The sequence below is a fragment of the Camelus ferus genome, chromosome 24 (assembly GCF_009834535.1).
Source record: "Camelus ferus isolate YT-003-E chromosome 24, BCGSAC_Cfer_1.0, whole genome shotgun sequence".
Classification (NCBI taxonomy): domain Eukaryota; kingdom Metazoa; phylum Chordata; class Mammalia; order Artiodactyla; family Camelidae; genus Camelus; species Camelus ferus.
The window spans coordinates 21,158,118-21,302,296 of NC_045719.1; positions in this window are offsets into that span (position 1 = coordinate 21,158,118).

Here is a 144,179-nt window from a genome sequence, read left to right on the forward strand (position 1 = left end):
TTTTATTTTATAGTCAGTTTACAATGTTGTGTCAGCTTCCAGTGTAGAGCATAAATTTTCAGTTATACATGAACATACATATGTTCGTTGTCACATTCTTTTTCACTGTGAGCTACCACAAGATCTTGTATATATTTCCCTGAGCTATACAGGATAATCTTGTTTATCTATTCTATATATACTGGTCAGTATCTACAAATTTTGAACTCCCAGTCTGTCCCACCCCTGGCAACTGTACTTTATTTTCAACCCTGAGTTTAAGATTATTCTCAGAATGTCAAAGACATTTGTCTGGTACTTGGCCTTACATCTAATCTAACCTACATCTATTTGTTTCCTGTAAATTCCGTCTTTAAGCCCTTAAGTAGAAAGAAAAAAAAAGTGCTTAATGTCTCTTCTTTAAATATAAATAACAATTACCACTTGCTGCTCTTCTTTGAAGAATTAAAATTGATTTTCTCCCTCTGGATGAGAGATGGTCTGGCTTGGGTGAGCACACAGTGGCTCCCATCACAAATGATGCTGCAAAATTTGCTCTGAAGAAAACAAAGTGTGGCTGTGACTGAGATGATTTTTCAAGCATTGAACAAAGTTCAAGCCACAGAAGCGTCCAACCTTCCAACAAACAAATCATGTTGGAAGGGTTTGCTTTGTAGGTCCAAGAAAAATGTTCCAAAAACCTTTTGTTTTCAGGCTGCGATTGGCCACCAAGCCCTAGAAAACTTGAGAACAATGTAAGCCAACATTGAATACGGTGACTGAAGTCTACCGTGAAGAAAACGTAGCTTACTTTTAGCAGGCTGACTCTTCCGTCAGAAGCTGCCGTTCTTTCTTCTAGTTAACTAGCTCGAGGTTCTTAGGGCTGAGCACCCTTGTGTCTCAGAAGTAAAGTTGCCAAAGGGAACAAGACACATGGTGGAAGAGCCATCTTGGTCCAGACACCTTAGTTTTGCAAAAAAAAAAAAAAAAAAAAAAAGCCTTTTTGAAATAGATTAAGAGTTCCTTTTTCTAACAAAAGAGAGTCATTGCCCAATTCACTTATAGAATCAAGAACATTTCTCAAATTATCAATCCTATGTTCCTTTTATCTCATAAATTTCCATAGTCTCTAATTCCATGTGGAATGAAAACTTAGATGCATTTAACATTTGGACACTTGATTAAGATTAGGCTGTTCTTCTAATACTTTTCTTTCTTTCTTTCTTCTTTTTTAATGTCACTAACTTAGTCCCATAATAACTAGCATGTGAAGGGGACTCGCATTTACATCATTACCTGAAAAGTACAACCACATACCGTGTTTTGCTGCAGGGCTTAACATTTGGGGAAGGTTTTTATCAATCAGTGCAAATACATTTTAATTGTTTGCTTCCTGAACAAAGACAACCCAACCAAGCTCTTTGTCTGTGTGCACGGTTGTATTTCTGAAGTATGAATTCCTGGCAAACAGTGCACTCACCTGGCACCAAAGAAAAATTACAGAACAATGAGCATGCGTTCAGCCTCAGAGCTACGAGTTGCACTTGCTACCTTGACGCTGCATTTTCTGCAGTGCATGATCTGTGGATGACAAATGGTGTCTCTCTCTACCAGACCGTGACACGGAGGCATCCACATATTTCTAAGAGTCCTCTTTCTCCTTCTTATTCTATTTGTTTTAATTTTTTTCTCTTTTGATGTCATGAATGATTTTGAAGATGAAAAAATTGAGGCTCAGAATAGCTAGGAAGCAGCAGAAGAGAGCCAGCCTGGAAACCAAGACTTAAACACAACTTTGATCCCAAAGTATTGAAAGAGAGTCAGAGCAACTTCTCCTCAGGCTCTGTTAGAGTTAATAACATTTTGGTGAAGAACTCATTCAGTTAATCCAAAAGTAGACACTATAGAAATGCAGCAGATTTGCAAAAAAAGAAGGAGCATCGCCATAGATGACTGGAAAGGAGAATCTTTCTTTAATTTTCAAATTGGATAATATTGTCATGGAACGTCCCCCATAAAAGCTGAAAATGTATTACAGATCTAAGTGATCCCTTCATACCCTCAGTGATTCTATAAGTATGACTAAAGGCGTTAAAATAAATTTCCCTTGAATTATATTTTAATTACTTTATAAGAGTTTTCTATGCATGTCCTTATACTATAGGTAAATTGACTTTCCAACTATCATCAACCTTTATCTCTTATTTGATGAGAATTTTTATACTGGTCAGGGGTTTTCTAACACATATGCACACACACAAGTATGTGTAGGCATACACACATACACACATACATATGCACACATATATATAATGGACTTATTTGGTATCAGAAATCCAAAATTCCAACAGATTTGATTTCATTGTTTAAAATTTTTTCTAAAATTTATATTTTCTATATAAAAATCATGTTCTTAGTACACTTCTTCACTGTGTCTTCATTTTTGTCACCATCACTAAAAACAGCTTTATTCTAGTCTGTCTGTTTCATAGAGAGCTTTCTTGATCTAGTTTTCTTTTTTGAAAGAAGAATGAAGGCTCATCTTCCTAACAAAGTCCCTGTAGCCAGGTGATAGTGTCTGGTGAATTTACCTCCAAACTTCTTTCATGATGCAGCTCCGCTGCCAGACAGTCTGGCTAAAAGATAGCACATCCTTAAACAACTGATGATTGTACCTATTATGGTGTCTTCCAACCTCAAAGGAAATGAAACTGAAGCCTGCTTTCAGCCCCAAATTATAGCTAAGATGGGATAGGAACAATTCTCCCACAACGCTGAACGCACAAACACACAGTCAGGAGTAATCAGCAACCTGAGACTTGTAAGCCGTGTAAGGAGGGGAAGAGACAGGGCATAAACATGGCTTCCTGTCTTTCACAGGACGACTTGAAAGTTCCATCATTTTGGTTGTATCGGTAAGTAATGCTGATAACTGAAAGTCAGGTCATTCTGCCTCCAAAAAATTTCCATGGAAAGAGGAGATGTCAACAGGTTTGTATAAAAAAAAATACAAAAGGAAAACAAGGGGCAAGTTTTCAGTATTTTATGAAATAAAACTGTAAGAGCTCAAATAAAACTGCAGTACCTATCAGGAAGTGAGATAAATATGATATAGTCTGCTCTGTTTGTCTACAGTGTTTATTCTTTCCCTGAAGTCTGGTTCCTAGGCTTGCTGTTTCAATTTTAATTTAGATTCCCTCCTACTGTCTCAAAATATCCTTTCATCCAAAGATCAAAGCTAATTTTTATTAAATTTCTTCTTATTTAATTAACATGTATAGGCTAGAGCCAAAAATATTGACAAGTCAACATTCCCGGTGAATTTTAATTTTATAGTAGGTCTTTACAATTTTATAGTAGGTCTTTATGATTTATAGTAGAGATTAGATTCTTTCATCATATTCTGTTTTTGTTTCTGTTTTTCTCATCTCTTACAGCGTTAAAAGCCCTCACCTCATGCCAGCCTACCATAGGGTTATACCCACTGTGAGCACGCAAGGAACACTATGGACACCAATAAAGACTAGATGAATAGGCACAAAGCTATTGAAAATGCCAATCCATATTCATCACACATTTCTGTTCAATTTTTCTTCTTTGGTTGATGTTCAAGCATAAAAGAATAAGCAAAACAAACCAAAAAGCCAGGAAAGGAAATGCTTTCTTAATATTTTCAACTTTTTCAAGAATAACTTGTTTTGCTTCACTGTAGTTTGAAAATATGTCATTTTGTGAGATTGATCCAATGCTGGGATAAAGAATATGTTCTAAAAATCTCTTTTAGAAAGATTTATAATATTAACCTCAGGCTATTTCAAGTCCCTGTCGATCTTTATGAAAACAGTCAAGAGATCCATTTGTTTTCCGAACAGTAGAAAGTCTCTGTTACCTTTTGTCAACCATGATTGAACAAATGACTTTGGGTCAAAGTGATTCGGTTGTGAAATGCCTGGGGTCCTGCCAGCCCCCCGGAATACACACTCAAAAAGCAGTCACTTTGAACCTGAGCTGCCATTGCAGCCAGAGGCTAAGTGGTCCTACTCAATTTTTCTGGGACTAACACTATTATGGACCATCTTAAACCCAGGATTAATAGGAACCAGTACAGTGGCTACACGTTGACACATGGCCAGCATGCCTGGTCAGAAACCGAAGGTTCTATCAAACAATTCAGTTTGGTTTTTCACTATTGCTTTTCTTCTATGCAACTCATTAATAATGTCATTATTTCAGTGAAATGCTCAGTTTCTTGATTATTATTCTTTATTCTCCTAAAGGTGCTAGAGATCTGTCCAAGGCATTGACCTAGGATGACAGACACCCTGTTTAACCAATAGGAGCTTAGAATCTATTACCTATTACCTCAACTCTATAGTCTTACTCAAACCCAAATCATTTATGACATCACTGTTGCCAAAGAACTTCTTCTGCCAAGACTTAACACCCATCAGGGCATTCTTTCCTTAAACAAGTGTGGTGAGTTAAAAAAAAAAAAAGATTAATGTGCCTCAGTTATGTAATGAAAACCTGCTTCATCCTGATTTTTGTTCTAAATCCTTGCCCTCTTCATCACCCCCACTCTCATCACTCTTCTGTGCACACACACATACACATATACACATGTACACACACACACCTCATTCGAGTTCCCTTCTAGCAGCCAAGTCAATTCAGAATTCTTTATGAATCTGACATTCCTTTCCCTGCCTGAATTCTGACTTCATTTGACCTTTTTGGCTAAGGTGTCTCTATGAGTTGGTTCCAAGTCTACCCAATGTATGCCAATGATGAAATTATTATTTCAAGATATGATTAGCCTAATAATTTGCTTCATGTGTTGTGTATTTATAGTTGGCTTCAGGGTGTTCGCAATCTGACTTTAGCATTTGTCTTTGAGTGCCCTTGAGTTTATTTTTCTTTGAGTGTATTACATCTGGATTTGTTGCACATTTTTTAATTGTTGGCTCCTAGAGGACAAGAAGCTTGTCTACTCACCTTGCTCTGCAGAGAATCATTCACATATCATTACTTAACAAGTCTTTCCTCCTTATGCCACTGATGGTGATAAATAGCATTCTTCTCCAGTATTCTCCAAAGCCTTACAAAATACATTAATTATTTCCACGTGGACCCATGGAGGAAAGTAAGTATCTTCATTGACATTTAAGAGATGAGTAAAATGAAGCACTGTGTATTTAGGTGAATTGTCCAAAGCTTTACAATAAATAAGCAGCAGAATCAAAGAAAGAGAACTTGCCTGTCTCTTCTTCTAGTTCCTAAGATTTCCAATTCAATTTAACAATTTAATGAGTCTTTATGCACTGTGTTTTGTTAGGGGCTGTGGAGGGAATGAGAAAATATGGTCTGAAGTCCTACCTCAAGGAAGAAAAACAAGAAGATACATAGACAAGTAACAATTAGATAGCAATTTATTTCAATTTAAGGTGAACTTAGGCAATAGTAGTACGTGAAATAAATAGTGTTAGGGGATGAAGAAGGCAAATAGGAATAAAATATACTCCTTCCTTGTGTGTACTCAAAATCTGGCCCAAAAATGTTAGGGAAATTGGAATTTTTTCTCAGTTTGTGATAGGTCTCCTTATTTCAGTGCTAAACATGGCACATGAAAAATAATAGCTCTTTTTAGAAGGAGAGAGGCATCTGAAAAAGCTTTGGAGAAAAGGTGGCAGTTGTGGACTTCGAGATATTATTCTGGCAGCCCACTACACAGTAGAGTGGGAAAGGAAGAGAAATAGAGATAAGTCATTGGGGAAGGAAGGCCAAGTCTAGAGTTGGAAGACTTGTTAATGAAGCTACTGTGAAGTCAAGGTGAGAATGCTGGGGGTCTAAATTATAGGAGTAGTAATGATATTAAAGAAAAGCAAATGAATTGGACAGACAAGTCAGAGGTAAGTAAGTGTAAAGACAGAGGACAAAGAGAACCAAAAGTCACCAAAGGCTTCCTTTAGGCAGTAATTAATTGCCAGGTTAATTGTGCTACATATGGTCAAGAAGAAGGCAGAGCTGGGAATGGTCTGGAATAAAGTCAGGCTTAGCTTGATGTGAATGATGACTAAGGCCAGATGTATGGGGATTTTTATGATCTTCCTCGGTATTTCCTTGACATCACAAGGAAAGTTTGCTCTTCTCTGTTTTAACTGAACTTGTCTTCTTATTGCTTATTGCCTATTGTTGATCATCTCCAAATTTAACTCAATTTCTTTAATGTGTGTTTAAGAAATTTAATTTCTTGAAGACATTTTCCATCTTTTGTTACTCAAAGCATCTCCCAGGATAATAATTAGAAGTTTCTCATCTCCTCCAATGTTCAAAATCTTTCCAAAATTTGGCATCTTTTGTGAGGCTTTTCACAAGCAACTGATATAAATAGGTTTCTGATATTTCTGAATGTTTCATAGGAGTGAGGCAAAGTTCCAAGCTCTTTAGCCTGGAAGTATTAATTCATTTTATCCTCACAATAGAGATCATTGAAGTAGGTAACATTAATAGCCCCAACTGAAAAATGAGAAGGCTAAGTAAATTTGCCAAGGTTCCACAGGTAGTATGTGACAGCGAACACTAGAATACACTCTTTCTCTAGTAACTCTGCAGTATAAATAAGAAAACTTCTTTTATCATCAAAATCAGGTTTTGGTTGTGATAACTATAAACTGTTTCTTTCTAAAGATGGGCTTTGGTGACAGGTTATTGGTATAGGAGTCTAGTTCCATAAAATCCTTGAGAAGATAATATCCATTGTTTGAAATACTTAAGAACTTGAAAATTCTAAGAGGACACTAAGCAAGAACTGGGACAACAACAACAAAAAAGACAATTAAGACAATCGTTTAACAACTGGAGTAGGTTGGTAAAAAATCATCAACTAAACATCCTTCAGACATGAATTGCCTCAAGACATTTCCCAATCTTCCCATGGATTTTCTCAGAATTCAAATTATCTAGCAAGATGACTAAAACTTAGTTCTTTTATTAAACTCTATATAAAGAAAAATAAATTTAATTAAATTGCATACACTGGAGAATAGATACCATCTCAACAGAAAAACTAGAATGCTATTACAAAAAGGAAATAGATGGTGACCAAAAAAAAAAAAAAAAAAAAAAAAAAAAAAAACCAAGAAAACAAAAAACTGACACAGCCACTAAAAACTTCTATCAGTTAAGCCTTTTTTTCTGCATTCATACCTGTAATACAGAAAAATTGCCCAAAATAGTTATGATATTTATAGCCAGAATGAACAATCAGAAAGCTCACAAATTATGGTTTATAATTCAGTTCAAGACAAATTATTCTTTTGCTTTTCTTACATTCCTTACTTTATCCTTTATATTGTTTATTTATTTCCACACTTAAATTGTTGACTATGGTTTATTTTGCTGGCTAAACATTCCTCTCCATATCTTGGGCCATAAAACAAATCTCAGCATATTTAAAATAATTGAAATCATACAGAATGTGTTCTTTTACCACAATTTCAAACTAGAAATGAGTAATAAAAAAATAAGAAAATCTCCAAATACTTTGGAAAGTAAATAACATACTTCTTAAAAATTTGTGTGTCAGAGAGGAACTCTTAAGTGCAATTAAAAAAAATACATTGAACAGAATGAAAAGGAAAATATAATATGCAAAACTAAAACATGTAGAATGCAGCTAAGACTCTGTGAAAATGAACATTTATAATGCACTGTTTAATTTATAAGAGGAGAGGTCTCAAATCAATAATATAAGCTCCCATATTAATAAATTTTTTAAAAAGAAGAGCAAAATAAACCCAGAGCAGGCAGAAGAAAATAAATAATAAAGAATACAAATCAATGACACTGAAAACAGAAAAACAGGGGCTAAAATAAATAAAATAAAAAGCTCATTCTTTGAAAGGATCAATAAAGTTGACAAATTTCTAGCAAGACTAACACAAGAGAACCAACACAAATGACCAGTATCGGGAATTAAGTAGAGGTCATCTCCATAGACCCAGAAAGTCATAAAAAAGAGTTAATAAATGAATACTATGAACAAAGATATACACATAAATTTGACAACTTAAATGAAATAGACCAATTCCATGAAAATCACCAACTACCAAAACTTATCTAATATAAAATAGATAATCTGAGTAATTTCTATAACCATTAAAGAAGTAGAAATTACAATCAAACAGCTCTGAAGAGGGGACTCTTGAGGCTTAATTTGTTTCACTGGAGAATTCTACCAAACTTGCAAAGTAGAATTAGCAGTAATTGTACACAGTCACTTCCAGAAAAGAGAACAAAAGGGAGACCTGTCAAACTATATTTTTTGACTGTCAAACAGAAGTTTATCACTCTGATGCCAAAATGAGAAACAAATTTAAAAATAAGGCAATTATAGCTCATGAACATAGATACAAAAATCTCCAAGAAAATATTAAATTTAATGTAGTGATATATCAGAACCAAGTGGAGTTTTTTCAGGGATGCAAGGCTGGTTCAAAATTCAAAAGAAAACCAAAGCAATCCACCTCATTAATAAGCTAAATTACAATTATATATATATTGTATATATCTATGTATCAATATATATATATCAATCAATATATTAATATGTATATATCAATATATCAATATATATATCCCTTACTCTGATAGATATATATCAGAAGCTTTAGCCAGTGAATTATGACAGGAAAATCCAAATGAAAACATAGATTGTAAAGGCTGTAAAGAAAAAAAATATATAGTGTAAAGAAAGCAATAAAGCTATCACTATTTACAGTTAACATGATAACAATTTGTACAGAATATCCCAAAATATTTTTCAAAAATCAATAGCAACTCTAGAATTAATTAATGAGTTTTTCAAGCTCATAGGATAATAGGTTAACAGAAAAATCAACTGTATTTCTATGAACTAGCAATGATCATACGGAAACCAAAATTAAACAAAATTTGACTCAATTACTCAAGATAAAACAGTTAGATATAGATTAGCAAAGTATGATGAGAACTTATGCTTAAAACTAAAAAAAAAACCCACTGACAAAAGAAGTAAAAAAAAATGGAGGTATACTGTGATTAGTAAACTAAATAATAAATATGACAATTCCCCACAAATTAATCTCTAAGTTTATTGTAATTTCTATTAAAATCCCAGCAAGATTTTTCAGGTAGATAAGATTATTCTAGTATTTGTATGTAAAGGAAAAGGAACTAGAATAGTGAAAATAATTTTTTAAAAAATAATAAAGTGAAAGAATATCTCTACCAGATTTTTGAGACTTAGAGTATAGCTACAGTATTCAAGACAGAATGACGTTAGTGGAGAGATGACAAAAGATTTATGAAATAGAAGATAAAATCCAGAAAAATAGATCCATGTAAAAACATCAACTTAGTTTTGACAAAGACGCAAAAGTGATTCAGTAGAGGAAAGATACTCTTTTTCAATAAATGGAGCTCAGAAGAATCAGAAATCCACAAGCAAAATGAATTAAAAATAAAATAAAATTGAACCTTAACCAAAATCTCACACCTTATATCAAATTTCACCCAGAATCGATAATAGATTTACATGTAAATGTGAAACTATAAACTTTTAGGAAAAAAATACATAGAATAAAAGCCTTGAGACCTAGGGCTAGGTAAAGGGTTCTGAGACATTACATCACAATTATGAGCCATAAAATATAATAAAATGGACTTTATCAGAATTAAAAATGTTGCAAACTCTCTGGTTAAGAGAATAAAATGTCAAGCTGCAGATTGGGAGAAATATCTGTAGACTTCATGACTGGCAGATTACTCGTATCTAGACTGTAAATAGATTGGCACATTCACCCCAAACATATGTTCACTATATGACCCAGCAATTGCGCTCCTGGACGTTTATCACGGAGAAATGAAAGCTTATATCCACATAAAAACCTATACATGAATGTTCATAGTTGCTTCATCTGTAATAGCCAAACACTGGAAATGACCCAAATTCATACAATGGGGGAATGATTAAAACAAATTGTTACATCCGTATCCCGGAATAAGACTCAGCAATAAAAAAAGAACAGACTGCTAATATACACACACAGAAATGAATATTTTGTAAGGGAATTATGTTGAGTAAAATAACAAAGAACAAAAAGGCCAATCTCAAAAAGTTACATACTGCGTGATCCCATTCATACAAATTATCCAGATGATAAAATTATAGAAATGGAGAATGGACCCGTGGTCACAAGAGGTTGAGGATGTTGGGACAGGGCGGTGAGACTGTTGGCTGTAAAAGAACAGCACAAGGGAGATCTTTATGGTATGGGAACAGTTTTGTGTCGTAACGGTGGTCACGGTTAAACAAATCTACATCTGATGGAATTCCATAGAAACACACACACAAATGCAAGAACAAATGGTGACATCTGAATAAGTTCTGTGGGTCATGTGAGTGTCAATTGCCTGGTTTTGATATTGTGCTATAGACGTGAAAGACGTTACCATTGGGTAACAGATCCTTCTCTGTGCTATTTTTGCAACTTCCTGTGAATCTATAATTATTTGTATATTTTCTAGAACTGGCAAGAACAGCCATAAAGTGTTAAGCAGATGCGGCAGAGTGGACGTTCCTGCGTTTTTCCTAATCTTAGAGTAAATCATTCTTTTTTTCTTTTTTACAGTTGAAGATGTTCCTTTCATTTCTAGCTTTTTTACAGGCTTTAATTATGAATGGATGTTGGATTTTTCTCAAGTGCCTTTTCTGCATCTCTTGTGATAAAATACTTTCTGAGCTGTGTGTATTAAAATGATGTATAACATTGATTTTTTCAGATATTAACTCAGTCTTCCATTCCTGGTATAAATCATAGCTGGTCAGTGGTAATCTTGTCTATTTTATTTGTTTGGTAATGTTTTGTTGAAGTGTTTTGGGTGTAAATTCCTTAGGGATATTTATCTTTTGTTTCCTTTTAAAGTCTTTATATGGCTTTTGTTGGGGGTAATATTGATTGTGTTGGGGAATCTTCCATTCTTCTCTATTTTCTGGAAGAATTTGTGAGTGGATAATATTATTTCTTCTTTAAAACTTGATAGAATTTATTACAAATTTGGATCTCAGCTTTTCTCTGTGGGGAAAATTTTAATTTCTAACCAAATCTATTTTGGTTATAGGTATCTTCCAATTTTTTTATTTCTTCTTGAGTTAATTTTATTATGTGTTGATAAACAATTATCTTTTTATCCAAACTGTCAAATTTGTTGACATAAAGTTAAAATTATTTTTATTACTGTGGGATCCTTAATGCTATTCCCTTTTTCATTACCAACTTTTGTAAATTGTGTCTTTCTTCTTTTTTCTTGTTCATTATAACAAAATTTTTGTCTGTTTATTTTTATAAAGAACCAACTTATGATTTCACAATTTTTCTCTATTTTTTTTGTTTTCTGTTTCACTGATCTCTCCTCCTCCTTTATCACTCCTGTCCCTATTTCACTGGGTTTACTTTGTTCTTCCTTTTCTGATTTAATAAGATGAAAAAATATGAATTGATTTGCTATTTTTTTCTACTATAGACTTTCAAAGTTTCAAATTTTCTTTTTAGAATTGATTTGTCTGCATCCCATACAATATAATTTAAATTGACTTCATATACATTCACTTCCAAACGTTTTCTAATTTCCTTTGTGACTTTTTGTTTTACCCATTGGTTCCATAGAGATATTTTGTTTACTGTTCAAAACGTTTGGGGGCTTCTCAATTTCTTTCTGCTATCAGTTTCTAATTTGTTTATATTGTGGTAGTAGAAATTACTTTGCATGATTGCACATTTGCATGTTGAAACTTATTATTTGGCTAAGATATTGAAAATATACCACATGCACTTAAAAAGAATGTGCATTTTGCTTTTGTTGGTGGAGTGTTTTATAGATGTCAGTTGGGACTAGTTAGTTGATAATATTGTCCAAGTAGTCTATGCCTTTGCTAATTTTCTTTATTTTTGTTTTATCAATTATTAAAAACAATATATTGAATTGTCCAGTTAGTGTTACTTAGTAGTATGTTTCTGTTTTTAACTCTGCCAGTTTTTCCTTTATATATTTTTGGGCTCTATTTTTTTGGGGGGGTGGGGGCTCTATTTTTAATTATGTCAATTTATGACTGCTATATCTTCCTATATATAAGTATAAATGAATATTTTCATCATTATGATTATCCTGCTGTATCATAATAATCTTTGAGTCTTAATTTCCTAAAGACCTTAGCATTGCTTCTGGCATTAAGTAGACATTCTATGAAGAGCTAATAAATAAACATGGTGATGTATTTATTTAATAAATATTTGTTTATCCCTTACTCCATGCCAGGAACTATTCTAGGCACTGGAATATTTACTATTTGTCAATACCAGCCTTGATGCTCATATTTTATGTCCTTATTTATGTATAGGTGCTGATCTATATGTATGTGCTTACAATGGTGCACATCTCCCTAAAGCTCTATAAGATTATAGGTTCTTCTTTATTGTTTGGTTTTAGGTTCAATCTCTTTTTTTTTTTATAACTAATGATGTATCAGAAATTGTGGCCTGATTTGCTAATATCCAAACTTCCAAAACTCTAATTTTATCAAGTTAGCTATGAGTTCTGGTAAAAGATTACACTTTTTAGCCTCTCTTAATAGCCAAGCCTGGCCATGTGACAAAATACTGGCCAATAGGCTATAATCAGAAGTTGTAAGGTTGACGTCTAACTTAGGCTTCTTAAAAGGGGACACAGACATCGTTGTCTTCCTTTTCCTGCTTCCTGCCTGGAATATAAATGTGGTTATTATCTTGTGAGTCTGCAAATGGGAAAATACGGACACCAAGGGGCGTGGAGCATAAACGTATAAAGAGCTTGGATCCTTGGTGGCGCAGCGTCAAGGCCTAACTTCAGATTTTCTGTTCAGGTCTCTGTATCGTTTACCCACGTACAATTCCTAATTGATACAAAAGATGGCTATGATGTTGCTGATGGTGAGCAAGCTCCTGTCCCGGTCTATCCAAACTGATGCCCAGTAAAGAAGAAGTAAAACATATTCCACCCCAGTCTCTCAGGCTCTGGAGCTTCCAAACCAGTGGGCCATTTATTTCTCTCCCAAACACTCATTCTTGTCAATGGGACCAGGACCGATTCTGACATAGCTGTAGAAAACTTATCTTCTTTTTTTTTTTTTTTTTTTTTTAAATAACTTACAGGCTGTGCACTTGAAGACCCAGGAGAGTGATTAAAAATAGTGGCCCTATACAAGATTTCCACAGAAGGTCACCTTTCCAAGGCATTATTATTGCAAATTTTAAAGACACATATTCCCTTAAAAATTTCCTAGATATGCCGACCTTCAGTCTTTTTGAGCCCAAATTTCCCTGCATTTTTGTTATTGCCAATGCCCTGCATTTTGACAGTGATTCCTGTGACCTTAAAATAGCCTTTATTATCCTAGAACTGCTGGCCACTCAGCCTGCCCCTCATCTCTAGATGCTCTGATGATGCCACATCTGCACACTCAGCCAGCTACTGCTGGCTTTTTCTTTCCTTTTCTTTTTTTTTTCTTTTCTTTTCTGTCTTTTTTTTTCTTTTCTTTCTTTTTATTTCTCTTTTCTTTTCTTGACTCGCTGCTGAAAGCAAGACCAAATTAAGTTTCCCTATAAATGTCTCAAAAAATGACTAGTTCTTAAATCAGTTTGAAGTCATCCTTAACCACTACCTGAACACTGTGTGCAAGGAGGCCAGAGATGTGCAGTGAGGTAAGGCCTCCTCACAAGAGCACGCAGATCACAGCCCTTTACCGCAGTCCCTTGCTAACTTCCAGAGCATATAACTATTTCAATACCTAGTAGTTTGGGGCATTTGAGTGATTGTGTCCTCCATTATCTTGATAATTGCACTCTCAACCTGATCCCCCACCCTCCAAAAAAACAGGGGCATCTAAATAAAAGTTAACTACCCCGGCAGATGAAAAACTTGATTAGTTCCAATGGAAGCAGGTGAGTCCTACTGACATGTCTTACTTCCAGTTCTTGCATGGAAATAAGACGTAAGGACTGATTTATCAAAGAGAGTGTGCCTATCAAGCCCGAGTGAGACAGAGAAAGGAAGTTCACGTTGCACAAAATGAGCTGCTAATTTCTTTTCCATTTCACCGGCAATGTGCGCTATGAGTTCAGAGCAGCTGGGATGAGAACAAAGGATGTTCCCAAACTGTGCTCCGTTTAACTTCTGCAGCACTACAAGGTCAAACAGCAGGAAGGAGAGAAAAAAAAATCTCTCTCTCTCTCAGAAGCTTACAGTGTGGCAAAGCGTTTGATTTCTTTAAAGGAACTCCTGTTTCTAATCAGAATTTTTATTGGCTGAGTTTTGGATGCCATTTAATGTTATTTCTACAATTTACTGTTATTTCATGAAATTCACGTGATTTATATATGGTTCTTTGTGATGAGCATGTGTGCTGGGGAGGGAGAAGGTGTACGTGAACACTCACATGTGAAAAGATACGTGCGATGTCTATTGCCTAAATCCTCACTGGTGAAAAATGAATCCCAAAAGATTTATTGAGCATTGCCACTGACAGGGAATTTTAAAGCTCTTTTTTTTTCCTTTCCTGCAACTTGCAATATGTATCAGAGAACCATACTATTCAGTACACTTCCCTACAACCCACACCATCAGAATGGCAGAGTTCTTTGGGATACAGGCTTCATGTCTTCTCTTTTGGTGAATATACCAGTTCCTCTCTGATCTACCTCATGTAACTTGGATCTCGGTTAGCACTGGTTTATGACGTCCTGACATCAGAGGATGGGAGGTGAGAGAACCAGGAATGTGAGCTAATATTCACCAAGAACATCTTCCCAGGTTTGAAGTTCAGGAACCATTCCCCACTATGAAAACATATATTCTGCCATAGTACATATGGCATTAGAGTCTGAGAAATTGAGATTAGGGAATCAGCTTATAAAAATGTAACCATTGCTTAAATATTGGAAATCTATGCTTTTTACCAAATTTAGTATTTTAGGTTCAAGATGAAAAGATAGAATTAATCTGATGGCTTGAGTTAAAATGTATATGTATGTAAGTAATTTTAAAAATATGTTTTTCTCTTCAAGAAAGGAAATGTATGGGAATACACTGATACACTGATATATGTTCAAACCTATATTCTGGCTTATTTAGTGGAAAATAAAAAGTTAAGGAGAAAATATGAATTAATTGATAATAAGATGTTCTCTACCATTTACTTTTCTAATACTTTACTGTAAGATAAATATTTGAAGAGATCAACCATGTTTTGACCCTGACTGCTTTCTCTAAACTTACATTCTACCTTTCTGCCTTATGCACTTCTGTGTTCTAGGCACATGAAAAGGCGTACAGTCCTCTATTTTTCTCTTTCTTGATAGATTCATTTTTCCCATGTTGCAATCCCATTTGATTGAAAGCACAGGTAACCTCTATGCTTCGATGCCCAGCACAAATTTCTCTCTATTCACCTTTTCTGGTCCATTTGAGAAGTGTAAATTGGCCTCTCCTTGAGTTCTTTACTTTATCTGAGGCGATCTCTGTCAACCATAGTGTGTGCACACACACTGAACAACACATTTAGTTTGCCCTTTCCTACTTCAGGGGTGAGGAATGAGAACTCTGTATGACCTATCATTGTAACTCCATGACCTAGAACAATTCTTGACACAGAACATGGTTTCAAAAATGTTTGCCAAATGAATGAGTATAGATCTTGGATCTCTTTGTCTTTCCCAAGCTAATAATTTGCTTGTTGCAAAATTTGTTTTCAGAAAGGCATATTTGCCTATTTAGAAGACATTTGTGTCTTTATTTTATACTTGTATACCATATACTTATGTATCATATACAAGGTAAGACAATATTCATTATAAAATTATGTTACCAAATTCAGATTAATACATTTGTTAAAATTTTTTCTCCTGTTGTGGACATTGGCTATGGTTCAGTGCTTTTTAATATTTATAATATTTTTAACAACTAAAATAAAGTGAGAAATTGAACCAGTAATCCTAAACTTTATATCAAAGTGCAAAAAAAAAAAGTATTTAGAACCATTTACTGTCCAAGACCAATAATTTGAAATGATATTAAATTCGAAATATGTTGAAAAGTTAAAGCACTGCCTTCAAAGAAATATATTTACTTTTCTTCCTCATTCTCAAAAAAATTTCTTGTCTCTATGTGAACTACTTGAAGATGAGATATTCCATTGGAAACTCTTGTCTATCAACATTTCAATACAGGAATTGCAGAGTTCATCTCTTAATTCTTCTTATTTAATGAAACTTCCTAACCTTGAATGCCATGTCCAAAATAATGATCTGAAGTCAAAACGAGAATATATATTCTATATTTATATTTATATATCCCTTATATAACAATAGATCTCAGCAATAAGTAAATAGAGGAATAAAGGATGAAATTGTGTCTGAGGAGGTATTGGAAGGAAGAATTGCTGTTCAGAGTAGGTATTCAAACTCAAAGCTTCTACAAGTAACTTGAAGAATGGGGTTAAGAAAGCAAGCATGGTAGCAGTGATATAACAGAAAAAAAGAGAATGCGCTGGATATATTAAACATGGAAGCCCTAAAGTATAAAAAAAAATGATACAATTCTTCTTTATATGTGACTTCTCATTCTTCTTTTGATAATATAGGGGATGACTCCAGTACCTCAGGAAACTTCCCTACCCATTCCATTCTACCATAACCTCTTGATTTGTTAAGCCGTTATAGCGCATGGACTTTCATCAACCTTGGTTGGTTCACTGTCTGTCATTTACTAACTATATAATTTTTTTATGAGATTTTATTCCCTCATCTACAAATGCGGTCCAGTGATAGCGATCCCTGTCAATTAAGTTTCAGTCAGAGAACGTGAGCTACTAAAGGTGATACAGAATAAGGGATTTATTATAGGAATTTAACCTTACACAACCTGGGAACTGGTTACACAGTCAATGTCAGGCTGTTACATGTGCCTGTGGTTCTGGGGCTTGATGTCAGCAGTTGGGAATGGAAGATGTAAAACGGGGGAGGGCAAGGACAACCTGGGGCTACAGGACATAAGAAAGGAACTCGTGCTGATGCCTCACCACCACCTCCTAGCCTCCAGCTCTGATGCTTCAGGCTGTGGATAGAAGAAGCTGGCACCCTTCTTCATAGAGAAAAATGCGCACCATACCTAGGAGTTAGAAGTGCTGAAGGAAGATCTGACAGTAGTTAAGGGAGCTGTAGGCCTGGCTGAAGCCTCGTGCCACAGGGTGAGCCAGCAGAGAAGCAACATTCGCCGTCTGAACCAATATAAACCCTGTGATTGTCAAAAGAATAGGGCCAGTGCTTCACTACTACCTTTTAACTCTAATTCAGAGTCTCTCTGGGATCTCACATTAACCCAGAAATGAATGGGGAAGGAAAATCAAGGAACAGTACACTCATCTCAGCCAAGATGATAACACAAATCCATCACAACATCCTGTCTCCTCAGAGTGCTGCTGGGTTGATGAAACAAAACTCCTACAAAATCGTTCTTAAAACTTTAAAACAAAAAGTGATACAAGATAGTATGATTTCCACAAAATTTTAGAGTGAGGTGGTCATGGTTTCATGTGTGTAGTTATATTGAATATAACTTAAATAGCCGTAAGCAGAAATGGTAGATCCTTGTATACTGTAACTTGACAGAAATCACTAGGCCTAAGAAACCTAGAATTTCCTAATTAATTGTCAGCTACAAAAGGACACAGGCAACTGCTTGATTTATTCAGTACATTCTTGACATTTAGCACAGAAGCTGACCCATATCAAGAAAGCAAGCAAGAAAGAGAGAGAGAGAGAGAGAGAAAGAAAGAAAGAAAGAAAGAAAGAAAGAAAGAAAGAAAGAAAGAAAGAAAGAAAGAAAGAAAGAAAAAGAAAGAGAGAGAGAAAGAAAGAAAGAAAGAAAGAAAGAAAGAAAGAAAGAAAGAAAGAAAGAAAGAAAGAAAGAAAAGAAGGAAGGAAGGAAGGAAGAAGGAAGGAAGGAATGAAAGAGAAAGAATGAAAGAAAGAAAGAGGAGCAGGACCTGCTTACACCTCCAGACAAACACATCAAAACTGCAAGTAGATACAGAGCAACTCTCACTGAGAAGAACTTGGAGACTAGCAGAATGGCTTTTCTACAGCAAAGATTATAAAGAAACAAGCACACAGAGTCTGATGGGGGGGGGAGAGAAGTGATCTAGTCAGAGCCCAGACTCTTAGTGGTTGAGCTAGAAGAGAAGGGAGATATCACAAGCTCAAGGATTCTCCCTAAGGAGTGAGGGGTTCAAGCTCCGTATTAGGCAGCCCAGCCCCAGCCCCAGGGTCCAACGCTAGGAAGAGGGGCCCCTTTAGCTAATCTGACAACCAGTGGGGTTTACTGGAAGGCTATAAGAAACTGAGTCTCCATCCTTGAAGAGCACATGAACAGACTTGCTTGCTCCCAGTCCAAATACAGAGGCAGCTGACTGAAAACTGCCTGGTGCTCTGGCTGGCTTTCCAGGGATCCCCTAGCATGCCCCCAAACTCACAGCAGCCTCCTGCTTCAGTACTGCTCCTTGCTAAGGAGAAGGGTCCACTGCCATTGTGCATATGCACACGGATCAGAAAGAAGCAGAGCTAGCTCTAAAGTACAGCTCCAACCCTTCAGCAACCAAGCCCACTTCTAGCCAAGATGGAGACCATCACCACCATTGCACACACATACACTGGGGAAGAAGCAGAGCCAGCTCAGAAGTGTGACTCCAACCCCCTGGGCCTCAACTCTGTGTCTAACCAAGGTGCACACGCTAGGGGAAAAGTGGAACCAGCTTGGATGTGTGGCTCTAATCTCTCAGGCCTTGGACATGCTCCATACAAGGTGGAGCTTGCCATCATGCTGCCATCATGCCCAACTCCCTCAAGGCTCCTGCTCTAGACCCTTGGTCTCTGGCCCCATCTTCCAATAGAGCAGTGGCCATGATTGAGCCTGGGAAAAGCCTCAGCTTGCCTCTGGTTCTGGCTCTGGCTCTGGCTCTAGCCACTCTAACTCCAGCCTTACCTCCCAACAAGGTAACACCTGCCAGCAACCCTGGGAAAAGAGGCAGCCCCCACTCACGTCAGACCCAGCTTTCCCACAAAAACCACTGGAAATATATAAACTGCATAGGGATGCTCGCACACAAGGACACTTCTTGATGACTGAGCTAGGTAACTGTTTCAACTAATTCCATAGACACAAACAGAGAAAATCAAACAAAACATAAGACAGAGTACTATGTTTCAACTGAAAGAAAAAGATAAACCTCAGAAGAAAGCCCTATTAAAATGGAGATAAATAATTTACTTGATAAAGGGTTCAAAGCAATAATTATAAAATGGTCACTGAACACAGGAAAAGAATAGAAGAACACAGTGAGAACTTCAAAAAGAATGCAAAGCTATGAAAAAGAGCTAATCAGAGATGAGGAATACAATAACAGAGGTGAAAAATACACTAGAAGGAATTAACAGACGATTAGGCGATACAGCAGAATGCATAGTGACCTGGAAGACTGAATAGTGAGAATCAATAAAAACAAGAAATAAAAAAGAAAAAAGAATAAAATAAGGATCATTAAAGGATAAAGAAGTTGTAGTATAAATATATAATGGAGTACTACTCAGTCATAAAATTAATAAAATAATTTCATTTGCAGCAACATGGATGGAACTGGAGATTGTCATTCTAAGTGAAGTAAGTCAGAAAGAGAAAGGAAAATGCCGTGTATCACTTATATGTGGAATCTTAAAAAAAAAAGACATAAATGAACTTCTTATTAATTATAACTTAGATGATTGGTTTCTTGAATATGTGTAAGCACATTTACATGTCCTTTATGATTGGATTGCTGCATTTTGTTGATTATTTTGTCATTGGCTTTATTCCTTTGATAACTATGTAAGTATAAAAAAACTAAAACTCTAAACTGTTCTTAGAAACAATGAACAGTACATATATGCAAATTAAAGAATATGTGCAGTATAGTGTATTTATGTATTTACATGCAATATATTGTATATGTGCAGTCGATCTGTAATAATTCTACATAATAAAAAGTGGGAAACTCTGAAGGAAAATGTTACTTATAGTATGACAACAGTACTTCCATTGTTCTTACATAGATCTTTGACATTTATATGATATCTGGGCCACTTACAATACTCTGCTGATTTACTCAACAAGAATTTATTGAATACTTACTGTCTCACACCTATCTTAAACTGAAGCCCCTCAAAAGTTGACTCTATGGCAAGTAACTACGGGCAGATAATAAATTCCAGGAATCACAAATAAGAAAGTAGAAGATAATAGCAAGAATGGAAATAATATCAAAAAAATGTACATTAATAGCAAATCAACTGAGGTTCAATACCTTTAGGGACCCACTGAGCAACTGTGAATCTTACCTTTGAATTATCCCTCAGAAGGCAGGAGAATTGAACCATGTTTCTACTGATGACTTTTGCCCATTTATTTCCCTACATTCCCAGATTATGCTTGTTAGTTGTGAAGTAGGTGCCCATGGTTCCAAAGTCCTCAAGCGAGGGAAAAAAGAGCTGGCAAACTAAGTGTGCTGGGACTTGTTGACCTTTGATACAGATGATTTCAAAGATGGTGTGGGCATCAGCACTGTCTACTACACCAGGAATCCCATTTTTTATAATCTGGAAGAAATAATAGGAAAATAGTCATAATGAAATCTCAAACAGATAAAATATAAACTGAAAATTCAAGTCCATAGAAAACAGAGAGGAAGATGTTAATTACAGGAGTGATTAAATAAATTAAAGACAGCTTCCTGAAATATAGGATTTTACCAGCTCTTAAAAGAATCAATATGAATTACTGGAGGCTTGGTTGAGTAGCAGGGGTAGAGTGATGAGCATCAGTGTACCAGTCTAACATACTCCACACCGATCTGGAAGCTGAAGAAGTTTTGTTTTTGTTTGTTTGTTTGAATGTTAGAACTGTTATAATTGTCCCATCCTTGGATTTATAGCTCATCCAACACCTTAATCCAAATGAACAAGATTACAAAGTCCCAGAACTGAAAAGAATCACACACACACACACACACACACACACACACAAATGGTCTAAATTTTAATCACTGAGTCTTTTTGGTTCTTGTTGTACCTTACAACACTTTTCATAGGAATCCCAGGTGTTACACAAAGTTTTACTAAATTTGAAATCAGACAACCTTGAGACCATCAGTCTATATGTTCTAATCAGGTTCTGAATGACTCAGTGTGAATTTGTCTTCAGAAAAGTTTGCTTTACTGAAATGTGATTTGGAGTTCTGAACATATTTTTCTCTGAATAATATGCATATATATGCACATATATATCAGATAATTTTCTATCAAAGCTTTTAATTGCCTTTTTTGTGATAACCTTTATGAAAATAAAAAAATGCAAACATTTTCACTTTATGCAATAATTTTTTTATAATTGCCTATATTTTAATTTCCCTGTTGTACAACAGGGCAATAGGTATTACTGAATCAAGATTTAAGGTACCAAAATTCAGATGCTCAATATTTACATGAAGTACATTTCTCCAACACTCTAAATAATGTCATCATTTTTATTCTTGTAAGATTATAAGACTAGAAGTGTTTTCATTGTAACCAGTGTGAAAAACGTTGGAGTAGGAATAATATTTCAAAAAAAAACTATCCCATATCAGTCTAAACTAATCTATATAACTTATTCATTTGCACAGAAGTAATCAAAATCTACCACAAGTCATTTTCTAGGCAATAGCCCAGAATTTTATTTTTTATCTTAGGATAAAAACAAATAAGACAATATATGAACAGATAGTTGCAATACATGTGATGCATATGATGTAGCACATATATCGTACGTATTGTAGTGTTATGAAGTTTACTTGGGAAAGAACAAGACACTGACCCAGGATGGGTTTGACTAAGGGAAATGTCTGAGAATGTCTACATGTCAAGATAAGTAAGAGTTGCATTTAATCTGGGTATTCCTAGCAGTTCTGGTGATAAACTGAAGGATACAAATCTGGAGACAGAGGAGGATATAGTGTAGACTGAGTTTATGTAAGAAATAATTGGAATGAGGGCAAAGAGATGAATGAAGTGGATCATAGAACATACTTAGAAGAAAAGTAATGGGCATTAGCAGAGGCATTAATAGAAGCATAAGCAGATTTAGGATAAAGCTTACAGTCAACCATGAGTTTAAATGGTATGTGGGACAGGGATAGGTGTTAAGGTATACAACTGAGGGAAAAAAAAAAGACATGTACAGTGAGTATCTTTTGGAGGTATTATTTTAAATTTGGACATTCACATAAAAATATTATACATATGAAATTTTTAGATTAAAATCCATTAGATATTATCATCCAAAGAAAATTTATAGAACAACTATCTTCTGTCCATTTTACAGACACTCAGACTCCAGGTATCCTACTATAAACACAATTTTCTCTATGTCATTAAATAATTTTTCCCACCTAGGGAAGGAAGACCATATAATTCATAATATTCTTAAGAATATTAAGAATTCATCATAATATTATTGATTCATCTGTGATTGCTTTTTCTCTCTCATCCTTCTTGTCTAATCCATCAACAAATCTAATTTACTCTACTTTCATATATATGTGCCAAACCTACACACTTTTCTCCATCTCTACCTTCTTTTTTTTTAATTGAAGTACAGTTTACAATTATGTCAATTTCTCTCGTACAGCATAATATTTTAGTTATACATATACATACATATATTCATTTTCATTTTTTATAATAGATTATTACAAGATATTGAATATAGCTCCCTGTGTTATGCAGTGTAAACTTGTTAATCTATTAGTGATCACCATCTCTACTTTCACACCCTTATACATCACCATGTCTTTTTATCTGTTACAGTAAAAGTTGTATTTTCCTAAGATAATAGCCATAAACAACCCAAATGTCCATCAACTGATGAACGAACAAACTATATATGTATGTGTGTGTGTGTGTGTGTGTGTATACACATATATACGTACACAGACAATGGAATATTAGTCACCAATGAAAAGGACTGAGGTATCAACACATGCTACAACATGGATTTAAAGCATTTTGCTAAGTGTAAGAAACCAGTCACAATGGCAACATATTGCATTATTTCATTTATAGAGAATGTTGAGAATAGGTGAATCCAAAGAGACAGATAAGAAATCAGTGAGGGGCTGAGAAATGAGGAGGGGAGACTACTTACTGATCAGTATGGAGTTTCTTTACTGAGTGATGAAATGTTCTAGAATTAAATAATAGTGATGGTTGCCCAACATTGTGAGTATACTAAAAACAAGTTTTACACTTTAAAATGGTGAATTTTATGGTATATAAATTATATCTTAAAAGAGAAATTTAATAAAAGTGTCCTTAGATTGGGGAGGAGGGTGATGAGAATCTTTACTAGGGTAATAGCATTAAAAAAAAATTGAAGGAAGAAACGAAGCAACTTGGTGATAAATTGAAAGCAAAGCAAGGGCAGGAAACCAGCAAGGACAACTGCCTTACTGGAATGAAATAATTTAAAAAAGGAATCCAATTGTGAGGAGAAGATTAATTCAGTTTTGAATATGGTAAGATTTGCACAAATATGAGGGTTTTTTTTTAAATGTGTTAATGCCTTTAGGCAATTGAATATATGGGACAAAAGTTCAAAGACTGGAGATACAAAATGAGAGTCATCAACTTAACGGAGGCAGTAGGAGGCACAGGGCTAACGCAAAAAGAAGAAATGCAGAAAACGGGGGGGCTGGAATTCTTGCAGGAGTGTACTTCACTTAGGGGATGGTCTCACAGATGGCTCCTCAAAAGGAGAAAGAGAAAAAGATGGCAGAAAATTGTTTTATTGGATGGGAGGAGAGAAGCAGGTTGCAGGAAGAAATGACAACAAACACTGAGTAGCTGTCAGAGTGTCTGGGTGAGGGAAAACAAAGCGAAGCAAATGGTTGGACTATTTCACTGTTATCTACACCAAAGGGTAGTAAGAGCACATCAAATTAGGATCCAGAGGAGATGAGGGTTTTTAACTGATCCGAGGTTGGCATTTTGAAATGAGTAAGGATACTATTACCTAAGAGAGGCAGTAGGAATTGCCATCAAGACAGCAAGGGTAATTCTGAAAAATTGAGTGTAAGGAAGATTGTTTTAGTAATTGTGTTTGAGACTGACTAGAGACTCGAAGCTTCAAGAGGGTAACAGGTGTGGGACACAGAGATGGAAGGAGTACCTCCAAATAGCAAAAGAGTCATGGGTGCAGTGCTCAGCAGTGCAGAACACAGCCAAGATCCCAAGCACACAAGCAGATACAATGTAATTTTCTCTCTTCATATACGACATAGAATGCTGGCTACACATTAGCTGGAACATTAATCTTACAGAAGACATTTTGTGGATTTCTACCTCCCCGATGTCAACGGTTTGTGAATGCTTCTGACAGTCCATCTTTTTCCTACTTTGCCTCTTCCCTACTGCCCCCTACAAAAAGACAGTCTATCAAAAAGCGAAAATGATTTTATGTTTATAAGGCAAAGGAAACTACGTGACCTCAGAGGCTTACATGAGGTAGTCACAGCTCCGGGATGGTCAGTAAGTTTGTGGCTGACTGATACCACTTGATGGACTGGAAATCAATGTGATCGGATGTTTTTATGGATTATCATGGCCTTGGCTAATTACAAAAGATTGTCTTCCTAGATCCCACAGTTTTCAGAGCTGAGTTTGAGCAGATGTACCTAGGATTAAGCCACAGGCTTGACAGTTTTCTCTAATTATCTGTCGCAAGGGCAGCCCTCAGATCGCCTTGACGCTTATGTCAAAAAAAAGGCTGAACTTTTATTTCTTAGGTCACGTGCGTTTTTGTGAGAGTCATCTGTGTTTAGGTGATGAGGCTGACCCCATCATCTCCATTTATCTGGAATTGGAAGAGTGGAAGAGATCACAAATATGAAGAAATTGATACAGAGTTTTTAAAAATCTGCCTAAAACAGTTGTGATCATTGACACGAAGGAAAATAAAATAAATGTTGTGTAGACTCAACCACTTAGATACAATTAGAAAGTAGGGGTGCATTAGATGATTTTATTTTTAAAGGACATTAAAAGAAGAGAGAAAGCAAAGAAGACTCTATGATATGTTTTGATCAGCAACATTCTTAACCAGGCCTAATGATAGGCAAGTCTTATGAAAATTTAGGTTCACCAGCAGGAGACTAAATTGTGTCATCTCCAGGAAGATTTTTGACCAAAATATCACTGAAGTTAAGTGTTTTACTTTGCACAGGCAACTATTTGAAAAAGAGAAAGAATTCCTTTGAAATAGAAATGATTACATATATGTTATTTTTAAGACGATCATTGCCGCTAAGTGAAATTCACATTCCGATGTCACTGAATATAAATTAAGTTAACCTGCACATGGGTGAGATAGCCTTACAGAGGCAGTTTCGTGGGGAGAGAAGACAGATGGCAGAGAGAAGGGATGGTGGAGGACGATGGCAAAGGATTCTATCTTTACTTTGGATGCATGAATGAGGTCTAAGGCTTTGGAGAGCTAAGTTTTGGACTGGAGCTGAAGAAACTGAAATCACAAATGCTTAGTGACATGGATCAAAGCATTTTTTCTGGAGCCCATGAGTGGCAAGATATGTCACTGAGTGGGGAAGAAAATCCTTCTCGTCCTGTCCAGAACACAGCATATTCCCAGCAACTTGCAGGGTTTGGAATTTCTCTGTGGATCCCTGGGAACAATTGCTGAATCAGATGAAGAGTGAAGGAAACAGTGATTATGCCTGACCAAGAAACGTCATTCACAATGGCAGACTCTTTTCATAATTTATAGGATTTATAGGTTACGTAGAGAGTTCAAAGCTTCTGCTATTATTTATTCAACAAATATTAACAGTGCATGCTATGTGCACTCTTGACTTAGGTATTAGGGATTCATCAATGAAAAAATAAAGCAGACAAAAACCTCATCATCTTGTGAAATTTGAGATGCTGTGATCCTTTTGGTACTGATGATCTTGTGAAGTCTGGAAAATATTAGGTTACATTAAAGAACATAAATCTTAAGTCACATTAAAGACACATAAATTATATTATTACCTGATTGACTAAAGAAATAATCTACTCTTATTTCAAAAATGTATCAGTTCTGAAGAATTGACCCATTGAAAAAAAGAAACTTACATAATCCTTCAAGTTCTTATCTAATTTTAAGGTTTTATCATTTTTGTTCAGATAATTACTTCCAGAATTAGAAACACACTTACAACTGAAACCAGCTAGAGTAGGAGATTAAAAAAAAAAAACTCAAAATATTTAAAAAATTATGTTATAAGATAGGCTTCCTTCGAAGGCACCGTGGTTTCACTGAGCCATTTTGGATTGTTCCTTCGGATACCAGACCATAAAAACAGATGACGTGTAGAAGAAACTGCGACCAGTGGCCCGTAAAATGGCTGTAATCCCATCAAACACCAAGAACAATTATAGCCCAAACTTCTAAAGCTAGACCCATCAAGTTATAATTTGTATATATCTATTTTAGAAACTGCATCATTTAACCTCACTCACAAAGGTGTTAGGAAGATTAACTAACTAGATAATTTCACAAAGTGCTTAGATAATAAAAGGTAAAGGGATAAATGCCAAGGATTATTGCTTTAGACCCTCTGCCAAAGCTAAAAGACCAAAGTTAATGTTTTGTTTCATTTTCCACTGTCGTAGCTCAAGTTCATTAGTTCCCAGGATGGGGTTGGTGGGAGATGGGAAGTTTCTCTCCAGGAGAAAGAGAACGTGGAGTCCCATCCCAAGGGGAATCAAAGTCATGGGATTCATCAGAGCATTTATCCACTTAAAAAGTGTCGGAAAATCATTTTTCATGGATGTCTTGTGCTTTTCATTTCTTGCAAGCAGAGGCACCGATTACCCTTGGTTTGGAATTTCTTTACAAAGATGTTTCTAGGCTCAAAATTCTCAGAAAACAGATTTTCTCTCCCTCCAGAGCCAAGGGCAGGTTTGCTTGCAGCCTTGGAACATAAAAATAGCCTCCCTCTAGAACAAAGTGTAGGCATGTTTGCTATCCATTAAAAGATTTGGATTCTCTGTAACGTAACTCTTTGTGACATAACTCATCTGGGTTATCTTTGTGTCATCTGGCTCTGTGAGTCAGGCTGTGGGAACTGAAGCTTAGGGTCCTGGCACAAGAACATGCAGATAATCTGGTCACTGCTATTGCCCTAAGTCACAAAGTCCTTTGACATGAGGAGTCTCCTGTCTTCTGCTAGCATTCACGACTGGCTGAATTATGGCAGGCTAAATCGTTAGCCTGCTGTTAGGGTAAAATCTTGAACTTGGCAATTCTTGAGAAATATATATTTCATGTTATACACACACACACACACACACACACACACACACACAGAGATTTGCTCTCAACATTGTCCTTAGACCCCTGTAGAGAAGCCATCATAAGTCAAGGAAAGTGCTTTTAGAATTTGAGCCAAACGACATCTACACATGAAGCATTATTCCATGTGATGTGGAGAATTAGCTCATCCAGGTCTGGCTCAGTCAGGCTCTCCTCCTGCCATTCCATCCATTTTGCTTCACCACCCCGCACAGTTACTCACTGAATGACTGCCACCATGACCTGTTCCTCTTCACCCTGAGGCTGATAGACTTCGCTCCCCAGTGTTCACTGCCTCCTGATTTATGACTCTGACAGCACTCCACTCAGTGAGGGCTTGTGGCAATATATGTCATTACACAAATTATACAAATTGCCATTAACTGATGTAATGTTCTATAAAGAACTGGAAGCATGAAGAAAAAAAATTATTTAAATTTCCTCTCTACATGTTTGTAACATTTTATCACTTAATTTTTCAAATTGATTAATGGAAATATATACCCATAGAAGAAACAGCATTTTGTTTACCACATCCGACTTATTCTCCCTTATTGTTAATTATTTAATTTCTTTCCTTGTTAAAGTACCTCTTTTTATTAAAGATTTTTTAAAAATCTAATAAAAGTCTTTGGATTACCAAATCTGCCACAATATCTAAAATTAGAAAAGGAAAAATTAAAGGTTAAAAGCCATATTAAAAAAAAAAAAAGAAAAGAAAATTGTATACAGAGTTGTTAAAGATTGAACAAAGATCAAGGCATTAAAGAAATCAGACTGTGAGGAAACTTATCTGATGAATGATGTAAGTAAATCTAAAGTTCAAAGTCAGATTTTCCTCATTTACATTTTCCCTGGTTCCTCCTTGGATTAGCCTGACTGCTGACTTCCAGGACAGACCTGTATATTCGGATTCTGGCCTACCTGTTTCATGTTTACTGATAAAGCAGTAATTTGGAGAGGTAATCCAATTACAATGTCTGAGAATTGCCCAGGATCACCTTATGCAAATGCAGCAGCTCCTTTGTTGCTAGGTGGCCTAATGTTTAGATGGAGGTGAAACAAGAAGATGTCACCAGCCAATCAAACAAGCTGCACTGAGTCCTTTACATTACAGATCTATAAGTTGAGGATGTTTAAGACAAGGAAGTTGGAAATGGGAGAAAAGGAGAGAAAGGGCTTTTGGAGAGAATACAGAATATAGAAAGGGAACCAAGACAGGAAATATCTTAATATATGATTGCTCTGCAGATTGTTCCTTCCTCAACTAAACCAACTTGCCATCCCATCCTTCATCCAATGTCACAACATGCTGACCTAGCCATGTCCTTCCCATTTACCATTAAAGCTTAATTTCCTCTATCTAGGATCCACAATCTAGTCATACCATATCTATGACGTCCTTTTTCTTTCATTATTCTCCCAATTGGACTTGTTGACTAAATCTATAGGTAACACAGACTATCAATTGTCCCTCAAAAACACCTTCCTTATCTGCTTCATTCTCATCACTCAGAATGCATATATCCTCAGGACAGTGAACAAATCAGTCTACATTATTGTTAATGTATAAATACTTCACGAGAGATTCTTCCCTAAGGGCAAGATTAATTATAAGGAGGGGGTCAGAACACTAATGCATGTAAAAGGAATAGGAAGAAAAAAATAAAAAGGCAAAGAACAGAATTTGGGAGTGATGAGGATCAACCTCGTAGTGCTTATTAAACCAGAGAACTTTGATCCTTATCCTGAATCTTCACTTCCTGTTACAAATGAAAACACAGCCACAGGACCTAGTAATACCAATACCATATAAAGAAAAAAAAGAAATTTATATGTATTTAATTTGTACTCCCATGTCTGACTGTCTTAAGAGTCCCATGATTTTCTTTCATGAACTGTCAGGTGTTAATTTTATTAAGGATCCAGAATTATTACTTAGGGACAAATGGTATCCTGAGAAATTAAAAACTACATGCTATGATGGCTCTGGAAATGGAACAGGTCAGAAGGAAGCATGAGGTAGGCGTTTTGATGTTTCCGTATAAGCCTTAGATTATATTGGTGTTCATAGTGTTTTATGTTAATAGCAGAATTCCCTATTTTTCCCGTAAGGATTTCCAGAACTGAGTTGGCTCATATGCCATGACTTCTAAGAGAAAACAGACTTACAAGCAGAATTTAGGGGGTTTTTTTTGAACCTCCTTTAATTAATAGATTTTAAATACAGCCATAAATCAGAATTTAGTTTTCCCATCCTTCCTTACCACTGCCCCCAATTTAGAGGGTATGAGAATGAACTGTAGGATAAAAAATGCTGATGGAAATGCTCCTGGATATATGCATAGAATAAGAAAATACAGAAGTTGGTTTAAGAGCAAGATATATAAATCATACAGGATTTTAATTTTGCTTCTCTTTTGCTTTTTCTTTTTTTTCAATTGTAGGTTTTTAACCTCAGCACTGCTGATATTCTGGGCCTTACATTTCCTTATTGTGGGGCCTGTCCTGTGCACTGTAGGATGTTTATGAAGATCCTTGGCTTCTATCTACTGGTTGCCAGTAGAACCTTCTGTCCAAGTTGTAAAAACCAAAATTGTTGCCAGATGTTGCCAAATGTCCCCTGACAATCAAAATCACCTCGAGTTGAAGCACTGCTCCAGGTGACCCAATTAAATCTAAGTAATTGTTATTGCAATCATGGAGACTTTAAAGGACTGACTGTGTGCCCTTGGTCAAGTCATCTTTCATTTCTGGGCTACCCTTTTCTCCTCTGTAAAATTAAGTGCTCCAAATTTTTTTCCAGCTCTTGGACCAGATGAGTTGAAGGGTCTTATTCCATAAAGGTGCTTTGCACATCTTCTGGTTGCAGTCAGAAGATTCAGGGAGGATTTTGTGAAGAGCTACCTGGAACAGATGTAAAACTTGTATCATGGAGTTCTCTCTCTTCTGGGGTAACTTCGACTTACTCAAGAGGGAACTAGATAGTAAATGACAATGGTATTTTTGGCAATAGTGAACTACAACAATAATGACCTCTTAAACATGGGAACATACAGTTAATTCAGAAAAAAAATGTCAAGAATCTCACAGGTAGGAAGACATACTTCCAGAAAAGGAGTCTGTGAGTCAGGGAAGGAGTGCTCTGCCAAATTCTACCCAACCTCCCTTACGCACTGCAAAGCATCCACAAAGAAAGAGGCTACATCATCCTTTCGCTTTTTAAATACATTTGAGTTTCTAATCGCGTTATGTTCTTAAAGGTCTTCCATTCTCTAAAGCATCACATACCTCTCTCTTATGGATTAAAGAGATGTAAAGAAGACTCTGTTATTCAGTTCAGAGATATGGAAGTTTCTTGGGCCCCTACTGTACCTTGAAGACCTGACTCAGTCACTGTGAAGGACACAAAATTAGAAGAAAAATTGAATATAAGTTTTTTCATTAAGAAGCTTAGAGGGGGAGGGGATAGCTCAGTGGTAGAGTGTGTGCTTTGCATGTGCGAGGTCCAGGATTCAATCCCCAGCACCTCCATTGAAAAAATAAACAACCTAATTACTAAGCCCTGCAAAAAAAAAGAGAACCATAAAATTCAGTTAGAGCAACAGGATTAACCCAAGAGATTCAATAACAAGCAATAATAAGATACTACATATTTAAGTAGTGAGTTGTACTTAAACGTCACAGGAGGGCTTCAGAAAGGAGGTGCAACATTATATGGGACACAAAACTTCTTCAGCTCAGCATTCTGTGCTTGGAAAGACCCCATAAAACATGCTTGGGTAAGATCTGAATGTCATTTTTCATCGCATTTGATTATAAATAGAGACGAAATTAAAAAATATATTTATAAGGGTGATGGGGAGCGTCCTGATATATTTTTAAAGGCTAGAGACCTGTTTCCTAGATTTCATTGACAGCAACTAATTCATTTGAATTTCTCCAACCCTTTTGGGATCTCTTCATATTTTCTGACTTCACACAATACGAGTTACACGTGTTTATTATGTGCCATTTTGAGTAGTAATGGTTCTTATTTTTCCCTTACTTGTTTCATTGAACTCCATTTTTCCAGGCCTAGGATCCAGAAGAACAGAAAGAGGAAGAACTTGCAAAAGCCAGAAGTCACTGGGGAAAAATGAGTTACATGCGATGTTTCTGTATTCCCTTTAGTAGGTACCTACTAGTGACCAACACTGACAATTGGAGAAGGCTCATTCTTATTTTGTTCCTTCCTTACTAACACACAATATTAGCTTTTGCTAACATCAACAAACATATATATATATGTTTACTTCCAATTCATCTTAATAACTAGCTACCTATTACGTAGATCTGGTATTTTTACTTTCCATCCCATTTCCAAAGAGGTTTTGATTTAACTGAAGCCACACAACACCAAATTTTGATGGCAAATGCTGTCACCCTCCCGGTACAAAGCAGTCATTCACTTGGAAGTTCCTTTTGAAACTACTAATAACGTCTTTGAAGCTTTGTATCTGTGGAACGTTCCAGCTAAAGTGGGTGACAGTAGTTAATGATATAACTTTAAAGATGAATCTTTCTCCCACACCAAAATCATGTTGCCCTCTGTTTGTTTAAATGATTTTAATATTTGTCACAATCAAACGGACTAAGTTTGGAAAGTAGTTTTCACTTGGGCCAAAGGAGTATATTTATAGAGTAAAGCAATTAAAAATAAATTAAATGGTCTTGGAACATACACACTTCCACTGAATGTAATTTGGTGATGTTACATGTATAGATCCTGCTTCTGTGCGTCCTTTGTTTAATTGCTCTGATACTTACTTAATAATGGCATGATTTGTACAAATCCCATCACATGTCTGAATCTCTGTCTCCTCACTTTAAAATGGGAAGGTTAAACTAAATACTTGTGTGACCCTCCAGCTTTACCTAAGAATTTGTAAGTATAATTTTAACCCCTATTTTCATCAGTCTTTTATGAACTGGTATAAATAGTAATCTTACCATTTCAGACGCAGTGTCTGAAATGCTAATTAAGTTTTTGGAACACTTATTATTTGTAATAATCATAATTATCATTTCTATGAACATCCTACTTTCTCAGTTAAATTTTAAGTATTTCAGGGAAAAGTTTAATATCATGCACTTTTATGTTTTTTTTCAGTGCCATGATTCATAGATACATCAACAGCAATTGATTTATTAGAACCCTTGAATTCATGATAGCTTGTCTCAGAGTCCAGAGAATGGAAGAAAGGAACCAATATTTATTTAGCATTCACTATGCCAGGCACACCTGGAGGGTAGCTAACATTTCTTTTCACAGGGAAGGAAACAAGGGAGTAAAAGATGGTGGATCCAGAATTTACCCCCAAAATGCCTGATTCCAACAGCTATACTTTTTTTTTCTATTAAACACATTATTAACTTTCTTCAGAAATAGCATTTCTTGACTTTACAATTTTGCCTAGGTCGCTGCGTTTTGCCAGTTTGAGTCTAGTGCCACAGCTAACTATAAAATGAATATGCCTTCCTCTTCTTCACCATATGCAGATACATCCATTCACAAATGTACACACACCGCACTCACACATTCACCAGAAACAGGTAGACATCACCCCTTAGGAAAAAAAAGGAAATGAGAAAAGTGAGCCAGTCATTTTACTAGCTCTGCCTCTTAATCTTGGCATTTTATTTATCTTTTTATTTTATTTTTTTCTGATAACAGAAGCTACTTGAATCATTACCAAACAATTAAACTCATAACATCAAAAAAAAAACTAAGCAATATTTATTGAGGATAACTGTCTAGCCCTTTAAAATCTAGAGGTCAGAGGACATGAGAACTCTCAAGCAGAGGAGCACAGGGGAAGAAGTAAAGTTAATTTAGACATCTTTCCAACTGAAGAAAGAGCTAAGGCCAAGGTTTAAGAAAGATCTTGCTGTAACAATTGGAAATGGAATTGTAAATCTGCAGTCAGCTGCTTGCTAGGATATAGATGGATGCTCAGGTATTGACCGATGCAATTACAAAGGCAACCAACATCATGGAATGGGGAAAAATAAGGATTTATGAGACATTTGTCCATCTCTCTCTCTCTCTGCTGGTGTGGTCCTTCCACTGGTAGAATCCCCTAGGTCTTGTCACCATAAGCTATTTTACTGTGGTCCTCAAATTGTTCTCATGTGTTATTGATATGCCCAATTTCTTTCTCCCTTCACCAGTAAACACATCTGGCCAGGGATTTTCATATCCCATTGTGAAAATAACACTGATTTAATTTCTTAGATTCCCCTAGCCTGCTTCTTAGAGAACTCACAGAATTATGTGTGACTTTTAATGCAAATTTTGCTTTGCAAATAAACAAGAGGGCAGGCAGAAATACAGTGGGATTGTGAGCTTCCAAAAGGTTTGGACAAAGTTGTGCTTGGCTCTTAGTTTGCACATGAACTCTATTCCATCAATGGTATTAAAACTTTAGTTTGAACTCTATTCCTGCCTCTTTATCTACTTTTGATGATGTTGAAATTTAAGCACTGACCATGTTTTTAAGAGTCTTCTCCTAGAAAATATATTGGTCTTTGTATCTGGATCTAGTTTCATTTCATGCACTAAGAAGCCATGTAATCCTCAGTAATTTATCTTCTGGGTGTCGGTTATTTTATCCACAAAATACGTTTATTAAAATGCATGTCCCTTCTCCTTTTATCTCAAAAATGCAAAGGATTACTATCCATTTATTCATTTGTTGATTCATTCTTGGTTATTATTAATTATTGAGGTTTTTTTCTTTGTTCTTTGTTTGTTTTATATTAACTAAGTATTGTCCTTGGCTTTAAGACAACTTTGAAGAGGTGTTTATATCATTGAGAACTTAGTAATTTAGACAAAAGACAAGGAAAGTGAAGTAAGTATGCCAGGATCAATGTTGTCCCTCCAAAGCCTTGATCTCAAACTGCCTACTCATATAGTTTACCTTTAACCTCAGAAATACCTCCAGTCCATTTATTTATGCAAAATCCAAGCTTCTCAGTTCCTTGACCTCCTCAGTTCCAGTGAGCTTTCCATCCATGTCATATGAGCCGTTCACTTTAATGGTTACAATCTTGATGTAACCATCGCCAATACCTCTGAAATACTGAATCCTACTGTCTTACTTTCTATCCCCTCTCATCCCAGATCACTTACTCTAGTCCTCCAGGTGCAGTCAGCTCACTTTGCAACTTTTCTACCCCCTGTCATCCCAATCACATCCTCATCTCCATGCATAACCTATGCAGTGGTCCAGTAATATAAACATAAACTTGTAAGTATCTTTCACTCTTGCCTTCTGCCTTATAAACCACTCCTTGAAAAGTCCAATCCTTTAAAAATCTAACTAATTGCTTTACTCTGCATGTAAACCTGAAAAGCTGAATATGATGATATGTCTATAACCAAGCAAATCTGTTGACTGATTTCAGTTTAAATTTATCAACATGTCAACATAGTCTTACTGTATCTTCCTAGTAAATTTCTTCTTATTGTAGAAAGCTACTCTTTTATCTGCTCTACTTTTCTCTCAAATATCCAAATCCCTGTCTTTACTCCATCACTTACAACCCATGATATCATCTCATTTTTTATTAAGAAAATAGATGAAAAGAAAAATGACCTGTCTGTGCATCAAATGATCCATCACTTTACATTCATCTCTGTGCAAATTACTTTGCCTTCTCCTTCATTGTAGTAAAGCCAATGTTGATGCTTCTATCTAAAGCTAACCCTTCCAGATAGGGCCAAGGATCCTCATCGCCTTCCTAGTACTCAAGGTCAAGCACTGACTATAATTCTCCTCTCACTGGTCTCTCTATCATCAGGTTTTCCCTTAAGACATGATATTTTCCTTAATTATAAAAACATGCCTTAATATAACATTTTATAGAATCTTCCTATGATCTCATTCTTTTCCTATCCTTTACTTCATTTCTTTTCTTCCTCTAAGAGTGAAATAGTGTTTTTTTCTATTCACAGTCTCCATTTTCTCACTCCTATCCTCTCTCAAATCACTATTAATTGAAGTAAATCCCCAATACTCTAGAAATAGCTCTTAGCCATATCACAAATGACCTTATTTGCAAAACAAAAACGCACTCACAGACATAGAAAACAAACTTACCAGTGGGGAGAGTAGGTGAGAAGGGATAAGTTGGGAGTTAGTTAGAGATTAGCAGATATTAACTACTATATATAAAATACATAAACAACAATTTCTTCTGTATAGCACAGGGAACTATATTCAATATCTTGTAGTAACCTATAATGAAAAAGAGTATGAAAAGGAATATATGTTATGTATATGTAAGACTGAAACTTACGCTGTAGATCAGAAATGGACACAGCATTGTAAACTGACTAAATTTCAATTAAAAAAATAATGTTTCTCATGAAACAACCTCAGCAACTCCTTTGTAGATGACTGGTTTCCAATTGGTAGGGATTTTTTTAATTAGGAAATTTAAAATAATGTGTATATTTTCTAATAGACCCATTTCTAGGAACATGGGTGAAAATTGACATACAGGAGTGGTAATCTTCTGTTCTCATCAAAATGACCTTGTGTCCACATTTGACACAGCTGACTGCTCCCTCTTTCTGGAAAACATTTTTCCATATTTTTTTCTCTTTGTTTTTCTCTCTTACATCACTATGCTTTTTCTCTGTTTCATATTAATCTCCATTACTGAATCCTCTTTTGTTCAACATCTCAATTTCAGAATGTCCTAGGCTGAGGTTTTGGCTTTCTTCTCTACCCACAGTCTATCCCTGGGTGAGGTCAACTAAATTAAATAAAATTATTCTTAATAAATTAAATAAACTTAAATACTTCTTCTATAAAGTTGAATCATCACAAATATACTTGCAGCTCAGTTGTTTGAGTTTTAAACTCACATGTTCAATGAGTACATTGCCATGTACTTTTTGGAACTACATGAACATCTCAAAACCAATGTGTCTAATTCAGAACTCTTGAATTTTACTCCCCCAAACTCCTTTTTCTGTCTGTCAGTTTTTATTAACTCCGTATGTAGCATTGCCGTCCCCCTGTGCCAGGACTCCTTGGATGTCTTCTCTCACCCCTCCCTCAGCAAGGCTTATCAATCCTATTTGTAGGATGTATCTAGACTATGTTCACAGTCTTACCATCGAGACAAAAAGGAAGGGGGTAGGAGCAGACATGAAAGGAATAATTCAGCAATGAGCATCGAGATGATGGAAAAGTCAACTCCCAATAGACCTGGAGGCCCAAGATGGCAGGAGATTCCATCTCTAGTGGACTTTGAGCTTTACTATATACACTGTAATGTCCTGGCATGGTGAATGACACACCCACAAGTGTCATGACAATTCCGAAGCTAACCATGAAAGGTCAAAGAGGGGGCAGTGGCCCAATTTCTAGGAATCCCCACCCCTTCTCCAAAGTAGTTGGAATAATTCTCTCATTTGTTAGCAGTATTAAAAACTATCAACACTGAGCCTCGAGGCCACACTCTCTCTCTCTCTCTCTTGCCTTCCTGAGATGTCCCACACTCTGTCTCTGGAGTGTGTATCTACTTTTATTTTAAACTGATCACCCAATGCTACACCTCTTGGCCTTTCTCTTCCCTTCTGAGATGACCTGCACTCTGCCTATGGAGTGTACATCTCTCTAAATAAATCTGCTTTTACTTTACAATGGCTTGCTGTTGAATTCTTTCCTGTGTGAAGCCAAGGACCCTAACTTTGCAGGGTGCATCCGAGGGACTCAACCGAGACCTGGGGCACAGCCATCCTCTCGCCCCCATTTTTCCTGTATCACCGTCACTGTGACTCTAATCCAAACTACCACCAGCTGCCATCTAAACGACTGAAATCGCCCCTTGCTGCTGGTTCCTGGTTCCTGCTCCTCTCCAGAGTCTATTCTCTGCTGGTTACTATTTAAATTTATCTTTCATACTTTTGTTTAACTATTAATGTTCTCTTCTCACCAGAATGTAAGCCCCTTCAGGATGTGGAATTTGTCTTTTCTACTGCTCTAACTCTAGGCTAGAGTTCAATATATATGGGCTGGATGATAAGTGTACATACAGCTCGTATAACAAATGTATACAATAAAGAACTCAGGAAAATAATAAAGTCCTCTAACCGAGAAAAGAAGAAAACATGGTAGAATGTTATTCTTAAACTCCCAATCAGGGAGATATGAAAGTCTAGCATTTTCTGTAAAAAAGAAAGTTTTAAGAGCAGTCTGAGGAGGGAGTACCTATAATAGACTGAGGTAGATTAGTTTGGAAAATGTCGACTCGGAAATAGTCATCATGCAATAGATACGAAGGTGTCTTCATGTTATCCTCACATATTAAGAAGCAAGCAAAGCTTTTTACACTGAGTTGTAACATGGTAAATTTTAAGCATAAGAAAGGTATCCAGGGTAGTTATTCCTCATGAGAAAAACTGAGATTTCAAGATAGTGGAGACGAGCTAGGAGGCTTTGGCAGCAGTTAGAAGGAAGCGGAAGAGGGCCTGAGAGGGGATGAGGAAGAAGAGCGTGCAGGGTGAGTCTAGACCTCAGGGCTTCACTTGAGTTGCAAAATGGTCCCATGTGAATTTAGTTTATTATCACCTCCAGATATTGATTCTTAATTTCTGATCCTGCAAACCAAATTAACAGATGTCCTTGACTGACGGTGAGTTCACAAACTGAAACATATCTGCAAATCTCAAGCTGAAACTGTGAGCTTGACCTGATTGCACTTTTGTCTGAACTGCTGCACCAAGAAATGGGACAGGTCAGCACCATATTTTAATTATTTCAAAAGAATAAATGTACAAACATACAGAACTGCAATATGTTCTATAGACACACACATATGTATACCTGAGACTGTGTATCTCCCATATGTATCTATATATTAACTCATATGAATGTATTCATCTACATGTGTGTATATATGATATTTATCCATTCAAATAGTAAGTGCATATTGCATAAAAAATACATATACATAGGTCAGATAAAAGTAAGAAGTAAAGAAAATATTCCTTTCCATCAAATACATTTTAAAAACTTGAACTTTGAGTAAAATTAAAAATGTGTTGTTTTCAAATAGGTGGGAAAGGAGAGAGCTTAAATCTTAAGTGAGCTAGTCTGGTGGGAGAGGAAGGGGATGGGCTTACAAGATGTGGGGAACAGAGGAATCTGGAGCTATTGAATGTTGTACGGTGACAAGAACTGAAACCTTGCCTTGGATTATTGAAAAATGTGAAATTCTGCCTTGGAAGAGTCGGGTGTGAGAAATCTCACAGTTCCAGGTTTCTGTGGGCGTTCAAATTGCATTTTCAGTATAGACATAGTTGTGTTTATTTGCTCAGCTAACTATTCACTTCAGTCTTGCAAAAAATGTGGTCCATGAACTACTAAGGAGGTAACCAATGAGAATGCCTAGCTATATATCAAGTAGAATTGACCAGTATAATAACATGTTAGAGGTTCATAAAAGGTATTAAGAATAGTGATTCATCCACTTCCTAAGCACACTGTGAAGTGATGCCCATTCTACAGACACAAGGAAGAGAGAGGCTGGAAATAGGCTGAAGATAGGAGTGTGCAATGAGGAACACTTGCTGTATACAGTCAGAGCATGACTTATTTTTCTGGTCATTTTAAATTGTTCTTCAATCCCAATGTGGGAATAAACAGCCTCAGAGTTTCTAAAGTAAGGACATAGCTAATGTCTGCTTTCCAGCAGCTGGCAAATAATAACTCCCTTCTCCGAAAAGCCTTCAGCAAAAGAGCAACTTAGCATATAGACAGTCTCCCAGTGACCTGCCACTTAGCTGAGAATAGGTTGAGAAAAAGCATCGATGCCAATGAAACCTGCCTCAGATCTAAAACTTCCACTCTGTTAATTCTTTTCTTTGGCAAACATAGAAATGAAAAGCAGAGGGGGAAAGCTGAGAAGACAGTGAAGTACGAGAAACAAAGGGCAGAGTCTCTCTTTATCCAGGGCTTTGCCACATCCTCCCTCACTCCCTACTTATTGTTACCCAAGAAGCCAGGCGGAGTGCTGTGCAGGTAAAAACAAGATTATCCCAGACAAGGACTGGGAGTGCGTCGGAGCTCATCTATGGGCAATGGATCAATAGTATGATCTTAAGATGGAGAAGTGACCGGATCAAATGGGCTTTCTGTTTGCCTTGTCATTTAGTCTTAGATGCTCTATTGTTAAAATTTCCCTTTGTCTTGCTTCTTAGAGGTGTCCATGCAAATGAAAGACCATGCATCCCGGTTTGAGCCTAATAAAGGTAAGTCAGTGCTAATTTGTGGCTGAGCTTTTTTGAGCACAAAAGCACAGTTTGAGACAGATTGAGTTGTACAGTTAAGTGTCAAACAGGAACTGACTCTTTTGTATTCTTTGGAGAGAGGTGTTTGGACTTTGAAAATATTTCCATTATCACTTCTGTAATCCACCTCTCTTTTGGATACTATCCTGAAAAGAAGAACCTTATTTATATCATGCACTCACTCTCCGACTGACTGATGGGAATCTCTTATCTTAGAACTCATATATCCTTCTCAGAGTCCCTCTGTGGCTCCATCAAGGCAGATCAGACCATTTGTGATCTGTAATCATCTGTTGGCATTCCTAGGATCCAAACCCCTTAGAGGAAAATTGTGAAATTTGGCATTTCTTTACACAAATCCTTATTTGAGAGACAACAATTCATTAATTTAGGGAAATAAAGGGAAACAGAGTAGCTATTATGTGTACAAAAGAGGTTACTACTCTTAAAATAAAACTAGAAGGTCTTCAGAAAAACCCATAGGCCTGAAATTCCACCACAAGAATCTTTGATGTACGAAGTCAATGGACTGTTAGGCAACAAACTCTGTTCTGGCTTCAGATTTGCTGTGGCCACTGCGTAATCACCAGCACACTGCCTGAATGTCTTGAAGGAAGAGATTTAGCCATGACTATTAGTAATCTACTTAAACCTTGAAGACATGTTTGTTATTATAGCAGCAGAACATTTTAAACATAAATTTAGAGTCTTTTTTTTTTTTTTTTTTCCCCTGACAACCATGAAGTACAGCATTGGTTCTCAGAATGTGATGTTCGGAGCAGAATCAGCATCACTTGGGAACCTGTGAGAAATCTAGGTTCTTAGCCCCAGACCTAGAACTGACCTAGAATCAAGGACTCTGGAAGTTGAGCTCAGCAAATTGTGTTTTAACAAATCTTCCAGGTGTTAAGTTCAAGTAAGAGAACCGATAAGCTATAGTTGAGGGGCGTTTTTAGCCACAGGAGTTGATTTGTGTTTGCTTTATTTAAAAAAAAAAAAAATATATATATATATATATATATATATTTAATGTACTATCTAAGGCACACACTGTCAACAAGGGATAAATTGCCCTCAAGGAGAGAAAATTGTTTTGAAGGGGAGAGGGAGATGAGATGTTACAGTAGTCATTGCCCTCAAAGGGCCACAATACACAAACAGACATAACTGTGGCATTAAAATTTTTATGAATGAGGGAGGCAAATAGGAAAAAAAAAAAAAAAAAGTCACTCCTTAGGTGATCACTACTGAAAAAAACCAAAAATGAATTGAGAACCTCTAATCTAAGGAAACGCTCTAATTTAAAACTAGTTTTATTTTTAATCTTTCCTCTCTTCAATTCTATAGACAAGAAACTAAATTTGGGGTTTCTACCAGGAGTCCATTTAATTTAATGAGAGGTGATTCATTCTGAAGTGAAGATCATGCTCATATAATATATATACATATAAAAATATTATAATATATATAAACTTATTTTCCAGATTAGGAAATCAAACATTGGAAAGAGTGAATGAATTAATCCATTAATTATTTACAAAAGATTTTATTGAGTGACTAGTGTACAATAAAAATTTTCAGGCACTGGTGATGAGCCATGAGCAAAATGGACAAAAATTCTTGCTTTCATAGAGCTCACATTCTATTTATCTTGTTTTTATGGAAAGATATACCATAAACAAGAAAAATAATGTGTAGATTTTTAAATGGTGACTTGTTCAGAAAAAAAAAATAAAACAGAAGGTTCAGTATTGGATGGGGTGTGGAGGATGGGCAATGAAAGCTTATCGGGAAGATGACTAAGGTGGTACAGAGTAGAAATGGAAGAGGCCAGACTTTTAGACTCACCACCATGATGATGAGATAGTAAACAAGAGCTGTGGGGAACAAGGCACATGTGACATCTGAGGGACAAGGAATAAAAGCGTCTGATGACTGCAGATTTTATGAGAATAAAAGAGGTGATCATATTAAAAGATATATCGGAATAAACCTGTAGAAGCCTTTGAAACCTAAAGAATCATTTACCTCTCTAAAATAGGTAAATATTGAAGATGTTTAAAGCACCAAAAAAATAAGAGTCAAGTGATGTGTTGATCAAATATATAAGGAAGTAGTAAGCAAAAGCGTCTTAAAGAGAAGGTAGGCAGAAAAAGGCATGAAGTGTCCACCAGGGTTTAGTACCAGCTCCTTGGAGCATAAGATCTGTGTCTATATGGAAGGTAACAACATTTAGAACCATGACATAGATTTTCACTGTTCAGTAAATATCTTTCACAAAATTTATCTAGACAAAGATACAAGGGCTGGAACTGGTATTCTGGCAGTGGGAAAGATAACGACTGCAAATCAATTATTGAAAAAACTCAGTGAAGGAATGTGGGAAACAAGGAAAGAAAGGAACATCCCAATGGCTTGAGCCTGATGGAGAATTATGAAAATGGTATGATTATATTAACCAAAATTTTGAAATTGTTTGAGGTATCCAAGGCAGAAACTCCATGGATGCAGTTGGAAAGGAAACCTGGAAAGAAGAGACAGCTTGGGGGTTTCTTGTCATTATAAAGACAGTGGTTGAAATCTTGAGGTTGAATGGCAGATAGCCAATTGAGAATTACTCTTCTTTCACTTCCAAAAGTTATTTCTCCTCCCTGATTTCAGCTGCATTTATAAAATAATACTTCCCTAACTTAAAATTTAGGATAAAGACTTTATGATTTCTCATAAGAGTGGAAGGCCTGGAACCCAAACATTGTGGACAAAGCCATCTGTAGAAGACTCAAAAGGGAAGGGAAGGAGATAAAGGAAAGAAATATAAATGTATCAATATACTTCCCTACCTCTAAAGCCAAGAAGTGAGCTTACAGAACTAAAAGACGGTTGGGAGTATAAATGCCAGAGACCAAGGAGAATGAGGAGTAAAATCAAGCCACAGGCCTTTGGTGACTAACATGTCACCAGTGATCTTTGTGAAGCCAGTATCTGTTGAGTGACAGGTGCAAAAGCCAGGCCCATGGATGCAGTGGAGCACAGAGCAGGATGTAAGAGGCCTCAGTAATCATTCTGCTTAGCTTGACATGCCTCCACCATCCATCTCTCTTGAGTCTTCAAAAGCCATAATGAGTTGAAAGACAGACAGATAGACAGATGATAGATAGATAGATAGATAGATAGATAGATAGATAGATAGATAGATAGACAGACAGACAGCTAGCTTGCTAAAGATTAAGAAATGGAATCTCCTTTAAAATTCTCACTACTTGCCCTAGGAGTCATTAGAGACAGAGAATGAGGTCATTCAATTCCAAATATTAAGACTTTCTTCACTGTATCACCACTTACCTACGATTTTTAAATATTCAATACTTAATACCCCCATAGTGATGAACAAAGTGTTTTCATGACTGACACAAGACGGTAAGTGCTTTGAAAATTGTTATCCAAAATACAAGAAGATTCTGAATAATCCTTCAAAATGTCAAGTCACGTATCTTATAAGCAATTGTCAAATATTTTTCATATGGGAAGAAGTTAATTTAAAACACTTGTGGTATTTAATACCACTCAGGATAGTTATGAAAACATTCTAACTCTCTGAGGCACCTATCAACCCATACTGTCCTTTCTGAGGTCAGAATAAGCCCTAGGTAAAATAATGTTGCCCTGATGGTTCATTTTTCATAGCCAGAGCTCCCAATTTTCAACATGTCTCTTCCTTCCTTTGGGGCCCTTCCTTCCTTCCTTATTTTTACCTTTAGGTATCTATGTGCTCCCAGCTAACACTTCAGTATTTCCAGAGGATTTTTAGCTGATAATGGGTTAAAGTATTAACTTGTAGAGGATATTTGCATTTCAAAAAGGAACTTAGGGAGACTAAATGTTGAGATCCAAAGGGGAAATGTTCAAAGATTTAATTTCAAACATTGGTAGTGACAATGGTGGAAAAGAGATTTGGGAACAGTGAAGATATTTGGCTTCCCCAAAACATAATGTATGGGTGCTCCAAGTCTTCCTGTTTGTTAACAGAATAGAAATTATTACTATTTGGGGAACCACATTTTCCTTTCACTTGACCTTGGAAATGACTGAGGCCATTTTTCAATAACTGATTCCAAACAGCGTCACTGCGTTTACATAAAGAAAAGTAATTTTCACCTCTGGAGATGTCTGTTAAAAAATTAATTTTTTTCTTTCCAGTGAAGTTAAAATCCATAGCATTCCCTCCTCAGTCAAAGGTTTGGACTTATTTCAGCACATTAAGCATTGGAATATATTCAGCAAAGTCAACGGTATCTCTTGTTTTACTTTCCAAGGAATTTCTGGCTTCTTAGATTCCAAGGGAATTAATTTCCATCATGAATTTCCTACTTCACTGGTGAGAGCCCGTCATGTATAGGCTGATGCAGATTCAACAGAAAGGTTTATAGTTTTAACATAAAACCCTCATGTTATCTATCTTTAGAAAAAACAAAATTATGTCTTCGTGTTTCTTTTTTTTTTTTTAAGAGGTAGTATAGCATAACAGAGCATTTATTTGAAAACACTGTTACTAATTTGATGTTACTCTATACACATCACTAAGTTTGTCTGAGCCTCCATTTCCTCATTTATAAATACAAAATTTTTTCCTCAATATAAAAATAAATGGAGAATTGGGATAAATGAGCTCAAAATTTTTCTTCTGTCAAACTCTAGTACTTCTAACAATTGTCCCTCTCAAAAATACATACATACATACGTACGTACATACATACATACATATACGTTTCAATTCTGATGATCACGTGCCATTATCTTATTGGTTGCTAATCTTTTGTTTTATAGTGCTGTGCCCCAAAAGCAGTTTATGTAATCTAACCCTGCTCTTAAACCTAGATTGGGAAGAATGAAGTAATTTCTCCATCTCCTAGGTAAGATTAGAGCTATGAGGTAAGGGTACTGTTCCTAATTTAGTCCTCCTATGAAGTAGCCATCTTCTTCTGACACAGACTTTGATGTCTACAAGAAAGCGAAACAAGACGTGGATATACTATGACAGGGTGTATCTGTTATGTCGTGCCTCCTTTGTTTTTCAATGACCTTTGTCTTCTTATTGCCACCCCCTCCGCCAAGTACCCAGTGCACTTGAGGTTCCTCCCTACATGCTCCCCCAGCCCTCTCTCCCACTCCAGGTACCCCCACCCCAATGGTACTTCATCTCAGCCTATCGGACATGAGTGGTTTCCTTAAAGGGGTCACTTCTGTGTTCCATTCCCTCAAGGACCCTGAGTCATTATCCTGAGTAAATAGAAATATGGTCCCAATATAAATGGTGAATGTTGGAATTAGTCTTATTTACTCACCCCAAAATGCTAAAATGGCAGCTGCCCATCACTTGAGCTCAAGTGATTCAGTTGTTGAAAGACCTCACAGTGTGGTCGGCACATTATTTTGAGCCAAGAGCTTATTTATATTGTGGTAGTCTATATGGGATACGGCCCTCCACTTCTCTTGAAGGTTTATCTCTTAAAACTCCATATATTGTCTGTACCCTTCAGTCAAATGAGCCTAGTCACTGTTCCCAAGAACAGTTATCATCCATTTAAAAAGCTGGTTCTCCCACACACTCAGGTTGAAAACATAGCTTAAATGTAACTTTTCTGAATCTTCACTTCCATAGAATTCTGTCAGTATCTACCTTATAGAATTATGAGAATTCAATAAAATAAGTGCACGTGAGGCAGTTTAGCACAGTGAAATGGTAACCATTACTACAAAAATTGTTATACCTTCTCCTTTCATTCCTTTAGCACTAAGAGAAATAGTTTATGTATGTATTGGTCAAATAGTGAACTGAATTAAACTCGATTAATATTGGTTAACTGGTCAACCTAAAAATGTAGAAAAATACATCCAAGATGGGGGATGGAGGAAGTAACAACAATAATGAGGATAAACACGGACAGAGTCAAGACAATTGAAGAGGTGTCAGCAGATTTCTGGAAGATTCCATGGAGAAATTACCAAAAGAGGTGACTGCCCTTCCTACCTGGATCAGTTTTCTTTTCCAAAGGAATCTTTAATAAGTATTTTTTTTTAAAAAGTCTGGTAGACGTGGCTGCTTTATTTTTTGCAATAGTTTTGTACCTTTCCATTTTTACAGAACTCAATCAACTTCTCAGCTTTTCTGTTAAAACCCTTTCCTTTTCCCATTAGTCTGTTAATAATCGTTGCTTTCCTGGCATCCCCATTTTGTCAGGTTATTATGCATTCCTCAGCATTGTGAAAAATGAAAAGTGGAAAAATCACATATTTTTCAGCTGACTTAACACTGCGTAAGTGCTGAAATTATTAATTGAACATCTTGATTATAAATTAGGTGGAAATAATGTTGAAGAAGCAGCCCCTAGTCATATAGGAGTATTATTAGGGCTATACACTGAATGATTTGAATTTCATGCTGGTGGTAGTAAATATAGTTAATGCCAGTGCCTATGAGCTCATAGATTTTGGTTGAATATCAACCAAATCAAGCAAGCAGTTGCCTCTGCAATTTTCAGGATTACATTCTAAAACCACATGACTACTGCATCTTTGCCCCTTCAGCTGCTTGAGGAACTACGTCGAGAGTTTAGAGCCAAGCTAATAGCTATCTGTCTTCTGGAAACATTTAATCCAAAATCACAACATTTTTAAAACCTCAGTAAAATTCACTCCACTAATTTCAAGGAGGTGATAATCCAAAACGGAGCTTGGTGGGTATTCACCTTTAAATAGTACCATGAAAAATGCGTTCGTCTTGGGCAAATTAAAGCACCATCCATGTTTTAACAAGTGCTTAACTTGCTAAAGATAATAAACCAACTTCAACCTCAGAGTAAAATTTACTAGCATATCAACATCTAATGCTTAATCACAAGCTACTTTTATCTATTCTTTGAAGCAGGCCTGGTAAGATCTCTATCTAGCAATATGTTGTGTTCTCTTCAGAGTGGGTTTAGTTGAGGTAACAAATCTTAAAACGTCACTGGCTTATAACAAACTTTCAACTCTTCCTGATGTAACATTTCTGTGTGTGTGCCCAGATTAAGATGATCAGGGGAGCCCAATTTCACACAGTCCTGCAGGAAGTCTGAAATAATTTTATGGGTCAGCTTGGCTAGGCTATACTGTCCACTTACTCAGTCCAACACTAGTCTAGGTGCTGTTGTGAAGGTGCTTTGTAGATATGGCTAGCATCTACCATCAGCTAACTAAAGGAGATTATCATCTGTAAGTGTTGGGTTTCCTCTAATCAGTGGAAAGGCCTTAAGGGCAAAAGTGAGTCTTCCCTGAAGGGGAAGACATTCTGCCTCAAGACTGGAGCATCTACTGCAGTTTCCAGCCTGTAGACCTGCCCGCTAATTCCAGACTAGCCAGCTCCCATAATGGCACGAGCCAATTCCTTGAAATAAATAATTGTATATGCAGATATTCATTTATATAAAATATAAACATATATAAAATTATACATATATAGTGCTACTCATTCTGTTTCTCTAGAGAACCCCAGCTGGTGCGCACTTTCCACCTTCTTCCATCTAGAAGCTCTCCCATGGTCATCTTCCTCTGCTCACTGGCAGAGGAGCAGAGCAGAGAAAGAGAGTGCAAAGAGAAATGTATCTGGAAGGTTTTCTAGATCTGGAAGTGGGACAAAGCATTATCTGTTTACATTCCTTGAGATACTTAGTTACCTGCTCCTGAGACAGGAGGGAAGGGGGCAGGGACACAAGCATGAAAAGAATGACACAGCAGTGAGCACTATGATGGTGCAAGGTTCAACTCCCAGTAGACCTTGTGCTTCATTACACACTCATTGTAATACAATAGCTACTAAATGGTACTCCCACAGGTGCCATGCTGGTTCTGAAGCTAAGCATAAAATGTCAAAAAGTGGGTGATGGCCCATTTGCTTGGAATCCCCACCCATTCCCCAAATATTTGAAATCATCCTCCACTCGTTAGCATATGAAGTAACTCAGCGCATGAAAACTAACAACCCCACACCTTGAGGTCACTCTTTCTCACTTCCTGAGACAGCCAACACTCTGTCTTTGGTGTCTGTATCTCTCTGAATAAATCTATGTTCACTCAACGATGGCTCACTCTTGAATTCTTTCCTATGTGAAGTCAAGGACCCTCACTTGGCGGGGTATGTCCCAGGGACTTGTCTGAGACCTGGAACGTGACCATCCTCTCATGCCCCATTTTTCCTGCCTAAGTTATGCCTAAATGCTGGAAAAGCTGAGAAATGTCACCTATATGGGCCCCAAAATAGAAAGCAGGTTTTGGTAAACAGCTAGTAGCCTCTACCAAAATTTCAGTAATGTAACTTACAAGGCAGTGTTTGTAAAATTGAATTTATATTAAGTAGTCTTGATTTTACATGTCTTATTTTCCTCATTCAGTGAGGCATTTGAAGTGAGACTCACATTTGGATGGGAAGAAAAACAGGGAAGATCATTGCAGGCTGCGGGAAAAGAGAAAGTTTGAAGAAAGAGAGAAGGGTAGGAGGAACGAGCGAGAGGCACCTGTTAGATGTGAAGAAGAGAGACACCTCTCCAGAAATCGTGATTGAATCTTCTTTGCCCATCCGTCTCTGACAGTGAATGGCCTTGGTGAGGTGTCATTACAGATGGGAGTTGCACATTCCTTGAGTACTTTTGAACAACAACAACAGAAAGCTGGATACACTGATCTAGGTCCTTAAAGGATGGTGGGAAGCGAAGCTGGAGAGGTGTAAGTACTTGAAATGCATAGTCAAGAATTTGAATTTTACTCTTCAGACAGCAAGGAGTTAATGTAAAGCTTTTGCACAAGGATTGATGTGCTCAGTGTCAATGTCAGGCATTAGACTTACCAGGCTGCTTTATTTAAAATGGGTGGGATAGGGGAAAGACACCATAGACTAGTTAAAAATAAGACTGCAAAAATGGTAGAGGGCAGAGCTAATGTCTGCATTGTGACAGGTACAGTGAGAATTGAAAGAAAAGAAAAAAGAGGAGTAATATCATGGTAGTATTACAGACAAGACTTAATGCTTCATTACATATAGGAAATAAGTTGGAGAAAATATTCAAAAACATTGCTTAGGTTTCAAATTCTGGCAATGGGAGGCTGGTGTAGCCTAGCTGAATTTAGGGGTGATTTGCCTACTCCCTGGGATGCATAAACTTCCCTGAAAAGATGATCAAGGCACTAGGTCCTGCTTGTAGCATACAGAGTGCTGTGGGAGCCCAGAGGAGGGCGTGGACCTTACAGGAATGTCCAGTTTTCTTTGCCATCTTCAGACTTCTTGTATTACTACCCCCTACTTCATCACTCCAGAAAGACATTTAATGTTCGTTAAGGAGATATAAATAGGTTGCTCCCTTATCAACCCAGCAACTGGGTCAATTTCGCACAGAGTCATTAAATGTCTTACGAACCGGTAATCTATCATGTTTTAATGACAACTTTAAAATGGTATTTCAAAACCAAAAGATTTATATCCTATTAGGAAATGATTGTAATATACTAATGTAAGACTTGACTCACCTATTGAGAGCTGTGTTTTATGGAGAAAGGAGAGAGAGGTAACTACTTTGTAATATTAAAAAAGGCTGACCACTTTGGATATTCAATTTAGAGCCAGCATTCTTTAAATCTGCATTTTGGTAGACACACAGGTAGCTAATACATGATTGCTAATATTTTAATGGGACATTTTAGCCCATAAATGTGAACCCAAGGGACTGGATCAAAAACAAACCAACAAACAAAAATCAAGCGATATGCCAGGTGTTAAAAGGCAATTAAACCCATGTATAAACGATGACAAAATACTTATACATGTAGTGATGGGAATATATGTATCACAGGATCAATTCCCATGTAATCGTTCTCCTCATTAAGGAACACAGTGGATGAAGAGACATCCTCGTTGCTAGCTGTCCGCATTCTCCTTGTCTCTGTCCAGCTTTGCTGATAGGCAGGCAGGTTATTTTCACAGATGGCTGTCTCTATATCTATTCTGGTGGTAAGCGTTCTCTAGACTCTCACAATATTTACATAAATTGTTATTATAATAAATAAAACTGCTTCTACCTGAACTGTTCTTGCCACTGCTGCTATTATTCCATAACTATGATTTTAATTTCTTCTATCAAATCTTTACAGTAGCCCATTAGTGTTACATATCACATTGATGAGGAGATTTATTCTGAGTTTTCAAGAGAATTGTAATTCTTCTTTCATCTCCTTTGCTTGTATTGATTCACTGAGTTAATCAACACGATCACTTTTCTGTGCTATTCAGTGCCCCCCAGGAAGGGTTAGTCTCCCCTGTGCTCCTTTACATCAGAGTCTAGTGTCTTTTCCTTCGGGGTACCTTCCTCTGAAAGGAGGACAAGGCTTTGAGACTTTGCTTTTTTGTTTATCTGTTTTTTTTTTTTCCCTTCTAAGTCTTGATTAATGATCACCTGTCAAATTTTCCAAGAGTCTAATTGTTGAACCCTATGTCCAGAAACTCTGTGACATCACAGAAGATGGCACCCTGTTCACTGTGGTGACTGTAGTACTGTCTCACAGGAGCTACTATCACTCCAGTGTATTCCAGTGCAGGGCTCTCCCATTCCAGCTTTTTAATCCCATTTCTCTCTCACACACACACAAATTAGCTAGGATTTAGGGGGTCTTTGGGCTTTTCCCTTAAGAGTCTGATTAAAGATATAAACATATCTTTAATTATCAGTGGCTTGATTTTCTCATCTATAAAATAAATGGAATAAGATCTTATACACTTCAAACCACTTATGTTACATGAATAACTTCTGGACACACAAGCTAATAAAAAAAAAAATATTTCCACTTGGTCTTTCTTTGTTTTTCTTTTCAAGAACGTTTTCCTCTTCCCTTGATTCTGGAGTAATGAAGAAAATAATTGTACTTCATCCATAAAACTTTTGTCTTATACTATCTCACATTCCTGCACAAGGGAAACTGAGTAATTTAGCAATCTTTAACCTTTCTTTTCTTCTGGCTATGAAATTACAGTAGAAGTAAAAAGTAAAATTTTATCAGATAATTTAGGCTGTGAGGATATAGTCACAATTCAATATTTGGAAGAGGATAAGATTTACAATTCAGAAATTTACTAGCAATGAGATCTTGTATGACTAATTTAATTTAAATTTTATTTTTCTCATCTCTAAAATAGTCTGTTGTTAAGCTATATTCTAGCTGCAGCATTCAGTAAGGCTATGAATTATTTGTCAGATGAATAATTCCACCCCAAAATTTAATATCACTTTTATTAAAATGTAACTTCTATATGTTACATTATATCATTTTCAAACTATGTAAGAAGAAAATTATTATCCTTTTTTTTTTTCTTACAAAGGCATTTGGCTGGAGAAGTGAAATAAATGTTTGAGGCACACAACTATCTTGCAGTTGCAGTAAATACAATTTCCTATCTGCTTATCCCCATGTTTTTTGTCTGGTTTATTTTCATAAATCAGAAAAGAAAGTTCTGTAAATTTACTGAAGGACATGAATTCTAATGATTTGTATTCCATTCATAGTTCTGATTTAGATATCACCTAATTTGATGCATCAGAGCTAACTAGGATCTCTGGTGTTTAGACTATAAGTGAAAATACAAATGAACGAAAGAAAAAAAAATTGATAGGACCAATATATAATCCCAGCCTCTGATCACTATTTTCTATTGTGAGTGTGAGGTTAGAAAGAAAGTAGAATCATTAAACTGCTGAAAACCATAAAGGATAAATTTTAATTGCTCACGCAAGCTTAAGCAAACACTTTTTTATCACGGAAGAACAATGTTTCACAAAAGTTTTAGAATTACAGCTAATGTGCTCAGCTAAAGTTGGCAGTGTGAAAACTGATAAAACTTACAGAACTAATGCTCTTGCTCTTGCTTATAATATCTCATATTTCTTTAACTCCAGATTAGAAAATAATGCCAACATATAAAGAGAGTTTTAAAAATCAATTTTAAAAAAAAGACGGCTCAACAGTAAAATGGGCAAAAGTCTTGAACAGGCACTTCACAGAGGTAAACATAAAGGTTTAACTTTACTAGATATCAGGAAAAAGAAAAAAAAAAAATAATGTGATGCCAGAGAAAACTTGCCAGAATGCTTAGAATGTAAAATAGTCATACCAAGAATAGGTGAGGATGTGAATCAACTTGCACTCTCAGACACTGCTGGTGGAAGTCTAACTTGATATAACGTCTTTGAAAAACCCTTTGGCAATATCTAGTAAACTTGAACTTATGTCTATCTTATAGTCCACAAATCTCACTGTTGGGTACATACCTAAAATATATCCATACACTTGTTCACCAAATGATATAGTCAAAAGTATTTACTACAGCACTATTTATAATAACAAAAACTAGAGACAACCCAATTCTCAATTATCCATCAATAGTAGAATGGATAAGTTCTGTTATAACTACATATACAGAAATACTACACAATTTCTCTTAACATCATAAATTATTTTCGCAATTAAAATGTTGAGCAAGGGAAAGGAGACACAGAAAGCATACAATGTATGATTCCATTTATATAAAGTTCAAAAACAAGCAAAACAGTGTATGGTATTAGAAGAAGTCATAATAGTGTTTACCCTTGCAAGGAAAATAAGGACTAGCAGGGGTTATGGGGAGGTATTTAGATGGACATTGACTTTGTATTTTTTTGTTCTTTTTTGTTTTTTGTTTTTTGATTTAAATGCTGGCTACATGACATTTCCAAATTGAGAAAAAAATCATCAAACTCATACAATTTATATAGTTTTGTTCATGTATGCTATACTGTAATTAGAAGCATACATTAATTTATATGCATGCATGTATATGTGTGTGCAGGTATTTTTTTCCAAGTAGTCAAAAGTACAACATTGTGGAACACTTTTATCTTCAACATCAACACAGAGATGTCTTCCTTTGGTACGTAATTACAGTGTGAGCTGAACTGTGATTCAATCAACGGGCATGGTCTATAGACACTTCCAATTGCCAACCTAAGAGTTACCAGTACCATTTATAGTTGCATATTTCTTTTTCAAGAGTTAGGATTTGAAGTATCAATTCCTTCAAGATACTTATCTCATGACCTCCCTTCTCAGTTCTGCCTCTCCATTCTCCATCATGTACATTTCTTTGATTGTTGTAAAAGAGAACAAGGTTAGCAATCGAATTCATTGCGTAAAATAAGCAGTTAAGTTTTGGCACAAGAGATTTTAATGTAAATTGATACATTTGATTTTAATGTAAATATTCTAGGTTGTAGACAAAGTCAATATTGAGGAAGAAAACATAGTTTTAAAAAGAAAGACAATTGAGTATTACACCTCCTGATGAAAGTACATAAAACCACTCAAACAACTAAAATTTTCAAAAAGAGCAGATCTAAATATGATTGAATCTCTTGACCAAAACTTGGTCAATTTTTAGAAAATGAAGGAGACAGAGAAAATACAAAACCATGATATTGGAAAATGAAGACAAAATTCAGACTGTGGGGAACTCAGTTTCTTAAATAATTTCCAATAAAAAAAAAAATGAAGGATCAATCTATCGATTGGAAGATCACTAAAGACATATATCAAGTATTACAATGAATAGACTCTTCTTGAATTTGGGTTGAATAAATATAATTTTAAATATTTATTAAGATAATTGGCATCTATGATCATAAGAAGCACTTCTTCTTAGTTTTCTAGATAGCCTAGCTGTAAGATAATTTCTTTATCTTTTAAAATTCCTTAATTTTTAGATAAACTTTATTGAAATATCTACAGATGAAAAGATATATCTAGGTTGTGCTTTAAAGTGATTTGGAATAAGGGAAAAGAGAGTCATATAGACGCAGGAGTTTTGGATAAGAATTGATGAAAGTTGAAGATAGGTGAAAGTCCATGGTTACTAATTAGACCATTCTCCATAATTTTGATTAGGTTTTTTCCATGATAAATTAAAGTTAAAGCAGGGATGTGGATCTTTGGGTGAACCTGAACTTGCATAGCACCGTGTCGAAAGATAATTACAGCAGCCAAAATATGAAGACAGATATTAGACTATAGAGCAAATGCATAGACTTGAATCTTTGATTCAGAAACATCCCATTAAAAAAAAAGATTGCTCATAAAAGCTAAGAAGTGAGACAAGGGCAGGTGAACATCGACTTCTTCATAAAAGTCAAGAACAAAACAACACCTCCCTCACTTTATGCCTTTGTGAATTAGTCACAGTATCAAGTTGTTGGAGAAACACTTTAATTTGATACCTTTTGTGCTTTGGGGATATTTTTTTACTGGGTTAAAATTGCTGCTGTTAGAAAAATCAGTGTCAACCATGAAGTTATGCTGACCCTCCGGGCAAAGGTGAGATGAGAGGGTCAGGCTGAGAAATGAAGACAAGAGGGGAAAAGTGAAAGGAGAGGGTTGGAAATGTCAGAGAAAATTTTGTTTCTTTTTTTTTAATGAGCTGGATTTTCTTCCTTGTGCCCAGGAAGGCCTGTTATGCTTTGTCTCAGGAGAGGCGTAGAGAAGCCCCTCTGGCTGCCCTCTGCTAGAGTTCTGATCATCAGTGTCAGGAGAGGAGCCTTGCTACGCCTTCAGCTGTGACGGAAAGTTTGAGAGCAGTCCCAGATCTACCCAATTACAGTTTATGGAGCCTGGCCCCTGAGATAGCAAGAGATCAGCACTTTCTCCTGGCATCCTCTGCAAAAGTTCACTCTGCCCCCACCCCACAAAGGACCCATTGCAAGATGGTTTTATTGAGAATCAAAAGATTTCGGTTCTGATTCCAGATCTGCCACTTGAAATAGATGATCTTGGAGGTTGAACTTTATCAGTCTTTAAATTTAGACTTTTTATTTATGTTTGATAAGTGTGGGTAAATTTCTTCATAGCTCTTTTTTTTTTTTTCATTTTGAGATTGAGTTAGAACACAGAGAAGTAAAGAGATAAACCCTAGGATGTCCTCCAATTTGTTTAAATTGTACAAGTTTTGCTTTGATTCTGTTCTGTTTTTCTTTGCTGATTTGTTTGCCTTATTCTTATTTGTTTTTTATAACTGCCTATATATTCGATGTTACAGGGAGAAAAGGTGACTTTCTTAATAAGCTAGTAGACTATTACAAACCATCTTACCTTATAACTACAAACATAACCTTTCCCTTTCCTTCCAATGCTGGTACAAGAGGGAAGAACAAATCTGACTCCATAGTAGATCTGTTCCTTTAGCTCTAAACTTGTGCTCTCTTCCCTGTGCTGAGTCACGCTGGTTCTGCACCTTTTGTAAAAGAATGTTGCCTATAGCCTGAAATATACAGGAGAGCCCCTTCTCAAGCTCTGACCTTTAAGGGTGTAACACTTTTCCATTCATATAGAGATAAAAGGTAGCAGAACAGAGAATAACATGTGTCTTGTTGGAGGTTTACAGGGACACCATGACCTGACCTACATGGACAGCTGCAAGAACAAAGGATTCTGACACCAAGGAGTTTGCAACAACAAACTACATGCCCTCCCCTTTTAGTATAAAAGGAGTCTGAATTCTGACTTAGGTAAGATGATTCTCCAGGACATTAGTCTGCTATCTCCTCAGTCACTTGGCTTTCCAAATAAAGTCATTTTTCCTTGCCCCAACACCTTATCTCCCAATTTATTGGCCTGTTGCTCACCACACATACTGCGAGCAGAATGAGTTTGGACACAGTGACACTGGGTGTTCCCACATGTCTCATCCCTTGCAAATCCATCCTCTACGCACAGAATCATATACCTAACATGCAGACCTACCCCCAACAGTCCCCTGTTCAAGCAAATCTCTGGCTTCCTACATTCCAGAGGGAAATTTATACTCACTTACGGCTCTTTGTAACTTCCTTTTTCTAGAAATGTTCACAACTCATACTGCAATCGGTGTAATATACTTCACTAACTTGGAATACAAGGACTATTTTATCACAATTATTTTCTCACGTGCTTTTCTTTACAGGATTTTTCTTGTCTTTCTCTTGAGACCTCCTGTTTGAAATACCCAGATCTCTCAGGAATTCGTCCAAAGGAGTGATTCCAAAGGTCAGGCTTGAAAGAGAGACAACTGGGATGCACAAGCAGTGCTCTCATAGCATAAATTTGGTTGTGACAGCTGGTTTCCCTGTTAAACATGGGTCATGAACAGAGGGCTATAGACTTTTCCATTAATGAATTAATTTAGCATATACTCATTGCCTCATTGCAATGCAGGCCCTCTGTGACTTTGTCAGTTCTCTGGGTACACCAGTTCTCTACAGTAAATGAGGGAGAGAGACAAATAGCCCAATAGTCATAATACTTCTGCAAATGTTGTCACAGAGGAAGACAGAAAGGGGAATGTGACTCATTTTCTGGAATCAATGAGTGTTTCCCAGAGCGGAAGTCACTTGGGTTGACTTTGACAGTAAGTTAGGATTATTTCTAGCATTTTTTTTTTTATCTCAATGATAAATCAATTAGACTGACATGTGGCTATGTTTAATTGAAAACTCAACAGTGGTTTAAACAAAGAAATATTACAAATAAAATAAGATATTACAAATAGTGGTTTAAACAAAGAAATATTACAAATAAAATAAATATTACAAATAAAAAGAGCTTAGAAGACCCTGTCTAAAACTAATATGGTGGCTCCATGGTCACCAATTACCAGGATTCCTTCTCTGCATTCTTAGTGCTTGGCTTCCATCCTTAAGTTTACTTCACAGAACAATATGGCAGCTGAAGACCCTACTGTCATGCCTGTAGTTCAGGCAACAGAAAAGGAAAAGGATAAAAGGGAAAATGAGTACAATGTAGAATATAGGAGGAGGGGTCAGTGGATGGGGAGAGGGGAGGATAGAAGATGCAAGAAAGGAGAGAAAGAAGAACGCAGTCAGCAAGGGTAGAAGCAGGATGGTGGCCATAACAGTATCGCTGTGGTTTTAGAAAGAACAGTATATACAAAGCAATGTATTCCCTTTGGATAAAACAACAACAAAACCAATAACTACACCATATACTACATAAAACTGAAGTATGATTATTTCATTGATTAGAAAGACAATAATTATATCAGCAATGCTATTTTCAAAAGCTGGGTTTTTCCAAATTTATTTCTCCCAACTGGAAACAGTCCAGGAAATCCTCTTTCACTCAAAATAAATTGGACTGTATTTTTGTTGTTGTTGTTTCTGGACTGAAGAAACTGTTTGAAAACTTGGACTGTGTATTTATAGGTTGCTTTGCCAACCTGTAGTGGAAATATCTTTTGAGATACTCAACGGGGTTGACTTTGTCAAGTGTAACAAAGAATGTTTCAAGCACTGGGGGCTTGGCAAAATCTTCAGTGTGGTTTGCCAGGTGATGTTCCATCAATTTTTAACACCCATTTTTTTAGGAGACGTTTAATCCATACTTGTTTCTTGCTGCTTTACTTCTCACCTCATCAAAATGTTATATTTCAGGAGCTCTTTGATGTATATGGTACCTTTGGGTTTTTCCCCCCTTTTCAAAACAGGAAGTTATGGTAGCTAGGGGAATAAAAAGGGGGGGGGACCCTGGAATTTTGAAATAGATGTTGGCTCTGGTTGCAAAAGCCTTGAGGTTTGAATCAGTGCTGAGCATGATTGAAATTATCATCATGGAAATTAGGAAACTGATGGAGAGTGGATCTTTTATATAATTATGGATGCAGTGTCAGAAGGTATCATGGATTATCGAACTCCATCCTCCACTGAGGGGCTGAATCCTTCCAACATGTCATTTCACGGCTTGTTTTGAATACCTCTAACAAAATACTCAGTGCCTGCTAAGATCAACACACCTCTTTTCTCAAAAAGTCAAGTGGTATAGCCTTGGATTCTTTTCCACTGTGACTTTTCCTCATTCTTCTGTCTGACAAGTGTTCCCAACATCCTTCGTTCTTACTTTGCATTCCCAGCATCCCTCTCTGATGACCTATTCCTGGCATCCATCCCTCTGAGGGTTTTTTCCAGTATCCCTCCTTCTGACAGGAGTCATCAGTGGTCCCTCTCTCTTGCCTTGTGTCCCCAGGATTCCTCTCCCTGACAACCTGTCCCCACACGCCCTCTGACTGGCAGTGCTGGCCTCCCTTCCTCTGAGGGTGATCCTGGAACCCTTCTCTCTCTCTCCCCTGTAACTTCTACGCTTTGGCTCTAGTACGCCTTGCTAGGCCACACAGAATCCATGTTTTCCTTCTGCTGCATGACAGTCTTTCAAATGTTTGAAGACAGCTATGTCGCCTACCCGACTCTCTCAAAGTATAAAATGCCAAATTTGTTAAACTACTCATATGGCAAGGTTTTATGTCCACCCCAAACTAAGGGGCTCCTGCTTGTGCATCAAAGTTGGTCAATATCACTCTTAAATTTTATCATCCAGAATTAAATAAGATAATCTAAATGTTGTGCCAGCAACTATGAGTGTTGAGCAAATGCAAGCTTTTTCCTGGACATCATACTTTTCTAATTTCTAATAATGCAGCTTAAATTCTCCCACACATCTCCATTATCACCATTTACACACAGATACTACATATGTAATGAAAAGAGGCAAGAACAATTTGCACAGTATATAGCACTAGAGACTGCTTCTAGATTTTATTTAGACCTAAAATGGATTTTCAGTAATTAGAAACTGATGGTGAATGAGGACAGCATTTTATATATATATATATATATATACACTATATATATATACACACACACACACACATACACATATATATATATGTAAAATTTATAGTCCATATATATATTGAGTCCATGGATTTAGATTCACAACAGGTACTATCTTGAATTTACTGTAGATTCACTACTTAGTAAAACATTTGAAACAAATCAGGATAAATGTTGCAGAAATTTATTTATTTTCTAATATTTTATTCATTTATTATTGTGCTGTTTAATTATTTTCTTTTGGTGGAGGGGGCAGGTCATTAGGTTTACCCATATTTAGAGGAGGTACTGGGGATCGAACTCAGGACCTTCTGCATGCTAAGCATGCACCCTACCACTTGAGTTACACCCTGCCTCTTGCAGAAACGTGTAAGGGAAGGTCAGTGAAGTTACAGAGATCTATGGTACTTACCCGGATGGATTTGCTTATCAGATTTTACAGGTTCTACATGGACTTCTCAAGCACAACCTTATTCTCTTGATCTGAATGTATGTTAATGGAATTCTAACGTTATAATGATTTAAAAAGAAGTATGCCCTTGGTTATGATCCACTTATATCTACTGCTGAAATGATTTTTAGCATTCTAAATTGTACAGAGGAAGCCTTCTTGAATTTCCTCAGCTGAAATGTTTTGGTTATTTTTTTGTCCCAGGGAGCCCCATAGCGCCATTCACATCCTAGTTAGCGTATAAGTCAAATGTGGTGCAGTGGCAGGAACCTTATCTCACAGTGAAAATGACAGGATTCTGCATCCAAACACCAGTATTAATAGCTGAATAACTGTGTATAAGTGACTTTAATATCGCGCTGGCTCAGTTTCCTGTAAAAAGGGAGGAGCATGTACCTCTCAGGAGCGTGTGTGTGTGTGTGTGTGTGTGTGTGTGTGTGTGTGTGGAGGAATTAATAAGGAGAATGCATGTCAACACTAACCTTTCAAATGTTTGATGACAGCTATATTGTTTACCATAATGTCTGACCCGTAGTTAATTTTTAATAAATTTTTGTGTTTTATCTTTTTGTGCCCAATGAGTAGCTTGTATAGACTTAATAAGCCTCACTGGTTACCTAGCAAACTGTACAGTTAGTTACCAAACCACGTATTTCTTTATGGCTGTTTGTTGAAAGTTCTGAAGAGAAAGAGGCAAAGTCTTAGTCAGAGCTCCCCTCTTTAAAAATAAAACCAAAAAAAAAAAAGTTATCGGGACTGCCTTCCTTAAAAATAAAACAAAACAACAAAAAAACAGACATACATATATTCCCATCTGCTGCATTTTCTTCCCATAGACTCCCACCTGAACCCCAGTGACTCCCAAGACTTCGAGGACATTAAAATCAGTACCCCTAGTAATTCAGTAATGTGATTAAGAATCACCAATTAGACTTAACCTCCAATATTACATGTAATTATAAATATCTAGAGCCAATTACATATAAAATTTATGATAAAAATATTTACTAGCATTTTTCTTTTTTTGAAATTCTAGTATATGTGACAGGAATACAACAAGAAAATGTTGGCATATAATAATCAGAGGGGGAAAAGCTGTCACCTTTCAGATGATACAATTATCATTTAAAAAGCTAAAATAACTTATTGAAAAAAATATGGTGGACAAGCATGGACTATATATAAAAATAATTGCATTTGTGTGAATTAGGAATAACTGATTCAAAAGTAGAGTAAAATTATATTTTCCAAAGTACACAAAAACATTGAAAGGAAAAAAAATAACAAAAAATCAATTTGAAGTTATCTAAGACATTACAAAGCTTCACTGACGAATATAAATTTGTCCTAAATATACTCAAAATAAAATGTTGTAAAGATGCCAGTTCTCACAAATGAATTTATAAGTACAATGCAACTTCAATAAAAATTAAGAAGGATTATTTTAGAAGTTGGTAAGGTGATTATGAAATTCATGTGGGAGGATAAGTGGGTAACAATGGTTTGGAAAGAAGAAATTCTGACTACTGTACATTAAGTGATATTATAAAAATACAAAGTTCATGCAATTGTGTGTGATGTAGAAAAATCCACTGAAAGATTTGGCATATATGTAGCTGGAATATGAAAAATACGGACTAGGATGCCTGTCTCCAGAGAACATGGTGGGGATGCCAGCCTGGTATCACCCTGGAAAATAGAACAACAACAAAAAAAAGAACTGAGATTTGGGGCCCGGTTGCAGTGGAAGTGGTTGAAGATAAATTCCAAACGGTAGAGTATTTAAACTGAAGTGACTATGCTTTGACTATATCAATGACTGGGATATTTAAGTTTTGCTGGGGAAAAAATAAGAGTATTTGGGGGACCAAATAGATACCCTGAAATAGAATAGAATATGTTGTTTACTGAAAGACAAAAGTAGATCGACTTATAGAAAAACAAGGAAAAATTTTTGCCCACTCATTCATGCCAGTCCAATTCATGCCTTTTACATAGTATATCAAATTCTTTAAAGAAAGCATATAACCCCTTCATAAAAAAAATTAAAAAATGCTATATGAATGGTAATTCTGGGGATTCAAATAGAAAAAGCAAATCTAATTAGGAACTTTAGATTTTCACAAATGGAGAGATGAGGAAATACCTGTTACGTTCATAAAATCATATGACAGGGAGGTAAATAAGCACTTGTCAAGCTTTTGCAAAACGGTTCTCAGAGTTGTCACGTTTGGGTAAATGAATTAGAGGAGTGGATAAAGGAAGTGCTCCTCGGATGCATGCATTTATCTATTAGGCTATCAGAGAGAGCTAAATCTCAACGGATTCACTTAGTAGTTGGAATTATTGCAGAGCAGAAAGCTTACATAATCCATTATGAGTCAGAATTTTTATCGAACCACCTAATTAAAAGTTCTTTCTTTCTTAAAGTGCTTAATGAGGAGCTGCATCATGACTCCTGCCCTGAGTCAGGGGTTTTCAAGGATTTAAAGATGAAGCAAGCAAATAAATAGCAGAATACAACCTTAACCATCACATGGTTCCATGGGAGTCAAAACAACATCAACATTGCGTTGCGGGCACACCTTGGAGATATTGTGGGTTCTGTTCCAGACTACTTTAATAAAGTGAATATCACAATAAAGCCAGTCACAATAATTTTTTGCCCCCCCAAATGCATATAAAAGTTATGTTTACACTATACTGTAGTACACTGTGTGCAATAGTATATGGCTTAACAAAATCATTGTACATACCTCAATTAAAAATTAGTTTAATGTTAAAAAAGGCTAACCGTCATCTGACAAGGCAGGTTTGCTACAAACCTTCGACTTGTAAAAAATGCGATATCTTTGAAGTGCAATTAAAAAAAAGCAAAGTACAATTAGATAAGGTATGCCTGTATTGCAGGAAAATGTTGAATGTTTATTGAACTGTAGTTGATTAACAGTGTTAGTTTCGGGTGTACAGCAAAGAGATTCACTTATACAAATACATACTATGTATATATTCAAATTGTTTTCCATTATAATTACAAGAAATTGAATAGAGTTCCCTATGCTATACAGTAGGTCCTTGTTGTTAATTTTATATATAGTAGAGTGTATCCGTTAATCCCAAACTCCTAATATATCCCTCCTCCCCTTTCCACTTTGGTGATCATAGTCTGTTTTCTATGTCCATGAGTCTACTTCTGGTTTGTAAATAAAATTTGTATCTTCTTTTAGATTCCACATATAAGTGGCATCATGTGATATTCATCTTCTTCTCTCTGACTTACTTCATTTACTATTATAATCTCTAAGTCTATCTATGTTGCTGCAAATGGCATTATTTCATTCTTTTTCATGGCTGAGTAATAGTCTATGGTGTAAATATACCACATTATCTTTATACATTAATCTGTTGATGGACATTTAGGTTGTATCCATCTCTTGGCTATTATAAACTGTGCTGCTATAAATATTGGGGTGCATGTGTCTTTTTGAATTATAATTTTCTTCAGATATATGCCCACCAGTGGGACTGCTGGATTGCATGGTAAATCTATTTTTAGTTTTTCAAGGAACCTCCATACTGCCTTCCATAGTGGCTGCACCAATGTACTTTCCCACCAACAGTGTAGGAGGATTCTTTTTTCTCCATACCCTCTCCAGCATTTATTATTTGTAGACTTTTTAATGATGGTTATTCTGACAGGTATGAGGTGATACTTCCTTGTAATTTTGACTTGCATTTCTCTAGTAATTAGCAACATTGAGCATCTTTTCTTGTGCTTGTTGGCCATCTGGATGTCTTCTTTGAAGAAATGTTGATTTAGACCTTCTGCTCATTTTTTGATTGGGTTGTTTGTGGGGTTTTTTTTTTTTTTGATATTGAGTTAGCTGTATGAGCTGTTTAAAAATTGTGTAAATTGGTCTCTTGTCACATGCATCATTTACAAATATTTTCTCCCATTCTGTAGGTTGTCTTTTCATTTTGTTTATGGTTTCCTTTGCTGTGCAAAAGTTTGTAAGTTTAATTAGGTCCCACTTGCTTATTTTTGTTTTTATTTCTATTACTCTAGGAGATGGATTAAAAAAAGATATCACTGCAATTTATGTCAAAGAGTGTTCTGCTTGTTTTCCTCTAGGAGTTTTGTAGTATTTGGTCTTACATTTAGGTCTTTAATCCATTCTGAGTTAATTTTTGTATGTAGTGCTATAGAAGGTTCTGATTTCATTCTTTTATAGGTAGCTGTCCAGTTTTCCCAGCACCACTTACTGAAGAGACTGTCTTTTCCCCATTGTATATTCTTGCCTCTTCTATAGTAGATTAATTGACCATAAGGGTGTGGGTTTATATCTGAGCTTTCTATCGTGTTCCATTGCTCTATATGTTTGTTTTGGGGCCAATACCACACTACTTTGATTACTGTAGCTTTGTAGTATGGCCTGAAATCAGGAATCCTGATTCTTCTGGCTCTGTTCTTCTTTCTCAAGATTGCTTTGGCTATTTAGAGTCTTTTGTATTTCCCTACAAATTTAATTTTTTATTCTAGTTCTGTGAAAAATGCCATTGGTGATTTGATAGGGAGGGCATTAAATCTGCAGATTTATTTCGGTAGTATGTTCATTTGAACAATATCTATTTTTTCCAAGACTGAACTAGGAAGAAATAGAAAGTATGAACAGGTAAATTTCCAGTACTGTAATAGAATCAGTAATTAAAGTCTCCCAACAAACAAAAGTCCAGGAACAGCGGGCTTCACAGGTGGGTTCTACCAAACATTGAGAGAAGAGTTAACGCCTATCCTTCCGAAATTATTCCAAAAAATTGCAGATAAAGGAACACTTTCAAACTCATTCTATGTGTCCATCATCACCCTGATACCAAAACCAGACAAAGATACCATCAAAAAAAAAAAATATGGGCCAGTATCACTGATGAACACAGAAGCAAAAATCCTCAACAAAATATTAGCAAACTCAATCCAACAATATATTAAAAGGATCAGACATTTATCTCAGCCACTGTTCAATATCCACACATCAATCAGTGTGATACACCACCTTAACAAACTGAAGACTAAAAACCATATGATCATCTCAATAGTGTCAGAAAAAGCTCTTGATAAAATTCACCATCTATTTATGATATAAATTCTCCATAAAGTGGGCATAGAGGGAGCATAACTCTGTACAGTAAAGGACATAAATGAAAAACCCACAGTTAACATCATACTCAATGGTGAAAAGCTGAAAGCATTTCCTCTAAGATCAGGAACAAGACGAGGATGTTCACTCTTGCCACTTTTATTCTACATAGTTTTGGAAGTCCTAGCCACAGCAACAGAGAATAAAAAGAACCAGAAATAATCCAAATTGGAAAAGAGGTAATAAAGCTATCACTGTTTGCAGATGACATACTATACATAGAAAGTCCTAAAGATGCCACCAGAACACCACTACAGATCATCAATGAACTTGGCAAGTTGCAGGACACAAAATTAATACACACAGAAATCTGTTGCACTAACAACACTCACCACAAAATATCAGAAAGAGAAATCAAGAAAACCATCCCATTTACCATTGCATGAAAAAGAATACCTAGGAATAATTCTACCTAAGGAGGCAAAAGACCTCTACTCTGAAAACTATGATTCTGATAAAATAAACTGAAGATGACACAAACAGATGGAAAGATATCTCATGACTGTTTTGTAACTTATATAACAGATGATTTTCTCTTCTCTCTCTCTTCTCTCAATACCCTTTACTGCAAATTTTAGCTATGATTTTGCATACATATCGAGAAGTAAATAGAAACTTGGTAAGTGATCCAAAGGCATTTTTCCATCATTTCACCTTTGCCCTTCCCTTTGCCATTCTGTTCACACACAATATATATTCTTTAATACAATTGTTAAAAATGATATTAATGGGGCAAATCTCACGAGAGTTGGGGAACCCCTGGTGGGAGAATAAGAGGATACTCTCCCAAGAGTGGCTGTGTTACCACTTGCCCAAGAAGGGGGTCTGTTTATGCAGAGAGAAGGAGTTAGTCTTAGGAGTAAAGGAGGAAAGAATCTAAGGAGGGATGGAGTCCTTCTTGAGAGTAAAGAGTAGATTTGACCTGCTGGAGTTGGGATGATTGACAGCCACAATGGGGCTAGAGCTTTGACACATAAATGTTGGGGACGCAATTCAGCCCATAGCAAAGTCCAAAGGAGGAGCACAAGGCTGGTCTGGGACACTTAGGGCCACCGGTCCCCTGGACTTCTCTGTGCACTGGGCAAATGGCCACTGAGTGGCTCAGACAAATCTAAAGGCCAGGCAACTGGAGGGTGACATGTGTCTGGTTTCAGTGATTTGTCTGGAGCTACAGGTACATGTGTGTACCTACTAGCACATGTGCATATGCCCCGGAGAATCTGCTGTTCTCTGTTACTTATTAAACACCTGTAGTGGCCTACTGAGCATGTGCACACGTGTTGTTTCTTATAACTATGCCTTGATTCTCCTGCTGAAGTGCACAATCCTTAAGAAGCATTTTTTATTATTTTCCTAACCACTACCGTGTCCAGGCCAGGGCTGAGGTCACATTGGAAAGTCAATAAATGCCTTCAGTATAAGGGATAATTTTTTTCTTCCCTTATTAGGAAAGCTCCAATCTCCAGGATATAGTAAAAGATTCATAAAATACAACTAGAGGGCTAAATGTATTTTTAATCTCATAGATGCATATTCACATGTGTGTTTGTGTGTGTGTATAACAAGACAACAGCCATGAAAGAAGTAAATGTTTATATATAAGAAAAATTTTCTGCCCGAGATATTATGATGATCATTCCACAATGGCGTTTTCCAAGGATGAGTTTGGATAAATAAAAACACTCCATGAATCCTCAGCTGTGCTTTTGGATTGAGGTTTCTACTGTTCTGAAAAAATTCCAAGAGTATTTCTGCGTTTAAGGTTCTGTTACATCTTGAAAGGCTAGCTCACTGTAGAAAAGAGAATTTGATTTGCTGATTCTTTTAAGGCAGGCATGTGAGCTAAGTCAAAGATACCAGCTGGAGAGATAGTTGTGTTATAGGCATGTTTGATGCCTTTGAGCCTTTCTACAGAGTTAAATCTCTTTACTTTTGAAATATGGGATATTCATTCTTACCATTTTTTTTAGCAATCAAGCAGATATGGCATGAGCCCATAATATATTTTATAATTCATAAAGGGCATACCATTTGTTAGAGTCTCAAATCTAACAATATTGGAGCTACCAAACTGGTGCCAAGGAGAAAATGATAATAAATGAGAATTCATTGACACAGCCAAAGTTGCTGGGGAGTATTTGAGTTGAATACAGGAAATAGATTTGGGTTCTACTCCTCTGAAAATCCAGTTGAGTGACATTGGACAAGTCATTTCTGCTTCTTTGAGATGTTTTATCTCGAAAGTAGAAAATGGACGATGTTCTAAGATTTAATAAAATAACATAATGTATGAAATAACATTTAGTAAGCTAAACGACAATATTCAAACTAAGGTATTTTTTAAATCATCCAAAATAGGAATCTCACCTTCAGTATCTTTGAAAAAGTTTACCCTCTTACTTCTGGGAAATATAAGATACTAAAATGTAAAGGTTCAATTGCTCTTTATCTCTTTCAAAACTGACTGCTGAAAGTCATCACACATTGAAAAATTCCACTGTAAACTTTTTTTTTTTTTTTTAATTTCTGAACTTCCCTTGTGAAGTAGAAATAGGGTTGGACAGACATCTGGAATCACCCATTATCTTGACTATGATTTGGCATCTCCCAGGATGGTTTATATTAACATATTCCTGGATGGCAGAAGTTATCATATGCCTTCATAGCATAACTTGCGTATTTTGGAAAGCATTTCTGAGAACAGATTTTTTCGACAATGAACATGCCAAAGGCTTGACATGAAAAGTACTTATGCCTAATGTCTGTCATCCTCTCTCTGCCAGTTCATCTTTTCTGGGCTGGCCCTCAGCCACACTGGCACCTGAGATGCAGCAAACAATGTCATTGGATGCTGAAGGTGTGACCGTAAGTTGTGGTTATCTTCCAAGCAATTACCATATGGTGTGCGATTCAGCTCTTCATCTCCTCGTTCGATGAGAGAATAATAAGAATGACAATAATGCCATTTAATAATGTATTTTATCTTCATGGTCGTTTCATTCCCATATTTCTGTGTCTTTGAATACATTGATGCAGGAGGACCTTAGGCAATCATTAAAGTTTAGTCACCCCTCCAGAGTGGGAGGTTATTGTATATAAAACAATTCTAAAGCAGGCTTAATGAAGAAACCAGGGAGATTAGCATATTGAAACAGGATTAGGGAGAAATTTAAGAAAAATAAATGACCAAGTGAAGCATGTCTTTTTACAAAGCAGTCTCTCTCTCCAAGCTTCTTTTGTCACTATCATTCCTGAGAAATGAAGTTTCTGTGAAGCGTCTGTAGAACAAAATAAAGAAAGAAAAACCTTCTGGAGGTAAGACGTCCTCATAAATATGCATTGGGCTCTCTACCAGACCCCAGATTCAAGGTTCACTACCGGCAGTTTTATGAAACAGGGTCACAGTTTTCACAAAATTGCAAACTGGGAGACTGCTGTTCCCAACTCATAGAGGATTGGATCAAGTCTGAGAGGTCATTCAAAGTTTATTTAGCCAATAAACATTCAGAGGACACCAGTATGCTGAAGATATAATGATTATGTGGGTTCTAGTCCCTGCAATCAAAGTTTTTGCATCACCAGAATGGAGACTGAAAATTAAATTAAGAATTATGATCCAGCACTCGGAGGGCGATGGCAGAGCACACAGCAAGTGTGGGCATCTATGAAGTCTTCCTAGAAGAGATGATCCCTGTGCTGCGTTTTATAAGGAAAATCACAGTTAATCACATAAAAGAGGAGAACAGATTTTTACACACAGAAAACAACATGCACATTGTTATTTATGGTGGATTCATCTCCACTACATATTCATAAAAAAATTGGATGGAATAAAATTTGTGATGAAATATTTATCTTTATTGATTTTTTTTTTAAACAGCCCTACCAAATGGAAAGCACAGGCGTTCTTTTTCCCTTTTCATGGAAGAGGACACGGTAGCTCAAGAGGCTGTTTCCTGCCGGAGTTAAAACAAATGAAGAGGGAAGACTTGGTCCTAGAAGCGCGGTCTTCAGATTTCCCACTTAGAACTAAATGTGCTCGCTACCTAGTGCCAATTCACATTTCACAAGGAAGATGGGGTGTGACAGGGAAGTGCAGGGTGATTGGTTCATAAAATGGGGATAGGCTTCTCAGGATTATCCAGAAAATAATCTGTACCCACTCTTCTTCTTACAACCTACTGAGAATTTCTTCCTTGCCCCCATAGCCACTATTTAGTTATATTTTCCTCTTTATGGCATGAAAATTAATTTCAGCGAAGCCCTTCATATATTTAAGCAATGATAAGTAACACCATAGCCTTCTCTACCAAGTGATCAGAATTATACATTCAATGCTATTTCACAAAGTACTATTGAAAGCCTTCCATGAGCAAAACATTTTGGAGTTACTAGGGAAAGCGGATGAGAAAATACCAAACATGAGCATGGAACTCTCCTTTCCTGTAGTAGCTGACACTCTAGTAAGAAATACTGGCTCACAAAGAGCTCTAAGCGAAAGACGGAGTACGTACAAAGAGCATCACTACACTCTGGGGATGTGAGGAGATTTGATTCTAGATTTATTAGTGCAGGTGCACGACAGGTTTCTTGAAGGAGGGAGGGGTTATGCTGGAATCACTTTAATAGATGTTGTGGAGTCAGAATGGTTGCAGAGAGTGGGCACAAACTGAGGGAAAACAAAAGCCCAAGAAAGTCTAGGATACAACGCACAGATAGAGAAAGTGGGACCTTATGGAGACAGGTCCAACTGGAAAGCTTAGATGTGACAGAGATGTTTCTATTACAGATAAATATTAGGAATTGAAATCTATAGCTGTATTGGAATGTACTTGTTATTTTCATTCAGAAGATATGTGTGTGTGTGTGTGTGTGTTGTGTAGGTAAATATGTCACACACATACAACATAGAGTTTTCATCAGAATTCCATTATTTATATATATCTAAACTGATGACAGGATAATTAAGGGGTCATACAAATGTATCCAGGTAGTGAGCCACAAAACATGCTCTATACCGAGTGTGAATTATCCAGGCTCTAGGATGGCGTTGTGCTCAGGATAAGCTATTTACAGCAGCATAGAAGCTCTTGCTTCTCAAACGTATCTAAATTTGCTTTCCGGTCTCATCTCTCCTCAACACACTCAACCCTCTCCTCACGTTGAACGTTCAGTGTAACGGAGGTCCCCAGGCTTCTATTCAAAACCTTCCAGCCACTGTACAGACGGTCCTTCTTCCAGGAACTTCTTCCTTTGCAGGGTTGTTCACCTATATCCATTCTGTCTGTGAAGGGGAAAAGCCTTGATGGGAAGGAAGCTCTGACCCTACCTCCGTGGGATGGAATAGGGTTGGGGTGGGCAAACCTTGAACTGGGTGATATCCGGATACTACCATGAGATTTATTTATTTATGTAATTATAATTTATAACCTGCTTACTTCCAGAAAGGATTTGAGTCAGCTAGCTAAAAGTTAAAAAAAAAAAATACTGGCAAAAATCCTATTTTGAAGTTCTTTGATGTGAAAATTATACTGCGCAAGTCGGCACACTGAGAGTTTCTCGTCTGATTTCTGCCTCCATGTCTGATCCATTTCAGCAGGGCAATTGCTTGATGATTTTTTCCTTTTTTTAAGCAAATTTAACCGAACAACTCTCACTCTCAGAAATGCTTTGATTTTACTTTGGTTTGTGCTCAGGGCAAAGATTTTGGCTCTGGTTTTCCCATCCACAATTGAGAATTCACTTTAATTGAAATGCAAGAAGAAATCAATGTCCAGTGTCTTGGCTGAAAATTAAATGAAAACAAACATTCAGGATGCGCTGAGCATCCAGGTTTCTGTAACTAAACTCGATCAAAGGGCCAAATGTGAGGAACCTGGGGGAGTCTATTTTTCTCCATTAGGAAAGGCCCACAGGCTAGTAATTAGAGAGCTAAGATACTCTCCCTCTCCAGTTCCGGCCCTAACCCTCTGTGCATGTGAGGTGAGAGATCTTCAGTTGTCCTAAAAGACTTCCTCCGCCTGTTGGACGTTTTGTGATCCCCTGAAGCTCCGTCTTCACACGCCTCTCTCTCTCCTTACTCTGGAATTTGGGTCAAGGTGATTGAAGGGCCCCCCTCTTGATGTAATATATTGTTCCATGGAGGGGGCTTATAAGGCCTCATAATGAAGAAAATTGAAACCTGGATTAATTTTTGCACTAAATTCTGTAACAATTGAATTATTGAACATAAAATCAACTTTCTGTGGGGTTTTAAGTAAGAAGCATGGTTTTCAGGTACATCTAAAAGCTGAAACAATAAGTAATCTGTGTCTATGGTATTTAAAGAGAAAAGCGTCCAATAAGGAGAGTGTTAGAATGATCCCTTCACTTTCACACATCCCCGCCCCCAAAAGGAAAGAAAGATAACCAATCACAGTTGAAAAATTAAAGAGCAATCTGGGACTTTTTGATCTTGTCAGAGGAAGAGGTAAGAACTCAGTAAAAAATCAGAGAGAAAGGGCTGAGAGGCCTGGAGGGCAGAGTCCCAAAGACCCAAAGGAGCCATGAAAGGATCACTTGAATCTAAACTTGAGTTAAAAGAATAAATCCTGCTAGTAAGCCTTTTTTTTTTTTTTTTTTTAAGCTAGGTAATCCATTTAAAAAATTTTACTTATTTATCTATTGGTGTGTGAGGGGAGGTATTTAGGTTTATTTATTTATTTTTAGAGGAGGTGTTGGGGATTGAACCCAGGACCTCATGCATGCTAAGCATACACTCTTACCATTTGAGTCATACCTTCCCCCCAAGGCTTTGGTTCTTGATTTCAGATATTTTGCTCTATGAGCCAGTCTTCTGAGTTCCTGCCTAATCCACCAGGCATCCATTCTGCCCTTCTCTGTTACAGTCATTGGATCTTAATTCACCAAACTACAGAAATGTCTGCCAAATGAAATGTATGCTTCTAAACTAGTGTTAATTCCATGAGCTTTCACAGCTCTTCCTCTTCTGTCTTCTAGGGAGAATTCTGGAATAGAAAATGCAAAATGCTGAGAAAAGCCATGTTGGTTTATTGGTTTAGATTAGAAAGAGTGGGGAAGAGGAAACTTCAACTTGGAGATGAGTTGAAGAAGAGAAATAAGAGATCTAGAGGGAGTAGATGGTGAGAAAGTATAAGGAGAAAGATAAAAAGGGTCTTTGGGACACGTGTCAAAGAGTTTAACTGCGGAGATATGCCTATAAGAGACTTCTGTAAAGATTTCCACTGTATTTCAGTATTTTTTGGAAATCATATTTTGTGTTGTGTTACTGTATCACCAGATAAGTCTAAGAACATTGAGCAGAAGAGACATATTTCCTGACCCTATGGAATTTGAGATACAAAGAAATGATAATGCCCATCCGACACCTTTAATGACAAAATTCTAGTAAAGTTCTCAGCATTTTGTATTCATTATCTCATTAAATATGTTCAGTAATTTTTTCATTAGTGTCTAGATGTGTATTTAAGTTTCTGTCAATCTGAGGGAAATGCTCACAGAACAGAGTTAGGAGGGTGTGAGTTCCCCCCTGTTCCTGCTTTTCTCTGTATCTTATTTATGGCCAGTGGAGATACAAAGATTTGAAAATTTGAAGACTGATCATCCTGATTCAAGTCTTGAATTCTTATCTTTACTCCCAGTCTTCAAACATCTACTTTAGTGCATAATATTATCGCTCAGATCTGTTCACCACTTATTAAGTAAATTATCCACAGCATTGGAAAAGGAGTAACACATAAAAATGTCAAAAATTGTGCATCCCTGTCCCATAGTGCGAACTGTACAAATTCTATATTTGACTGTCCCAATAGCTGTGGCCTGATTTTTAACAATCTTGGTCTCAACCAGATGGCATTTGCTCCATAACATGTGTGAATTGATGCCAATAACAAATGAACAGCACAGAGCATTACTATGCATCAAGCCCTGTTATGAGCATTTTCAATATATTAACTCATTAAATTCTCCCAATAATCCTATGAGATAGGTTTATTACCACCATTTTACAGATGGGGAAAATGAGGTAAAAAGCCTAAATAACTTGCATACAGCTGCACAGCTAACAATAGAACTAGGACCCAAACCGAGGCTTCATGGCTCTGGAATGTTTTTTATGATTAAATTCATCCCCTTATGAATGCATCTGTTGACCTTGGGATCATCCTCACTCCCTCTCTAAGAGGACAGGCAGTCAGTAGGATTGATATGTGCTAACGTGTTTAATGGAGAATCCTGGTTATGGCCAGTCCCCTTCTCCTGAAGAACCATTTCTCCCCCTTTATATTTTAATAATTGCCTCTTGGAGACCATTTAGATTAGGTTCAGAGTTGATAAGAGCACTTTAACATAATTTCCTCATTTGAATCCTTCTCACGACTAGCTAGTGAGGTGGGTACCAATACCACTTTATGTCATAGATGGAGCCTGAATATCAGAAAGTTTACATAATATCTTTGGTCACAGAGCTGGTCTGTGTGATAGCCCAGAATCAGATCACATTTTTTTTTATTCTTGGGCTCTACTATGATCTGAATATTTATATCCCCCTGAAATTCTTATGTTGAAATCCTGACCGCCAAGGCAGTAGAATTTGGAAGTGGGGTATTTGGGAAGTGATTAGGTTATGAAGGTAGGATCTCATGAACGGGACTAGTGCTTTTATAAATGCAGCCCTCCTAAAGAGCTCCCTTGCCCCTTCCACCATGTGAAGTTAGAGCCAAAAGATGGCTAACTAAGAAGTGGGCTCTTGCCATATTCCAGATCTGCTGGCACTTTGATCTTGGATTTGTAGCCTCCAGGACTTAAGCAATAAATTTCTGTTATTTACAAGCCACCTTGTCTGTGATATTTTGTTAGAGCAAACCAAATGGGCCAAGCCAGGCTCTTTTGTTCATCTTGTATCAACAACTTAATATCTGAGAAACACCCTAATTAAAAACCTAGCAGAAGGCATAAATAATAATTAAATATGAGGCAAATAATGTAAGTAAAATTTAATTTTTTTCTTAGCTAGCACCACATATTTAGCCATACAATTAGAATAGATCTCAACAATAAGTGAGTTTTTTCCTTCATGAAGGAAGTTTGATACAATAATAAATTGAGGCCTGAATTATTTCAAAGTGATTGAATCAAATTACAGTAATCTAGTGGTAATGAGTTGATAGGACTGAGCAAAGAAAATTTTACTAAGAATACTACCAGCAAAATCTTCAAGCCTAACTACCAAAATATAAGCAGAAAAAACTTCCATGAGTGATACGCAAGACACACAAAATTTTTAAGGATACTTTTTTAGGTGACAGAACAAATTAGCATTTATTACGTGATAACATTTTCATCTGTGACCATACCTCTTACAGAACTCAGAAGATTTTCAACTAAGACCATAATCTTGATCTTAAAGATAGTAATGTGGGAATGTTTCAATCTTTCATTATTTAATTTCTAAATAAACATTTTTATCTGGCTAGTGATTTTGTGAAACAGAAGTCATAATAAACTCTACCACATCTGTCAGTCTCCTCAACCTCTGGTTTTTTGTTCCAGAAATAAAGAAATAGAACTGGTCCTTTTACTGTCAAAATTGAAGAATTTAACAGAACTTGAGATGTGAAAGATATGCTACATTTTATGCTCAGATTTAACTGAAACAAACATGAGATTGAACTAATTCTTCTTATTTTGAGGGTGTATGTGTATGCATGCATGACGACAGAAATAATGATGTGATTAGATTTGTGGTTTAGCATTTTCAAAAGATGTTATTTGATAGATGCTCATACATACATAGAAAGATACTTTGCCTAAATAAAGGTAAAAGAAAATCACAGTAACTGAGTCAAGAAAATCTATTTAAGCAGCTATGATGGAAGTTAAAATTAAATAAATGATTTATTGTAAGGAACAGGGATCATAACTCATAAATTATTAATGGTTGATTTCTCTTAAAATCAGAATGATGTTGTGACCAATTTTTGAAAAAAGGAAAGGAATAAACAGATTACAAGTGATTATTTTAGAATGATAGAATTTAATAAAATGTTTTTTAAAAAACATTTTTTATTGAGTTATAGTCATTTTACAATGTTGTGTCAAATTCCAGTGTAGAGAACAATTTTTCAGTTATATATGAACATACATACATTCATTGTCACATTTTTTTCTCTGTGAGCTACCACAAGATCTTGTATATATTTCCCTGTGCTATACAGTATAATCTTGTTTATCTATTCTACATATGCCTGTCAGTATCTACAAATTTTGAACTCCCAGTCTATCCCTTCCCACCCACCTCCCCCTAGTAGCCACAAGTTTGTATTCTGTGTCTGTGAGTCTGTTTCTGTTTTGTATTTATGTTCTTTTTTTTTTTCTTCAGATTCCACATATGCACAATCTCATATGGCATTTTTCTTTCTCTTTCTGGCAATCCTCCAAGGAAGAAATACAAATGATCAATAGGCACATGAAAAAATGCTCAGTATCACTAATTATCAGAGAAATGCAAATAAAAACTACAATGAGGTATCATCTCACGCCAGTCAGAACGGCCATCATTTGAAAGTCCACAAATGACAAATGCTGTAGAGGCTGTGGAGAAAAGGGAACCCTTCTACACTGCTGGTGGGAATGCAGTTTGGTGCGGCCACTGTGGAAAACGGTATGGAGATTCCTCAAAAGACTAAGAATATACTGACCATATGACCCAGGAATCCTGCTCCTGGGCATATATCCAGAAGGAACCCTACTTCAAAAAGACACCTGCACCCCAGTGTTCATAGCAGCACTATTTACAATAGCCAAGACATAGTAATAGCCTAAATGTCCATCAACAGATGACTGGATAAAGAAGATGTGGTATATTTATATAATGGAATACCATTCAGCCATAAAAAATGACAACATAATGCTGTTTGCAGCAACATGGATGTTCCTGGAGAATGTCATTCTAATAAAATATTTTAGAATGATAGCTTGATGAAGAAGATATTTCAGTTATGGACCACAGAGATTGACTTTTAGTGATTGAAAGACAGAGTGGCAAAGAGATAGGGTGAAGTTAACCAGACTTTATTTAAAAAGAGAAGACAGAAAAGTATAGAAAGTTAGACCTGCATGCTAGAAGCTACTAAATACTTTTCACTTAGGATAAGATGTCTTATCTGTGGTACTCAGAGACACTAAGAAACTGACACATCTCTACTTCGTCTCATGATTGAATAAGCCTGGCTTCAAAGGCAATATTACACAAGTAAATGAAACTTGCTATAGGAAAACAACAGTGGTCAAAGTTTCTATTTGGGGTCTCAACAATAAAGGATCAAGGAGATAATGTCATGGGTAGATTTCCGCTACTCTGTCTTGTGCTCAGTAAAAGCTACATCCACCAGCTGTCCTTTGTGGCTGTGTGGAGCTTACATTTGAATTTCACCATGAATCTTTGCTCTTCAACCTCTCACATACTTAAATCTGGTTATACTGGAGAATTTAGTGTAGGGGAATGTGTGTGTGTGTGTGTGTGTGTGTGTGTGTGTTTGCCCTGAGAGGGGTGGTGTGGGTGAAACCGATACAAGGGTTGGATGGAAAAGTTTGTTTGACATAGCAAGAAATAAAATAGAAAGGGGGACGAAGGTAAAGAAGCTCTAAAGCTCGGGATGTAGAAAAAAGCTGAGTTTCCCGGGTCTCCTGTCCAATTGCAAGCAGACCTGAAGGATGAGAAAAGGAGAAACTCACACTGATGGGAAGGGCAGTGGGGGAAGTGGTACCTTCACCAGACCCTCTTCTTACTGCTGAGCTTCACCAACTTTGGCAAAACAAAGAGTTGCTAGATTAGTCATTTTGATTGTATTGATCAGTAAATTCAATATAACCCTGGCTTATCTGATGTTTAATACCTGCGTCTCTTAATTAACCAGTGTTTTAGGCAGAGTGGCTGGTTATGCCCATTAAAATTGTTGAATCTGCAGCGATTTTCCATTGATATGAAAGACACTGTAGGTATCTCAGGAAGGCAAATTAAAGAGTTGAGAGTCTTGTTAAAGAGATGAGAGCATTTTCACATGACTCAACTCATAAGGATCTATTAAAATTTGCTTTTATAGTTAGTGAGATGGGGAAGTGCCCGGGTTTCTGGTCAACCACATTAGATCAGGTTGTATTCTGAGGTTGGAGAAGTGTAGTTACAGGATAAACTAAAGTGAAAGAAAGTTCAACTGAGCTTTCAGTCATTTACAAATGACGATCAAGGTGAGGAACTTCCAGTGTGCAAAGCAAAACCCTATGCTTAGAAGGACCTTATACTTGGTTTAGTGTTCTGTTGTTGAAAATCTTGGTATTTTTGAACAAGGAACTCCACATTTTTATTTTGCATGGGACTCCACAGATTTCATAGCTCCTTTTGCAAAGGAGGTGGGGGTGGTGCAGTTGTTAGAAGTGTAGGAAAGAGGGTCTTGATATTGAAACAGTGCTTAATTTCAAATTACAGTTTCTATGATGAAATTGGTTTCAAAATCTGTTACTCCCTCCCAGACCTAACCACATATATCTACTTATGAAGTTAAGGAGTTCTCTGGGTTTATTTTTGAAATGGTATTCTGATCCATGTGTGGGGGAAACCAAACAGGGGGTTATAAATGTAAAATAAAATTTTCCATTAAAATATTCCCCTTAAAATTTATATAGTAGCAGCTCTTTGTTGGGAAGAATACCAGAGATAAAGTTACACCACCTGGACAGTCCACTCTTACATACTTTGTACCAAGCACGGAAACTGGTTATTGCATTTTCCAGGAGATTGAATTGTTATAATTACATTGCATGTTATGATAATATTTAAATAGTTCCCAGTGTTTGGCAGGCATTTATCTGCTTTATTCTCAAGGGTTTGTGAATGTTCTGCCTAAGAACGCCTTGGGTAGCAAGATGTGGGGGTAATAGGGAGTCCTTGGGAGGGGTGGTTCCTTGACCTACTAGACACGCAAGACATTCAATTAAAATAACAAGTGAAATAACTCTCTTCATTTTCATGACTCTAAGAAAACTACTTTAATTGTCAACCTAGATTGTATTTTTATCCAATTTAAAGATACTAATTATCAACATATTTCTGTGCACTTGAGGACAGAAACTAGAAACTGGTATTTCTGTTAAGTAGGGAAGTTGACATTTATTTTTCCTTTATCTGGAGATCAACACAACTCTTTTCTCATCCCCGCATTAAAAACAACAACGATATTCTGCTGATTTTATTTCTGAAATACCCCTTGACCTTTCTCTCTTCATTCAGCTTCCGCCATATTGGTCTAAACCAGAGCCATGTCCAAGCAAGGCTACCGGTTAACATTGGTGTCATTTTCTTTCGATGTCCCTTCTCTCTTGGTTATTCTTCACAGTGCAGCTAATGTGATTCTATTAAGCCACCAATCTGATCAGATGACTTCTACTAGAGTCAAAGAACTAATGCTTTTCTTTTAACTCTGCTTGTAACAGTTCTGTATTTGACCTTGTCAACTTCATGATCATCATCTTTTAACATCAGTACTTTCACATCCTATTTTCCTGTTTTACTGAAACTTTTACAGTTTCCCACCTGTGCCATACATTGTCTCCATATTCACAAAAGATTCAAGGTTTTTTTTTTTTTTTTGTCAAATCCATTTCCTTTTTTCCACCTCACATCCACCCTCCCATGTGGTTGACTGATACTTTCTCTTGAAATCTAACATTCATGTATTCATTCAACTAACATTACTCAAGTCCTTCAGTCCTAGGATTTTATAGGCACCTATTTTACAGTAAGAAGAACAAAGAAAAGCCCTTGTTTCATGAAACCTATATTCTAGTGATTAAGAGATTAATATAACAGAGAAATTATGTAATAATGTCTGGTAGTGATTAGTGATTTGACAAAATCTATGTCAATCAAGATGGTGGTATTTTAGATTGGTGACTAAGGTGGATTTTCTGAGATGGTTACATTTGAGTTTGAATGCGCAAAATGTGCCAATTAAAATAACAGAGAAATGAGTATTTCTGGGATAGAAAACAGCAAGAAAAGAGATGAAAACTACAAGAATTCCTATGTGGTCAGATTGAAGTAAACACAGGCAAGAAGAGTTAGGGAATGTAACTGGGAACCAGCTTGTCTAGCAAGCCCTGGACAAAACTTTAAATTTTAGTGTTAAGTGTGATGGAAAGCCACTGATGACACTAAAGTGAAATCATCACACAACCTTTTTAGGTTTTAGAAGCTGCCTCTGGCTTTTCTGAGGAGAATAAACTGTACAGAAAAGACTGGAAGTTGAATAAAAATCAGGAGTTCAGTACAGTAGTCCAAAGCTTCGACTAGATGAGGGTAGTTAGGATTTGCAACAGAATTTGTTGATAGATTTGAAGCATAAGAGAGTCAGGTGTTATGGATGGCCACAAGGTTTTTTCTTGAGAAATGGTAAAGGATTGTAATACTTACTGAGGAAGAGATAAAGGATGGGGAAGATTTGTGGGTGGTGGAGAGAGGTATTATAGACTTCAGTTTAGAACATAGAAAGCTTCATCCGTTGTTGTGGAGACTGGCCAGATGCTTATCAAGGCCATCCCTTATTCCTAGGAATAGAGGAGCACCATATTAGTCACCCTGCTTTAAAGCTAGGCTGGGACCATAAAGTGTGGGAGGAAGACACTTAAGCCACTTCTGAGCTACCATCTTTGTCTCTCTGTTTCTCTTCTCTCTTCTGAACACCTGGAAAAGAAAGATTCAATATGGAAAAGACAAACTATGGAAGGGGTCCTGGCGGAAGAGAGCTACTCAGGGAGGGCCTCCTGATGCTATGATTGTGTTAGTCAGGACTGAAAACATGACAAAAAAAAGTTATATGAGCAGGTGAAAATTAACATAAAGCATTATTAACTTATACCAGAGAAACGAGAGTTTGGCTAGGAAGAATTAAGAGAATTGTAAAGACTACGGAAATACCAAATATAAGGAGTAGCCTCTATCCCTGGGGATGAGACAGAACACTGGAAAAAGAACCTTCATCCGAGCACTAAGATCCAGAATTCCTGGAGATATCATGGCTTTGGCTCACTGACTGTAAGATAAGTTGCTGTGGTGCTGTCTTGGCCAAATGTGTTGGAAATCTATTGTCCGGACCTTTCGAGAAATACTTCCTCTAGGATACCAGGAAAGGTTGTTCACAGGAAAGTATCTCAGTGAAGACATTTTGCTGTTAAACCTCCCAACAGAGTTGCTGAGGGGAGGTCCAAGCTGCTGACTGCAGCTGATGACTGTTCACATCAGTAGCCGTATGCTTGGATAAGCCGTCCAGACTCCACAAGATGAGTGTAGGAAAAGCCATGGGCACTGCAAGAATCTACTAAGAAGAACTGATAGGGACAAAGCTTAGCATCATACCAACAAGCAAAGGAAACATAAAGGGCCTAGTTCAGTTTTCATAGATCAAGAAAGTGAGGGTCAATTTGGGACTAAGAGAAAATAAACTGATAAAACATTACTCCATTGACTTCTGGCTTGCTTGGTTTCTGACAAGAAGTTGGCTGCAAATCCGTCTAAATAGAATGTTCCTTTTTTTTTCCCTCTGATTGTCTTCGAGATATTCTCTTTGCCTTTTGTTTCCAGCAATGAGTAAGATATGCCGAGGAGGACATTTTGGAGGCTGGGGTGATACTTATCTTATCCTTCTCGGTGTTTTTTGAGCTTCCAGGTTTTGAGGTTTGGTGTCTATTGCTTTCAAAAAATTCTCAGACATTATAGCTTCAAATATTTTTGACCTATTTTCTTTTTCTCCTGAGAATATGATCACATGTATATTAGAGTATTGGATATTGTCCCACAACTCTCAGATTCTCTTTTTCCCTTTTCAAGTTTTTTTTTTTTTCACTCTTTCTTTTCCTCTTTGCATTTCAGTTTGGATAATTTCTATTGATCTATCTTCAAGTTCTTTGATTCTCTCCTTAGTGGTGTTGAGTCTACTGATGATCCTGTAGAAGGCATTTTTAATCTCCAATACTGTGTTTTTCAGTTCTAGCTCCTCCACGTGTCTCTTTCTTGTAGTTTCTGTTTCTCCCGCTGAAACTAACCTTATTTTCATGTTGTTCAGTGGTTCCATTAGAGTCTTTAACACATTGATCATAGTTACTTTAAATTTCTTGTCAGGTAGCTCCAACATCTTTGTCACACTCAAGTTCTTTTGTGATCCTTGTTTTGTCTTTTCTGAGTTTGTTTTTATTGCCCTTTCTATGCCTTGAATTTTTTGTTGTTGTTGTTGATGAATGTTAGATGTGTTCTCTAAATCAGTAGAGACTGAGGTAAAAAAAAAAAAGCTGTAAGGCTAGAAGTAATCACAAGTTCCGCTGTCCTTTTGATGACAGCTTTGGGTTACTTTAGGTAGGAATTGGGCTGAGTTTGAAATTTGTTGTTGTTGTACACCTTTGTGTACTGCCATAATTTTCAAAATTAGTGTAGGTGTATGTTTTTCAGAACAATGTCTATTCAGTTTTGAATTTTAAATCTTCCTTTTGTGCTATGCCCCAAAGTGGGTCTCTTTGTTCATTCTTTGACCTACCCTGCCTCTTTTCCAGCAGTATTTGATGTCTTTGAAGACTGTTAGGTTGGTGTTAGAAGCTATGAGGTAGTGTGATCTCTGTTATTCTGATTAAACCTCTGACAGGAAAGCATTGTGTTCCTGGGTCTTGGGGGTATAACCTCGGCTCTCCAGCCCTGTGGGTCCAGCTTACAATCCCGCCCTTCTCTTTCTTCTCTCCTGTTCTTCTCTCCCAGCTACAGTGATGTTTCAGCAGTATTTTCATGACAGCAGTGCTTCTTATTTTTTCCCTCACAAGTGTAAGACTTTGTTCTATAATGGATAGAGGGGAGGATAATCTAGGCAGAATTTCCTGCCCCTCCAGCATAGCCGCCATTCCCTTTTTCTAGCTCTGCACCACAATGGATACTTTTAAAGATCTTTACAAACTTTCTTTCTGACAGTGCTTGTGGAAAAAGAGCCTACAAGAGGTGGTGGCCCTCTCAAATTCTGCTGCTGCTCAGGGTTTTATGCTGTTTTGTCAACTCACACTTGGACTTCAACAAACTATCAAGTAATATAGCTTAACTCTTTCAGTGTCTACAGCTTCCTCCCAAGCATGAGAACATGCTTGCCTCACTTCTGTCCCCACAGGTACCAACTCTTTTTAGATTTAGGGGCAGTGGTTTGCTGTCCAACGTTGGCTCTCTAATTGGTTCAAAAAATGCATGAATTTGAATTTAGTCTGGCTCTATTTCACTGCAAGGGTTATAGTGACTCTAATTCCATTTCTACAACCTGGGCCAGAAGCCTGAAATTCCAGTATGGACAGGCTGTTAAATAAGCACTAAATATACACCTAAGATGGATAGGTTAGGTCTCTAAACATAAGAAAATTCAACTTGCTAAATAATATATATATTGTGATAGAAATTATATAATTTTTAAAACACACATAGCAATACAAGAGAATAGTTTATGTCTATATGCATATATTAAGTGTGAAAGCCAACTGGAAGAATCCACAGCAAATTTATGACAGTGATTACTCCTAAGGAGGAGGTAATAAAAGGAATTTCAACTTTATCTGCAATATCCTATTTCTTTTCTTTGAGAAAAATCACTTTAATGTCCAACTACCACATGAAACGAAAGTATCCTCAAGGCCAAAAGCATCATCTCTTCCTTATGATGCTCCACTATCAGCTTAATTACTCAGCTACGGCAGCCATTCTGCAAGCAGACGATACACAGTTGTCTTTAATACTCCATAATGTTGACAGTATTCTGACTTAATACAGCATAGGCCATATAAGAACTTCATATTTTGGGGAGGAAGGTATAGCTTAAGTAATAAGTAAATGGTTAGCATGCATGAGGTCCTGGGTTCGATCTTCTTTAAAAAAAAAAAAGTAAATAAATACGTAAACCTAATTACCTCCCCACCAAAAAATAAAATAAAACTAAATTATGAATAAAAAAGAATTCAATATTTTTATTTATGCTTAAGCTCAGGCATTACACCAATAAATCTCATACTTTTTTTTCAGATTCTAGAAAGGGCAGTAAGGGAATTTTTTTTTTTCCCTAAGTGTATACCATAAGTATATGGGCATTGTGCTAAAAACTAAAAAAGTAATTTTATTTAATCTACACACCAACATTATAAGAAAAAAAGATATAAGTATTTCCATTTTCCTAACAAGATAAAAGAGTATGAGAGAAGTTAAATAACTCATCCAAGCTCAAGCTATGAGAAAAGGTAGGACAGTTTATAAGATCTACAGGAGCCTGGAAAACTAATAAATCCTGAACAAAGGGAAGCATCCTCAAATGACCAGAAAGAAAAGGAAGCATCTTCAGGGGGTTAGAGTGGTTACATAGAGAGCCTAACTGACGCTCCGTTACATTAATTTGATTCTAAGGAACTAAGGAAGTATATACACACAAAAATGTCAATAATTTGGTTGACACTGGGATGCACTGCCCAGATATATTTTCAGGAAATAACTTTTTGGCCCTGCTGCTGTCAATACTGCGGGGATTGACTCAGCTGCACAGAGACCCCTTAAAACATAATTACAAATGTTGGAAGCTGACAGACTGTCAGGAAGTGTAGTGAATGCTTACGTCCCATTTCCTGAAGAGCCTAGTAAACCCATATTCATTCCGCTCTTGTTTTTTGAATAGTGGGCTTTTAAGTGTAAGAAGATTAATAATAATAATAATAATAGTAATAATGATAATAATAACAATGAGGAGGAGGAGAAGAAGAAGAAGAAGAAGAAGAAGAAGAAGAAGAAGGATAATGGTAATAACACAACACTAATACACATCAGAATCAGCTGGAAGGCTTGCTAACATACAGATTGCTGGGGACCACACTTCCACAACTATTGTTTTAAGATATCTCGATGCTCAGTTACCTCACCTATGATATGTGACATAGGACCATTTTACCTAGTGTGATATTACGATTTATAACGAGTAATGTATATTTGGTCTTTTTACTTGTTTCTGACACTGAACTCCTAAAACCCTTGGAATTTCCTAATTGGTGAGGAAGCAGTAATGGTGTCTTTGGTTATGTTAATGAAGTGACTTTTGGACTGCATCTAAGGATGAAGGCTGGTTGCCAGGGTGTTAACCATGGGATTAGTGGGGTTGGAACTTGTGTTCCCAACTTCTGAGCTCCAAGGGAGAGGAGAAGGGCTGGAGGCTGATGCATTGCCAGTAGCCAACGATGTAGTCAGTCATGCCTACATAATGAAGCATCCATAAAAAATCCAAAAGGATGGGGCTCAAAGAGCCCCTGGGTTTGTGAACTCCTGCATACCTGGGGAGACTGGGAGGTTAGAGAGGGCAGAAAATCTCTGTGCTTTCCCCACACCTTGCCCCTTGCATCTCTTCCATTTTGGCTGCTCCTGAGTTACACCATTTCATGATAAACCCGTAGGCTAGTAAGTAAAACATTTCTCTGAGTTCTGTGTGCCACTCTAGCAAATTAATTAAAACCATCTTGAAGCACTCAATCTATAAGCAGTTCAGAAGCAAGGTGACAACCTGGGCTTTCGGCCGCATGTCTGAAGTTGGAGAGGCAGCCTTTTAGGACTGAATTCTTAACCTGTGGGGTCTGATGCTATCTCTAGGTAGATAGTGTCAGAATTGAGTTGAGCTGTAGGAAGCTTTTCTGGAATCTGGAGAATTACTGGTATTGAGGGGAATAAAGTGGAATTGGGTTCCAGAGTCATCTTTTGAACAGGTGCCAAGACAGAACACAAATGCCAATCAATGTACTAAAAGATTTCTAATGTTTTATCTAAGAGTTAAATAGAAGTTTATCTCACAGGTGCTTTGAAGTCTTGTGCACTCTCTGTGTTGCATCTTCCCCACTTTGAATCCCACTTGGTGTCAGTCTGCAGACCCTAGATCTCCAGAGATCTCCACAGGAAAGCCTCCTTATTTCTTACAGCATCCTACACTTTCTTTCTTTATAACCACTCTAACTCCCTGAAAATTCTTCCTTCTCTTTCTAGTCATTTGAGGATGCTTCCTCAGGATAGATGCTTCCCAGTTTCCTGTGGATCTTATAAACTCTGTGTCATCTGTTACCAGAAAGAATGCGTGGGCTGAGTTGAGTCAGAGAGGCCCTCCATGCTATAATACTGTTAAATGTCAGATTCATTTCGGAAGAAGAGAATTAATTTCCTGGTTAAAACTCTTATAATGCCTTCATAAAATACCATTATCCCTACTCTAAAATTTGACTTGACATAAATAAATAATTTTCGACCTCCCAATGTGGATTTCACAGCAGAATTCTCTTCCATTCATGTAACAAGAAGGAACACCATGCCCAATAGCTACTCACTGCTAAGAGTCTCCATTCTTGCTGGAGAGGAAAAGGTTACACATATTAAACCAATATGTAACAATAAGAGACAAAGTTGGAGGTACATTGGAAGGAATGTATTACTTAGTAAATAGTAAGTTTCGTCGTTTTAGCCCACAGCAAGTTCAAAGAATCAGAAGAGGGATGCAAGTGAACAAGCAAAGCTCTTGGAGAGTCTTCAAAAGTGGAGATAAACCAGCAGGTGTCCTCAATATCTCCTCAAAGGAAAGATACATGACCTTTGTCCATCATTATAACATTTTCACTCTTTTTCAGGGGTGTATAAAGATATTAGAGAATGGTTGATGATTATGAATAAGTAAAAAAATTTTAATAGGAAATTTAAATAATAATTGTTTTCTTTACTCATTGTATTTTTATCTAGGAATACTGAAATAATGTAATTATATTGTAGAACAAACCAAACTATTAAAATTTAATAAAATAATCATCACTTTTGTTTAAATAAGTTAGACAAGTTTTGACATTGATTTATACTGAAGATTCACTGCTTGCAGTAGTGGAAAGGGCAGTGCGTAGTGGTTGCTATAATACATTAAACAAATTAAAGTCTCTTAAAGTACTTTGAATCTTTTAAAAAAAACTCATTAATCAAGTAACCCTGAAAACACCTCTGCTTTTCTGTGTGGTGTGAAACAGATACCCAATGCTTTAGGAATTGAGGGAATGGACCAACGCAACCATGGAAAGCCCAAAGAATCTGAGCTCATTAAACTTTTAGGAAAAAAAAAAAAATGAGGTGAAGGAAAACATTTATCAGTGAAGTCTTTGCCTCCTTTTCTCCTGTTATCCTCTCTTATCGAGGAATGCATGGACCACAACAGGATTTAGAAGTCCAGTTTTATGCTGTTTTAATTACTTTGTTTCAGACTTAATATTTATTACCATCTGCCTCAAAAATAATAACAATAAATGAAAACAACAAAAAGAAGAGAAAAAGAAAGAGAAAATCCCTACTGAAATCTATTTTCTTCTCTTTGTTGAACTCCTGGGGGGACAACTGTACTCATGTCACCCTTGGTCCCTCTCAGCTCCCTTCCTTGCAGGAGTGCCCACTGTGTCTCTGTGCAGAAGGGACATCACATTAAATGCTAAAATGGGAGATGCCTCGCATCTCAGGTGAGCATTGTGTTATCGTTACTAGGAAACATAGTCAATGAGAATCAAATATGGAGGAGCTCACCTCTCCCCGCCAAGCCCGCCTTGCCCTCTGCCTGAAAGAGGTTAATCCAGCAACGCTATGTGCTGTTCTTGCCTTGCATGGGTCAGTGCTGAGAGTGGCAGGTCTGTGTGCTGTCCTGACACCAGGGGTGAGCTGCTATCTACAGTCAAGAACACTAAGATGTCTCATGGGTTTTATTTTTCTAAAGATCAAAGGATAAAGTCTAATTAAAGAATCATTTTACAGTAAGGCTGAAACCCACACTGTACTCTATGGAGGAAACATGCAATTAAGTAGAAGACAAAGAAAGAAAAGCAACAAGGAAAAAAAAAAATGTATTGTTCCTGAAAAGTGGGAAATCAACACCAAAAAAAAAAAAAAAAAAAACCCACAATGTGCTCCGCCAATTCAATTAATTGTCTATAATGTAATAGGAAGATTCCTAACTGGCCATAATAAAATAAATCTGCCTTCTCTAGTGACCGAATAAGTTAAAGGGAAGGAGAGTCCACAATCAACATAAGGTTATTATTGTTGGATGGTACAGATAACAGATAATTTAAGACCAATTAACTGTAACATCCTCATTCTTGTCTTAATTAGTCAGGTAGGAGTGATGGGATGTCACCTTGATTTGCATTATAATGATGTTGGTAGGAGACATGATACGGATAACAGCCTTCATGACCTCCAATAAAAGTGTTACTTCGGATTTGCACATCAGTAATTAAAATGTTTTTCTATTGGCATCCAAATCAGAACTTTTCCTTCCCAACAAAACGGGGTAATAGGGACTGGATTTAAACTTCCACATGAAATAACAACAAGAAAAATGAAAGAACCAAAAAGAAGAAACTATGGTTCTCAAGATATTAGTCCCCCGGCAATGTGGGACAGTGACAGTTCAGAGATGGGGGCAAGAGAGCAAGATTACTTCAGTTTACTGTCTTGGCAAAAATTTCTAGGCCATCGTGCAGGCAGGAGAAACTCAGGCAATGACTAGTTATCTCTCAGAGCGAAGGACTCAGACCTGGGAATTCAGAGAGGGCAACACGGCTGGAGAATAAAAAGCGTATTACCAGAGAAGAGAAAGTGGCCCTGGGGGAGAACTCAAGACACTTGCAGAGGATGCGCCTTGAGTAATGAGCAGAATACTGATCAGAGCATGTGTGTGAAGGAATTACACAATGCCAGAGAAAAAAGCCACCAACAAGGTTAAAAGGACAAACCATCACAGCACATGCACAGCTGGGCGTGATGTCTGTTCTCCACAAGCCAGAATGGTAAACTTCATAATTCATGGGACCTCTTAGAACACGAAGAAGTTCTTGCCACAAAAGTGGGAGAAACGTTAGCCTAGACTAAATACCGCTTTGGTATACCCAGCAAAGCTTAAAAAGCATGATCAGAAATGATCAAATAACTTCATCCAATACACACAAAAATAGTATTTATAAAAATACAAAAATATCCAGCTCCCAACAAGGTAAAATTCACAAAGTGTCACATAAAAAATAAATTTTCTTGAATAAAACAATTACTCTGCATTGAACGTGGGAAATACAATCCATAAAGAGGAAGAAACTTGATCCATCAAAACTGAGCCATAAATTAAAAAGATAAAAAAGTGTTAGAAAATGACATTAAAATGGTTATTATAACTATATTCCGTATATTCAAGAAGACAGGAAAAAAAAATTAAACATGTTAAGTAGAGACATGGAAAATATAAAAAGACACAATCAAGCACCAAAAGATGAAAATTATGATGTCAGAGATCAAAAATACAATAAATACAATTAATCAGCAAATTAGATAAGTGGAAAAAGTGGTTTACCTAAGATACAGCAATAGAAGCTATGCAAGATGACAAGAAATATAGAGAACAAACTAATGGTCACCAGTGCGGAGAAGGAAGTGAGGGGGACAAAAATAGTGAGATAGGGGTAGGGGATTAAGAGGTGTGATCTACTATGTATAAACCAAACAAGCTGCAAGGATATATTGTACAGCACAGAGAATATAGCCAATATTTTATAATAACTATAAATGAAAGGTAACCTATCAAATTTTTGAAGTCACTACATTGTGCACCTGCAACTAACATAATATTGTAAGTCAACTATACCTCAATGAAGAGGGGAAAGACGAGGACCTGAAAAACAAACACAACTAAAAAGTACGAATAGAGAAGATATGAACATTATTCATCAGTTTGACCTAATTGCTATTTATAGAACCCTTCACTCCAAAACAGCAGCAGTCTAAAATGCACATATAATGTTACTAAAAGTGTTCATGTTCTTTTGAACTGCCATAAAAGTGGCCATAAAGCAACTCTAAATCAATTTAAAAGGATCCAAGACATACAAAGTGCATTCTTAAACCACAGTGCAATTAAGTTAGATATAAATAACAGAAAAATAATGGGAAGATATAAAATGTTTGTAAGCTAAATAACACATTTATAAACAAGCCAAGAGTAAAAAATGAAACAAAAAAATTAGAACTTAGTTAATCCTAGTTAGAATTTAGTCAAAATTAGTATTTTGAACAGATGAGCAACAAAAACTCAATATATCAAAATTTGTGGTATGCAATTAAGGAGGTACTTAGTGATTTATGGCAACAAGTGACTGTTTTAGAAAAGAAGAAGTTCTCAAATCATTAACCTCAACTTCCACCTTAAAAATCTAGGAAAAAATAAAAAGCAAATAAAACACCATAAAGCAGAAACAAGAAACATCATTACCCTAATCACATCCGCAAAGCCCACTTGCCATGTGAAATAACCTGCTCAGTGGGTCCCAGGGATCTGGATGTGAACATCTCTAGGAGCCATTTTTCAGCTATGCAGAAATAACTCTCATGTATTAGGAGGACTTGTTCAAATCCAACATCTCATCAGTAATACCATTTCTTAAAGGTCAGTCAAATAGAGTGTTCAGTGTTCTAAATAAACCACTTCATGAACCAAGGATTCTATACTCAATCAAAATATCAACAAAATACAAGATTAAAAAAAAAAAGTTGTCAAATTTGTAAGAAGTGAGATTTTTTTTTTTGATGGACTTACTACATTCTTAGTATTTGCAGGAAAAAAAGTTTAAAAAAAAGAAAGAAATTGACATATAAATCACAAAAATTACAGACTACACTGAAAATGCAATGAAGGATTATACTTTAGAAAAGGGGGAAAAATGGATAGGAAAGCTCTGGAAAGGATAGCTTTAGGAAAGAAGTGTGCTCCTTGTGTAGTGAAAATGATTGGAAGATAGACCATCTCATATATCTACTGGAGGATATTGACCTTAATATTTTAGTATGAGAGCTTTAAAACTAATGTTCTAAATATTAAAACATTCAATAAACTTGTGCTATTGCTCTGTCTATATAAATATTCACAAACAAATGAGAGAACTTCTATGCATCTCAAACATTTATGTATTAATTACCAAAAAGTTAAGATAACAAGCTATAAAGGAAGCCTCAACATTTCAACATGTTAGTGTTACAATTATTACATATTTTAATCATAATCCAATAAAATTAAAAGAAAATGATAAAAGCACAGCTAATAGATCCTGGATGTTAGGGCAATTAAGTGGCATATAATTAAATGACCCTTGCATTAAAAATAAATCATAAAAATAAAATGATTATAAGTAAATAAAAAATGTTAAAAAAAAGAAATAAATCATAAAATAATTAAGAAATACATAGAAATAAATGGTAATAAAACATAACCTGTCAAAATTCGTGGAACACAGAAGAAACTTTACTTAGATGGAAATGCATAAGGAACAAGAAAAAATAAAAACAAAATAGGCACTCAGCTCAAATATTGGGAAAAAAACAATAACACTAACCCACAAAAAGAAAAAAAAATAAGAAAAAGGAAGATAACAAAGAATTAAAGGGATAAATCAACAAAACAAGGAACAAAACTGATAAGAAAATTACCAAAGGGAAATTGTTGGGGAGGGATAAATTAGAAATTTGAGATTAACATATACACACTACTATGTATAAAACAGATAACCAACAAGGGCCTACTTTATAGCTCAGGGAACTATACTCAGTATCTTCTAATAATCTAAAAGGGAAAAGAAACTGAAAAAGAATATATACATATACACATACACATATTCAATTACAAATATATATATAAACTGAATCACTATGCGGTACACTGAAACTGACATAACTTTGTAAATCAACTATAGTTCAATTTTAAATTAATTTAAAAACAAACAATCAAAACGTCTAGTTTATAAAGGTCACAGAAGTCAAATCAAATGTCTGGTATATCAAGCCAGTAACTGTTGTCGCCTCCAAATGCTCCCCAGGAAAGACAACTTCCAGAGTGGAAAGTAAGGACGTGAAGGAGAAGCACACATTTTATTTATTTGTTTATTCCATTTTATTCACTTGGAAGGGGATAAACTGGGATTAGCATAAAGACACTGAACATACCATGTACTCTCCTTCTCCTTGATATATATTTCTTGTTATTCTTTCAATCTTTGCCCTTCTGGGAACAGAGAGCTTTACGGAGATAGAGTAGGAAGAAAAGCGGCTTAATGGGGCACACCGCAGCAAACATTATTGATCAGTTTTGTTTTACTTGTAAGGATGATTGAATGTGCAAGTAATTGAGATGTCATTTTGTAGCTTGAACATTTTATTTTCTAGAATGTGTGTTTTTCTCAGAGAGAATTTATTTGAGAGAAAATAAAGAACCAGAGATGATGTATAGAACAGGAAAAACATACTACTTGACAAGATTTTTCTGGGTCACCCTCTTGATTTCATGACACCATTTCGTGTTATCAGTGGTGAAATTTTGCCAGCCCAAGGCTAAAACAAAGGTTCTCTTCCAGCGTCTCCCATTTTCCCTTCCTTCCTAACTTTTATTTAATTTCATCAAATCACTTCTTTCTGCCTCTACTAATGCTTTGTGACTTCTTTCTCAAATTTCCTGTAATAAAAAGATCTTAGGAACTCATTTTTATTAGGGTTAAATAATTGGTAAGCTTTACTTGAAGTGTGGACAATCTCTGCCTACACATTATTCACCACCAAATACACATGAAACCATCCCCAAACCGTTATGTGCTTTAAGAGAGTACAATAAAGAAAATGAAAGAATGATGCTCTGTTGTAAGCAAGTTGATTAGGCAGAAAAGGAGCCCTCTCCTTCTGCTGGTGTCGGGTTAGTGGATAGTTAATGACTACTGCTGCTGAGATGAAATTTTGTGGGAATGTCCTAAACCATCTCAAAATATAGTCAGCCTGTCTCATTCTTCAAGCTTTTAAAATCCCAACTATTGGATCTTTGTGCACAATCTATAGACTACTGTTTGAAAATACAAAAGAAAAAAATTAACATTTAAACCATGTCTGACTTTGGATTGAAGCCAAATAGGCAATCACTATGAATGTGATTTAAAGGAATTCCACCCAAAACATCTCCCCTGTCTCTTTACCAAATTATCTAGTATCATTTTATAAGAAATTGTTTCCTTTGAATTATACTGAGTTAAACTGGAAGTGAAACACAATAAAGCTAATCAATGATTAACACTTTTTGTGATTGGGATTCAGCTGTTTTCCAATATAACTACCATATATCAGCTACTCCAAAAAGGAAATTCACAGGTGAGAAGTATCTTGAAGGGGGAAGATGATGATAAATTTGAGACAAGGGACAGTCTGGATTCAGCCTTCTAACTCTGGGTATTTAAGGAAAGACACTGGGTCTCAGAGAAAAAGTGATACCGAGGCAAAGATTCTAAGAGAGAACAATTGGAAATGCTTTTGGACACTGTGATAGTGTCTGAGCACATAAGGATTAAGGCAAGGTCTTTTGGCTCAAAAGTTCTTTCCATACAGAAGGGCAAATTCTTTGATACATATAGGGACTGATTATCATGAAGGCCCTGAACTTACATGTTGGGAAATTTGAGTTCAACTGTTGGCTCTGCTTTACTAGCTATGAATCTTTGGGCAAACCACATAACTTCTCTGAAGCTCAGTTTCTTTATCAAACGGCATCTTCCCAACGTATAATGTGTATTATTTAATTGAAAGTTATATTTTTGAAATCTGTAAAGCAGGATGTAGTTGGGAGCTGTTGTGAAATAAATAAGTGTTGATTATTTGTTTTATCATGTGTCAATCCTCAATACCCATCCTCAGCATTACATTTCCAGAGATAATACTGGATATCAATTATTTCCTGGTAAAAAAGGAAAGCTAAGGGAAGAGAGAATCACTGCTGTAAGAGGATGGAGGATTGAAACAGTTTTCCTGGATGGGATTCCACCTCAGAGGAGACATCCCTGGAGATTTAAAATTACCTGACTTAGTCCATGGAAAGGACTTCAATCTGCTGAAAGAAGGAATTGAGAATATTTTCATAACAAGTAAAAGCTTCTGGTTTCTTTTAGGTTGGTATAAATTATGAAAGACATGAAAAGGAACAATGCTTCTTGGAAGGATTAGAATCAAATTTATAGATTTTAATTTTATCCTATAAGCAAGGAAATCCTTCTGACAAGAGTAATGACATAAGGTACGCAAACTGGTTTGAAATAGACAGAAGCTAAAAAGAACCAAGAGACCTGGTGTGAAAGCTAGTGTAATTGCCCAAAGATGAGATAATAATAGTTTCAATTTTAATAGAGGGTAAGATCATGGGAAGTTGGGGCTATAGGCAGGGAACTGTAGCAATGAGATTGGAAAGGAGGCTTGATTAGGTATAAATGGAACTGAAAAAAATTAGAGAGCTGAATGAGGGTCATGAAGGAATAGTAGTTATAAAAATCAGAAATGTAGCTTTCTTGGTGGCCATGGTATCAGTCTTTTATTTCAAGTCTTCGTTATGCAGATGATAATAGTGAGGTTCAGAAAGCCTAAACTATTTGCCTGGGTAGGAGCACAACAATTTTAGGTAGGTTTTCTGCTTTTCATCTTATGATTTCTCAACACTCCAACAACTATGATAACAGTAACAAATTCAATCCCAGAACAGGAGGGATAGAGAAACACTTTTAACTGAAATAGAGCCATGCAAAGACAATGTGAATGAGTTAACATAGCATAGCCCCATCCTGTGAAACCATAGTGAGGTGGAAATTGTCCCTAAGCAGATAGAAATGAGAGATTAAGACTCAGATTAGCAATAAGATTATGTATCTGAGCTTAATTTAAATAGGCTTTGGATTACAATCCTCAAAATATTCTCACTGGCATTTTAGGGAAACATGAATGTGATCATGACTGTGAAGAGGAGAGTGGAGTGCAGGTGTCTGGGATGTTTCTGCCTTGCTGAAAACCATTCAGTGTCTACCCATTTCTTGCAAGATTGGGTTCAAATTGGTTAAGGAGACTTAAAAGGCTATCCATTACCTATCCCCTTCCTATCACTCTAGGATTATGTCTTATCACTCATCCCCACTCTGTGGTCCAGATAGAGGAAATATGTATGTGCCCACCATGGACGGATAAAGGAAAAGTTCCCAGAGGTGCTGCCTGAGTTTTTACTGATTTGTGGAGTGAACTGATAAAAAGGATTGGGAGTAAGATGAAGATGTGAGAGGAAAGGACTCTGTATAAAAGAAGGAACAGAAGCAAAAATCATGGAACCTGAGGGAATATAGTGTTTGAGGGACTTTGAGAGACTCATTATGACTGCTAAGTTGAAGTGATGTGTGGTGATGGGCAGAAGTAATATCTCAAAAGGTTTCATACACCATGAACCATTTTCAAATAATTCTCTGTATTTCTTCTCAAGAATAATAAACCCACACCGATTATATCATATGTTTTCTTTGAGTTGTGTTCCAAACCTAACATTTCACTGCCTACTAAATATTACTTATTAAACAGTTACTGTCAATTTTGAAGGGAGAAAACATAGATTATTTGGAGGTTCCATAATTTATTATCCTTTTAACAATTTAAAAATCACATTTCTACATGCTATGATTTTGATGATTTGCTGATTTATTCTGTTCAGGGTCTGGTATGGAAACAATGTCTTTACCGATTATGTATCTTATTTTCTAGGTTTTATGTTCTGTCCCAAAGAGGCTGCCTCGCATTGATCTCTGCTGTGTTATTAAAGGGTATCTTTGTATTCATTTGGCTCAAGGTTATTTAAAACTCTATTCCTAGATGACAGTTATATTTTTTATCTCGTCTCCACACTATGAGCTTTTTGGATTATTTTTCTGTCATTTATGTTTTTAATTTTTAATTAATTTATTTTTATTAATTTATTTTTCACCACATAACTATAATTCCAGATAATTGCACAGCACTGGGAACATAGTGGGAGTTTAATAAATGTGTATTGAATAAGAGAACTTAAACTATGTGAACTCATTCTGGAATAGATGGTAGAGACAACAAGGGGTATATGAGAGGACCAGAGGGTCAACTAATTAAAGATTAAAGAAATATTTATTGATGACCTATGTTGTCCTGAGTCTTGTTCAAGTCACCAGGCCTATTAAGAAAGAACAACACAATAGTACAGGCTTCCATAGGCTTCCATTCCTCTCATAGCAAGTTGTCATCGACTCTGAAAATGTAAATGCCTGTTAAAGCATTTGGACTTAGTGACTTAGTAACCTAGAGCATGTGCAAGCCAGGGATTAGCCTGATGCTATGTTCCACTCCTCTCAACCTGCTTACTAGAATGTGTCTCACAATCACCTGGACGACTTCATTTTAGATTCTTCTGTCCTGCTTCTGGAGATAATCATGGATCAATCCTAAGGTCATAGAAAGACATGCATCCTTTCGAAGGGGTTCCCAGAGATTCTGATGGGCATCTCTTGTTAAAGATTTCTGCTCTGTGTACTGTTCATTAGAATTATTTAAAATGCTTACTCAGAGTACAGATCTTGGACCTCTGCTCCAGAGCTGGGGAATCAAAATCTCTAGGGATATGGCCCAGAAATCTGCATTTTAGCAAGAGACTGAGGTGATTCCTCCGTTTACTAAACTGGAGGACCACTGCCTTCTACATCCCATCCTACTGCAGCTAAGGGCTTCCTTCTATTAGAGACATTTTTTCTTAAGTCTCAGTAACAAGAATAGTTGTGCTTTTCCTGATCAAGTTGTTTTGCTTTTTCATACAGACAGTGTGACTCATAGACCCACATAGTGTGTATCCTATTTGTCTGTCAAGGGTGGCTTAGTCAGACCTATTTGAAATCCTCTGCTTAAGTTGGAGTCAAAGTCACTCAAGGATCAAATCGTTTTACAGACCTGTTTAATCCTTAACTAATAAAAAAGAACTAGCTGCCATGTCAAAACCTGCCCTTCCTTAAAAAAAGAAAAAAAAGTTTAGGTATTTTGTGCAGGCACTGGGCCAGATGTCAGTTACCATAAATTACAAAGGAAACTAACTGAAAGCATTAGGTAATAATTAATGAGTAAAAATATGAAGATGAATAGCTCTGCTTAGCCTGAGGGAGAGGTTGCATCCTTGGGACTCCATGTAGGAATAGTTTTGTTTTGTTTTCTTTTCTTTTTAACATTTTTTTTATTGAGTAATAGTCATTTTACAATGCTGTGTCAAATTCCAGTGTAGAGCACAACTTTTCAGTTATACATGAACATACATATATTCATTGTCACATTTTTTTTCGCTGTGAGCTACCACAAGATCTTGTTTATATATTTCCCTGTGCTATACAGTATAATCTTGTTTATCTATTCTACATTTTAAAATCCCAGTCTATCCCCTTCCCACCCCCCGCCCCCTTGGCAACCACAAGTTTGTATTCTATGTCTATAAGTCTGTTTCTGTTTTTTTTTTTTTTTTTTAATTCCACATATGAGTGATCGCATATGGTATTTTTCTTTCTCTTTCTGGCTTTAGTGTTGCTAAACCCTTTTAGTTTTTGCTTGTCTGTGAAGTTCTTTATCCCTCCTTCTATTCTAAAGGATAGCCTTGCTGGATAGAGTATCCTAGGCTGCATCTTTTTTTCATTCAGGACTTTGAATATATCTTGCCACTCGCTTCTGGCCTGTAGTGTTTATGTAGAGAAATCAGCTGAGAGCCTTATGGGGGTTCCCTTGTAACTCACTCTTTGTTTTTCTCTTGCTACCTTTAGGATCATTTCTTTATCCTTGACTCTGGCCATCTTGATTATGATATGTCTTGGTGTCGGTCTGTTTGGGTTCTTCCTGTTTGGGACCCTCTGAGCCTCCTGTACTTGGATATCTGATTCCTTCTTTAGGTTTGAGAAGTTTTCAGTCATGGTTTCTTCAAATACCTTTTCAATCCCCTTTGTTCTTTCTTCCCCTTCTGGAACCCCTATTATGCGTAGATTGGCATGCTTTATATTATCCCATAGGTCCTTCATATTGTTTTTTTATTTGTTTTTCTCTCAGCTGTTCTAATTGGGTGCTTTCTGTTGTCCTGGCTTCTAGGTCACTTATTCAGTTCCTCTGCATTATCTAGCCTGCTTTGCACAGCCTTTAGGTCAGCTCTCATATCAGCAAATGGGTTTACTAGTTCTACTTGGTTCTTCTTTTTAGCTTCTATTTCATTTTTGACATATTTTATATCTCTAAACACTTATTTTTTTTAGTTCCTTCAGTACTTTGATCACTCCTTTTTTGAAATCTTGATCTAGTAGGCCATCAATGTCTATTTCCTTGATTGTGCTTTCAGGGATTTCTCTTGATCTTTTAATTGGGAGTGGTTTTTCTGCTTCTTCATATTGCTCATATCTCTCTGGCACTGTGGCCAGTGGGCGGGCGGGTCACTCGCCCCACCCCCAATGCCACAGTCAGATGCTGCGCTCTGGCGAAGCAGGTGGGTGGATAGTGCCTCCTTCAACCGTAGTTAGGAATAGTTTTTAAGTATAGGAGTAAGTCAAATGAATAAAATAAAAAACTATCAGAAATTTAATTATTTCATACACTTTCAATCCAACTGAGAGGAAGAGGAAAATCAAGTAATTACCTAGGAACTGTGACAAATTATTTTCAAAAGTAACTCCATGGGAGACCTGAATTCCAATTTTGGTCCCCATGAGTCTGCAGAAAACCCTGTTCAGTTTCCTTGGACACTCAGCTGTAGCTTTAGGTATAAGAAAAATGACTGAAGAAAAAAGAGAATGCCAAAAGCTAGGCTAACCTTTCTGGGTTTACATTTCTCCAAGATATCAGATCCCCAAATAATTACTACTTTGGATGTTCCCTAATGTTTTTTCCAGATTAACTCTTAATATTTTGTCGAACATTTCTAGTTGCTCAAACAAGAATCACAGTGCAGGACATCTAGTCTGCTATTACTGGGAAAGGTACACCCCTGGTGACATATTTAAGCCCTTAAAGTTCATAGAATTCTGGTGCCAAGTTTCCCAGGAACCAGACTAATTGCTTCAGGATAGAGGTATTCTACCTTTGGGATAACAGAATTACCTACTGTCACTAAGAGAAAACTAGTTATCTAAAGGCAGAAACTTCCCCAACAGTTCACCCAGAATTAGAATTTACTTTTGCAGGCATTGTCAGTAAGTGGAAATTCCATTTAGATCTCACACACTCTCTAACTTCATTTCTGTTTTGGGCAGGAAAAAAACCTTTTAAAATCCGAACTCTTAACTTCCTACAAATTCTAGGAAGCAAAGTCAGCCCTGAGCAACAGTTTTGTCTTCAATACACTTGCAGCTCAGCCTTCAGTTCCATGCCTTTTGATCTGTTTTTATGTCCCCAGAAACACATATTCCATCTCCTGAGTGCTCAAGACATTTCAATGTCCATAATTTTCTCCCATGGATTCCATGTTCTGAAATTTCTTGAATCCCTTCATTTCTTTATTTCCAAAGTCTTGTTTCATCATCTAGCAATTTAGGGTTTTGTTTGATTCTTTCTTTTCTTATAAGTGACTATTATAAACATTGCAAGGTAACTAGCATCCTTGGTGTTTGGGCACTAAATATCATTAGCAATCCTCACACAATCCTCATAATAGATATTTTGAAGTTGTCTACCCTTCCAACTTGAAATGCAGGTGTGTTTTAAGATGATGTAGTATTTAGGGATTGAAGGTGAGGATTAGATACATTTAGTTAGGCTTTTAAAAATATACAGCTTTTTAACTGGGATTGTAATGTTGCTTAAGTTTCTCAAAATAATAGTTTTTAAACTCAATGAAATGGAAGGGAAAAATTAAAATCTCAAAGGTCTTTTTCAAAATACTATAGTTATATTATATAATATTATTCCCAGCACTTGTGCTACAGTTTTTAGGCAATCTCAAGTACAAAATGGTCTTTCTTCATAGGAGGAAAAGGTGACACACCATTGCTGAGGCCAACTTCTTGAAGCATGGATGACTACTGGTCTATGCTAGCAAAATATGCTGGGCTTGCAAATATTATTCTTGCCTTCCATTTCTTTTTTCTTTTACATTTCCATTTATAAATTTGCTTGGTAGAGCAGACCAGAGAGTGTTTCTTGGCCAAATTCCCATCTGTTTAGAAATATATCCAGTTCCCCAGGAGTTTAGTTGAGGTCAGATAAGGTACTCTATTGGTTTAGTTTAGCGGTCTAAATAAATAGGTAAGTTTAGGAAGTAAGTACATTAATTCAACTTGATGTCCAATTTGTTATACATCATGGTTATATGAACAGAAAAGTAATAATTTAGAGACTCCAATATGTACCACTGGCCAACATGTATAAAAGACTCAGCAGAAAAGGAGAGTTGCCATATCAGCAAGAATTTGCTTCCTCTCTGTGCACTGAAAACAGCTCAGTGCTAGTTGTTACAAAGTGAAAAAGGTCTTGAAAAATGTATTCCAACTTCAAGAATAGTTGAAGATTTAAAATATAGCTGCAGCATATACAGGAACTAAATTGTTTTATTACAGCTAATATACAAACATGGATGCTAAAGGATTAGTTACTGTTGGAAGTGTAAGAAGGTAATTGGATGGAGGGGAAAGAAACTTTTTTTCCAATATCAATCATAAAAAAAGTTGCTCATATAGGTGAATATAAACGAAACTTACCAATCTAAATTTGGAAATTAATAATGACATTCATACTAAATTCATCACAAATCTATTATCTTTTAAAAGTAGAACTCACTAAGCAACATTTGATATTTCAATGCAGGGCAAGGAGATGTTATCATTTCCATTATTGCACATTACTGCTCTTAGATGGTATTGAGGTAGGAATGACTGTTTTTCCTTTCATTGCTATATATTTTGAATTTTGGCAATTCTTTTGAATTTTAACTAATTCTTCCTTGACAATCACTACTTCAAGATGCAAGTATTATGTTTACTTCTAACGAAGCCACTCTGCTTCTCATTTCCCCTACTGAATTTGTTGCTCTGCTTCATAGACTAGAAAACTAGATGGCAAATTTGTTACATGTGTGTGTGACAGTAGAGTAAATAACCTTTGACTCACATCACGGTCTGAAGTCAATCTACTGTGAATAAAAGAAATGAGTGTGTGTACTTTGTGATATTTACTTTGGGTGCTTATGGATTTTAGATTCGAGTTTCTGATTTTTAGAGAGTGCAATTGATCAGATACAAAATTTTTGGAAAAGTGAGGAGAGGAAAATTTCCTTTCTATTAGTGGCAGACTAGGCAATTCAGAGCAATAATCCAACTGACTATAACTAGAAATACTGAACACAATTTAAATGTATTTGGCATGTGTATGTGGTGTGTGTGTATGTGGTTGTGTGTATGTGTGTGTGTATTTAAAGCACAAATCTGGAAAGAAGGAAGAATGGAAGCAAATGAGGAGTTTCATCCTAGCACTTGAATCTGCTCTTCCTGTAGGAGATTGTAGGTTCCAGAGCTGGAACCTGGGCAGTAGAGTGGCACTTTCAATATCTCAGAGAGGCTAGAAATATAAATATTGACACACAGGGCACTTCAAGGAGGGTTTGATGACGTGTCTTTTGAGTTGGGATTGCACAAAAGAGTGGCATAGCTTTAACTGATGAAATTAAATGAAAAATAATTATATTTCTCAAACGTAGAAAGGCCCTTTTACAGACTGCAGCTGTTTCATATACCTCACCTCCTCAAATTGGACAAAGATAGTCTTGGATTTCTAGTGGGCCCAGGCACCTACGAGAAGGAAAAGTAAATAATCTTTGAAGAAAAACATCATTTTAAATGTCACTATATCCATAAATGCTTTTCCTAATATCACCTCCAGCTTACGATTAAGTATAGCAAGACTCATTTGGAGATATAGAAATAAGATGTGGACTTTTTACTGAGAAAAAAATCTATAATGAAGTATTTCCATATGCTCTAGATAATGGAGTTATTAGTCATAACCTTTAAAATATCTACCCCTACTCCAAGAAACATGGAGAATGTTTTTCAGAGAACTGGATACTTAACATTTTTTAAATTCTGAAACTAAAAAATGCAACAACTGAAAACAGAAACTCAAGAAATGAATTTAACAGCAAATTAGATACAGCTGAAGAAATAATTAATGAATTAGAAAATAATACCTAAGTAATAGAGAAAAATCTTAGGTTAGGAAATATACCACAAAATAGACTGAGAAGGCAGCAAGAAAGTCTTATTTATTTGTACCTGGAGTTGTAGAAGAGGAGAGAGAGTGAGACAAAAGTAATATAGCAATACACAAAAGTCATATCAGGATGGGATATAACGGCTCCTAATTTCCAAAATTGGTGAAAGATGGCAAGCTACACACACAAGAAATCGTAAAAAAATTAAGCAAGATATAAATCCGGGTCTAAGCTCATAAGTATTAATTGCTTAAAACTAAACACAAATAGAAAAATCTTAAAATCAGCAGAGGGGAAAAAAAAAAAAAAAAAAAAAAGACTTCCCAAACAGCATCCTTAAGCTGACATCTAACTTCTAAACAGAAACAACAGAAGCGAAAATATAATGAAATATCTTTAAAACATTTAAAAAAATACTTCAAACTTAGAATTCTAAATCCAGTATAACTTACACTTTCAGAGTAAAGGAAAATAAAACATAGGGGAAAAAAAACTGAAAACACGTTATCAGAAAAGCACTTAAGAAAATGCTGAAAAGGTTTCTTTTGGGAGAAGAAAAATCATTTCAAGTGGATAGCTTGAAATGCAAACAGAACAAGGAACTGGTAAATTATACTAAATACTGACCTAACAAAACAAAAATACAATTACTTTAAAATTAACATATAATTAGAATTTAATGCATGATCTGTAGCTGTATACTATGCATTCTTATGTGCACAAGAAATTATTCTAAAATTAAAACATACACTGGAGAATAAAATCAGTCCCCAAAAGATTAAAATGATTGAGATCATTCAGAGTACATTCTGTGACCTCAATGCAGTTTATCTAGAAATCAATAATAAAAGAGAACTACAGAATCACTCCATGTTTGGAAATTAAGAAACGGGACTTTTCAAAGTCCAAGAAATATGGACTTCTTAAGAGTTCATAGTTCTAGTGAAGAAATCAAAATAAAAATTAGAATGTATTTGTATCTGAATAATAATGATGAAAATTCTAAAGCTCAAAAAATGCAGTTAAAAATGTGCTTAGAGGAAAATTTATAGCCATTGGAAAATTTATAGCTATTGTCAATAATCTACGATACATTTTAAAATCTTGGTTCATGTAAAAATCATAATAGTCAGAACATGATTTTCAAAGGTCAAAAATATGACTCCAGTATGAATATAGAGTGAATATATCAAAGGTTTCTTAAGTCACTAATAAAGAAATCAGTAAGCTGATAAAGCTGGTTCCAAGTGCATTTGAGGAACAGGATATTATAGGTAATTTTTAAAATAAATATTAGAAATAAAATTGCTAGATGAAATAAAAAATTTATTAGTGTCTTATAGGGCAATAATCTTTAAATCTCCCTTTTCTATCAGACAGAACCTACAAGCAAATATATAACTTCAAAATGTTCGGGCTTTAATTAAATGATAAAAAGCAAAGTTAAATGCAGGTACATTTTCTTAGAGAATTAAATAATCTTTATGAGAGTGTGCCCCCAGAATGACCCTGAAAATAAAGCTCATTTCTTTTTTGGCCATATATCCAAGCTTTGGATGACTTTTCTTGGCACAAGTATTCACAAAATTTAAAGTGCTGTGGCAGATATAACAAAGAAAACATAATCTCGCCTCCCATCATTTTCTATGTAGTTTGTTAATCAAGGCACGAGTCAAGCACAGAACAACACAAATAGTTGTAATTAATGCAACGAATGTTTAGTAGTTAAATACATTCTTCAGCTGCAGTGAAAAAAAGCAGAGGAACTCTAGTTCCTTCTCATCAGTTCTCTGTAGATGAATCAATGAGATCTCAAATCAAAGTGTTCAAATCTAAAATCTAAAATGTACACTTGTCTTACACTTCCACCATAAAGTCTGTCTCTTAGGCTTGAAATTCTTGAACCTTAATAGGTAGGGAAACTATAGAATTAATTTTTATAGTCCTAGCACAGTTATTGCATGTATACTGACATAATTATTAATCTTTTACATATAACCCATATGTATTCTTACCTCTTGATCTGCACACATCCTATGTTTTCCTATATGGTTAGTCCTCTTTTACTGTGTTTAAAACACTTTTCTAAACTTATAGGGTTTCCAACAACCCTATAATTTTGGCACTGTTTTTTCTAAACATATTACAGATGATGAAGGTCAGTCTCCTGTGTGGTTAAAAATTTTGATTTAAATTATCTACCTTACAAGGGGCAAAATCAGAATTTTACCTCAGGTTATTCTTACTCGTAGGCCTTTAATCATTTTTTTTAATGTAACCTTGATTTCTGTCATATGACAAAATGAAATGAAATGTAGAGATCAGAATTTATTTATTGTTTCCAGTATCCTAGTCATAAAATGTGAATAAAGCTTGAAGAAGAATGGTGGCTGTGTGCTAAAGCAGACATACAGGAACAGTGTAATCTTAAATGTGTTTTCAAGAAGGTGAAAAGTCAGAAAAAAGACTCTCTGAATCCTTGACCAGTGGAAGTCCATCTGCCCGCCTCAGCTGCAGGTTTGAGAGGAATTTACGTTAGGAAAGATATTCCAGATAAATAAACATATCAATACAAACATGCATGTTTGTTGTGGACTTAATGTGTGCCACCTCCCCTGCTCATGTGTTGAAATTCATGTGTTGAAATCTCCACTCTGAAAGTGGTGGCATTAGGAAGTGGGGCTTTGGGAAGTGATTACATAATGAGGGTGGAGCCCTCACCAATGAAATTAGTGCCTTTATAAGGGAGATCCCAAATAGCTCCCATGCCCACTTTCTGCCAGGCGAGGGTCCAAGGAGAAGACAACAGTTTTCAACCAGAAGAGTGTCTTCACCAGATCCAGACCATGCTGGCACCCTGATCTCAGACTTCCAGCCTTCAGAGCTGTGAGAAATAGGTTTCTGTTGTTTACAAGCCACCCAGCCTGCCGTTCTTTGTATCAGCCAAAATTATGACAATATTAGCCGATAATTCTGTTTTAAACTCCAGGGCAAGTTAAGTGTAGTGATTTAACTAACAAAAAGCTGACTTTAAAGATAAACAATTTTCATGGTAAATGGAGAGCAGGAAAAGAAAAAGACCTCCAGGATTGTTGCAGAAAAGTGTGTTACAGCTCAGTTGTGACAGCAACCTGGATCCAGGCAAGAGACCAAGCAGCACTCAGAGAGTTGGAGAACTTAGATTTATTCCTCCAGTGGGCCCAGAGGAGTTAACACTCCAAGCTCTGGACACCGTCTGTAGGTTTACACAGGTTTTTATAGGCTACCAGTCTAGACTGCAACATTTTGCAACATCATATGCAAATAAGTTACAACAAAGGTGACTAATTAGGAACATGCTTTGTAGAAATGGACCAATCGGGAGTGAGGGAAATGGACTAATCAGGAGTGAGAGAAATAACCAATCAGGAGTGAGCTCCATGCAAATGAAGCACTACAAATGGACCATTCAGGAGTTAGCTCAGGGAATCAATAGAATTTTAGGGGTAAGTTCCCCTTTGCTTGAAGTAAGCCGTTTCAGAAGCAAAAAGTGAGATAAAGCCTCTGGGCCAGAGAACCAGATGGCAGGAGAGTAGTGGCCCTGCCTGGGGGTCCTGCCAGTCTTATTTATGGGGCTTCCCACCTCAGGATAACCAGCCTTCCTCCCTAAAGTGAAGCTGACATAAAATATCAAATCCATGCTTCTTTATCCTGGACCCCATCATGGGCCTGCCAGGACTTCTCAACTGGAACCTGGCTGTAGGTCTATATTAACAGAGCAGCTGCATAGAAAAGACATCACAGAAGAGGAAAAAAAAAATTAAAGGAAAATATAATATTAGATGAGGGAATTTTCGGGAACTATCTTTTATACTGAAATCACTGTCATCAGCTTCTGGGCCCATGGCGTGTGCTCCTTTGGAATCTTATGGCTTTGATCTGTTTGAAGGAGGACGGTGAATTCAGGGATCACCATTATGTTGGACAATGTTGCTTCCACTACATAACAAAGCAGTTCAAAAATAACTGATGTAAAACCATTTTATTATGCTCACAAATTCTGTAGAGAATTCAGCAGGACTCAAGGGTGCTGGCTAATCTAATGCCCCCATTATGTTGGTGGGATAACTCAATGGCTGGAGGCAGGAATCATTAGGCAGCATCCTTATTCATATATCCAGTGGTTGATGCTGGTCTTCAGCAGGAACCTTAGCTGGGCTGCAAGCTGGAAGTCTTACTTGTGGCCACTCCACATAAATTTTCTGGGGGTCTATTCACAGCAGGGGCAGCTGGGTCCCAAAAGAGCAAGGGAGAAATGTATGCCAGTTACTCATGTGCTAAATCCATGTTTTGAAGATAATAATATATAGGTGTTTGGTTGATTTAATGCCACAGAGCATGACCTTCACCTCACTGTACTCTACTGGTTAAAGCAGTCACAGAACTCTGCCCAGGATCAATGAAATGGGTTAGAGACCCCAACACTGAACGGGAGGAATGTCAAGGTCACAGGGTAAGAAGAGCATTTGAGATATCAGATACTGTTGCAGGCAACAAGCAGGTATAGAGAATAAAGAATCAAGCAGTACTCTCTAATAGTATGAGTTCTGGTGCCTGTGTATCCCTCCAGGGAGGCAGAAAGCTGCTGATTCTCAGTGTTCCCTCTAAAATATTGGGCAACTTACTAAAAGCAATGATTAATTTAACTCAAGCTGGAAAATACTTTCAGTGTTAACCACTGGCTTCAGTTTTTGACCAAAAGTTAGCACATGGGTTTGAGGTTTGTTTTGTTTGTTTGTTTTTGTTTTGTTTTGTAATTTTTTAATACTCAAAGTGTTCTGAATTTGAAGGATGCTCATGAGTCAACTGAGCAGAAGTGGAACGAATTGAGGGACAATGAACAGTTTGTGTACAATCCTGGGTTAAGTGATGGAGAGGAGAGCAGGAAGAGGTAAGGAAAGAGAGCCATTGCGTGTGACACAGTGAGTGGGAGGTTAGCCCCAGGGCAGCTGAACCCAGAAGGTTACTCAGGAACCAGGGGATATAGCCCAGGTCAGTGATGTGAGTCTTTACCCTAAAGGATAAAGGCAGTAGGAAGCCACTAGTATGTGACTGTAGTCTCAGTGATGTACATGAAAAGATCATTTTGGAAACAGAATAGATAATGGATCAGAATGAGAAAAGACAGTGTGGAAGCAGTGTGCCCAATTAAGGGGTGTTTGTAGCGGTCTAGGTGAGAAATTATGGCAATATTGATTAGGGCAGTTGTTGGGAAGGTCAAGGAAGGTGGACAGATTTAAAGCTACTGCAGATAAATTGATCATTCTGGGCTTAAGAGGTCAGAGAACAGTTTCTATGTGGATTTGGAAATTGAGTTGAATCTTGAGAAACAGGCAAAAATCAACTATATGGTGAGAGAGGGGATAAGAAAACCTCAAGTAGGGAAAACAGCTTATGAAAACAAATATATGTTGAAATGTGCTGAGGCCATGATCTGGAGCTGATACTACAAGTGTTTGATTATGTTCATGTGACTTGGAAGGCCTTGAGCATCAGCCTAAATAGACTAAGACAGGCTATGAATATTAACCTAAAGAGACTCCAACACAAATTTGGTTAAAAGTGTCCAATGATTTTTTTTCTTCTTTTTGTGTAATACCATAGCAATTAAGATTTGAGTTCTAGAATTAAATAGAACAAGCTTTAATTCTCAGCATTATTGCTTACCAGATCTGCATGCAACCTCAGAGAGATTGCTTAATCTCACATAAATATATATATATATATATACACACACACACATATATACATATATACACATAAATATATATGTATATGTGTGTGTGTGTGTGTGTGTGTATATATCTCCCTTAAAAGTAAGCTTTTTAAATCTCCAGACACAAAGAAAATTATAATATCTATCAAATAGAATTGTTGAGAAGATTAAATGAGATAAGGCATTTCAATGCAGTTTCTGGCATGTAGCACATGCTCATAAATATTCATTATTTTTTTTCTCTTTCTTCTTTTTGTACTCCTTTCTTATGGTTTGATGACTAGAGAAGTTCCTTCAACATTTTTTTGTAAAGCTGATTTGGTGGTGCTGAATTCTTTTAGCTTTTGTTTATCTGTGAAGCTTTTGATTTCTCCATCAAATCTGAATGAGAGCCTTGCTGGATAGAGTATTCTTTGTTGCAAGTTTTTCTCTTTCATCACTAAATATATCGTTCCATGCCCTTCTGGTCTGTAGAGTCTCCGCTGAAAAATCAGCTGATCACCTTATGGGAGTTCCCTTGTATGATATTTGTTGCTTTTCTCTTGCTAATTTTAATATTTTCTCCTTATCCTTAATTTTTGTCAATTTCATGACTATGTGCCTTGGTGTGTTCCTCTTTGGTTTGATCCTGTGTGGGACTCTGCACTGCCTGGACTTGGGTGGACCATTTCCTTTCCCAAGTTAGGGAAGTTTTCAGTTATTATCTCATAAATATTCATTATTGCTATTGTTACTATGAGCTCACTTGCTATTGTTGCTTATTATCTTAAACTATTTATTTTGGGAGGTTATAAAAGGCAGAAATAATTGCTCATAAGTGTCATCAGACCAGCTTTTGTGGATGATAGAACTTGAACTAGGCACAATGCAAGGGGCATGATGGATGCATTGCTACCTCGTAGGCATCCAACTTATTGCAGGCAGCATCAAATGATCTGTATCTTCTGACGGTACCCAGTGCCCCCTACCATGTGAACCACACTAACACAACTTTATTTCTCACCATTTCCCTTCTCTCCCTTAGGTTTTTTACTGTGCCATATGGACCCAGTGGGCCTTATGATCATTAGTTTGATTCCACAAATACTAATTAAATATCAGTGCCCTTGGCACCACGGAGAAATAAGAACTAAAGTCTGGGTTCCTGTCCTCCAAGAAACCATAATCATATTTACTCATGTTTTAAAAAACTGGAAAACCATGAAATATGGAAGAGTAGTTGTGTCATTCAGTGGAATTCCATGAAGAAAAATGCAGTGATGTGAAAGTACCAAGTACGTCCAGTGAGTGGAAAGCAGTCTTGATTCATAAAGGAAAAAAAGAAGGAGTTAGTTAAAAAAAAAAAGGAAGGCAGTTGTCACACGACTTTCCTACTCTCGGCTGCCGACTAGGACTCATTGCAGAAGCAAGTGTGATAGGATGTAAGCTACTCACACTATTGCCTCCAATGAACCTGTACAGCACGTCACATGGAAGACAATTTATTTCCCTGCTCAGCTTGAGTTATCTCTGGGGAAATGAGTCTGCTGTTGCTGCTTTTGGCAATCATCTTCCTTATGGAAGACAATGTATACCCAAGGAGAGAGGTTGCAAATGAATTTCTAACCCATAGCTTAATGATGTGAAAAAACTTTGATGTTTGTCAATACTCCTGAAAAATATATGTATTAAAACAGTAAAAGTCTTTGGGTATTTTTTTTCTTTCTTTCTTTCTTTTTTAGCTGACTTTTCCTTAGGACTTTCTGAGTAGTGCAGCATGGACACAATCCCTTTTCCACAAAGACAGCTGCCTCTACAACCTCACCCATTAAAATGCAATTAAATGAAAAGTTAACATTTCAAGTACATCTCACAGTTTATTCAAAGTGGAGAATGCCTCACATTACAAGCTCTCAGACTCCAGGCAGAGCACATTAATGTTGCTTTAATCCATTTTTGATACTTGATTTTTATTTCTTTATTTTAGCAAGGCTTGGAGACAGGGAGAAGCCTGTAACTGCCATGACCAGGTTCAGCTTCCTCTTTAGACAACGTGATGAGCCTAGCAGAACCAAAATACAATCCCAGAGAGGGCTAATCTCCCCTCACTTTCTGTTCATAGCTTGCACCCTGATAGGATTGGATCTGATTTAAACCCTGCCACTTTAAATCAGCTTTCAATCTTGCATCTGACTCTTCTCCTGGGTTTTAGTGCCATATTGCAACGTGAAAGTGTAAAACTCTGCATCTGCCGAGGCATTTGGCTGGAAAAGCAAGTATGTCAATGGCCGTCCCTTGCTGCCATCACACATATGGAATTTCTGTGTTCAGCTCTAGCCATCTGGTCATTAGGCCTAGATTCACTCTTCATTGAATAAGGACCATCTACCATATCAGTGCCTCTTACAGTACAGCTATCCTTTTCGTGGTGTTATTTTGCAGATCTTCTCTGAGGACATTTTCTCTTCCCACCACCCCTTTCTCCCCAGCACAAATGTTCTGCAACGAACAAACCTTAATGGATTAAAAAAAAAAAAAAAAAGAATGAAAGAAAGTACACGCAATGCAATGGATGCAATTGGAACATAAGCCATCAAAATTTCAAGTAGCTGCAAACGCAATGCTAGGAATTTCATAATTACAATTGCTGCTGATTGTACCTTGAAAGTGTACAAAATAGCCTATAGACATAAAACAATCTTAACCAAGAAGAAGCACTTAACATTATAAAGAGAATGCAGGTTAATCGTCCCTGCCATTCTATTTCCCTTATTTGTGACAGTCATTATCTTCGCATCGAAAGGTGTTTCCTTTTCTGTCACAAGGACTGCGGCCCCAGGATGGTACACAACTTCTCCTAAGATATACATTCTGCCACTGCTGAACGATTTGTTCCTACCACAGAGAGGAATAAATGCTTAACTACTTAATTTCCTCCTCAAACATTTTATTTTGGGGGGAAAGAACAAAATCCTAGCCTGGAAATAAACATCAACCTAATTTAAAAATTTAAAGGAGAACCATCGGCAACGAGTCAACATGATTCATTGGAAAGTCACAACTGGGCTGGAATTTTATTAACTTCGTAGTAATAAGAAAAAAAAATTTTTAAATCTGTAGCCAAATTCTATGTAGAAGAAGCTTAGGGCTGGCTTTAAGGAGAAATATGTATAATTAAGGCTTAAATTTTATATCCTGAAATCTTTGTTAACTCTCTTCCCAAATCCACCCCACCCTCGGCCATAACCAGCCTCCCTACATATTCTATCAAAATTTAACCAACCGGTACTTCATTCTCTCAGGGATTTGATAAGAACAGCTACTTAAACATTGCTGAACATGAAAATTACCTGGGATTCTTGTTGAAATGTGAAATCTGGGGTGGAACTCAGAAGTCTGCATTTCTCACAATCTCTTAGACCAATGATGCCGGTCTGAAGAAGACGCTTAAGTTTATCCAAATGTCTCCTGCTCCTGCCTGCCTCCCCACCCCAGTCTCCCTTACACCTGGGAGAAGACAATCTCATGCGAGAAGATTTGGAGACTTGGAGCCATGTTAATTTAATTTAATAAGCGTCTTCCACGTGCCAGGCATGATGCATTATTTTTTAACAATGATGCTTCTTTTCATCATTTTAATCTCACAGAAATTTTTTTTTTCCATTTTATAGTTGAAGAAATTGGAGTGATATTGGCAAGGTCAGGATTCATCCAGCTTCTGCCCGACTCCAAATTCTGAGCTATTTACTCCATTCTTCCTCACCGAGTCTCAATGTGGTATTAGACCTTTAATATGCCACCCAACCCGGGGTTTTTCCCATTTGAAGGGAAGCCCTCCTTGGGCTTCTGAATCTTTGATCATGTTAGTTTGTTTTCTTAATTCCTACATGGCTGAAACCTAGTACAATGCCTATTATAATCAAGGCATGTTTAAGTGAATGAAATGAACCCATGAAAGACAAGATTCACACATAAGAAGTGAGTGAAAAGAGATGGAGGGTTATTGCTAAGAGCCAATGTTCTGGAGTTACAGACGCTAAGTCTGAATGTTTGCTTTCCCACTTACTGGCTGTATGAGTTGGGCTAAGGTAATTCTTAGCCCTGAGTCTCAATTTCATCTGTATGGTACGAAAATACCATAAATTGAGTGGAGTTGTTGCCAGTGATTAAGTCCTTGTCTCATCACAGAAAGAATTCAGAGATGAGACATGGAGGTTAAGAAAGTAAAGTGAGGATTTATTCAGGGATGGATGGTACACTTCCAAGGGGAGGGCGGGCAGGCTCAGGTGAGTGGCTGCCCTGAGTTTCTTTGGCAAGTTGGTTACATAGGGTGTAAAAATGAATGGGCGGAATATTCATTGGGGAGGGAAAGGTTTGGGGTTGTATTCCTTGATTTTCATTCCAACTGTACCTTCCCAAAGGGAGGAGGGATTTTTGTCCTTATTTAGTCTGGACCAGAAATATCGTGTCAGTGCATGATGGCAAACTTCTAGTCTGCAAGGCTAATAGTTAAAACACGGATCTCACCAACAGTTTTCAGTTAGGTAAATCTGGGATGTGGCTTGCGAATTTGTATCTTTAACAGGTTCTGATGGTTCCATTAAATAATATAACAGACTGTGAGTGCATTAAGATATAAATTTTTAAAAAGGGCATGTTTGAAGACAATTTATATTGTTACAAAGTATCATCACTCAGAATACTTATTAACTGCAAAAGGGGAGAGTAACTACTTGGAGAAACCTGGGTGCCAGCACCTTGATCGAGTGATCAAAATGAACATTATCAGTTATGGGATGAATACAAATTGTACACAATTTGATAGGATGCAATGAGAAGTTGACAACTTTACTGTAATTTTCCTGCCAAGGAATCATAATCTGAACCCAATTACAAGGAAAAATCATACAAACCTAAATTTTATGAAATAATTTCATAATCTTCAAAACACTAAAGTTTCAAAATGTCCAAAAAAAAAAAAAAAAAAAGGCAGGAGGCTACAGAACTCTTCCAGATTGAAGAAGTCCAAAGAGATATGACAACTGAGCTCATGATTCTGAGTGGATCCTCTCCCCAAGCAGGACATTACTGGGGCAATTGGCAAACTCTGAATGGGTCTGGAGAGTGGGCGGCAGAAATTATCTATACTGATTCTTTATTTTAAATATTATGTTGTGGCTGTAACAGAGGATGTCCTGGTCCACAGGCAACACACACAATCATATTTTGGAAGGATGGAGCATCAAGTTGGCAACTTACTATGAAGAGGTTTAGGAAAATAGTAACATTTTTTGTATTACAGCTCAAACATTTCTGTAGTGTTTTTTTTTAAACAAAAATTATTTTAAAAAATTAAACCAATTTTCACTCAGCAGAGACAGAAACAAAAGTGCCAACCAAGGCTAGAAATGAGTTTGCATTTCTGTAGAGACAGAGAACAAATTATTCACTAAAATAGCCTAATCAAAATTGGTTTAGATCGCTTTTTAAAATGCCTCAACTGAAACCCCTATAACTCATGTGTTCTCTCTCAATAATGGGGATTCTCTTAGCGTGTTTCTTTACATTCCCTTTCTCTTTCTCTAGTCTCATATTTTGCCTCTTTCTGATATATTTGTAATTTCTACCTATATGTCACGTGTTACAGCTTTTCTGTGTAACCAATTTGATCTGCCTACCCCTACCACTCTGTTTTATCTCACCTGGTAAAGGATTAATTTTTTTCTGCCCTATTTGCTTTGATCTTGATCTTGATGTTTTCAACCACTGATAGATATTTTTTTCATATAATTATTCTCATTTTTACAATTCTCATTATTTTCTCTACTCCTTTTAAGCAAGTATATTTAAATGTATTCTTAATTTTATAATTACAGTCATCTTTATTCATTCATGTTTCCACTGATTTATTCATTCATTCCACAAACACGTGTTACACACCTTTAAAATGACAAAACACTGTGCTATGCAACTTTCAACGTACAACTAAGAGACAGTGTGGTGCTTGGTTTTTAACAGCCCATGGTCTCATTGTAATTGTATAATGCAGCTCAGGGTGAGGCACGCTATGCAGTGTCGGCTTCTCTGTGACCCCGTGGCAGTCCACTGCAGACATACTCTGACGAGGGGAAGAGTACCCACAACAGCAGGCACATTTGAGTTGCTCTTGATATGTTATTACGTTTGCCTGCTAGAAGGAGAGTATATATGCATATTCCTGAAAGGGATGAATGAACATGAGGGTCCAGGTAACACCAGACCCCTGGTTTGGTCTGAGTGAAGAGAACAGTGGAAGACAGGAGAGTCAGAATTCAGGGCTAAGACTAAGACTGTAAGACAGAGCTCATCCTGGAGACAAGCTAGGGTGTTTGGACCTGAACCCATATAAAATAAGACGACATTAAACAAGATTTTACACTTAGGGTTGATGTAATCAATGGTATGTATGTATGCATGGGGAAAGGATTGGAGAGTAAATGGATTGGCCATATGTACTGGGTGAGTCTGGAAAGAGTCCAAGTCTATACAAAGGCAGTGACATTGAGGAGAAGGAGAAGGGGGTTCGTCAGAGATGACTGGGAAATCCTCTAGTGATTCGCTGTGTAGAAAACCCTCCACTGCCTCTGATACATCTTGGACAGCTTTGTGGATTCCTTCTTGGGCTTTGTTTTCAAAGTTGAATTTTAGATGCAAAGGAACAAAAGGAAAGCGTGAGGGTTATGAAGACCAAAAGGAGCCAGTAAGTTCCTGAACTGGAGCCTTTATGGTGAGGTGGAAGAAAAGCAGAAGGATTCAAGAAGAATTACCTTGGAATTCATGATTTATTAGATATGTTAGGAGGGTGAAGTCCAAATGAATTTCATGTTTGGGTTTGGACTGACAATTCTTATTTTACATTCCTGAAATTGTGACAGAGAATAAATGAGCATCAGTCTAAGTAGGATGAAAGAATTAATTCTATTCTGGGCAGTTGAATTTTAGCCATCCATGGATATTCAAATGAATATGTTCAGGCAGAAAGCAGATGTATACGCCAGAAGCCAGGAGGATGTCTGTCTAGAAGATTTAGATTTAGAAATCATTATGCTAAGGTGTGTGTTAAAACCATGACAGTAGGTGGGATGTTCAAGGGATAGTGCATGTAGAGAGAAAAGCACCGTTGGCTGGAAGACAAAATATGGAGAAGCCCATGTGAAAAGCCAGGTGGAAGGGATCAACATAACAGAGATGTTATCGGGGGCCAGAGAGGGATGCCCTGAGACAGCCACATTTTCCTCACAACTATCTGTACTTCCCACAGCAGTCAGAGTAATCTTTGAAAAGCAGACACTGGAGCAAGTGATTCCTTTCAAGGCTTTCCATGAACTTTGCAATAGAACCAAAGCCCACGAGACCCTGTATAATCCGGCCCCCGTTTACTTCCCCAGCATCATCTTATATCAACTCCTGTATCCTTTCCCACACCCAGCCACTGGGTCCTCCCTTGATTCTGCATCCTCGGTGCCTATGCCTACAAGGCACCGTCTGCCAGATGCACTTTGCTCCATCTTCTTCACTGGCGGAATCACCACGATAGTGTGTGTTTTGTATCACCTTCCCCTTTTTGGAAAGGACTTCCACAACGATCGGATGGAAGCTGGTCCACTCCTGTCAATCACTCCTTCAATACTTTGTTTATCTTTTTTGGGGAATTTACCACAAATGGAAGTTAGTTACCAATTCTTCTATTTATGTCATGTCTTTTACATCCACTTGAATAGGAGCTTCATGTGGGAAGAACCTTGTCACAATTTGATATAAAATGAGTAACACAAAGGCCCATCATTCCCTACACTGCTCTGCACATAGTGAGTAATTAATAACTATTGTTCAATAAGAGCAAAGGATGAAAACTGGGTCAGTTAATGGAAAATATCAAATGTGAGGCCAAGAAGTGTGAACCTGACCCAAAAGACGGTGAGGGATGTATGCATATCTCTTCACCGTAGCCTTCAATGCCTTTGAATCTAAAAGCTTCGGCATGTATCTTATACTTCTTGTCTATTACAATAATTGCCTATTACGGTAATGCTACATTCAACACACTTTTGACCTGTTTTTGTTTCCTTTATTCTAGAGGAATAAATTTCCTTTATTAAAGGAATAAATATTCCTTTATTATTTGCTTTGGTCTTCCTTAAATTAAAAAAAATCTGTAAATTAAATTTTGAATGATTTCTTTAAAATTTAACTAAATTTTATTGTTTGTATAAAAATGATGTCATATGGAATTATACAGGTATAAGTTCCACAAGTATATAATAAAAAGATATTTTAAAAGATCCTTCCCACGGATCAAATTTAAATTTCTTTCACGTTATTGCTAAATTGATTTAAATGAGTCTAATATCTCAACAATTTTAAAAGTATTGCTTTTCAGTGACTGTTCTCATTTGTTGGAAGGCTTATTTTTCTGCACTAGTTTTTCTTGAACATCCATTTGTAAAATCCATGTAACACTTTTTGCCTTTATCCCACTTTTGTTAGCATTCTCTTGCACTGTTCTTTTCATTTTTTCTACCTGGTCGTTCCTGCAGCTGGTTTTGCAACATGAGCCTTTAATATATTAGGTTGAGTTTTCAAAGCGTAATCTCTAGACCAACAGTTTCCTAATTAATTTTCAGCCAGGAAAACATTGGTTTGAACAGAATCATATGAGTACATGTAAAATACAAAACAAGCAAAGGGAGCTGTTCTGTTACAGCAAATGCCAAGTCTTCAGCCTCCTGCAAATGCTCTAGGCTCCTTCCCCTCCCTGCCCCCCACTTCTGTCCCACAAGAAAGCTCCTACGGTTTCCTGGAATTTGCTGCCCACAGCTTGAAAGCAACTATTATAGAAGGCTAATTCCTATTAATCATTCCCCTTCCATTTTAGTATCTGTCACTAAGCAAGTGGTAATATCTTGTTTTCATTTTCCCCAGAAATAAAAGGCAGAAAATTGAGAAATATACCCTCCCCAGCCCCCCTGCACACATTCTACTGGCATTTTTTTGTTTGGCTTCTTTCAACAAAATAAATATTAGATACAACATGCAACATGTAATAGAAATTCTCCTATTCAACATATTTGAGATCTGTATTTGGTCAAATAATAGAAGTTGAGATAAGTTGGGAATCATGGAAAAGATTCTTGTGTTCTTCGCACAGTATAAATTCAAGCCGAGGAAATGGTATTCATTTGCCAGTTTCTCAAGACAGAAGCAAAGCCTTCACTTGAATGGAGCATTTTCTGACTGGAGGTATTTTTCTTTGATATATGCCACACTCAGTGTTGTTAATTCCTTTAACATGAAGAGAAAAAAATTATAAGATGCCTAGATTCTTGCCTTTTCTTATACAGTGTCTCTCTCACAATTAGTTGGACACTCCTTTGTTAAGACTCGCAGTTACTGAGTGCAACTGTTATAATTAGGACTTAGCACTGTCGACTGAAATAAACGCACAGCCTAAAGGCTGAAAGTTGTGTTTTATCTGGTGGATATTTCTGAGGACTCGAACCCCTTCCAGCCCTGGATGATAGCCTCTCAGATGATATGAGGGGCTGCTCCGAAGAGGTAGGGGAGGAGCCAGAATATACAGGAGCTTTACAACACAGACCAGGTAGTTGGAACAATAAAAGATTGCCTGTTACCTAAAGAAAACCAGGCATCTCAAGTTAAAGAATTTAGCGCTTTTCTATGTATGGGAGGAAGCAAACATTTGGGCTCATTGAATTCATTCCTTTGACAAGCACCTCACTATCTAGGGCCAGTGTCCTGTCCTTTCTTATTCTGAGTCCCCTCAGGGTGCACCGCTGTGAGAGGCTGCAGAGGCCAAGCTGCAGGCTTGTCCTCACTGGTGGGTGGCGGCAGCCACGGATGACTTGATGGCTTCAGCGTTCTTGGTTTACTGATACGGTTTGCAGTATTTTTCATTCGCAGCACAAACTCAACTGACTTTGCATTAGTGATGGAGTGTTCATGCAGGAGAGATGATATGTTTTGGCATCTACTGCTCACAAGCAGCACCTGCTCAGTCCCCCCTTCAACCCCCCAGCAGCCATTCATCTTTTTACTGTCTTTGACTTTTCCAGAATATCGTATAGATGGAATCATACATTATGTAGCCTTTTCACACTGGTTTCTTTCACTTAGCAATATGAATTTATTTCCTCCATGTTTTTTTTTTTTCATGGCTTGATGGCTTATTTCTTGTGATCACTGAATAATATTCCATCACAATAATAATAACGTCCTACAGTTGTTGATTCATGAATCTATCTACTAAAGGGTATCTTGGTTGCTGTGGACTCAAGTTTTTAATCTTAAATGACAATCAATAGATTGTTTATATTACAAGAGCTACTGGTGTCCAGGACTAATACCAAAATACGGTCTCTTAAAAAAATCTGTAGAAGAATCATACATTTCCTCTTCCTTAACTTTCCAATATATTTTATACAAAAAAAATTGTCAGAAAGTGTTTTAAACTAATCACTACATCATAAATAAAAGTGATGCTTGACTCCATCCTTCATCTGTCCCTGAGAATGGTGAGGACACAGTGCATCTCACAATATAATTAAATCATTTATTCATGCAAGTAGTAATGATTGAATGAATGGTACATTCTTGTCTTTGAGCCAACAGAGATACAGTGGTGAAAAAAATAAACATGTGTTTCATCCTCATGTTCAAAAATGTGTGTCATTAGAATGAAGATGATCAAGGTAGTAACATTTATTTTAATCAGAGAAGTATGTTCTTTTCCTTTCTATATCCTTACTCTTGGTTTCAGTTTCTATTATTTGAAATTTGATTTTATGGAAAGATATGTAAAGCCGTGGGGTTTAACTAGTTCGCCCATCACTTTAAAAAAAAGAGAGAGGAACTAACAGTTTGCCGATCTCTTTTCAGACATTTTATTGTTTTGTATCCTTCATAGCTATAAATGCAATAAATGTTACTGAATTCCTATAACATTTTCAGTTCCTTATTTTCCTCATTTTCTTTTAAAAGATGTAGTTATTAAGATTTCTACTTTTCCAATTTGATTTTGCGAGGCATTAAATCTTCATCTTACAATTTGGAATTTTTTTTCAAGCTGCTTATACGGCTCTTCTTCATAAATTGGCCTTGAGAATCATAAAAAATAAAATAAAATAAAAAGACATCACCACTACCTCCAATGTGTGATGGCTTCCTTATTTTTTCTCATATCCTAATACAGACAGTTTCTTAGACTGTGGGAAAAATTGAAGCTGCTAAACAACTTTCTTCTCTCGTCGTATGCCTTAGGTTTTAAATGCACGTGGCATCATGGGCACTGACAGCGCAGGTCCCCCGCACCCCTCCAGTCCTGCCAGCACATCGCACTAATTCATCACTATCCGATCAATAATGGTCCCTGCTGACAGGGGGGCAGAGAAGAATAGTTTTCTGTTTCCCATAAATATTTGAAATTGGCCTAATTATAATGTCCTGTGCTTGGATGTGACAACAGTAGCCTTCCGTTTAGACGAGCAGAGACATACACAGGTGGAGAAGTACCTAGTCAGGCAGGTTAAATAGAAACATCCCACTGAAGTGTGTAACTCCAGAAACCATCATCGACCTATATTCCAAGTGCATAAAAATGAGTCCTATTAAAGAAAGGTGGCATCAGGCAAAAATCAACTGAGCAGAAATTCGCCACCTTTCTACTATCACATGTCCCTTCCTTGAGAAAGGACAACTGTTTGCATCTTTAGTTTCTCTCACCTTTCACTTTATCTCCTTCCTTCGGTTTCTACCTCCTTTTCCTCTTCTTCTTCTTCTTCTTTTTTTTTAATCTTTCCTCTTGGATTTGAAAGTAACATTACCAGGGTAGTGATTTGGGACGATCAATCTTGTAGCACTAAGAAGCATGAACTTCAAGGGGATTAGCCTGTAGGCATGGAAATGATTAGAAAATATAACAAGTTTTCCAGGCAAGAGATGATGAGGTTCTGAAATGGTGGCCATGGGAAAGGTAAAGAGTGGATAGATGTGAGAGGTGTTGTAAAGATAGAATTGACAGCTCCACAATTATAGGAGAGAATGGAGCACGCCTTCAGAACACTCGGGGAATCATTTGCACATCAGAACCGTGAATTTTTCAGCTGCTAATTCGGTCATTGCAATGTGAACTTCAGCAATCTGCCCTTTATATGCATAACAATATCATAAATAAATCAGGGGGAAGCTAATGAGAAAATATATATCAAAGAGCCAAGTAAGCTCCACGCAGAAAGTCAACAACAGTTTGTAATTCAGTTCGGTCATGTGCTGGGTAATTGCACACTATGCAATCCAAAAGAATGTGCACTTTCTATTGTAAAATCAGATTGAGTCCGGGATGCGGGCTGTCTGTGAACTCAGACTTCTACACAGGGACTAGGGTGGGTTTGCATGTTTATATGTGCTGAAATATACACTTGAAAAAAAGAATACATTTCTCTCCCATGACCTCTTTAGAAAAATAATACCATTGGGCATCTCGCCTTGGAAACCCACATGGCACAGTTAATGAAAAGCCAGGAGTTTGGAGAGAATATTGAATTTGAAAGTCTCCGAGAGTGGTCCCCAAATGGGTTGTTAAGTCCCTGTGACAGAGAACATTAGTGCTAGATGATGACAGTCATTCGATTCTAAACACAAACCATATTGTCTGTGATTAAAGGCAGATGCCAGAGGAGTGCATCCAGGGCACTGTGGCCAGAGCTGCATTAGAACCAGTCCCCTGGCAATTTCAAGGCTGTGACCAAAAGCAATAACAATAATTATAATAGAATAAGACAAAGTTTTCCTTCTTCCCCATATTTAAGGGTACACGTCCATGACTTTTCTAAACGCTTAAGTCCAATTTTTTAATGTACATTTGGGGAAAGGCTCCAATACTCTTCTTTTATATATGCATGTAGAAAAGTAAATACAAAGACCACAAAATAAACAAACTGCAGGCCACAACAATGATATCCACAACCAGCACGTACAGCATACATGTGAATGAGGGTCTGCTTGCCTGTAAACGTTTTGTGTCCCTTTATCTCTGTGGCTTGTTAAATAAGGTTGGGGAAAGGTTAAGTGACTTATCTACTTTTGTCTCTATAATATTTTAATACAGAAAAATATAAGTATTTTTTCAATAATGATGGATTTTTTTTTCCGCAAGTGTTTGTGGAAATTTTTGGTGAAATATCCTTTCTTTCTTTTAAATTCCATAACAACCGCATCACACTTACGCAGCATATCACTTTCAGTGTGATAGAATTATTTTTCTATGTTTTGCAATTCACATGCCAGACCCTAAATTATTATGGCTCGAAGGCTATATCCATCTATCACTAATTGAGTACTTATACATATGTCCAGAATTTTCTATAAGCTTTACATGTCTTATCCTATGTAATGCAATGATCATGCCCAATATGTATACTGTTTCCTTAATCTTAACAGTTGAATCAACTAAAGCACAGAAACGTTAACTTGACCAAGGACTGGTTAGTAAGTAGCAAAGCTGAGATCTGAAGCCAGTCAACCCAGGCATTTGTTGAAGGGCATAAGAAGCAAGACAAAGTTCAAGGCCTGCCCAAAGGAAGGAGTCTAGCTGCACCATAATTGCTTGAAAAATTAGATCCCAAAGGCTCTCACCCTTTAGCTAAGAATGAGTCAGAATTTAGTGTTTCTCACTCCCCATTCAGCACATAGACACCAAGGGAATGACAAAAAAGTCTTGCATCTGAGGAGATCAAAAGAGAAGTCATATCCCAAAGAGTTCATCACTGTATCTTGCGATGCTGAGACCGGAGCACGGATTTGTATCCCCTGGGTGATCCAAGTAAGTTTAACCCATGAATTTAGTTTAATGTACCTATGCTCACAACATGTGCTGGCCAAAAAGAGATGAGAGTGCTTCCTAGAAGAACATATCTTCACCTTAATCTTCAAATAATTACATCATTTTCTAAGAGAAATAAGTGTATCCCCCTCAAGTTTACAAAATACTATGAGTGAGGACCAGTAGAAACAACAGGAAGAAGGTAATTTAGACTTAGAATGGTCAAGCATAGATTTTAAATAACTGTTTGTTATATTTACATCAATAAAATATGATGTCAAAAGGTCTGTAGAGAACAGAAACATATTTTAAAATGACCCAGATTTGGAAAGGAAGTCTAACTCAGGGAATAAAAACTATGTAATTAAAATGAAAATGACCCTGATGAATGTAACTGCAGATTAGACATAAATGGAGAATTATTTTAACTGAAAATAATTTGAAAGAAAAATATTTATTCTAAGTGGTAAATTCGTTGGCCAAAGTTGTTCATAATATTGTCTTAATATCCTTAATGCTTTTAGGATCTGCTGTTGAAGCAGAGCAAGAACTCATGGGGCCCTCCCAGGTACAGATCCTTTCTGTGTCCCCTGTTTCTTGACATAGGAAATCGGCTTCATTCAGTCTCCTTGACCTTCCCTGATTCAAAGGGCAGATTCAAAGAGTTGCTTATATCAGGGAAGTGAGGAGATGCAGAAGCAAAGAGAAGCAGTCAAGAAGCAATAGTGCAGCCATGGGGCAGGGTCCTGGTTCCTCCTCAAGGAATATCAAAATACCTAAGGTGGAGGATGGTAACTTCATGCTGAGCCCAAGATTCCTGGAGCACCACCCTGTCACCTCACCACCAACCAATCAGAAGAAAGTCTACACACAGTGGAAGACTCTGAACCCCTCCCCAGCTGATCCTCCCTTTATAATTTTCATGGCTAAGCAGAACCTATGGAGCTGTGTTTTGGACACAGGTCCACCTTCTCCTCAGGTTACTGGCCTCTTGAATAAAGCTGACTTTCCTTTTCCAACCAACATTTGAATCTCCAGTATTGGCTTTTGAACATTGAGCAGCCATACCTGAGTTCAGTAACATTGTGATGGCCACGTTTTTGTTATCAGTGATCTGTAACCTGTGTTTCTCATTCAGTTTAGCTAAGATTTTATAAATTTTGTGTGTCTTTTTAAAAGAAGTAACTGTGACTTTGTTCATTTCCTCTACTGTTTGTGAGTTTCTTATTGTGTTGATTTCTTTCCTTATGTTTATTTTCTTTTACTTTGGATTTATTCTATTTTTCTCTTGCTGTCTTCCTAAAGCGGAAACTTACATCACTGATGGAGCATTTTTTTTTTCCTTTTTCAAATAGAAGAATTTACAGTTATAAATATACCTCTAAGCCCTTAGTTTATCTCACAATTTCATCACTCAACTCAAATATTTTCCAGTTTCCATTGTGATATATTTTTGACCCAATAATTACTTATTATTTGTTAGTTTTCAAATAATTAGAGATTTTCCATGTATCTTATTGTCATTGATTGTAGTTTAATTCTGTTGTTGTCAAAAAAACTACATTGTATAACTTTTTCTTTTGAAATCTATTAAGACAGATTTGGGAGCCAGCATGTGGTCTATTGGGAAATATTTCTTTGAACACTTGCAAAGAATGCACATTCTGCCCTTCTTTGTACATTGTTCTTCAAATGTATTTAAGTAACTTTGCTTAATAGTGTTGTTTACATTGACTATGTCTTTACTATTTGTGTTCTGTATTCATTCTATCAAGTGCTGAGAGATGTTTAAATCTCCAGTGATAACCGGACTTGCCTATCGCCCTTTTAAATTCTCTCAGTTTTGGTTTCATGTACATTGAGTAACATCTGTTATTGGACATACAGTTGTAGATATTGATGGTTGTCATGCCACCCTCTTGAATGGACTCATCATTATTGAAAAGTCCCTTTTTGTCTCTACTAATAGTACCAGCCTCAGTGTCTATTTTATTTAATAGCAATGTAGTAACTTCAAAGTCATATTTTCCATTTCTCCCTCGTTATGCGTACTTTTTTTCTTAAACCTTTTAACATTTTTATAATAGCTGTTTTAAAGTTACTTCCTGTGAATTCCATAATTTTTGTAATTTGGGGTTTGTTTCTATTGCCTGATTTTTCTTCTAGCTGTAAGTCACTTTTTTTTTGCTTCTTTGCATACTCAGGGACCTTTCATTGGGTTGTTGAACATTGTAAATATCATGTCTTTAAATGCCTTAATGTTATCGCAGGCCTTTGGATGGTGTTGCCATCTGTTGGCACATACAGTTAAGTTACTTAAAGAGAAGTTTTTTCTTTTTTGAGGCTGGTTTTTAAGATCTGTTAGGGCAAGACTGTAGTAGATTGCACCCTAGGGTTAATTTAGCCCTACCTTAAAGAACAGCTCTTTTTTTCATTTTAATTTTTTTTTAAGATTTTTACCAAAATTTCTGCCCAGATGTTCAGTGAGGTCTTTTCCCTCTGGATAGCAGAAGCTCAAATATCACTGAGCTCTCTTTGAGCCATTGGTATTGTTCAGTTTACAGATCTTCAATACTTGGTTTTTGTCTTATTCTGTTTTTTCTTTTTCTTTTTGTAGCCTGTATCTCAAGGGAAACTTTATCTGGATCAGATTTCTAGCCTTTTATGTTTGCATATTTTTTTTTCATTTCCCACCTTCTGTCCCCTAAATTCATGACTCCTCCACCTTTCTGATCTCTGATCTCTGCATATTCAATTTAGTGTTTTCTTAGAGTTTCCCTCCTTGCAGCAAGGTGTTGAAAGTATGTGCAAGCAGAAATCCAGGGTAGCCATAGGGTTCATTTTATTTGTTTTGCGTTTCTAAAAAAAAAAAAAAGAAAAAATCTAAGTGTGGTGCTGCCTGATGTCCAGTGTCTGCAAGTAGTTGTTTTATTATTGTATTTAATTCTCTAATTGTTTAAGATGAGAAGACAAATCTGATACCACTTCTTCCTTTACCATCACAACAGAATTTTCTTTGTACTGCTTTTATCTTCATGATTTATTTAATATACTTGATTTTCCTTTTTTATTATTTTCTTTCATACCTATATCTAGCTATACAGAAACTGTCATAAAAATAAAAACTAAGTAAATATTAATATGCAATTAAATTTACAAGTAAATTCATGTCTTATAAAACACATTTTGCCTAATGACCATAATAAATACAATTTATTCAACAGCTATACTATGTGCCAGCCATTGTGCTAATCAGTTTTCAATTGTTATTCTATTTATTTCACATGGACAGTCCATTACATATTCATTGGTATACACCAGTGATCAGGAAATTATAGCCATAGGTCAAAGCTGATGAGTCACTCACTTTTGTAATTAAAGTTTTATTGGAATACAGCCGCACTCACTTGTTTGCACATTGTCTGTCTCTGCTTTTTATACACTCTTTTCCAGAAAAGGAAAATAAGAAAGGAGATTATTTAATTTGAACGAAACAAAATTAAGCACAGATCTGTCATACACCAAACGTCCTATTATTGATTCCTGTGTTCTGGGACTTCTGTCTGGCCTACAGCGTTGTGGAAATGTTGAACTCAAAGAAGTGCAAATTATTGAAATGATGCATAAAATGCCTTCTCCTCCTTAAGGAATGTTTAAAAAGTTTTCTTTTTTTTTTTTCCTATTTCATTTCTTTTGGTCTTTCTAGATTTTATGTCATATCCTTCTTTGACGACCCCAGCACAAATTCACTTAATTCTTAAAGTTTTGAAAATGATGTCATTCAACTTAAACCTGATTCAAGATCTAGTAGGTTACATGAGTGTAACCTCACCTCAAGGACTCAAAACTCTTTCCCTAATCCGTCTGTGTCCTAATAGTATATACTGAAGCTCACGGTTATAGCTTGTTCAGTAACTTAGAAACATACATACAGATAGTTAAGTACCAATCAATACTTCTTGGTCAGGCACCTCTAATAATTCAGAACTTTGCAGGTGCTGATAACATAGTGTTGAGAAGGGTGATCTCCATTCATGTAACTTCATAGTTGAGTGGAAAAGAAAGACATTAAGGGAGTAAGTAAATGAGGACTCAAGGAGAGTAAGCCACCTATCGCATCCTCAGGAGCTCCTATATCTGGCAGACCCTCTAAAACCTATCCCTTCCCGTTACAAACTGCCCCCAACACTATCTCCAGTGCAACAGCCTGCCTTAAAATATGCCTCCCTTGTTCCAAGTGGCAATAAATTTTATTCCTTTCCCTAGAGTAAGTCTGCCCTCTGCAATATAAATCAAGCTGGCTTCACCTACTTCCACAATTCTCCACTTCACCAAATTCTACAATCAGCAGAATGCAAGTTTAGAAGCTGATGAGCAAGCAAAACCAGAATGTGCTTTTGTGTCTGAAAGTGGAAGGTTGTGCATAACCATGCATTCATTAATTATTTTACTTCTTTTTAAAATAATTAAATAGCCCTGAGTATGTTGATTGCTACAAAGGAAAAACAGAGAATATTTTTTGAATGAATAATAGGTAGTTCCTCACCTGGTTCCATTATCAGGAAATACAGGCAAACCTCGGAGATGTTGTGGTTCAGTTTCAGACCGCCACAATAAAGCGAGTATCTGAATAAAGCGAGTCACACAAGTTTTTGGTTTCACAGTGTATATAAAAGTTATGTTTGCCCTCCACTGTGGTCTATGCTCTATTGTCTATTAAGTGTTCGATAATGTCGTGTCAAAAGAAGAAAAAAATGTACATATCTTAATTAAAAAATACTTTATTGCTAGAAACAGCTAACCATTAGCCTTCAGCAAGTCAATTTTTGCAACAGTAACAGCTAAGATTACTGATCACAGATCACCATAACAAATATAATAAGAATGAAAAAGTTTGAAATATTTTGAGAATTACCAAAAATATGACACAGAGATAGGAAATGAGCAAGGGCTGTTAGAAAAATGGCACACCCATAAGCTTGCTCAAGGTAGGGTTGCCACAAACCTTCAATTTGTGAAAAATGCAGTATCTGGGAAGCACAATGAAGGTGAAACACAATAAAATAATGTGTGCCTGTATTGTAGGAAGTGGTGTTAGACAAAGAGAAAAGAAGAGTCTAAATATTGAGCAGGGAAGTTTATATCTGAAGCTAGGTGCATGGACATGAGCTCATTGCCATGATGATGTACTGGATAATCTAAGAAGGGAGTGTACAATGAGAAGGGGAAATGTAAGAAGTTCCAGGTTTGCAGTATTTGGGTAGAAGAGAGAAAAAGAATGACAGAAACAAACACAGCCCAGAGATGTGTGAACAAATTTATATAAGCCCGTGGAAACCAAAAGGAAGAGAATTTCAGGAAGGGAGGGACCAACCATACAAGTGCAATTGTGTCCGTGCAAAGATGATAAGAGAAACACTCAACACCATTACCCACACATACAAACACACTCTCTCTCTTTGTTTTTACTTGGCTATTTTTTTTTTAATTGAAGTATAATCAGTTTATAATGTTGTATCAATTTCTGGTGTACAGCACATTGCTTCAGTCATACATGGATAGTACGTTTTTTAAATTAAAAAAATAAAGGATTTTAGGGAAAATTGACAGAGATACTTGTGGTGAGTATTATCTTAACACAATGTTAATTATTTTTAACCAAGTTAAACCAAACAAACTCACTAAATACAGATGAGATAACCTGAGAGGGACAAGGAAACACCACTCAAGTGAGTCATAACAAAAGAAAAGGGAAAAAAAATTTGAGGACATTCATCTTCAAGTAAGAGGAGCTGTCCTGTAGGTTATATACAGCATGTGGGCAAAGGAATTTTGTTGCTTAATGTTGGTAATTATGATGTTGAAGAGCTTTGGCAGTATAGGGGTTAGGGAGAAGAAACCAATATTAGCTCAGATTTTACCTACATACAAGCACATTCACAAATAATTCTGGTCTCTGCTTCTAAATAATGCTCAGCTAACAGGAACATCGAAGTTACACATATTTGAAACAAATTCTGGGCATGAATTTCCAGATTTGATTATCTGGCAAAGTCTCCGGGAGTCTCTTTGGTGAGTATTATTTCATCTTATAAACCAACAATCAGAAACTGATCATAGTACATTTTCTTCATTAAATTACATCAATCTAAGTGTGATCAGCTATTTTCAACGTTTGCTTCTTGGTATTGTTTTGTGTGTTTGCTATTTTTGTTTGGCTTGTAGGGCAAAGTATAACTGACATCAAATATTTAAGGTTTATGAGAGAAAAATTGAAACTTGAGAAAATGTCGTCCATTAACTTGTTTGCTTCTGAAAACTGACAGAAGGTTGAATCATATTGAATCTGGTCAGGGAACATTTGGGTTTAAATTATACAACATAAAATCTTTTTTTAAGAAAGTAGAATTTCCTTAAATACCATTGGATTGACCAAATAAATAGTATTAACCAAATATATTAATGTTTTTAGTTTAGTATTCAGGGAGCTTGGAATACTCACTCCTTGTATATTCCAAGAAAGGACCTTCTTATACACAGAGGAGAAAGGCAGAAGTATATTTTCACTAATTTTTTTCTCAAGTGGTCTTCTGCTGGTAAATATTCCAACTCACTACCCTTAAGAGTGTACAATTTCTATTGCCCCAAAGCTGCCCTTAAAGGGACGTGGGGAGCATCATGTGTGAAGCTCTTTGTAATCTTCAACACTTCACCAAGGGGAAGGCATCCCACTCTCTCACCTCTCTTTGCTCTTCAGATTTGCTGTGTCCAGTTATGCATCATTTGTCCCTTCAGTGTACATGATGTCAGAGGCAGGATCTACGGTCTTGGTCCTTTCTGTGTTTTGTGAATTCTGAGCCTCAAGGTATCAGCTGATGATTTTGTTCAGCTTCTGCTGGCTGCAAAGAAGATCTCTATCGCATCTGTTCCCTGTGGCCTCTCCTGGGATGAAGAGGAGATGGTAGTAAGTTTTTGTTCCTACGAGAATTTTTATTTAGTGAATTGAAGATATCTTACCTTTTTTTAGGGGAATAATATATAAGGAGAGTCTTAAAAAATAGATCATAATTGTTGGTGTCTGTCTTATAAAAGAAAATAATTGAGATCTTCTCATTTTTTAGATTTATTTTATTTTTTTTAAGTTTAGTCAGTTACAATGTGTCAGTTTCTGGAGTACAGCATAATTTTCATTTCATTGTTTGCCATGCATAAGCAGAGCTGATAACATTTAGTGAATCAGGACACACATATTATTAATTGTGCAGCTCTAACTGACTTTAATTTTTCCCTACCTGGTTCCCAACCTTCCCACCCACTGCACTGCAATTTTGTGATATAACAAAATAACAATTCTATGTACTAAGGGTGTTCAGAGAAGGAAAGTTTAATAAGTCAATGTAAGTTTACGGGAAGAAGTGCATGTGAACTCATTCTTAGGAAATTAAGATAGGTACACAGCAGAAGGGGGACCATTCTAGGAGATTCTTGGGCACAAAGATTCTCAGGTTGGTACCAGTGGGGTGCGATTTCACGACAGTGACATCAGACCAAGATTTCATTTTAGAATACCTGACGATTTAGGGAAACAGAACTTGTAAAGTCAGGCATGTTTTGTCTCCAATGTCAAAAAAGGTACATAATCACTTCAGACTTGTAAGAAATAGAATGACAAGGAAAGTTGTGTTAAAAGTAGCTTTCTTCTCTTTCTCCCCTTGAGGCTGAAGGTTTATTTACTTTCTTTTGTGCTTTAATTATTTAGGTATTTACTTATTTTGTAATTGATTTTATAATTGTCCCAGATACCCACTTTATTCCACTGTGTGAACACCCATAAAAATCTGCAGTGTAGTTCGGTAGGGTTTCCTTGATGGAGCGACTGAAGTTACCATTTACAGATGCCTCTCAGCATCCTTGACAGTAGTTGCCAAGAAAAAGCTCCACCATCCCCCAGCAGCAGCCACAGGGCAGAGCCAGAAAGGTGAGCGGCACTGGTATAAAGAAGGACTGGTTTTCTCAGCGTCTAAATTACTAGCAAAGCAAAAACTTCTCCTGTGCCAATTCTGAAATGAATTAATTAGTTGAAGACCAACCTTGGGTGCACTTTTCTTTCCTTCTTTCTCTATCATTTTTTTCTTAAAATAGTGCATGTGGCGAGTCCCTCGGGGAGCAATAAAACACTTGGATAAGCCAGTTGTAGATTAAATATAGACTCCCTGTGGCAACTCTTATCTCCCGCCTTCCCTCCTGCTTGCAAAGATGCAGAGACGGGATTATTGCCACAGCTGTGCTTCCTAGAAGAATAATCAATGCAGCTATAAGAAGGTCTGAAATGCGGCAGGGTTTTCAACTCTAAGGATACAATTTTTAAAAAGTAAGGAGGAAAACTGTTCTGAAAGTTATAATGCCGTTAAGTCCAAACATTCTTTAAAGACAGAAAATAAGTTTATAAAAGTTGGCCCATTGTCGTATTTTGGGCACATAGCAAGCTGGGATTGATAATATCTGTCTACAACAGACCAAAAAATGAAGCCAAGGTACCAGAGAACATTGGTTCTTTACCAGAACTTTGTTCTTATAAGCAAAATTGGAGTCAGGCACGGTCACTCTCAGAAGTCATGGTTACACAACTAGACTTCTCGAATTCACCATTCCTGCCACTTCGTGAAATCTTGGTTGGGCTCTGATGTCACTGAAATATATAAGACAAATCCCAAGCCAGTTAAAGTACAAAATCATAAAGAAAAATTTAGGAACTATAATGGGAGCTCTGAGGAGGATACAGTCTAATCTCATATAGTAGGAGGTAGGATTCTGCCCCATATAGGGGATGTTTGTCACCAACCATCGTTAAGGTTTAGAGGTCATATCCCATTATCTGACAGCATTCTTCACTTTTTGGCAAGGTGAATGAGGCCATCCTGGAGTGATGGCACTGCAAACCAGATATGAGTTTGGGGATATGATGTAGGTAGACAAGAAGTTACTCATGTAACTTCCATGTCATTGGTCCGTGTCAGTCAATCTGCATATATGTAGTGGGAATCTCAATGGGCTTGATGCTATGCTGAGCAAGCCAGACTTGGCCCTGTGTTCTTGGAGCTTTTCTTATACTTGAGAATGTAAATAGTACGCACATGATTATAATTGCAATAATGCCAATCCAAGAGAAGCAGAGATTGCCAAGATCCAGGCTAGAAGGAATCTTGGCCTATAGAGATGGTTGTTAGGCCCCCATCCCTACACTTTTGGAAGAGACAAGGGAAGAGGTGCCAGGTGATTTGGAGCAAAAACAAACAGAAAACAGGGAGATAAAGTCTCATAAACTTCTGATGGATAGCTGCACCTTCCTGTGTGTAAATATAAGGAATGAGGCACTGGGTGTACCTAACTTGGTGAAGGGATGATTTGAAAATTCACTTCCAGTAGAGTTCTTGCCCAGACCGCTGCATACTAGAAGATGTAGGGGAGGAAATTTGAATTCTTCAGAGTTCATTTCCTAAACAACTTTTTTTCCCCTCTTTAAGCAATTTGTCTTAATGATATCATCAAGTGAAATGATTTCTACTTTGTTATGAGCAAGGTACACCGATAAAAATGTGCAGCATATATCTTAGCAAGAGCTTTTTCAGTGAATTTTGGATCTCACTGGTTTTATAAGAAATATACGCATTCAGGTTTTTTGTTTAAACTTAATGAACGACATTAATGAGAAGTAAAATGTTTTATACATTTAGTGAAAGACATTAATGGGGAGGAAAATATTCATTATGACACTGTTCTGTACCCAGAGGATGCCATGTGAAGGTTGTTCTCTGGGTGACTAAACAAGGGCCACACTTACTTTAATGGCCATATTAAAATAGCACAAGGGTAGAATACTGAATAGAACACTCTTAGAAGATAAACCGTCTGTTTAAATTCTCACTTGGCATTCAGAAAATGTTGATCGATTTTTTTTTTCTCTTCTCTTTTGGTTAGACAGTGAATTTTTACCCTTCCATATAGCGTAGCCCTCCTAACATGGTTTCATCTTGACAATGAACCCGAAAAAACGGTGTAAACTACAAACTTGTGGTTGCCAAGGGGGCGGGGGGTGGGAAGGAACAGACTGGGATTTCAAAATGTAGAACAGATAAACAAGATTATACTGTATAGCACAGGGAAATATATACAAGATCTTGTGGTAGCTCACAGTGGGAAAAAGAAAATGTGTGACAATGAATATATGTATGTTCATGTATAACTGAAAAATTGTGCTCTACACTGGAATTTGACACAACATTGTAAAATGACTATAACTCAATAAAAATAAATAAATAAACAAACAAACAAACAAATAAATAAATAAATAAAAAGTGATCCTGTGAGGCATTTTAGATCAAATCTGAGAGCCCTGGAAAGAAATTTGGATTTACATCCTAAATATCCCTGATCCATTTGTTGGTTGGTTGTTTGGTTAGTTTATATTATACCAGTGTCAAAATGGAGAAAGCCAGAGACTTATTACTAAATTAGAGAACTCTTCTTTATGGATTAATAGGGCCAACTCATATAACATAGAATGAAATGTGTTCCCAGTGGCTACTGAAACCTTTGTTTGCTATTTTAAGACACTGTGCTTCCCGGGTCAAATAAATCTCTAACGTGTGTTGGTATAAGATGGCTGAGTGTAGATAACTCCATACAATCGAACACAAACATACCTGACCCAAGAGTCAGAGAGAGTAAAAGAAGATCTGGGGAGAATGCAGAACAGATTTTATCTTCGTCTACTGCTACAGAAAAACATGATCACAAAACCAGTGCCTTAACATCACATACATTTATTATTTTATCATTTCTGTAGTTCAGGGGTCTTAACATGGTTTACCTCATTTCTTTATTTCAGAATCTCACAAAGATGCTCTTCAGGCATTGGCTACATCTGTGGTCTTATCTGAGGCTCGTCTTTGGCAGATCTACTTCCCCACTCACACAAAGTTCAGTTTCTTGTTGTAGGACTGAGTGCTTCAGTTTCTTGCTGTCAATCAGACGCTACCCTCAACTCCTAGGAAGTGCCCTCAATTCCTTGTATGTGGGCTACCAACATAGCTGCTTGCTTCATTAAGTCAGCAAGAGAGAGAAAGAGAGGGGGAGAGAGATAGAGAGAGTGACACTCCAGAAAGAGTAGGCACTACAATTTTATGTAACGTAACCATGTACTCATGTACATCCTATCACCTTTGCCAGTTTATTTGTTAGAAGAAAGTCACAGGTCCTACCCACACTCAGGGAAAGGGATCATACAAGGGCTTGAACACCAGGAGGTAGGAATCATGAGGGGCTACCCTAGAGACGGTCTGTCACTGTGCACCCCCTAGCTCCCAAAGGTCCATGCCCCCATATGCAAAATACATAGACACTCTTATTGAACAGGTCTCATCTCATCACAGCATATACTCATAGTCCAGAACTCATCTCTAAATCAGGTCCAAGTGGAGATGAGACCTCTTGGATATAGAGTCTGGTATGTAGCAAGGCTCAATTCTGGCTTAATATTGAATGCATTTTGTGGATCAGATGCAGAATCTTCTAGATTTCCTTGATGACGTCTCAAGGTGACTATTAGTTATCTCATTTATTCAAGGTTGAGTTCCTAGAGAGTTGGGACATTTTGTATTTCATGTTGGTATCTCCAGCGACTTACTCAATGACTTGCATGTAGGAGTCATGCATAGGTAATGCTGATCAACTAACGGCCATACTTAAAGAGCTGATTTGCTGATCACAGTCAAAAGACACAGTTGACTTGAAATGATAGCTGCACTTCATCAGTCTATTTCTCCTTAACATTATGTTATATTTTTCTTGCTTGGTTGATGTCTGCTTTTTACTGAATTTCTCCTCTGAAATTCAAATCCCAACTAAGGTTTAAATGATGAGAAAATATATGCTCAGTTGGTTCCTCAGAAGTGCTATTAAATTCTATATTTCAAAACATATTTTTCTCTAAAGGTTTTGTGCCTCTTGCTAAAAGGAAGCATCAAATTAGTGTGAGTTTATATGAGAAATTTTATTTTCAAGTTTTGAGAGTGTCTTGTCCTGATTAGTTTACAGTCAGTCTAGTTAAGTCAGAGACTCGAGAGTAAGTATCCTATACAAACATGAGTTGCAGAATTCACTTCATTAATCATTCATTAGCCCAAAATATATTTATTGAATGCCAACTTTGTGCCAAGCTTTGTGCTGGGCACCAGAAATACAGTATTAAACAGATCAGATAAAGTTCCTCCCTTATGGAGCTAACATTGCAGTAGAGCAGAGAGGCAATAAACAAATGAACAAAGGAAAACAAATTATGAGGAAGTCTATGAAGGTAACAACAAAATTGCCTATAACAGAGAACAAATAATAAGTAATACCTCTACAGAGGATGGTTGAAGAAGATCACATAAGGAAAGACATTTATGCTAAATGAAGCAAAAGTTATAAAAAGTAAATTACACACCAAGTGTTAATGTACTGAGCGCCATCAAACAGAAAACAAAACACAACAAGACGAAACCAACCAACAACAAAAAAATCATGTGCAAAGACTTCAAGGGCAGAAAAGGAACTTAGCTTGTTCATGGGACCAAGAAAAGACTGGTGGAACTGAGGAAGGGTGGTGTAGAGTGGTGGGAGCTGACTATGAGAGGCAGGCAGACGCCAGATGGACAGGGAATTACAGGTCATGGTGAGGGGTCTGATCCAAGGCAAATATTAAGCATATTAAGCATAAGATCTGCCTGATCTAATTAACATGTAAATATCACTATTTCTGCCATACGGAAAAGAAGTTGGAAGGGTCTGAATTGAAGAATGGAGACCATTGGGAAGCTGCTGTAGTAGTCATGTCTGGCGCTGTCGCGACCTAGTGAGAAATAAAACTTATAGAAAGTTGTCCTTTTTCTGTGGACAGAGCTTGCTGATGGGTCAATGAGTGAGTGCACAAGAGGAAGGGATGGTTAGAGCTTAGGTCTAGATTTCCATCCCTAGCAACTTGCTGGTGGTGGTGCCTTTTCCTCTTGAGAAAAAAGGGTAGGCTGGGTAATAGATGGGAGTTCAAGTTCTGGGATAAGAATCAAAAGTTTCAGTTAAACATACTAAGTTCAGGAATCATATGAGAAATGCACAGGGAGGTGTCAACAGGGCAATCCTATATGCAAATTTAGACCGGATATCATAAGATAAAATTGGGCAGTATATATGTATTTGGAAGCCACCAGCAGATAGATAGTATTAACTTACAAGAACGGATAAGGTTTCTTCAGATTATCTTCTCTTAGAGCAATGCTTCTTTAATTTTTGTATAAAATGACACCTATACAAAATGATAAAATCTGAAAAGAGCATTGTGGTAAGCTTGGGTGAATTGCGGCTACATGAGGCTTCAAATTAGTCACAGCTACCCCTTATGAGAAGCCTGTAGTTTTTACAACCTCAGAAAAATTTTCAAGATTTGAAATTATACTCATATATTGTAAAATAGTTATTTTCCCCATTGGCAAATGTGACATTGAGTTTTCTTATGGAAATGTGAATGGATTTCAAACGCAATTGAACTTTTGCCATAAAAAGAATTTTAAAATAAAGGTGAAGCTCTAATCTGCAGAGGGTGCTTCTGTGGTGGGTGGTCACCTGGCAGCTGGGTTGGTCATCTCTGAAAGCAGGTCCTGAAGTAGGTGCCCTCATGGAAGAGCACATCTTTGGTTGTGTTCGGTGCTGGGTAAATCACAAAGTCCAGCACCTGAGAGACAGCGGGACACATGTTCTGAGCCCCACTGCACTGACATCACCTTACCAGAAGCCCTAAATATGGCTGCTCACTGCAGGAAATGAACAAGCCAAAGGTCCACGACACCCCATGCCCTCAACATGTAAGTCCTTGAGGGCGAGAGGGCTGATGCCTCATGGTACAACTGAAAAGTGCCTGAGAACTGAGAACATCATTTGCTGTCCTTGTATTAAATAATGCTGGGACCAGTCATTTCAAAAACACTCACAGAAATGAAGATTGCAGTCTCATTATTTGCAGTAGTTGTGTTCTATAAAGTCTCTGAAAACACCGATTTAGTGAATACTGAGCCACCGTTCCTAGGGGGAATGTAGGATACGGTTCCTAAAAGCCTCTGGTCACATATTTTTGTAACCTGATCAAAATGTAGCACTAAATAGGCCACAAAGACCCTTGTTTGCATTCAGCTGGGAACATGTGCATTGAGCAAATCAAATTTGTTGTCACTGAGCAGATCGATGAACGACGATGAAAACACAAAAAGTACTGCTTTGGGGCTTACAAATAGATTTTAACTAGTGGGAAAATTCACAAATAATGTATCTGTGAATAAGGAGGATTCCCTGTACTTAACTCCTGGAAAATAAAATTTCAGAATTACTAAAGCAGCTTCTCATCCAGGCTTACATGGAGCTCCTCACCTTGCTAAGCCCACCAAATCCATGTTGTAATGTCTGCGCAATCCTAGCCAGCTCACCTTGCAGGACCACCATCAAAGTCACCCCGTCAAGGCCTTATGGTTACTTCTCCCTAAGTTTTCCACGTTGAGACATGGCTTGGGTGGGGTTTACCCTTACTGCAGCAAGTCCAGCAGACTTAGTCTTACTTGATACATTGGTGATTTCTTTCTGTCTTTTAGCGAGCCGATAGTCAGTACCATGTTCAGTACAATAGGATTCCAGAAATGCATGGTCATAGCAAGCTTTTCTGCAGTGGGTAACACTAGGAACCTCTATGAGCATCCTTCAAATGATTAAATTACTATTATTATTTAAATAAATTATGTTTAAGTCTAACTTGAATTGAAAACTGTGACACTTAAGTACCACTTTGTCTCTCCGTCCCTCTCTCTCAACAGTTGCTTACTGGAACAAGTTATTGGCTCCTTTATTTTCTTAGTTCTCCTTTGGCTTAAGGATACAGACAATTAAAAATACCTGTGGTGGAAAATTGAACTAGTGCCGAGCAATGGAAGCAAGGGGCTTATTTACTGTGAGAAGAGGTAGATGGTAAATGACTCTTGTGTCAAGTTGAAGACTTCAGCACTCCTATTTCTTACATGAAATGGACGGTGACCTGCTCTCACATTTATTCAATTAAGCCAAGGAGTAAAATTAAAGAATGTTTTTTTTTTCCTTTACACATCTGCCAAATCAGCAAGATTTTTTTGATTTATTACAATAATTATTACTGTCACAATCCCAAATACCAAGGGTCAAGTAAAAGGGGGTGATCTGAAAATATTACATTAAAAAAATATGATGAAATTATGGACCAAAAAAGAGAAAGCAAGAACTCTAGTCCTAATCTGTCACTCACACCAGGCAAGTCAGTTGCATTCTTGAGACCTGGTTACTGTCCCCACACCATGAAGAAATGGGATCAGATATCACTAAGTTTCCTTCATCTCCGATTTTGTATGATTTGCATCAACGGATTTCACATCTCTCCTTGTATCCTTGGAGATTTAATTATGTGCATGTTCAGCTCTCGAGACAATGGCTGGATCTGCTACAGTCTTGTCCCCTCACATTCCAGGACTATGAGAACTAGGAAATCTGTCAAATGTAGGTGCTGGTAACTAATCATTACCAGTGGGGGCCACAGGCATGTTTCAGAAATAACTTGATAAATTACGTCACATGACCTTTAGGGTACAAAATTACTCCAGAATCTTCAAGTTCCGTGGAACCTCAGGAGAGTGTCTGGTTTTCTTTTCTTCACGTTACAAATGAGAAAGCTGAGGCCGAGAAGAGGCAACTTGAGGCTGGTTGTCATTATTAACATTATTATCATACAAATAATTGGTTTTAAGGAGGAAAAGTCAATTTAAGGACTAAATAATGTGACGATTTTCTAGTTGGTCTGGTTGTCAGTTTGAGGAGAAAGGTAACAGGTTTTTTAGTTAGAAGTAACAAATTGATTTTATTTCAAATTAAAACTTTTTGAACAGACAGTAACTGACAGTGCAACTTCTGGGGATGTGGAAATACACATCTTCAAATTTCTCCTGCTTGAGAAGGCTGCAAATGAAGCACTAGCCATTGGTCTTAGAGAAAAGCAAATTTCAGACCCCACGTCCAAAGACAGTGTTCACGCCCACCATTTCTCACAAGCTCTTTGTGTTCTTAGCCAAGTTTGGGGGACCTGACACCTGATCTCTGCATCGCCTTTCCACTCAAATATAAAAGACCTCTGTATTCTGAATAGTATAATTAATTTTTGGCCTAAGAGCAATTTCTCTGCTTTAAATGGAACTCTGTCTTTGGGACTAAAGTTCTCAGTAAAAGATTTGATTAACTTGCAACTGTCCCCAATCTGTGAGGGTTTAGTGCCAGTTTAAACAAACAATTAGAGAAAAATCAAAGGAAAACACCACTCCGAAAAGAGATTTCTGCTCCCAGGGCCAACAGAGCATCTAAAATAGATATGGAAGTCTAAATTCTAGGTACTGGTTACAAAGATTCAGCAGCAGTTTTAAGGGCCCCCAGCGTTCAGAGGAAGTGTGCCATGCGGTGAAATGCAATCATTTTCCATGAACAGACGTCTGTATCACAAAGCTGACTGTTACTTTCAGGGTTAGACATGGAAGAGGACCCTTTACCCTCTGGGCTCTTCCCTGCAACATTTGACTGCTTCCCACACAGTGGAAAGTCTGTTTTAACCCACTCCCAAGAATGTTTTCCTCTTTCCATCTTGTATTTGTGTCCTGGATTCTGAGACAGACGCAACTTTATTCAGCTCAGTTACTCCGGACTCTTAAATATCTGGGTGTTTGCTTTTTTTTTTTTTTTTTTTTTTTTTTGCTGTTGTGCTTTTTTTGTTTGTTTGTTTGTTTTCTTCCTTCCCATTTATTCTGCACAGTCATTTGCATCCCATTTCCCCATTAGACAGTCCCAGGGAAGCTGAAGAGATCCCATCTGTGCATTTCAGGGCGCGAAACCGCCCAGCCCTGGGACAGGTGGAACAGGCAGCAGGAAGGTGACCCCAGGCCCGCAGCAGGCGGGGCAGGCAGCACAGGAAATCAGCAGGCGGCAGGCAGTCTGAAGGGCAGAAAGGCCCTTGCTGCCCACGTCCAGGCAGCAAATCAAACAGAGGTTAGCAGGTAAGAAGGGTGGCAGGAGGGCAGACCAGCCATGTGACGAAGGGGGAGGGAGAAACAGAAGGCAATTAGCCAGGGGGAGAAGGCAGATGGAGGGCATCCACAGACAATTATCAGGGGAAAGGGTAGCAGGAGGGTAATAATAGGAGGCAGTTCTGAGCAGGCAGATGACATGTAACAGCAGTGAGGACGCCGGGCATGCCTGCCTTGCCTGGAAAAAAGCATCGAGCAACGAACCTCATTACCTTAGAGCAGGACCAAGCAGTTAGTGGGGCTGTAGGCAGCCAAGAGGTGTGACCCCGAGAATGTGCGGCCTCGGGAGTCTGGGTGCATGTTATAAACCCCCACCTCAGAAGTATTTGCACCACATGCATTGATTCCTGCCCTGCGGGACCTCAGAAAAGTGCTACCTGCTGACAATGACAAAGAAAGCAGAGGCCAATTGCAGAGCAGACCCCTTAGCCTACCAGAAAAAATTTTAAGAAAAGGAGAAAATAGAGAGAAATTCCGTTTTTTAGGTGTTTACCATGAGCCAGGCTCTGTCAGACATTTTACATATGTTATCATATCCAATCCCATGGCAACACACATGACACTTACACAGCTTTTATGTTGAGAAAATTGAGTTTAAGAGACAATATGAAAATAGCCCAAGATCACACACAGGCAAGTGGGAGCTGTGATTCCACCTTGAGCCTCTCTGACACTCAGACTCTCCCCTCTTCTGTAGCATGGAGGGTCTGGAGGTTGGAAAGCCCTCTTTTAACTAGAAATAGATGAGACATCTCCATCCTTAAAGATAAAGGCTTTGGTTTCTGTTAAACATAAATTTCCTCAAGAAGACATGTATTTCAAGATAGCGTTTCTCAGATTTGAATAATGCACAGCTCCCCATTAAAGACATAAAAAGCCTCAAATATCCTTTACTTTCAGAGGTTGGGGCAGGAGCACTAGAAACATAAATAGGATCTTCAACAGCTCGGTACAAAAAGGAGACTCTTTGAAAACCTGTTGCTTTGGAAAACTTGGCATCATCAGACTCTCCATTCTGCACGCTCACCGGGCTTTTGTATCAATAGGACAACTTTCACCTGCAGTTCATCAGAAGCTCTGATCCAGACTGACATGAGCATTAGGAAATGTTTCTCACATCACGAGGGCTTCAAAGCTGGAACAGGATCCCGTGTCCCTCCCAGGAGTCTCCCTGGTTTCTCCCTCCGTGGTGACTTCCTCTTCAGTCCAGCAGCAAGATGGCCTTAGCAGGTCTAGGTGTGACATCTGATGGTGGTTTCTGCTGGGAAGAGATGAAGGACTTTTCACATCTTGTGTCTCTTTCTTAAGAGTAAAGAAAGGGACTCAGAAGCCCCGTACCCCAGGCACACATCCCCCTACAACTCATTGACCAAAAATAATCAGATGCCAGTTCTGAACCAGTTACCTGGAAAGAATGCTGTTTTCATGACGCATTATCCTAACAGGATCCACTCTTTCTCTGAGTTATGTCCTGAAAAAGGTAGATACCTGAACATAATGAAGATTCTTTCAGAAAGGATTGTTGAAAAAACAAATAACTAAATGCGAACGATCTCTGAGCAGGCTTTATGTGGGGAAGGGAACAAATGCATTGGATGCAGAATTGTTTTCTGGATCATTACTCATCCCATAGTATCAATGTGACCTTGAACAAATTGCTTCATTCCCTCGGCCTTGATTTCCTCATTTGTAAAGTGGAGAATATAACACCTGTCCCATTTAACTCACAGGGTTGTTATGAAAATTAAACAAATGTATATGTAAGTGCTTTGTATATGACAAAGGGCTATGTAAATGTGAGGCATTATTATCATTAATATTCAGAATTTAATCAACCTGGTTATTCTGTCAGTGAGCAAATATTTATTATATTGTATAAGCCAAGTACAATTTAAGTGTGAGCTGTGGAGATCATGGGAAAATATAACACCTAAGTAATATGTAAAATTCACTGAGGAATCAAAGTATCGCATGTCTAAGATTATCGAATACATCATTAAAAGAACAACACAAATTAACTTCAATGGTATCAGGAAAAGTGGACACATTAGAAAAATTTTAAAAAGTTCGATCCCTACGTCATATTTCAAAACAAATTCTCAGTAGAATAAAGATCTATACATGGGAATATATAAAAGTCTTAGACAAAATATTGGAAAATATTTATTTTCAATCTCAGTGTAGAAAGGACCTTCCCAAGCAAGTTTCAAAAGAAAAAAATATTGATGTATTTTAGTGCATACAATTGTAAACATGTCACAGCACAACACATTGTGAGCAAAAAAAAAAAAAAAAAGGCAAACAACAATATAGGGTAAAGTGTTAGTAATATTTATAACACATAAAGTATTAATATCTATAAAAGGCTTTTGAAGTAAATGAAAAAGCAATCAAATATAAAACTAAGCAATTTCAGTAAAAGAGTGTTAATTTCCAACACAACTATAGACTTCCTCGTCTTATAAATAAGTGCAAAACATTAAAACAAAACCATAAGATAGTATCATTTTTGCCCGCTAGATTAGAAAACTATTTAAAGGTTGATTTCCTGTGGGAAAAGTACTGTGTGGGGAACTGGACAATGTTGCCACATAGGTGGGGTATAAACATGCTGAATTTGGAAGGTGATTTGTCAGTATGTAACAAAAACTTACATGTCCATAGTCTTTTCATCAGCAGCCTACTTTCATTTTAAGAATATATTCTGTAGGACATATTTACAATGTAGACAAGACTATAATGGCCACGATTCATTTAGCTGTGGGAACCTCAAAACAATGTATTGTCAGGGTATTGTCTAAAAGAATGGCAGAAAATAGATATATTATTTAAAGCTACCATGAAAAATACTGTACACCAGAAATTGACACAACATTGTAAACTGACTATACTTCAATTATATATATACACAAAAATATATTAAGGAAGAATCTATGGAGCAAAATGAAAAGAAGTCCAAGATGTATGGGCATGTGACAAAAGCAAATTAGAAAACTGTGGGTAATCCATGATTCCACCTTTCTTTACAAGTACTCTGCACATATGTTTCCTTATACACAGGCAAGGTCTCTCTCTCTCTCTCACACACACACAGACACAGAGAGCTACATATAATCAAAGGAGTCTAGAATCCAGAGTGAGAAGTATGATGCAGTATTCTGAAGGAATTGGCAGGTGTCTCTAAGGGGAAAAAATGTAGGCTTTTACAACTTTGGTTTGATAACTATTTTTCATGGACCTGGGCTGATTCCACATCTGAGATTGAATTTAACTGTGACTCCAGAATGACATATTGTTTTCACATTTTCTTTGTTTTTTTTTTTTTTAATTTTTTTTTTAGTTGAAATATAATCAGTTCCAATGTGTCAGTTTCTGGTGTACAGCATAATGTCCCAGTCATACATATATATACAAATATTTGTTTTCATATTATTTTTCATTAAGGGTTACTACAAGATATGGAGTATAGTTCCCTGTGCTATACAGAAGAAATCTGTTTTTTAATCTATTTTTATATATACTGGTTATTATTTGCAAATCTTAAATTCACAAATTTATCCCTTCCTACCCCCTTTCCCCTGGTAACCATAAGATTGTTTATTATGTCTGAGTCTGTTTTTATTTTGTAGATGAGTTCATTAGTGTCTTCTTTTCTCTATCTCTCTCTTTTATTATTATTTTTTTTATATTCTATATATGAGTGATATCATACAACATTTTTCTTTCTCTTTCTGGTTTACTTCGCTTAGAATGATAATTTCACATTTTCTGACTTTCTGTTTCCAGACCCTGCTCTTACAAATCCCATGTTCTTAATGACTGCATTTCAGAATGGTGAGACAAACTCCAGGTCTGCACCTTTTTATAGGTTAATATCTAATCAGATGTGACTTTGGAGTGCTTGAAGTGTGACTAGTGGACATTGAGACATGCTGTAACTATAATATACTGGCTGTATTTCAAAGACTTAGTAAGAAGAAAATAATTTAAAGTACCTCACTAATAATTATATACTGATTGCACACTATATGCAGATACATTATTTTGGATACATTGGGTGAAATAAAATATATATTAAACTAAACATGAAATGAGCTACTCTTTGAGAACTGGAGTGGTTATATTAATAATATACAAAATCGACTTCAAGAAACATTACTAGAGAGGAAAATACATATTTTAAAAAGGGTATTGTTGGTAATATATAACAGTTATGAACATTTATACACTTAACTATAGATCCCCAAAATGCATGAAGTGAGTATTTACAAAATTGAGAGTGGAATTAGACAACTCAAAAATAATAGTTTAAAACTTAAGTAACCCACTCTCAGTAACAAATAGAACAACTACACAGAAGATTAGCAACCATAAAAGGAACCTGAGTGACACGATAAACCAAGATTTAGATATTTGCAGAGCAGTCTGCCTAACAGAAGCAGAATACACATTCTTCTCAAGAACATGTGGGAGTCTCCAGGATAGACTGCATTTGTGCCGTAAAACGACCTCAAATTTAAAAAGACTGACACCATACAAAGTACATTTTCCAACAACAGTGCAGTCAGATTAGAAATCAATAACAGAAGAAACTTTAAGAAATTTATAAATATTCAGAAATTAATCAACATCCTCTACTTAATCAATGAGTCAAAGAAGAAACCATAAGAGAAATTAGATTTTAAAAAATGTCCACATTTTCAAGATGCAGCAATAGCAGTGCTTGGAGAAAATTTTTCTTTAAATCCCTATATTAGAAAGGAAAAGTCTTAGATCATTAGGTTAAATGTCCATCTTGAGAAACTAGACAATGGAGGACAAACTGAAAGCAAGCCAAGCAGAAGGAAATAATAAGAAACTTGTGAAGAATGGAATGAAAATAATGAAATCAATAGAGAAAATAAACAAAACCAAAATTTATTCTTTAAAAAATCAACAATTTGATAAACATCAGCTTAAACAAGAAAATAAAAGATGAAATTACAAAAATTAGAAAAAGGGAAAATCACTATCAACAACTTCAGAACCAAGTGTTCTTTAAAGAAAAAGTATGAATGAATTTATGGCAAGAATCTAGATGAAGTAGACAAGATGTACATCTATACTGTATTCCCCAAAGCAATGACTAAGAAAAGAACTCAAAAGCTTAAAAAAATCAACAGAAGAATTAAGACAGTACATTAACTATTTTTGACACAAAGGAAGGTGGTAAAGAAAGAGAAGATTTTTAAAGTGAAAAAGAAAAGAAAGCAAACTGCAAATTAACAAAATTGGCTCAAGCAGAATTTAAAATATGGTTATTTTAACAATATTAATTCTTCCAATTCAAGAGCACAAGATATCTTTCTATTTTTAATATCATCTTCAATTTCCTTCATCAAATGTTTTATAGTTTTCATAGTACAGGACTTTTACCTTCTTTGTTAAATTTATCCTTAGGATTTTTTTTTTTTGGTTTGATGATTTTTATTTCTATTTCTATAATTTTTAAATGTATTTTTATTGAAGTGCACTCTGTATAATGTTGTGTCAATTTCTGGTATACAGCAATACTTCAGTCATATAGGAACATACATATATTTATTTTCAATTTTTTCCACATTCTTTTTAACCATAAGTTACTACAAGATATAGATTATAGTTCCCTGTGCTGTACAGTATAAACTTGTTTATCTATTTTATATATAGTACTTAGTATCTGGAAATCTCAAACTCCCAATTTATCCCTTCCTACCTGCTTCACCTCCTGGTAACCATAAGTATGTTTTCTATGTCTGTGAGTCTGTTTCTGTTTTATATTTAAGTTCATTTGTCTTCTTTCTTGTTTTTAAGATTCCACATATGAGTGATAACATATGGTATTTTTCTTTTTCTTTCTGGCTTACTTCACTTAGAATGACATTCTCCAAGGACATCCATGTTGCTGCAAATGGCATTATGTTGTCATTTTTATGGCTGAATAGTATTCCATTGTATAATAAATGTACCACATCTTCATTATCCAGTCATCTGTTGATGGGCATTTAGGCTGCTTCCATGTCTTGGTTATTGTAAATAGTGCTGCATGAACATTGGAGTGCAGGTGACTTTCTGAAGTAGGGTTCCTTCTGGATATATGCCCAGGAGTGGGATTACTGGGTTCATAAGTCTGTTCCTAGTCTTTTGAGGAATCTCCATACTGTTTTCCATAGTGGCTGCACCAAACTGCATTCCCACCAGCAGTGTAGGAGGGTTCCCTTTTCTCCACAGCCTCTCCAGCACTTGTCATTTGTGGACTTTTGAATGATGGCCATTCTGACTGGTGTGAGATTTTATTTTCTGGTGGTGTCTTTGTCTGGCTTTGGTATCAAGGTGATGTTGGCTTCGTCAAATGAGTTTAGGAGTGTTGCCTCCTCTTTAATCTTTTGGAACAGTTTGAGAAGGATCAGTATGAGCTCTTCTTTGTATGTTTGATAGAATTCCCCAGTGAAGCCATCTGGTCCTGGGCTTTTGTTTGCAGGAAAGTTTTTTATTACTGATTCTATTTCACTTCTAGTGATTGGTCTGTTCAAATGATCTATTTCTTCTTGATTCAGTTTTTGTGGACTGTATGTTTCTAGGAACTTGTCCATTTCTTCTAAGTTGTCAGATACAGTGCCATATAGTTGTTTATAGTATTCTCTTATGATTTTTGTATTTCTGTGATGCTGGATGTAATCTCTTCATTTTCTTTTTTTTTTAACATTTTTTATTGATTTATAATCATTTTACAATGTTGTGTCAAATTCATTTTCATTTCTTATTTTGATTACTTGTATGTTCTCTCTTTTCTTCTTGGTGAGCCTGGCCAGAGGTTGGTCAATTTTGTTTATTCTTTCAAAAAACCAGCTCTTGGTCTGATTGATTTTTTTCTATTGTTTTTTAATCTCTATTTTGTTTATTTCCTCCCT